The sequence below is a fragment of the Brienomyrus brachyistius genome, chromosome 25 (genome assembly GCF_023856365.1).
Source record: "Brienomyrus brachyistius isolate T26 chromosome 25, BBRACH_0.4, whole genome shotgun sequence".
NCBI classification, from domain to species: Eukaryota; Metazoa; Chordata; class Actinopteri; order Osteoglossiformes; family Mormyridae; genus Brienomyrus; species Brienomyrus brachyistius.
In genome coordinates, this window is record NC_064557.1 from 8,672,793 (window position 1) to 8,816,971 (window position 144,179).

The window sequence follows — 144,179 nt, forward strand, 5'->3', positions numbered from 1 at the left end:
AGGTTTGGCACAGAGTCCTTCTTCGCGTTGCGGGATATAAACGTGAGGTTCGTAACACATAACGGGCTGTGATTTCACATTTGCATTTCCGACATGCCTAATGGCCGAAAGACGGGAGCTGAGCCATGGTGAATCCATGCCGAATTTGGCAGCTCAGGCTAGTCTGAATCTAAACAACATCATCCATCAGACTGCAGGGATGTAACTTAATTAGTTTAATTCAGTAATTGGAAAAGGGATCCTGGCTGAGAGCCTCATAAGTCCCCCGTCGGTTTTCTCTGCTCCTGTACTTGATGTTAGTTCTCCTATGTGATAACTCCCATCAGATACGTTTTAGCAAATTCTAGCCAAAAGTCTATAAAGATAATGCACTCATATGTGATGCAGAGCTTTTATGCTTCGCCTTGAGCCCAGTACTTACATCGGGGGCATGTTTCTGTCCCTTAATTGTTATCCCTAAAGTCATTAAAAAGAAGATAAATATATTGATTAATCTCCAAGGTATTAAGTGTCTGTTAGCTTGTGTTAGTAGTCATTAATCAGACTGCAGTCAAGACACTTTGTCTTATATCTGCGAAACTAGGGGGAACAGAGAAGAATGTTATGGTGTGGCCTCTGCGATTAAAAGAAACTGATAAACTAATAAACTGTGTTTCCCCACTGCCTGACCTTGAAAAAATATTTTTAACATTTCATTTTGGAATGACTAATCTTGAGGCTTCAATGGGAGCGCAATAAATGCTTCATTTAGCTGAGTAAAGATCTTCCTACTGATGCCAGTTTCTGCCTGTTATTTTTCTGACGCTTAAATCAATGGCGTCCTCATAATTTCAAGACAGACCTTCTTTGCTCTTCAGTGATTGGGGGGATATTTGAAAAAAAAGAGTAAAACTCTCCCTCCCTTTAAATACGAAAGACGAATCTATAGCTAAAAGCTACCTGCGTGTGGGGAGATGAGAGCAGCAGACCTATAAAAATGTCTAAAATGCCTCCCTTAAAAAAGACAGGGAAGCTTAATGGGTCACCAGCTTCACTCCCTGGAACTTGACTATCCATCGAACCCACGGGAATGTAAGCATGCTCAGCATTGTCTAAATAATGTCTTTAGTCAAAATATTGGAGTGTTTTAAAATGAGAATGTGGATCTTCGACCAAGGACTCGGAAGACGGCACAGTGTCATTGCGGATAGAAGTCATTTCACCAGCCGTCAACGCAGCTCATGAGAAGAAACTGCAAACACCAGTCAAACATCTGCGCGAAACTCTCCGGGCTCCTGTTTGACTTGTAAACAGTACAACCCTTCAAGAAAAGCCTTGACGGATCTGGAGGTCTGTTTGCACAGCAGATACCAAGGTCTCCAGGCTCATTTTAGGCATAGGATGCAAAAATGTGAGCCAGAATAGGGGCATGCAAAAAAGGCATCCCATGCTGGACCCCTTCCTTATATTTCAGGGTTCCCCCAAATTACAGTTGCACCCCAATTGCCCCTGTAGCTTCTCTGAGTATAGAGGGTTTATCATGGCTGTCTAAATAAAAAATGTTGGGTCACCGGAGGGCAGTGGTGGAAAGTTCAGGTCCAGAAAGTACAAATCCAGACCAAGGTTTGGTTTCAACCAACCAGTTGAGCATGAAGAGTCAGTCACAGAGAACCTAGCTGGTTGGTTGAACCCTCTATGCTCTGAACTTTCCGCCTCTGCTGGGTGGTTGGTCTAGGGCATAATTCCTGGGCCAGATAGTCTAGTCAGTGTTTGTTATAGTCATGTGTGTGTTCAGGTATATGTCAGAGTAGATATTGGTCAAAGTTCCTCCCTTTGGATTTCAAATCTATTAATGTCAGAGACAGGGCGATGTACTACGCTGTATAAAAAAATAAACTCTGAAGCGAAATTAGCCTCCAGCCGCCAGCACAACACCCAACATCTACCCATGTTGCCATCTTGAGGAATCAAAAAAGAGTCATGATGGAGACAGTAAGCTGGCCGGGACGCGCGTCTTCGGCTTTGTACGCAGACTCTAACGCGCCACGTTTCCTGTCCCGTTAATGCTGACGGGAGTGGTCTGTTTTGTTTCAGGTCAGCGTTGATGGAAACCCAAGCACCCAGGTGAGAATAAGAGCACCAAGCCATTAAACGTTCCCCCCTAACAGGGTCAGCCTGCTTTCCGAAGGGAAAAATGCTATAAATATATAAAATGTACCTGGGGAGGAATGGGTAAGGAGCAAAAATGACAGCGTCCAAAGAAGGAAGACAGGAGCCCTTAACATAGTGCTATTTTAATATAAAAATAAGTGCCTTCTAGTTGATGTGTTTCAGTGTTTTTTTTTTTAACCCAAGGCGTGTAGTGAAAGCTTGTCAGTATCTCACATAGGTTAAAAAAACATGTTTAGTTTTAAATGCTTCTCAAAAATTATATATCACCTGTGGAGTGGAATTACACATGAGGCTTAGACGTAACATATTATATTATTACATTTAGTGTGTGAAAGGACGCTGCTGTGGTACTGAAACCTGAGAACCACGTTTGTTCTGTCTGTCACACACCTCAGCTAGATTTGATTGTTTGCCACAACATCAGGGTAGGTTTAAATATTTGTATGGCGTTTCAAAAACGGCGACCTGAAAATGTGTGATTTGACCCACCAGATCAATTATATTGCCGTTAAGCAGGCATGGACATGGTCTGAGTGCGGTCTTATGATGACAGAGTTCTCAAATTTTTTGACTTAAGATGCCCACTAGGTTCACATCATTAAAGAACATCTCTTTGTTTTTTTGCTTCACGTTGTCTGTCCTCCATCTCATTGCTAGTGCGTTCCGGGGGCCATGCTGCTACCGAGATTTCAGCCTTTCAGGGAACGGGTTCCTCAGCGGTCCACCAGGGGCTCCGGAACCAAGCCGCAGCCCAAAACGTTCAGTCGCCGTGGGGGCCTGGTGACACGCGGTCGTCTATTTGTGTTCCATGTCACTGCGTTTCTCGCAGAAGTTTTGCTGCTACTGTCCCCCTTCTGCTGTCATTGGAGGCGGCGTGAAGCTAAATTGGGCGGCGTGTTGTTAAACCTGCCTCGATGCTTTGTTGCCGAGTAACGTGGTGAGTCAGTGTCTTCTACAGGCAGACTTCAGGCATCCAGTGGACTTCATCAGCTTGTAGCAACAGGAAGTTGTCCTGCCGTGATTATAAACAGTGAGCTGCTCTGATGACAGCTCGCTGCGGTGATGTCGGCTGATCTGGGGCAGCAGTAGACGTCACTCACCGCGACATTGCGTGCGGCTTCGTGTGAATCGTTTGTTGACGTGTCTTGTGCACTTTGTGGTACCAGTTGTTTGTTCTGCAAGGCTGCCACATGGAGGATAGATATCCAAGTAATCTGAACATATCAAATATTTATTTTAGGATCAATTTTGATATACTGTCTCAGGCTACAGCCAAGGTTTTCTCTAAACCCCTCAGGATCTCTGAGAACTAAACAAACATCCATCGCACCACCCATCCATCTTGCATAACCGGTGATCCCATACAGGGTGGCAGTCAGCCTGAAGCTCATCCCAGAATGCTTAGGGGTTAGTATACCGTCATAATATCATAATATACATCATTCACCATGCAGTAGGAATAGAAATAAAATATCTTAAATGCTGCAGAAACCTGTACATTTTGCATAATTTCACACTTAGTGTCCCTGGAGTCTGTTCTAGGAAGCAAGAGATTCCTTAAGCAGGAGATTCCCTGCGTAGGATGGGAGTCTGTCAGACACATAGAGATACACAGGCTGAGCAGGATGGGAGTCTGTCAGACACATAGAGATACACAGGCTGAGCAGGATGGGAGTCTGTCAGGCACATAGAGATACACAGGCTGAGCAGGATGGGAGTCTGTCAGACACATAGAGATACACAGGCTGAGCAGGATGGGAGTCTGTCAGGCACACAGAGATACACAGGCTGAGCAGGATGGGAGTCTGTCAGGCACACAGAGATACACAGGCAAGCATGCAGTTTTGAGTCTGCAATTTCCCTTAAGTTTTGGGCTGCAGGGGAAAACTAGATTCCCCAGCATTCATACTTAGTGACAAATTATTGCATTTATTGGAATGATGTCAATTTTAGCGACATCCTAAAAATCAGAGGCTGCCATACAGACAAATTGCTGTCGGCCACAGTCTCTCTCCATCGCCGCACTGTTGTGTGACATTTTAACATTTCTTTTATATGCCACAGTGTGCAGCGTTGCCCTTTGCTTCAGCCAAACGTTGACATTTGAGCCCTCCTCCTCCCCACGCTGGAAGAGATTAGCCACGCCCCCATTTTGATTTCCCCCGCCCACTTTTCCACCTCCTATACTTACCTCCGTGCTCCAAAGTTGCATCCCTGTCTCCATCGAGCTGACCTCAAAATAAACAGCTTTCCCAGCTTTCCCAAGGCCCTTTCCGAGTTTATCCGGGATTTTAATAACAGCCTTGTCCCTCAAAGGAGCTTATACGTGGAAATCTTTGACGTGCTGCTGGTGCAAAAAAGAAAAATGCGCCCATCTAATCGCCCTTTCAGAGGTGGCTGAAAGGCAGGAGAAAGCAGCTCCTGGAAAACAAAGATCTGCCGGATTAGGGCTGCAACAATTAGCGAGCATTAATAAGCAGTTTCGCTGTCTGCAGAGTGCTCAGAACACCACGAGTCAGCACAAATCACAAGCAGCCATAGTATTATGTAATGGTGGATTGTGTTATAGTGCCGCCTGCATTATGTACTCTGCTGCATGTGCTCTTCCATTTTCTGTCTTCGTTTGCTGGAGGTAGGGCACAGCACATTAAGGGTTAAGAATTATTACAATAGTCATTGGTTAGGTACCGATTTAGGCACCAGACGTGGGATTTCACCTCGGCAGTCCGGTCTCATCCAGCATAGATACAAGCTACTTTGAGAGTTAATAATGTGGTCGAGGGGGGCATTGCATTGTTGGAGGCTGGTGCGCTGTGGTTCAGTCGTAAAAGACAGATGTCTGTGTCTGGGGGCTGGGGCGGGGGGGGGGGGGGGGGGGGGTGTGTGTGTGGGGGGGGGGGGGGAGCATACTTGGCCACTGGTCTGACACAGGAATTTCTTGTTTATGCGTAAAGCACCCAGACTGGGGTGCCTGGCTTAAAGGGGAGGGAAAATCCCTTTAAGGAAACAGCTCTTGTTTGTCCTGGGTCAGCCTCCTGGCACTGTCCCCTCTCAGTCTGGTAGTTTTCTCCCTTGTGTTTATTTATACATTTATTGCAGATTGTTTCCTTTATTAGTCATTCTTAACAAGTAAAACAGACAGACAAGTAAATATTGAAAGCCCCCACCCATGTCGAAGCCCCCCCCCCTGCAAAAGCACACTGCTCAAGATGATCCATCGCCTCATGGGGCGGATAAAAGTGAAGGAGGGAGGCTGCATGCCTCTGACTCTCTACGTGGTGAGGAGCCAATCGCTGAGCAGGACAGTGCGCCGTTAGCCAATGTGGGACAGCCTGTGCTAATGTGGGCGGGGCCGAGAGGGATCACATCCCTCCATTGGCTCACAAGCCGGGAAATGAGTTTCCTCACGTTGACCAAGAGGCGAGCCAGCACCAGGGACCCTGGGCTCCGGCGACATTTAGCCGAAATGTGAGGTGGCTCCTGGACGCGAGGCGAAGAGCAGTGATAATTGCCCCCACAGGATCCTGACATTTCAGCGGGTAATGGCAGCCCTTTGGACCCGGTATCCCCGCAGTGTCCTGAATGATGAGTGCCAGGGTGCCCCCTGCTGACCAAGCTGTCAGTGCACTGAGCCCTGGGGGGGGACTACAGGACGCAGCTGTTTGGTCTCCATGGCTACAGGGAGTCAGCGGTGATGTCACTCGCAAAGAAAACTATTCCTAAAACTATTTGATGTTACACAGTGTGACAGGATAGATCGACTAACACATTTCGTTTGATTCAGTCTTTATTCATGTGTTATATGGATGATCCCAGGTGAGATTGAGCTTGAGGGCAAAGTTGATCTATAGACGTTTAATAATTAACGGGGCTGATTAACATCATCTCCAGAGAAATATCCAGATGGGAGAGTATCACTGCCTCCTCACTGCTCCACGGTTTACAGTTTTCATGCTTTCCCTGTGTTTCCAGAAGTTTCCTCGGTGACACATGTGAGCTGGTGCCGAGCAGCTCCGATGATAGAAGGAAACCCTGCATTCGACGGGCAGTTACAGAAAGTGTACAGAGCTCCGCGTCAAAGGACAGGACCGAGCTTACGGCGTTCAAACGGTTCTCTGAGGTTTGTGCATTAAGCGTGATCACTCTTTAGTAACAGAAATTGGCCTCCCAAGTGCCTAAGCGTGTGTCGACAGGAAAATACCCCCGGGAAGAGCAGTCACTACGAAGGAAAATGTTTTCAGAAGGAGTGCAGAAGAGATCACTCCACCAAAGTTGCTCCACCAAAGATGCTCGCGTTCTTATCTGCGAAGGTCACATGTCGCATACGTCAACAAATAAAATGGATTGCAGTAATTGTAGACGGATGGATCAGATATTGCAATTACTTAAGTGTAACGTCTTAGGGTTTGTGTTTTTCCATTATTCAGCCTTGCCTCCCCGAGCAAACTAACGTAGCATCCGAGCCCTCCATGGGACGACTCGCTCGGTCGCCAATTTTCATCTGTGCGATTTTATCGTTTCGAGAGATTAAAAGCCGCGTTGAGCAGATGGGACGGTGGCCAGCGTGTACATAAGCCATGACATCTGTTTCTGCTCTCACACGGGGCATTGAGGACGCGAAGGGGGGCTGTTTATCTCTCCGGGGGAAAGCCAGCTGGACCAAAACCACCCCCTTCGGGGGAATCTGAACTCTAGCAAAGGTTTGTCATGGCAAACTCCCCCCCTTGGATGACAGATCCCTCTTTTTTCCATCTCTTTTCTGTACTTCTCTAGAAGTGACTAATTGTAACATACCAACCGCTAATAAGCTACTTTCCGATATTTATTAAGCCTGAAATTAAAGCGTGAAATTAAAGCCCGAGTCCCAGCCTGTGTGACCGACAGGAGCTGTCCTGTCTCCGGGGAAAACGACAGCAGATGGTGCCCATTTCATTGCACGATGCAGCTGTAATTTAAGTGAAAAATTAAAGCCCTCCTTTGCTCGCTAATCGTGGTAAATTGCTAATGAAGTGAATTATATACCGCAGAAGCTAAGATGGTCAAATTGTCATTAGGGTGTAATTGTAGATTCCAACCATAAATAGTCACAGAATAAAGTATTTGCGAGGCTGAATTTAACTGGGCTTTTATGTGGACTGAAATTGTATGTGGAAGGAGAGGAATATACTTTTTTCATTTATTTCACTCATTTCTCCCCAGACTTTAAAGTTCGTAACACTTCAGCTTGAAGCTGTCATCTGTAGTGCATTAGATACCTTCATAATGTCTTATAATGGTCAGTATAAAAATTAATAAAACATTACAGCATCTTCTATTGACAGTCATAAGGCATTATAGCGCTGATTATAATGCTTAATAAGCTCCAATGAAGCTATCATCTATAATGCACTATTGATACCTTCATAATGCATTACAAAGCATCCTTAATTCTTATACTCACCAAGGTAATGCATTGTTGATGTCTTGTAATGCATTATGGGAGTGTTTGTAATGAATTACAGATGACAGCTTCAAGTAAAGTATTATGCAATTCATAATGTATAATATGCATGGCTATAATGTGTTTTGAATTTTTACAAGTAGTTATAACCATGTTTATTACGCATTATTAATACATTATAATGTGTTATGAATGTATTTATAAACATGGCATTCAAAGAAAGTGTTACCGAATAGTTAACTTGATAAAATTTGGTAAACTACCAGGGCTAACTTGAATAACTTGAATAACTAGGGCATATTCGGGATAACTTTGGTAAGCTACAAGGCCTCATGTGAATAATTATGATGTTTACCCTCAGAGCGACAGCAGCCAACATGGAATGTAACTACGGCAAGCTCAATGAGAATCCCTGAAGATCCCGGATAGGCATCACACTTTACATTTAGAATAAGCTACAGTTCAAATTCAGAAATGAAATAAGAACAGTTCACTTGGTCTTAAAAACATCAACTGCCAACCTGCACCATGAAAAATGCCCATATATCTGAATTTACTTCTGTCTTTATAACAAGCGGCAGATTGGACAGATTTGGTGTTTTACAATGACGGCCCTTAAACCATAATTCTCTCACCGAATCACTCCCTTCTGAGGGGAAAAAAAGATGCTTTGGCTCCTTTAGAGCTGGAGAATGAACCATTCATCCTTTGATTCGGACCAGGAAGTACTGCTGATTATAAATGAATTTTCAGAAGGAGAATCAGCATAATTCGATGCCTCCGTTTCCATGCTAGTACTTATGATAATCTCATTTCTCACAAGCAGCTTTCGGGCTGTTTTCACAGCTAAAGTTGAGCAACATCACTGTTTGGTCTGCATTGACAGTTTAACATTTTCATCTCGTTCAGTAATAAACACGTTACTTTGTTACACAGACAGGAGTCACGCCAAACACTGAACCACAGCTGGGCCCTGATTTCTATTACATTCCCGCAAATGATTTTCCAAAAAATATTACTCATTCACCAGTTTCATTTTCCCCCGCACTGCCGAATCATTCGGCTTCCTGAATCACTCCACTATTCACATCAGACAGTGCCTGAGCCAAGGTGTCGTTCCTGTCGTCAGGACCGTCTTTAATTTCACGGCGGTCGAATCGTCTGCTGCTAACTCACGCTGACGCATGATGACCGCAAGTGTCTGGTGACACGTTAACTGGCACCGTCAACCAGGATGCTCATCTATGGGCCGATCTGCACGAACAACCCAGTCTGACTCATGGCCAGGCAGCACGGGACAAGGATGAAATAACTTGACTGACGGATCTAGCTAATAAGAATGCCCGCCTTTCCCCTCTATTAAAAGGCTTTGCTGTGATTTGTTCCAAAATCGTTGTTTGTTCAGTTGTTTTGTATTGATCGAGTAAACAAACACAAAGGCGTCAATTAGAACACTCGTGAGTTCGTCCTGTGCGAGGCAGAATTCATCAGACTGTGTGCTAAACTGTAAACTTTCCCCAGACGGCTCACCCCACTCACCCCACCATGGCACGAGAAGGGGGACCCCCTCTGTCTCCCAGCACCGTGGGCTGAGAAGCAGCAGCTCCCCATTTATAATAAACCCTTATGCCGGTGCCCTCCCTGTGCCTCAGTACATGCATGTGGGTCTGTGCACCCATGTTGGGAACAATGAAGGAGACAATAGCAGTTATTCATGATAACAGGCAGGTGCAAACAAAAACCGCCGAGCCGACACTCGAATTTAACCTACGGCCAGAACGCTGCTCTACTTTCCGCGTGGATGTAGAAATTCCTGCCAGTTCCCACCCCCAAATCACTGAGCTGCTCTTTGCGTCTCTGCACAGTCAACACTGTCAAAAATGCTCACACCCACAGACTAATATCCGCAATATGCAGAAGTAAATAGTGCATAAATAACTAAAGGTGATCCCTCCCCCATTCTGCACATTCTGTTCCCCCTGTATTGTGTGAGTTTCCTCTGGCTCGTCTAGTTTCTTCCCATAGTTAACGACATGCAATCAACAGGTGGGCCGTAGTCTCAGAAATGCCGGCAGTGTTTGCGCGTGTCCCTTACTAAAACTGGCGTGTCATCTTGCTACACTAAATCACACCCTCTGGAGCCTGGCTTGCCTCCAGGCTCTCCCACAGCTCTGTACCAGAGAAGTGGTTGTAAGCAGGATGGACTTAGGCTGCTTAAAAAATAATTTCCTGCTGCTGGTGCCATCTAGTGGCAGCTACCTGCATTGCTCTTTGCATGCAGTCAGTCATCGTTGGTAAGGCATTAGCACTTTGTGAAACGCGGTGTTTTCTGCTCTCTCAGTACTCTGGAGAAGTGACTCTCAGTTGATCCACATTTTACCTCGGCCATTAAGTCATGACCCCAATGTTTAAAACTTTGAAGCAGAACCCCTTTGTATGCACCATTCGAAAACAAAAGAAAAAGTTTGACAAAATGTTTTTCTTAAAACACGCAGTCTGCGACCCAATGAAAATGCCCCCCCTCCTCCGCCAGTGTCTCCCAACACCTTTGGAACCTCTGCTCTCCAAAAACAGGAAGTACTAGATTGCTAGAAAAGCTAATTTTAGGGCAGGTCGTGTAGTAAAGGGACATAATAAAGTGATATTTCCTAAGGGCATAATGTCTCAGAATTAGTGCTGAGATAATAGACGACTGCACATGATCAAATGGCCACATCTGCTGGTCTTGGCCAGACATTGAACTGTTCCTCCTCGTCTTGCAGAGGATCATAGGGAGATGTGTAGCCAGGTCCAGGGAGCACGGGGGGGGGGGGGGGCGAGAACAGGCCCACGCAGTATGCAATTACCTCACACACCGGGGGGTCTGAAACACCGTGGCACTATTTTCAACATCAGTCGGGGGGAACGATAGCAGCGAGTGGCCGAATGATTTTGGCACAAACTGGTGTTTAGATCAACTGGTTAAGATCACCGTGACTGATTGCAATTAGCAGGCCTCGGCTGGGTTACCATGGTAATAAGACATTATGCCCAATATCCAATCTCCCTGCCAAATGGATGCTAAGGCATTTCCTCCAACATTCACAGCACTTTCTATTAAAGTACAGGAACTAGAGTCAGGCTTGGAATTTTTCAAAGCAACTGCTTTTCGTCTGGTGATTATCTGGATAAAGTCTGACTATATTCTGTTATTAAAAACTGCGTCTAAGAGCCAAAGTATAAATATTTATGAGCTTAGGTTAAATTTAGATTCTACCCAAGCCGTCAATTACAGGTCTGGATTTTCCGCCCAACCGTTGGAAATTCCTTCGCTGAGCACAGATTGAAATGATTATTTAAAAACTCATTTTGCCTAGTTCTGGCACCAGCACTTCACGGAGGACGGGAACCTTACTGCTGTACGGGATCACAGCCTCTGCCAGTTTGCTTCAAGATAAAAATGGACCAAACCGAAATGCGTAACACATGTGTGCTCCTTTGGAGACGGCGAGCCCTGGTATGTTCTCACAGTAACCCACTGGTTAGGTAACTAGTGTAGCTTTTAATTACACTGTAATAATGATGAGCTGCGACGTTTAATACCATCATCAGTTGATTTGTGATGGACGGACATCCCCTCCAGGGCGTACCCCAGCCTTGTTCCCTGTGTTGCCTGGCATAGACTCTGGAATTCCATGAGACCCCGATCAGGATAACAGGTTTTGGCGGGCGATGACTGGAATGGATTTCGCCTCCATCGTGCCTGAAGAAGGGGCCAAATTCCCCCAGTGCCGTTGAGCAGAGAAGTCGGGGACAAAAAAAATAAACATCATCCTAGTTGAAACCTGGCAGGGACTGAGCTGTGGGGTTTGTGGAGGACAAAAGTGACAGACTTCCACGTTTATATTAAGGGAGGGACGCGACGATGAAATGACACCTTGCAAAAACACATGATCACCCCCCCTGCTATGGGTCTTCTGTGCCCCAATGAACAATGAAAGCTAAGAATTTGTACACTGAGGCTTCTATAGAGTGATGGGTGAAAATCAGCACAGTCCATTTTGGTCTATTTTGAGAAGTTCTTCTGAAGTCGCTCCATGCAGACAGGTCACCTAACTATCACGTTGTACAAACACAAGGAGACGCTCCCCGTTTTCCTGTCCCTTACGGTTTCCTCCCAAATTTTCCTGCTGCCCATGAGCTATAATTAACCTACTCTGGTCCTTGTGCCATAATTTGCACGATGTAATTATGGTTAACCGCTGGTATGGGAGGTGTGGTTTGTTGTGGCCCCCGCTCTCCCATTCACTGCTGCAGGGGCAGCCTCCAGGATGAATTAAGTGGGGGGTTCAAAGTGCAGGTGGTCGACCTCTACACTAGGTGGCTCTTTACTGCCCCCTGCAGGAGGGTTAAAACCGGCTGTAGACAATGATGTGGCTTCCGATCGAACCAAGACGCAAAGCCAGGAACCTGTCATGATGCTGCAGCACAGCTCGCTTAAAAGCTGGAGCAACCTAAAGCTCATGCAGCGGTGCTGGTAGATCCTGCAGATCAAATAGCTTCCAGACAGACAGGGAACCGAAAGTCATACAGACAAGAGAATATCACAGCACACTCCAAAGAGTCCCAGATATGCTTTTAAAATACTTTTGCCAGTTTATATAAGAAAACAAAGTATGACATACTGTAGCAAGTTCCTCCCTGAAAAAAATATTGCATTCAACTAGCTGACACGTCCATGTTTTAGCAGAATGTATATAGATAGCATAGCATTGAATAGCACATTTAATGCTGTCCAATGGCCTGTTCTCTCACCCTAAACCACCAAATTAGGGTAACCTAACTGAAGCTTGGGTTAGGGTTAGAAAGGTTATGGTTTTCATACAGCAAGACACCTGTTTCTATGCTTGTTCAGGGCTCCTGTATGGCAGAAAACCACAGTTTACATTGATTTATGTTCACAATAAACTTCTCTACCACACTATTACAGAAAGATATATCCACTAATTCATTTTTTGTACCGTCTTGTCCTATTCAGGGTTGCGAGGGGTCTGGACCCTATGCTGGAAGCTACAGGCACAAGGCAGGAAATAACCTAGGTCGGGAAGCCAAATCATTGCAGGTCATCACACCATTCACCCACAGTACAGGCAATCTGGTAACTTAGATAAATATATCTAAAGCTAAATTGCACATAAAATACTTTTTTGTTACTGTTATTGGTTCACTTCTTTATGTCCAGAAAGGTCTAGAGGTGGATGTAGCAGCGATGTGTGAATCAACATCTTGCCACGTAAAAGAAAGGCTTGTATGAAATGGACAAAGGTCAATGCTGCCACCTAGTGGAAGAGTTGGTATTTTTACGTTAATTCCCGATGTTAAGATGTTGGGACTAACCAAGACATAAACAATCTTTGGTTACATTTTCTCAATAGCCTTGAGATAAGATACTGGTAATGAAACGCTTTATAATGAAGACATTTTATGCTGCGTTTTTGTACTGGTTCATTTTAAAATCTATTTTTTAATTCACTTAAAAAAAAGTTGCTAGTATTCCCTGGGTGCCGTCTGTCTGCAGTGATCAGCAATGTCTTCAACCTGACTTAAACACCCCAAATGCTTTCCCTTCCCTGCCAAGTGTCCTCAGACATGCTCCCTCACGTCCAGCAGCCCTGCCTTAATGGGCAGGCGTGTGGCCCCATGTCTTCAAAAATATCACACCAAGTCACATACAGAAGCTACTGCTGAGACCATCCGTACCGTGCGCTTGTTCTCTACACCAGGTTGTGGGTTCGCTCCTAGTGCCCTGTTTGCACTCCCTGAAACTGACAACAGTTATGAGCGTTAGGTGTGGTCATGGGGGGCAAATGACCAATCAGAAGCTGAGGGGAAACAGCTGTGGAACATCTGACTAAAATGAAATAAAAAAGATTCAGAAATGCTGTTCTATTATATTATAAATAAAAATACATAAATACATAAATAAATGGTTGCCATTTTTTAAAAGGTGGTCAGCGAGGCGATGCGAGTTTTAGAATGGTCTACGCATGGTCACGTGAGTCTATTTTTTTAGTTACATTACCAAGAATGTGTTTGCACTTCCCTTCTTTGCTTATAGCAGCCATTCAGACGTTCTTTTGTGCTTTAGGTTGCTTGAGATTTACACTGTCAGTGTCCAGGCAGATACAGTCCTCGCGATTGCAAGGTTAAAGCAGTGATGTCACTCTGGGAGACGCGTAGCTCTTAACAAACGGACAGATTCCTAAGTTATTCACAACTCGGTAAGTAGGAGAGAGTTTGGGTCCGAATGGCCAGGTTAGAGGCAGCAGCTAATACACAGAACATAGTCTGGTTTTCTAAGAACTGCAGCCATATTGCATTGGTGTTGTTTGTGATGGTTTGCAGACGAGAGGCAGGATATGCGGGTCAGATAAAAGTATGTGGGCTAGAGGGTGGGGGGGGGGGGGGTGCGGCAAAACCACAGCAACTTCCTTTATGATGCTGGTCTGCAGACAACTGCTGATGGCTCAAGCGAGCGACAGAAGTGAACTGAGTTTATCTGCGGTCTTAGGTCTTGCAGAGTTTTGAGGAAACAATTTTTCATAACGTCAAAACAATGATAATCTGTGTTGAAAAAATGATCTAAGCAAAAGGCCTTTATATAAATAGACATACTTTATAAATGCATGTGTGATAATTTGCTTTGCCTCGTCTTGTTCTTTATAAGACATGCATGGTAAAGCATGGTAAAGCAAGCAGGTAAAAATAAGCTTTGGGGAGGTGGGGGCACAGTGAAGGAGAGCTGGGGGTTAAGGGCCTTGTTCAAGGACCAGTGGATATTCTCAAATCAATTATAATTTAATGTCAAATCAAATTATAATTTAATGTCTGTGATATTTGAACTGCTTACGTGTCAGAATGAATGCATGCAGGAGTGTGTGTTTAAGGCGCAAGTGAGTCTTGGAGGGTGGAATTATCTGGATCAATAGGAATTCACTGAAACAATAGGCCTTTGTCGGGAATTGTGAATTTTTTAGGGAACTTCTGTCGCTTTCCCACTGCAGGAAGTCGGTCCAAATGTAGTTCCAGGAAGGTAGTTCTGGAACGTTTTTTAGTCTTTACTCTAGGGTAGGGTTAGGGTTAGGGGGAAGGGGGTGGAACAAGAGCATAAAAATTGGGCAGATCTCTAGATCTCGAAATACCAATATCTCATGTACACTAAATGCATGGGTTTGCTTTGGGAAATTTGATCTCCTCAGTTTGACATAAGAATTTTCTTCGTTTCGGTTTGGCTATCCTGTCATTTTTGAACTTGCTGTATGAGTCTTTAAGTCATTTTTCAATAGACTATATACAAAATATTGGTGCACAGGATATGGAAATCTTGATCGACGTCTATATGTAGATGTATAAGATCACCGGTACAAATGACTGCTTAATCTCTGAGTGCAAGCATGAGTAACCAGAGACACTTTCTGAAGGGGGTGGGGGATGTAACGTACTGAGCTTCCTAGTGTAGAGTAGCCCAGTGAAAAACCACAACAACTTCCTTTATATTACTGGTCTGCAGGCGACAGCTCGAGGCTCATGTGTGCGATAGAAGTGAACTGACTTTATTTGCAGTTTTAAGTCTTGCAGAAACAAAGATGGATCTGAAAGCCAGATTTAATAACAATTATAAACATGTTACAGGCCAGTACTTTGAGACTTCTTATGAATGGGGAATGAGTCCTTCAAAATCCCTCCACTACAGAAAATGACTGATCTGATGTAATCATCTCCATTATTTTAATAAATTTAATATTAATAAAGTTTAAGCGTCAGCCAAGACCGATGGTTATACCTTCGTTTTTTATTTAACAAATATTGGTCAATACAATATGTGCATTTCTACAACATATGCTGGCAAAAAAAACCCAAACAAAACTAACAGCACGGCTGGTTCGTCCTCCATTGTTTTGGTGTGGTGGTTTAGTTTTGTCACTTCTGAAGTTACATATGAAGTCTCACGTATGAAATATTGTGTCTTTGATGCCCACTTAGCATCAAGGTCGCAGTTCCTCTTGTGCGGCGGGAAAGCAACACGGAAGAGACAGCCCAGGAACTCAGAACCTGAAGCCAAGTTCCGGAACTCGTGCTTATTGATGTCCCAGGTAATTCACCTTGTGTATTTCCCAGCCAGAACACGCCAGCGGAGGTGAGGAGGCGGAGCAGAACTACAGATAGGTTGGACCATAGGGATGAACCCAGTTCTCTGGTTGGTGACACATGTGGGCCCCCACCTGGAGGGGGGTTGGAGAAGCACATTGCCCTTGATCTGTGCTTTACTACACAAACCCCATCACAGCATGGTGATGGGAATCACTGGGCGGGGCTGGGGGCGCGCTATTGAGCTGGACGGGAAGCAGGATTAAGCCAGGGACGGATTATGGGTTGTGTGGCCCCTGGGCAAAACGTTTGCGAGCCCCCCCCCCCCCACCATCACCAGCACCACCACAATTCAAGGGCCCTTGGCAGCCAAACGCCCTCCCTATAGGGTCAGGGGCCCTTGTAGGCAGAGGATCAAAGAATGTAGGCCCTCTAAAATAGACAAACGAAAATACATTGTTGATAAGCATTGCAAATTGTTTTGGGCTAGGGGCCCCACGGACCCCCTGCACCCCAAGGGCCCCTGGGCAGCGGCCCCGCTGGCCCAGTCCGTAATCCGTCCCGGTCCATGACCGACTTTGTGATCTACAGACCGTTTCCTCTGTGAAGGGCGGAGACTACGCTTCATTTGCGAAGATGGAGGTGTCAATACCGTCACACTAATGTGAGAGAGAAAATGGCAGGCAGACCTGTGAAAAGTGCAGGACCTTTTATCTGAACATTCATACCTTAAAATGAGCATAAACGTCATGGAATTGAAGTTTAGTTTTGCGTTTTATTCACCTATAAAAAAACGTATATTGTAAGTCAGTTGTAAAAGTCTATTGTAAGTATATTGTAAGTCAGTTGTAAAAGTCTATTGTAAGTATATTGTAAGTCAGTTGTAAAAGTCTATTGTAAGTATTTTGTAAGTCAGTTGCACTGACGTGTAACTCAAAGCTGACCCGTGCTGAGTGCGTGAAGCAGCTGCTCACCATAAGATATTGTGGCGAGTTAGTAGGATATGCAGGCCAGTTAAGGCCAATCTGACCCCCCAGGGAAGCTCTAATGCTCGTCTAACCCCCACCCACGGCAAACCTCAGCACCCAGTTTCACTTTGTGCTGGACACAGAGGTGCATTAACGTGGTCAGAGGCCCCCGGGGTATTTGAGGTCTCAGAGTCCTCCCCCCACTCCATTTCCTATGTTGATCTAGCGGGGGGGGTCAGGAGGGACGAAGGTGAGAAATCTGTTGTGGGGGGCGGCCGGGTTGTGTGGCAGAGGGGGTGGCAGTTTGCCAAGTCGACCCCCCTCGAAATATTAAACAAGGTTACGGAGACCCCTGGGTTTCAGCCTGGGTAAACCCGTGCATTAAAGAACATCTCCATTAGTAACAGCTGTCGTCCTTGGGGGTGGTGTGAGTGGTTTGCAATTACCCATCATGCCCCAGCCAGGCACCACCACTGAATATGTGAGTTTATATTCCACAATGATTTATCACATATTTTTGATTCAGATCATACTGTTAAGCTTATATAAAAACATGATACTTAACATTAAATGAATACACATATGACATAAGCGTTTTCTGTTTATAGTTTAAAATCTAATGAGCTTCTAGTTCTTTACATTCCAAACTAGAGCTGACTTAAGAACTAGTCTCTTGTGAAGCACATCTCACTGAAAGCAGAGGTATCTACATCTAGCAGTACATCTGCCATGTTTGTGCTCCTGCGTAAGCGCAGAAACGAGGGCATCAGCACATCGTCGCTCGCCTGCAGAAGGTCCCCGATCTTCAAGCTGTGCACAGAAGGGGTTCAGTGAGGGAGGTGTCAGCATCACAGCTGTGGGGTGTGGGCCTATAGTCTGTGATGGTCTGGAGGACCTGCCACATTGTTGTGTTTCTCACTTTCACAACATACATCCAACAGACACCAAAGTAAAGTTAGCAATGTCTTTACTAGGAACTGTACTGCATCGCGTGTCACTTCTCAGTGTAGGACTATATAGTTCTCTAACTCTGCGTATTCCTACGCTAGCCAGTCTGCATGTTAATTATTGTGGTACATACCAGAAAAGTAGTTCCTATATCTAATGTGAACATAACACACATGCACCGTATGTCTCTCGTGTTCCTGAAGTGACTGTTGTGATTTATTTGATCACGCTCACACTTCCCTCGCCTGATGTCTCAGGACCGGTTGGCTCTGGCCTTCCTGAGCGCTGCCTCGCCTCCTGCTCTGAACGAAACATCTCGGGTTTTCAGCAGTTTTCCAACTTCTGCTGTGAACCAAGGCTTTCGGCTGGAAAGTGTGGTGATCGTTTTTGTGGCTGTGATACCCTGAGGGCACTAGCTGATGTAGCCAGTCACACTAAGGAATATGCAGTGCAGCTTCTAGCCAGGCTGGGACCATCTTCTTACTGGCTGCCCCCCCCATATCCACTACATCATTATAATTTTATTTATTTATTTATTAGAAAAACAATAAAAATAAACCAACAAATAAGCACATGATGCAAGTGGATCAGAGGGAGAGAGAACCTAATTTTTCTACTTGATTTGTTTACTTGGCTGATACATTTCCTTGTTTTATTTAGGAAAACTGATAACGGGTGTTGACTGTATTATAGTTTATTTTAAAAGGTACATTATACAACATACAGAGCAATTAGCGTTTTATAAAACAAGGAACAGGCAGCAACGCTAAGTGGCAGTTGATGTGCGGGTAGCCAGCTTACTGAGAGTCACAGAGATTTTCTAAACTGGCAAGTGCAGGACGAGGAACTTTTTCATGCTTCGTATTCATCTTTTCTGTGCTGGTGTTGACTTGAAACTATCTCTCTCTCTCGCTCGCTCCATAAAGCCCCCCCCCACATGATATGCGTGTGGGAAGGGGCAGCTGTGGGTCTGTGGTCTGATCATCATCGCCGGTTGCTTCTCTGAAGATGTTCCACTGGAATGAGAGCATCAGCACGTCGTCGCTCACCTGCAGCAGGTTCACAGACTAAGGAGCAGCAGTTTATCTCATGCAAACAAACATGCGTTTCCATGCCTTTATACCAGTCATTCAAGACAGCATCTGAAAATACCAAAACTGACCGACTGACTTGGTGTTTGCATGACCTTCACCTTTCCAGTAAGATTACAGCCATTTCACATTCACCCAGATCATCTCTTCACAACTTGGGTGATATTCGATCAGTCGTTGAGTTTTGATTCTCATATTAGGTCCCTCTGTCACACTAGGTTGAGATCTATGGTCTCTTCTGAGAAGTTGGAGATGTTGGTTTATTTTTTTTTTATTTCACCACAGCTAGCTTGTTGTCAGTCTCATAATATTTCTCTTAGCAAGTCGGCTCACTCACTTCGTCAGACTATTCAAAGGCAGCAGCTGGATGAGCAGGATGTCTCATATTACCGCTATTGTAAATTCTCTTCGCTGGCTTCCGGTTCAGTTTAGGAGTAATCCCCAACCTCCTAAAAATTTACAATATCTATTATTGACTGATTGAAAATTCAGTCATCCGCCCTAAAGACTCCCACAGCACTGTGGGCTGAAGGCATCCTTTGTCTTTGTTCAAGCATAAACCCACCCAGATGTAGGATAAAGAGTGAGAGTCGACTCAGCAGACCCTTCATGGTTTCGGAGTTTCTCGCTGTTCCAGCTTAGGTGTGTGGATGCGTTGGCCTTGGATACAGGTAATTTCTGAATGGGAACTATGATGTAAATTTCTACAGTGTGAAGCTCAGAGCATATAGTTTCTGTGGAGACTGTGTGTCAGAGGTGCTGATTCAGTTCTGTGGTCATTTTGTAGGCCGAGACAAACGCCAGCAAACTGCGTTTAGCATCGACTTTAGGTTTCCCTCCGAGTTTAACATCACCTGATCATCTGCTCAGAAAAACACTTCAAACAAAGGCCATTTTCAGAACTGAACATCCTTAATAATCATCCAAATTGAAGCAGTATACCCATTTTACATTTCTGCCAGACTTTAATAAGTGCACAAAAATTTAAATAAGGTCACATGACCTCGGAGGTGTAGCTGAGGTCAGAGGTCACAGTGGGCTGTATTTGACCTTTGTGTAAACACCAAGCAGTCGTCGTCCATCACTTCTGGCCTGCCCCTGTGACACAGTATCAGAGATCAATAAGACATTTATGATGCATGATATCATGTGACTTTGTCATCGAATGTAAAGGGATAGTCAGTGGCAGCCAATCAGGCAGTGAAGTAACTGTTTCCTATATGCACAAGTAGGAAGGTCCTGTCCCTCCTCCACAGTCTAATAAACGGATTACTTACCTCAGTCATGAACCTCATTGTCATTCCCAGAATGTGACAATGTATCAATATCAAATGAAACTTACTTAACATCTTAACAATTGTTTTCTGAAGGAACAATTGATATAGTACGAAAAGAGCAGAGCTACTTACCTCTTCATCATTATATCTCGTGATTCTTTCTTTATCTGTGGTCCGTTTTAACCCTACAGAAAAATATCAAATATCAGGTCAAGGTCAAACAAGACAGACAATGAAACATCCAAAGGAGTCTCTACAGCAGGTCAGGAATAAACAGCGTAGAGCATCTCAGCAATACCCCAGGCTCTCAGACCTGAACATGCAGGTCGTCTCTGGTGACCCAGGGGACTCACCCTGTCTTTTCCCCAGCCAGTAGGCACAGAGAGAGAGAGGAGCACAGAGCAGAACAGCCACAGTCACACTGAGCACCGGCACCCAGCTCTGGGTCATCCCTGCTGCAGAACCGCTGGGGGTCCTTATGGTGCCATTGGAATCGCCTATATCAGGGACAGTGGGACATTTTCATGGTCATATTCGCTTTGCTGCTGCTTACAGAGACGGTTAACATAACTATTCAGGCTCCTTCCAGTACAGGTCATGGTGGTGAACTGGAGCCAATTGGAGAAAACACAGGGTAGGATGGCAGAATATCTCAGAACGTACTTTAATCTTTAAAAATATACATATTCATATAAATATATAATCTGACGTATTTGACAAAGCCTAACTCATCATAGCACCTATGATTAGTGGCATTTCATTTTTGAGAAATTTAAGAAATTTTGAGAAGTAAAAATTTTTCGTTTATTTTTTTTTTTGAAAATTATAGATTGATAGAACAACATAACTGACGTGTGTAAAAAACTATTAGTCATTCCTTAATTTAAATTCTATAAGATTAAGGGATTTTTTTTACTTTTCCGTCTTGTGGATAATAGACACTGATTAACAAAATAATTTGAAATAACTCAATTTTCATACTTTTTCTACCATCTTTCAAACTTGATCTTCTGCCTCCCTGTAGACCCACTTGTATTATTAGACTGAAAATATTTGAAATATTGAAGCAGCGAACCAATCTGGGCTTTAAAAGGGAGAGTAGTTTAAATTAATGCATATTTCAGCTGTGAAAAATAAGAATGAAGTTAATTTTGTACTTCTTGGAAAGCAATGTTTAAACTTTATGATTATTTGAATTGGAAGGACTGAGAAGTTAACAGGTAAAATTCTTTTATTTTCATCGGAAATGGTAAGATTGAGAATGTAACAAAACTCCTTAGGTTTCATTCAGTTTTTAATTTTTGTTTGTATGTAATTAATGTATTTAAATTTTTGTTACAAGAATAACATTTATGTGGACGCGTTCATACAAGCATCCATCTCCCAGCCATTTATTCTGAGCAGAGTCACAGGGTCGACTTGCTAAAATCAAATATAAATCCTGTTTTTTATATCAACTGAGAACATTAGTGTCGCAATAATTGGATTTTTCTTTTATATTTTATGTTACGACTTAGTCATGATACAGACAAATTGGATACTTATGGTAGATTCTCTTTCATATGTTTTCTTGTATGAAAAAATCAAATGATATTATGAAATAATTATAATTCATTGTTGCAATAATTTAACATCTTGCCTGTTGCATTAAACTAGAGTAGGAAGGTAAACTCATGCAAAGGATTATCTGACAGGAATAGAGCTGCACTCTTACCTGCAATCAAAAGCCTAATGGTTATATTTCCAAAGCGATTTGCATCTTCATCGAAGGTTTCTCCATCCTGTCCAGTGAAATGTTTGAGATATTTTGTGGAACAGAAGTAAAGTCCCTGTTCAGACTCTGTGATGTTTTTAATTGACAGACTAAATGAAGCTGACAAGTCATTCCACGCAAAACTGTATTGAGGAAGAGGATTGAGCAGTAATCCGTAGCCAGACATAATCAGTGGTGGCTGGTTCTCATGAGAGCATTTTCTGTACCAGATGGTATCAAGGTCATATTTGACATCACAGTGCAGGGTAATATTGTCCCCTAGTTGCACGACCCTCAGCACAGCCTCCTCAGACCTTCTCTCCTGAGAGGAGCAGCCCAAACCTGAGGGAGAATCACACTGTGAGAAGGAGCAGCAGCGATTCAGCATGATTGTCTAAGATCAGACCAACTACCACCATGGTAATTCACTGAGGCACACAACTCCTCTACTACACACATAAAAATATTACTTGTTGCGCTACGGTCTACTGCTGGTCTGGAAATAATGATCCAGTTCTCCTACAGTAATCAGACGCTCACCGAGCAGAACGATCAGAGAGATGCACATCGTGTCCATGACTGACTGTGTCGTCTAGTGGTCGGGACTATAGATGGTTTCCTTTGTGATGGGCGGCCACTAGTTTTAATGTACAAAGACAGAGGTGGCACCAACTGTCACAGCAGTGTGAGATAAAAAATGAAAGGCATGTCTCTGACAAGTATAGGAACGTAAATGAACTTAAGCCTAATGTCCTGCGCTGGTGGAACAGAGGACATGGGAGCGGACATCAGGCCAACTAAAAGGGAGTTTATTAAAGAAACAGAACAGGTAAAGAAATGGGATCATGGAGGATCAAATGGGGTACAGGCGCAGGTAACAAGGGCAACAGGACTTCAGTGATGGAACAGGGGATCACTAGACTGATAAGAACTTAAATAGAAGAGTAACAAGGGAACAGACAGGAGGCAGCTGGGGGAGCGGGAGGTGAGGTTTGTTAGAGTCATGCCAGGCAGGAGACATGGCAGGACGTGAGAAATTAATGTTTTTTTTCTGAATATCAGATATCTAAATCTGTTAGGGGTATGAATAACTCTGTGCTTAACTGTAGGTACTGAAAACTGATATTTAGGAAGTCAAGACAGACTTCAGTATCATCATTTATTCTGTAAATAACTTTCAAGTCATTGGTAAATATTTTCATGGTTGCTATTTTTATATTAATTTGGCTGTTTGCATTGTGTTTGACAACCCAAGTACGCTGTGTAGGTTGTGAAAAACGAAACTGTCCTCTGCTGAGTCTGTGAACCATAAGATGTGATTACTGGTGTGGGAAGTGGCTGAAGGAGGCCTGTGGGATTTGGAGTATCTGCCCAATGTTGAGCGCAGACCCGCAGGCAAGCGTTGAACTCTTCTTCCTGATAGATGCATCATTCATTACCATGTCCGGTGATGAGTGAGGCACGAGAGATGTGCGCGGTTCTGGCAGGCTTCTCTCATCTTAGCAGTTTGGCCAACATCACTATAAACTGCCATGTGCAACTGGAAATGCTCAAGCCATAGATACTGACGCTCCCATTGGACGTGATAATGCTGTAAACGCCTCAGTTTTATGGGAGAACTCAGAGTTACGTTAGAAGCAGAGGCCATTCCCTCTCATGCTGGCGCTAGCTGGCCGCACAGTTGGCACCTGCATATCTGGCATCAAACGCTTCCTTGATTTATTTATTTGGCCAACAGTTTTCCTTGTTTTCTTAAGGAAAAACATTTAAAACTGATTACAGCTTTTGACTGTATTTAAGTTAATTTTGATGGTCTCAAATTCATGTTGATTAACATACAGAATAGTCGGTGTTTCATAAAACAAGGAACAGGCCGCAACGCTAAGTGGCAGTTGATGTGCGGGTAGCCAGCTTACTGAGAGTCACAGAGATTTTCTAAACTGGCAAGTGCAGCACGAACTGCTTTTTCATGCTTCGTATTCATCTTTTCTGTGCTGGTGTTGACTGGAAACTATCTCTCTGTCTCGCTCGCTCCATAAAGCCCCCCCCCCCACCCCCCGCCATCCTGACTTCACCATGGACCCCGCACCCAGTGTGTAATGTGAATGTAGGAAGGGGCAGTTCTGGGTCTGTGGTCCGATCATCATCGCCGGTTGCTTCTCTGAAGATGTTCCACTGGAATGAGAGCATCAGCACGTCGTCGCTCCCCTGCAGCAGGTTCCTGGTGTCAGTGACGCAATGCTGGTTCTACAAAGACACAACTAAGGAGCAGCAGTTTATCTCATGCAAACAAACATGCGTTTCCATGCCTTTATACCATTCATTCAAGACATCTGAAAAAAACAAAACTGACCGACTGACTTGGTGTTTGCATGACCTTCACCTTTCCAGTAAGATTACAGCCATTTCACATTCACCCAAATCATCTCTTCACAACTTGAGTGTGATACTTGATCAGTCGTTGAGTTTTGAATGTTAAATTAGGTCCTTCATGCATGCTTTTTTCATTTAAGGGCTGTCTAATTTGAGATTGATGGTCTCTTCTGAAGAGTTACAGTAGAAATCTTAGTTCATGTTTTTATTTAATCTACGTAGCTCCCTTCTACGGGAGCTACGATGGTGCATAATTGCTCTTTCCCCAGACTCACACCTGGAGGAGGTGATGGCTATAATGGATGTCCTTAGGGTCATCTGGAAAGCAATGAGTGAACTAAGTGTCTGTCGGCTCTCTGTCACTTCTCACGAGGCAACCCACCCCCTGGCCATTGCTTGGGATCAAACAGCAGGGTGCTTCCCCGGGACTAGTGGCGGTCTCTCACTCTGCTCACTGCAGATGCCAACACTAGCCCAGGCTCGGCAGTAGCCGTTGGCACCCGCATCATCTACTTCCGGTTGTTTCCAACCCTGCAGCTGACTTCCCGGACCCCGCCAGCCCCAAGAGGGTGGACCCAGAAGACACCCTACTGGAGGACTTGGATTGCGACCCTCTGGGTCCAAAACTCAGGCCGTTCCTGTCCCATGTCGCAGGGTGGCCACTGGTGTCTGCGGGGGTCCAAGGTAGAGGGGGAAGCCGGGTTTCTGTCTCCCAGAGGGGGAGATGGGGACACGTCATCTATGTTGACTGTCTTTGTCCTTGTCCCTGTTCCCACTTCCATCTCTGCTCTCATCCTATAGGTCCCTTGTCATCCTCCTGCTCTGGCCCTGCTGTCCCTTCAGCGCCGCCTGGTCCCACCAACCCCACGGTGCCACCCCATGTCACTGGCCCTCTGAAGTCAGTGGTCCACATTCCAGGGTCCAGTGGACCCCCCTGCCCAACCTCATTCCCATTTGTTTTGTCCTGTTTTTGGTTCCATAGCCCTGTCCTGGTTTTGTTTTGTCCCGTTTTTGGTTCCATAGCCCTGTCCTGGTTTTGTTTTGTCCCATTTTTGGTTCCATAGCCCTGTCCTGGTTTTGTTTTGTCCCGTTTTTGGTTCCATAGCCCTGTCCTGGTTTTGTTTTGTCCCGTTTTTGGTTCCATAGCCCTGTCCTGGTTTTGTTTTGTCCCGTTTTTGGTTCCATAGCCCTGTCCTGGTTTTGTTTTGTCCCGTTTTTGGTTCCATAGCCCTGTCCTGGTTTTGTTTTGTCCCGTTTTTGATTCCATAGCCCTGTCCTGGTTTTGTTTTGTCCCGTTTTTGGTTCCATAGCCCTGTCCTGGTTTTGTTTTGTCCCGTTTTTGATTCCATAGCCCTGTCCTGGTTTTGTTTTGTCCCGTTTTTGGTTCCATAGCCCTGTCCTGGTTTTGTTTTGTCCCGTTTTTGGTTCCATAGCCCTGTCCTGGTTTTGTTTTGTCCCGTTTTTGATTCCATAGCCCTGTCCTGGTTTTGTTTTGTCCCGTTTTTGGTTCCATAGCCCTGTCCTGGTTTTGTTTTGTCCTGCTCTGTGCTCATTGGGACTCTCTCCTATGTCTCTGTCCCTGCCTCGCTTTTCCCTCTGTCTGTCCGCCCTGTTTTGTAGTGTGTTCTATCTGTGGTCCCTCGATTCCTTGGCCGTCCTTTTGTCTACTCTGTCGTGCTTGGAATCTGGTCCCGTGTTCTTGGTCTTGTCCTGTTAGGGTCTGTTTGCTTTGTGTGTCTACCCTGCTGTCTGGCTCTATTGTCCCGGCCCTGGTGTGGTACTGTAAGTTCATCCCATCTTGTCCTGTCCAGTTTCTCTGCCCTGCCTTGTCCTGTCCTGTCCGGTGTTCTGACCCCATCTGTCTTCACTGTTGTGTGACCCTTGGTCCACTCACCCTTTGTGCCCAGAGGGCATATTTTGAGGGTGGGGGTACTGTCATGTCCTGCGCTGCCAGACCCTCCTGTCTCTTCCGTAGCATGACTCTAAAAAGCCACGCCTGGTGCTTGTTAGTCTCACAAGGAGAGAAAATGCAAACAGAGTGTGAAATCTGTCATGCACCACCAGGGGGCGATCAGCACCATGCAGGCGAGCGGTAACTATGGTTTCCTCATGGTCAGCTGCAAGAGTGGTAGCAGGACATGGCTGTGGAAAAGGCCTGGCGGGGGGGGGAAGGCTCAGTGTGCTGCTTCTGCTCTCTGTGCCCCTAAAAGTAGACAGACTGGGAGACGACTGTCCAGAGGGCACACCCCCTCCTGACAACCACAGCCTGTTTATATCCCCCTGTATTCCCTAAGTAAATCTCCCCCCTCCCCGGGTATCTGCCTGCACCCTCGTCCCCTGAGTTAGTTGCAGAATTACTTACTCAGAAGATAACTTGATACTCCTATAATTTTATTATGACACAGAAACCATTGATTCATCTATATGAACAGCATATTTACATTTGAACTATAAAGTGTCATTCTGAGTAAATCATAATGACAAACCTTATTAACTGAAGATATGAAGTAACTTTTCATTCTGAATGTTTTATTAATTTGCAAAGCAAATCAGTAAAAATCAACAAGCTCTAGGAATAAATGCAAAGGCTGGCAACTTGGAATTTCAAAACTTATTTTATATTGCATAAATGAGATTCTTTCTAAAGATCACGCAGGGGGTCTCGGTACCAATTCTGTGTGCTCATCACACCCGACCCCTGTAGACTTCGGAGTAGGTACAGGAATCACTGTTCTGATCAGGCTTTTTCCTGGACGGCCTGGGTCCTTTACGGATCTTCAGTGTGGCATAGTTCAGCTGTCCCTCCTCCTCCTGTTGATAAAAACAATTTATAAATATTTTTGGATGTAGGAATAGTGACATTCTGTTATTGTCACAATGTATCACATGGTGGTGCAGTGGTTAGCACTGTTGCCTCACACCTCTGGGACCCGGGTTCGAGTCTCCGCCCGCGTCACATGTGTGTGGAGTTTGCATGTTCTCCCCATGTCGTTGTGGAGTTTCTTCCGGGTACTCCGGTTTCCCCCCACAGTCCAAAAACATGCTGAGGCTAATTGGAGTTGCTAAATTGCCCATGGATGTGCATGTGTTAGTGAATGGTGTGTGAGTGTGCCCTGTGATGGGCTGGCCCCCCATCCTGGGTTGTTCCCTGGCTCGTGCCCATTGCTTCCGGGATAGGCTCCGGACCCCCCCGCGACCCAGTAGGATAAGCGGTTTTGACGATGGATGGATGGATGTATCACATGAAGCACATTTATATTTTAGGACATAATTTCGAGAATTTAGAGAACAATTAATATAGTAAAAAAAAGGCTCAAGCTACAAAGCTGAACTACTTACCTCTTCATCATTAAATCTTGTAATTCTTTGTTTTGCTGTGGCCTGTTTTAAACCTACAAAAAAAACCAAATGTTAGGTCAAGATCAGCAAAGACGGACAATGTTACATCCAAAGGAGTCTCTACAGCAGGTCAGGAATAAACAGCGTAGAGCATCTCAGCAATACCCCAGGCTCTCAGACCTGAACATGCAGGTCATCTCTGGTGACCCAGGGGACTCACCCTGTCTTTTTCCCAGCCAGTAGGTACCGAGAGAGAGAGGAGCACAGAGCAGAACAGCCACCGTCACACTGAGCACCGGCACCCAGCTCTGGGTCATCCCTGCTGCAGAACCGCTGGGGGTCCTTATGGTGCCATTGGAATCGTCTATATCAGGGACAGTGGGACATTTTCATGGTCATATTCACTGTGCTGTTGCTTACAGAGACGGTTAACATAACTATTCAGGCTCCTTCCAGTACAGGTCATGGTGTTGAACTGGAACCTAATACAGGCAACATAGACTGGAGATTCCATAGTTAGGTTGTCAAAATTTTACGGGACGTAAAGATTGAAATATGGATTAAATGTATTCATATAAATATAAAATCTGAAAATCTGACCTATATGACAATGCCTAATACAGTATGTCAGACTCTGTGAGAAAAATACATTTTTAGAAATGTAGATATATAATAGAGAGGGAAAATGATAAAAAAAAAAGCTTTTTCTTGGGAGGGAATAATAGAAAGGGATTAACAAAATAATTTTTAAAGACCTTTCATGCTTCTTGTGACAGAATTATAAAGCTTTCATCTCTCGAACTTGCACCTTCTGCCAATGTTAATCTCATTTTTTTTTTCAAAACAGTTTCACTTACATATAAGCAAATATACTTGCGTAAATTATTCCAATATTAGTAATCTTTTTAAAAATTGCTCATGATCAAGGGAAAATCAAAAAACCTGGAATTATGCAAACTGATTAACAAAATCATTTTAAAAGACCTCGGTTTCATTCTTTTATGACAGAATTATAAAGCTTTCGTCTTTGAAACTTGCACCTTCTGCCTGCCTGACGACCCAGGAACGTTTTTGCCTTGATAATCTTTCAAATACTGAAACACTGAGCCAGTCTGGGGTCTTTACAGTTTAAAGGCAAAACAGCTTAAAACACTGGATATTTCAGCTAGGAAAGGTAACTCTAAGGAGAGATAAGTCAACGAAAAATTTCACACGTCTTGGAAAGCCACTTTAAATATAGTGATCCCTCAGAATTTTGCAAATAAATAGGCAAACGTATTATATTTTGAGAATTTAGCAAATAAATCCTGGAATCCTTTTATATCATATTATACATATTCATGTGCAATTAATAGTAAGAGTATTTAAGGTTCAGACATTTAAGGTTGTCCATTCATTCATAAATGTAATCATGTGCAAGAAAAATTGAATTGAATTGAATTGAATTGAATTGAATTGAACTCATCCCAAGCAGGATCACGGGGTGGACTTATTCAATTAAATGTAATGTCTGTTTTTGAATTGAGAGCATTGCTGTCATAAAAACTGGATTTTTTTTTAAAGATTACAATAGGATTTATGTAGGGCAATGATAACAACAAATTGGATATTTAAGGTAAATAATGTTTAGTGTGATTTCTTGTAATCAAAAATAATACAATAAGACAATAACTAGAAATCATTGTTCCAGAAATTTCAAATCTTGCCTGATACATTAAACTAGATTAGGAAGCTAAACACATGCAAAGGATTATCTGACAGGATTATACCTGCACCCTTACCTGCAGTCAGAAGTCTAGTGGTCATATTTCCAAAACGGTAGTGATCTTCTGTAGACATGCGTTCTCTGGATCCAGTGAAATCTTGATATTTTGTGGAACAGTAGTAAAGTCCCTGGTCAGACTCTGTGACGTTATGAATTGACAGACTATATGACTTTGATGAGGAGTCCCACACAAAAGTGTATTGAGAATGAGGATTGCGCATTAATTCCACACTAGACATGCTCAATGGAGGCTGGTTCTCATGAGAACATTGTCTGTACCAGAAGGTATCACGCTCATGTTTGACATCACAATGCAGGGTAATATTCTCCCCTAGTTGCACGACCCTCAGCACAGCCTCCTCAGACCTTCTCTCCTGAGAGGAGCAGCCCAAACCTGAGGAAGAAACACACTGTGAGAAGGAGCAGCAGTGATTCAGCATGACTGTCTAAGATCAGACCAACCACTACCATGGTAATTCAGTAAGACCCACAACTCCTTTATGATAAATATAAATAAATTACTTGTTGCGCTACGGTCTACTGCTGGTCTGGAACAATGATCTGATTAATCAGTAATCAGACACTCACCGAGCAGAACGATCAGAGAGATGCACGTCGTGTCCATGACTGACTGTGTCGTCTAGTGGTCGTGTCTACAGACCGTTTCCTTTGCGATGGGCGGTCACTACATGTGTAGTACAAGGATGGAGGTGGCACCAACTGTCACAGCAGTGTCCTAAAATAGTTGCATGTTTGGGAGAAGTAAACAAACTTTTTCCGAATATCAACATTCTGAATGTTTATACTTTCAATTAGTTTAAACTTTGTGCCTTAATTTTTTTTTTAAAGTACAAGTTCAGTTGTTTCGCACTTGATTTATGTTTAGAGAACTTGTAAATCAATCATGAAAGTTTTTATGGAGTAGCACTTATGTAAAAATCAGTGGTATTTATCTCAGTTACACCATTTGCAATTAAACATGGAATGTGTTTGACAAACCAAGCACACTTGTTAGGTTGTGTAACACAAGAATATCCAGAATTGAATCTGTGAGCCAGCTGTCATCCATAGAAAATGAGGGATACAGAGTAGTAGATGGAGCTGATCTTAATGCATGCAAACATATGTGTGTTCATTTTTACCATCGATTCTGCAAAAAAAAAAAAACACCTGAAAGAGACAGAATTGAGCGACTGGCGGTTCCAGCAGAGAGTCCTGCATCGCTTGGGGTCGTTGCCTAACTTTCAGGCTGTAGCCGTTTGGCCTTCAGAGGCATATGGCTCAGACACATGAAGAAAAAAACTATATTAATTATTGATTGATTTATAATTCGGCCCTAAATACTCCTAAAGACTGTGAGCTGAGGGTATCCTTTGTCTTTCTCCAAGCATAAACCCCCCCAGATGTGGGATAAAGACTGACAGACGACCCATCAGACCACACAGTTTTTGCATTTCTCACTGGTCCAGGTTTTGTATACCTTAAACAAAGTTTGGTGACTTCATACTGTATGCTGGTTTTGGCTACAAGTGTGTTTCTGAATGGGAACTGTGGTCATCACTGACACCCCGGAACTGAATTTACAGTACAGCTGCTTTCAGGGTTTCCATCCAATTTTCCATCACTTTGCAGAACAATGACGATCTGCACTGAAAAAGTCCAAATCAGCGTTATTTTTACCATAAGACAAAAGGAAAGTTTTATTGCTTAATAATCATCCAAATAAAGCTGTGCCCTGCATTTCCAAATCAACCAGAGTTCAATACATGAAAAATAAGTTAATCAATTAATAAAATAGGGGCGGCATGGTGGTGCAGTGGTTAGCACTGTTGCCTCACACCTCTGGGACCCGGGTTCGAGTCTCCGCCTGCGTCACATGTGTGTGGAGTTTGCATGTTCTCCCCATGTCGTTGTGGAGTTTCCTCCAGGTACTCCGGTTTCCCCCCACAGTCCAAAGACATGCTGAGGCTAATTGGAGTTGCTAAATTGCCCGTAGGTGTGCATGCGTGAGTGAATGGTGTGTGAGTGTGCCCTGTGATGGGCTGGCCCCTCATCCTGGGTTGTTCCCTGGCTCGTGCCCATTGCTTCCGGGATAGGCTCCGGACCCCCCGCGACCCAGTAGGATAAGCGGTTTGGAAAATGGATGGATGGATGGAATTAATAAAATAAGAATTGAATGCGAAACTTTGATCTCTTTTGTGTCAAAGTCATGTGGGGGTGTGTGGTTTAGGTGTGCAAGCAAGTCTTGAAGGGTGGGGTTTTCTGGATCACATGACTTGCTGAGGTCAGAGGTCACAGTGGGCTGTATTTGACATTTCTGCAAATGCCAAGCCGTTGTCCTCCATCACTCAGTGATGCTCCAGATGACTAAGACTGTGTATTTCCCAGAGTAGTGAAGGTAGAGCAGAACACAAGCTGCAGTCACGGTCATCAGCAGGATCAAGAGCTAAACATCTAGGCCGTCTTGCGGGAAGGCAGGAGAAGAACATTAACAGTGATCTGTGCTTTAGCACACAAACCCCATCACGACATGGTGATGGGAATCACTGGGGGGCCGCTGTTGAGCTAGAGAGGTAGGATTGAGCTGCACGTGGACGCTGGTATGAGACTCTATGGCGTGAAGTTGACGACGTCTCAGTGAAACTCCAGGTTCCTACAAATGGCTTCCCTCCCTTTTAAAGACGAATAGATTAAAAGCTCGGTATTCAAGAAAAGATTTTGTGTATGATTGTGGCTAATTACCAAGCACACAAACAAATGAAAGAAGCACCAAATTTACCGCAATGGACCCTGAATATTCTAATCAAATCTACAATAAGGTCTAAGCAAATGTGGAAAGACGTTGAGTATTTAGACATAACACACTTCTGGGAGCTCTGTACCTTCTAATTGCTTTATATGCACAGTTATATTTAATCACTAAAAGGCTTTTTTTCTGTGCTGAAGTGACATTTTCCAGAACTCTTCACAGTTTGCATTACCGACATGCAGGTGGGCGTGAGAGTCAGTCGCACCTTCACACTGCAATAAACCACAGAGACACTTTGTACGCATCTCAAAATAAACACGGGCTACCAAAGAGCCGCAGACATTCTCAGCTGACAAGCGCACTATGGCAAACATAACATCGTAACTTAAAAACACTAACTGCAGGGAGCTGTACAAGATGTAGCGTTTTGTATGAAGTATGTTTATGAAGTATGTGTTCCAATGCAGAATAACACCATTTCACTCCTTTTCATTCACTATAATGCACTGCAGTAAACGTTTTAGGAATGAAGGGATAATGTATAAAAGTATATATACATTTATGCATATATTACATTCATTTCCAAAACAAAAGAAACATGAACGTAGCAGTGCTAGTTTCACTCTATTCTCTATTCTCACCCACATCATGTCTAATGCTCTCCCGGGTGATACATCAGTGAAGGTCAGTGTTGGTCGCCTGTCCGTGGGCCCTTGAGCGAGGCCCTTAACCCCCAGCTCCGGCTGCCCTTCACTGCCAAGCTTGTTCTCACCTAGATGTGATGTATATCATGTAGATCAAGATGGGGCAGGTGAAAGGGGAATTTGCCCATTGGGATCAATAATGTGTCATTATTATTACAGTAGAGAAAATGCAAATAGATTGTCAAATCTGTCATGCACCACCAGGGGGCGATCAGCACCATGCAGGCGAAAGGTAACTATGGTTTCATCACGATTGGCTGCAAGAGTGCTAGCAGGACATGGCTGTGGAAAAGGCCTGGGGGGGGGAAGGCTCAGCGTGCTGCTTATGCTCTCTGTGCCCCCAAACGTAGACATACTGGGAGACGACTGTCCAGAGGGACACCCCCTCCTGACAACCACAGCCTGTTTATATCCCCTTGTATTCCCTGAATAAATCTCCCCCCTCCCCGAGTATCTGCCTGCACCCTCGTCCCCTGAGTTAGTTGCAGAATTACTTACTCAGAGGATAACTTGACACTCCTATAATTTTATTATGACACAGAAAACATTGAATCATCTATATGAACAGCATATTTACATTTGAACTATAAAGTGTCATTCTGAGTAAATCATAATGACAAACCTTATTAACCGAAGATATGAAGTAACTTTTCATTCTGAACATTTTATTAATTTACAAAGCAAATTAGTAACGTCAAAAAGCTCTAGGAATAAATGCAAAGGCTGGAAATGTGGAATTTCAAAACTCATTTTATATTGCATAAATGATATTATTTCTAAAGATCACGCAGGGGGTCTCGGTACCAAGTCTGTGTGCTCATCACACCCGACCCCTGTAGACTTCGGAGTAGGTACAGGAATCACTCTTCTGATCAGGCTTTGTCCTGGACGGCCTGGGTCCTTTACGGATCTTCAGTGTGGCATAGTTCAGCTGCCCCTCCTCCTCCTGTGGATAAAAACAATTTATAAATATTTTTTATATTTTTGATTTAGGAATAACATCATTCTCTTATTTGTCACAATAGGTCACATATTTACCATTTTATCACATAAACGCTGAATTGGTATATTAGGAAAAGAATTTGTCTATAAAGTTGAATTACTTACCTCTTCATCGTTAAATCTTGTAATCCTTTGTTTAGCTGTGGCCTGTTTTAACCCTTCAGAAATGACAAATATCAGGCCAAGGTCAAACAAGACAGACAATGAAACATCCAAAGGAGTCTCTACGGCAGGTCAGGAATAAACAGCGTAGAGCATCTCAGCAATACCCCAGGCTCTCAGACCTGAACATGCAGGTCGTCTCTGGTGACCCAGGGGACTCACCCTGTCTTTTCCCCAGCCAGTAGGTACCGAGAGAGAGAGGAACACAGAGCAGAACAGCCGCAGTCACACTGAGCACCAGCACCCAGCTCTGGGTCATCCCTGCTGCAGAACCGCTGGGGGTCCTTATGGTGCCATTGGAATCGTCTATATCAGGGACAGCGGGACATTTTCATGGTCATATTCGCTTTGCTGCTGCTTACAGAGACGGTTAACATAACTATTCAGGCTCCTTCCAGTACAGGTCATGGTGGTGAACTGGAGCCTAATACAGGCAACATAGACTGGAGATTCCATAGTTAGGATGTCAGAATGTCATAAGACATACTGGATATAATGTAAATACTTTAATCTTAAAAATATGCATTTATATAAATATAAAATCTGCCTTATTTGACCATGTCTAATTCATCATACTGCCCTAAGAAATGAGAAATTTTATTTCACTTGAAATTGTGGTATTTTATTTTTTTTAATGAACAGAATAGAGTAATTTTTTTTAGAAAATGATAGACTGATAAATGGAACAATATCACTGTCAAATGTAAGAAACCGTCCATCCATCCATCCATCCATCCATCCATTTTCTATAACTGTTTATCGTACCGGATGCTACAGGCACAAGGCAGGGAACAACCCAGGATGGGAGGCCAACCCATCACACTTACACACCACTCACACACACACACCATTCACTCACACACACCATTCACACACACACACTCATACACTATTCACACAAACACACTCGCACATGTAGGGTATACCTATTCTCATGGGGCCCGCTCATTTACTTCTATGGGATAAACGCTAACTATGACAACCTTAACCCCCACCCTGCCCTAACCATAACCATACAGTAACCAAGCAAAATGCAAGAGTTTTTGCATATTTTAGTTTTTTCATAGCAGTCACTGATTTTTATAAAATAGAGTTTTCCCTTATGGGGACCAGGAAACCGGAGTAGCTGGGGAGAACCAGACTACTATTTGGGGAGAACATGCAAGCCCCACACGCACGGAGCCCTGGTCACAGAAGTGTGAGGCGATAGTGCTCACCAACGTGCCACTATTCCTCCCCATGTTAGAAATTGCTATTAGACAAATATCTATGTCATTCCTTTTTTAATGCTATAAGATTAAGTTTTTTTGATTATTCTTACAAGATTTTGTGAATAATAGACACTGATAACCCTACGATGGGCTGGCCCCCCATCCTGGGTTGTTCCCTGCCTCGTGCCCATTGCTTCCGGGATAGGCTCCGGACCCCCCGCGACCCAGTAGGATAAGCGGTTTGGAAAATGGATGGATGGATAGACACTGATAACCCTACGATGGGCTGGCCCCCCATCCTTGGTTGTTCCCTGCCTCATGCCCATAGCTTCCGGGATAGGCTCCGGACCCCCCGCAACCCAGTAGGATAAGCGGCTTGGACGATGGATGGATGGATGGATGGATGGATAGACACTGATAAATAAAATAATTTGAAACTGAACTCAGTTTTCATATTTTTACTACCATCTTTCAAACTTGATCTTCTGCCTCCCTGTAGATCCACTTGTATTATTAGACTGAAAATATTTGAAATATTGAAGCAGCGAATCAATCTGGGCTTTAAAAGGGAGAGTAGTTTAAATTAATGCATATATCAGCTGTGAAAAATAAGAATGAAGTTAATTTTTTGCATGTTGGAAAGCAATGTTTAAACTTAATGATTATTTGAATTGTTGAGAAATTAACAGGTATAATTCTTTTATTTTCATCTGAAATAGCAAGATTGAGAATGTAACAAAACTCCTCAGGTTTTATTCAGTTTTTAATTTCTATTCATATTTACATTTACATTTACATTTACATTTACATTTACAGGATTTGGCAGACGCCCTTAGCCAGAGCAACTTACATAAGTGCTTTGAACTATTCATATATAATTAATACCCCGCGACCCAGTAGGATAAGCGGTTTGGAACATGGATGGATGGATGTAATTAATAATTAGTGTATTTAAATTTTTGTTACAAGAATAACATTTATGTGGACGCGTTCATACAAGCATCCATCTCCCAGCCATTTATTCTGAGCAGAGTCACGGGGTCGATTTGCTAAAATCAAATATAAATCCTGTTTTTTATATCAACTGAGAACATTAGTTGATATAAAATTGTGTCGCAATAATTGGATTTTTCTTTTATATTTTATATTAGGACTTTGACAAATTGGATATTTATGGTAGATTCTCTTTCATATGTTTTCTTATATGAAATAATCAAGTAATATTATGAAATAATTATAATTCATTGTTGCAATAATTTAACATCTGTTGCATTAAACTAGAGTAGGAAGGTAAACTCATGCAAAGGATTATCTGACAGGAATATAACTGCCCTCTTACCTGCAATCAGAAGCCTAATGGTTATATTTCCAAAGCGATTTGCATCTTCACCGGAGGTTTTTCCATCCTGTCCAGCGTAATGTTTGAGATATTTTGTGGAACAGAAGTAAAGTCCCTGTTCAGACTCTGTGATGTTTTTAATTGACAAACTAAATGAAGCTGACAAGTTATTCCACACAAAACTGTATTGAGGAAGAGGATTGAGCATAAATCCATAGCCAGACATGTTTAACAGAGGCTGGTTCTCATGAGAGCATTTTCTGTACCAGATGGTATCAAGCTCATATTTGACATCACAGTGCAGGGTAATATTGTCCCCTAGTTGCACGACCCTCAGCACAGCCTCCTCAGACTTTCTCTCCTGAGAGGAGCAGCCCAAACCTGAGGGAGAATCACACTGTGAGAAGGAGCAGCAGCGATTCATAATGACAGTCTAAAGTCAGACCAACTACCACCATGGTAATTCATTGAGGCACACAACTCCTCTACTACACACATAAAAATATTACTTGTTGCATTTCGGTCTACTGCTGGTCTGGAAATAATGATCCACTTTCTGCAGTAATCATACACTCACCGAGCAGAACGATCAGAGAGATGCACGTCGTGTCCATGACTGAGTGTGTCGTCTAGTGGTCGGATCTATAGACGGTTTCCTTTGTGATGGGCGGCCACTAGTTTTAATGTACAAAGGTGGAGGTGGCACCAACTGTCACAGCAGTGTGACTTTTAAAATATTTGCATGTCTGTGACAAATGTAGAAACTTTTACCTGAATTTGAAAATTCTGAACGTTTATGCTTTTAAATTCGTTTGAACTTTGTGCCTTAATTTTTTTTTTAAGTAAAAGTTCACTTGTTTCACATTTCATTTATGTTTAGAGAACTTGTAAGTCAACCGTGAATGTTTTTATGGAGTAGCTCTTATGTAAAGATCAATGGTATGTTTCTTAATTAGATTAGATATAAAATTAAACGCGTGTCTGTGACAAGTGTAGGAACTTTTGTCTGAACATTAGAAGTCTCAACTCTTATTCCATTAAATGAGCTTTTTAAATCTATGTACTAAAGACCAACATTTTGTAAGTCAAAGCAGATTTCAGTGCCATGATTTATTCTGAATTCTGATTGGTTAGTCCTACCTCCTCTAGTTGCTCGGCCCCACCACCTCTAAAATCAGATTATTTATGTCTCTGAATCAATCATTTTTCCTTCTGCCCTGTAAACATTTTTGTGTTAGCAAAACTCCTATGAGCTGCTAGGACTGATTGCGCTGATATGTAATTCTGTTGTTTACATTAACAATGACACTCCTTTCCCCGCAGAGCAGTTTGAGTGGCACACAGACTACAGTGGGCCCAGTCCGCTGGGGACTCTGATCTCTATGCAGCTCACAACAAGCCACTGAAAACACTCCATGATGGTTGGGGAAGGTGCTACAGGGTGGTGTTCATTGAGGCAGGACATTCTTCAGCACCAGTATGACAGGGGAAGGTATTGATGCACCGTCCAATAGCCACTAGGCTATGGAGGTGTTGAAGGTGTCTGTCAGAACCTCAGCCAGCTGGTCTACACAGTTTCTGAGTGTCAGACCTGGAACGCTGTCAGATCTGAGGGATTTCTATGGGATGACTCTAGAGAATAACTTCTTCGACATTTGTTGGGGACAGGCAGAGTACTTGGTCATTCAAGGAAATGCACCATGTTCAGATCAGAATGTGTTCAGTGCGTCAGTGAGGGAGGCATCAGTGTCACAAGTGTTTGGTGTGGGTCTGTAGTCTGTGATGGTCTGGAGGACCTGCCACATGCACCGTATGTCTCTCATGTTGCTGAAGTGACTGTTGTGATTTATTTGATCACGCTCACACTTCGCTCGTCTGATGTCTCAGGACCGGTCGGCTCTTGCCTTCCTGAGCGCTGCCTTGCCTCCTGCTCTGAATACAGCATCTCAGGTTTTCAGTATTTTGTTAACTTCTGCTGTAAACCAAGGCTTCTGGTTGTAAAGTGTGGTGATTGTTTTCGTGACTGTGACACCCTCAGTGCACATGTTGATGTAGCCAGTCACTGTGGCTGCAGACTCTTTGAGGTCTGTGGTCTGGTCCTCATTGGCAGCCGCTTGTCTGGAAATGATCTAGTCTGTGTGGGGGGAGCGACAGCATCAGGATATAATCGCTCACCTGCAGCAGGTCCCGGGCCTCACTGACAGAGCACTCCCTCTAAGAAGACACAACTAATGAACGACACCTTTTCATGTGTGTGACAAAATTTATGTAACAACATCACATCTTGATGAAATGTAGCAAATGTTTCGGCGCAGGCGGGAAAATAGATGACAAAAGGGGGTTTATTAAAGAGACAACATATGGTAACATGAGCACAGCAATTCACACAACGACCAACTGGAGGAATGAGCAAAGACAGGCGCTTAAATACACTGATAACGAGGACTAATAAAAGCTAGGTGTGAATCATCAAAAACAGCCAATCAAGAAGGGCGAAGGGCAACGAGACGCAGGTGAAATAACTAAGGAACTTATAAGACCTGAAACGAAGGAAACAGGGAAAAAATGCTTTAGGAGCAAATCAAGAAACAAGTGAAACAGAAGATAACCAAGGCAGGGACAGAGAGCCATAAACAGGACAAATTAAACAGGGACAAGCAAACTAACATGCAAGGGTTAGACAGGGAGTGAAAAGGTGGGATGGCCAGCGACACCTGCTGGCCAAATGGTGTAGAGACACAGAGGGTAGGGGCGGATGGGCACTCACCCTGACAACAAATTTTCATTCCATAATGCTGTGTTATTACATAATGCATTGTAAGACACTGTCTAACAACATGTTATGTAATATCACAGCATTACTTTATGTAATAACAAAATGTAACAAATTTGTAGCCAACATAATAAGACAATGTGTAAAGAATCATACGTGTGCATGCATTTTAAGCAGTCATTTGCAAATAACACCACACGGTGGCAGTATTGACTAACTGGTAAGTCCATCAGAGGGTTCTCCACTGCTGGGATGTTTGCATGACCCTCAGGCTGCAGCTGAAATGTGCAATTGTCATGTCCTGCCCACCATGTCTACCTAATCCTCCAATAAATGCAATGGCTAGGAATTTTAAAACTCATTTTATGTTGCATAAATGGTTTGCGGTCGTCACACTCGACCCCTGTAGACTTCGGAGTAGGTACAGGAATCACTGTTCTGATCAGGCTTTTTCCTGGACGGCCGGGGTCCTTTACGGATCTTCACTGTGGCATAGTTCAGCTGTCCCTCCTCCTCCTGTTGATAAAAACAGTTTATAAATATTTTCTGATGTAGTAATAGTGTCATTCTATTATTGTCACAATGTATTACATGGAGCACATTTCTATTTTAGCACATAATTTATGAGAGAACAATTAATATAGTAAAAAAGGGTCAGACCACAAAAGTGAACTACTTACCTCTTCATCATTAAATCTTGTAATCCTTTGTTTAGCTGTGTCCTGTTTTAATCCTACAGAAAAATATCAAATATCAGGCCACGGTGAACCAAGACAGACAATGAAAACATCCAAAGGAGTCTCTACAGCAGGTCAGGAATAAACAGCGTAGAGCATCTCAGCAATACCCCAGGCTCTCAGACCTGAACATGCAGGTCATCTCTGGTGACCCAGGGGACTCACCCTGTCTTTTCCCCAGCCGGTAGGTACCGAGAGAGAGAGGAGCACAGAGCAGAACAGCCGCAGTCACACTGAGCACCGGCACCCAGCTCTGGGTCATCCCTGCTGCAGAACCGCTGGGGGTCCTTATGGTGCCATTGGAATCATCTATATCAGGGACAGTGGGACATTTTCATGGTCATATTCGCTTTGCTGTTGCTTACAGAGACGGTTAACATAACTATTCAGGCTCCTTCCAGTACAGGTCATGGCAGTCAACCGGAACTTTTTATAGCTATCACAGGTTCGGAACAACATAGTTACAGGAGACATTGTATATAATTAAAATACCTTAGTCTTATAAATATAAAATCTGATTTAGTTGGCAATGCCTAATATGTAATGCTGTCCTACAAAATGATAGATTTCTTTTGACTGACAATTAATTGTCTTTTATTTTTTTATAAACATACATTTTCTGACATACAAATGAAATTCAAATGAATTTATTCATATATCTTATTCATCAATCTTATTCATATCTTCCAGTCACTGATCCTGAGCATGGTCACAGGGTGGATTAAATGTGAATTAAATGTGAATTAAATGTGAATTCTGAATTTAATACAAAGAGAACATTGATGTCATAATAAATGGAAAGTATATGAATTTTTACAAAATATTTACACATGACAATAAGTAGAATAATGACAAATTGGATAATCATGATAAATGCTGTTTGATATAGATGTTCATAATTACAAATTGCATGTAATAATAAGATAATAACAAGAAATAATTGTTCCAATAATTTCCTATCTTGGCTGTTGGCATTAAACTAGAGTAGGAAGGTAAACACATGCAAAGGATTATCTGACAGGATTATCCCTGCACTCTTACCTGCAATCAAAAGTTTAGTGGTCATATTTCCGAAATGGTAGGTATCATCGGTATTGATGTGTCCTTTGGATCCAGTGAAGTCTGTGAGATATTTTGTGGAACAGTAGTAAAGTCCCTGGTCAGATTCTGTGACGTTATGAATTGACAGGCTATATGAGGCTGATGAGGAGTTCCACGCGAAAACATATCGAGGAAGAGGATTGTGCGAAAATTGAAAACCTGACATTTTCAGTGGAGGTTGATTCTCATGAGAACATTGTCTGTACCAGAGGGTATCACGCTTATGTTTGACATCACAATGCAGGGTAATATTGTCCCCTAGTTGCACGACCCTCAGCACAGCCTCCTCAGACCTTCTCTCCTGAGAGGAGCAGCCCAAACCTGAGGAAGAAACACACTGTGAGAAGGAGCACCACCAATTCAACATGACAGTCAGTTGTCAGTTCAACATAATACCAACCAAACACCATAATGGTAATTCAGTAACTCCATCATGACAAATATAAAAAATTACTTGTTGCTCTAGGATCTACTGTTGGTCTGGAAAAGAAGATCTATCTTTCTATGATAACCAGACACTCACTGAGCAGAACGATCAGAGAGATGCACGTCGTGTCCATGACTGACTGTGTCGTCTAGTGGTCGGGTCTATAGACGGTTTCTTCTGCATTGGGCGGAAGCTAATTTTAATGTAACAAGATGGAGGTGGCACCAACTGCCACAGCAGCTTGAGATATAAAATGAAAGCGTATCTGTGAGAAAAGTAGGAGCTTTAATCTTGAAAATCTGAAGTCTGAATTTTTGTACTTTCAAATGAGCCTGGACTTTCTGTCCTAAAATTTCTGTCCGTTTTGAAAGCCCAAGCAGATTTTAGTTTTGCATTTTATTTACGTTTAAAGAACTTATTAATAATTTACTAACAATCAGTTGTAAATATCTTTATAGATTAGCATGTTGTGAAAAGCAATGGTATCTACTTACCTTAATTACAATCTTTGCATTTTAATAGGGTAAAAGTACTCTGCAGAAGTATTAAGCAGTCAAAGAAAACGTTTAAAGCTATTTATCTGGGTATAAAGTGTACATTTGCTCAGAAAAAAGTAAACAGAAATTAACAGGAATTTCTTCTGTTCCCCAAAAAAGTTTCAGATATCTTCCAGAGTGGCTAGAAGACCACTTCAGTTCCCAAACCTCTCCTCAGGGGCACCTCAGCCATTCAAATGAATTTGCTAGTCAGTCACTAGGAGATACTAGGAAAACAGGTCATACGAAGATTGCAAGATAAAATGACAAAACTGGGCACTAGCAGGGGACAACAATGGGGACTGTGAGAGGTGCAAGGGAGACACAGAGAAGAGAACGGGATGGCTGGTGACCCCTGCTGGCCAAACGGGGAACCCCAGTTTCTGCGATCCTGCTGCTAGACAAAAGCTTCTCTGCACTCCAAAGGAATTTCCTTCAGCATCTATGGGAGGATGTACTGGGCTGTAGCGGATGGGCTTGGGGAAGGACACGTGGAAAGAAGGCAAAAAAGGGCAGACCAGAGGTAGCTGTAGCCGGTAGGTTACTGGGCTAATCAGCTTTAGGATGCGGAACAGACGGAGATTATTCATTTATTACTTCTTAATGTCTGTGATGTACTAGGTCAACTGGGAAAGCTGAATACTAACAAGCTAAAAGGAGCCATATCACCACTTATAGTAGCAGACTTGGACGTACGTTGGTCAATAAATCGATTCCCCGCCCATGCATGTATACTGGGACAGGGACAGGAGGACTGGTGTGACCGTAGCTTGACTTAGCTGCGCATGTAAACGTGCTGACTGAGAGCACTAAAGACAGAGTTTTAGAATCATTTACACTGGGATTATACAATTATTATGCCATACTGAAGAGGGAAGACTCTCTATATTTACTACATACCATGATAAACACTTAGACAAACAGTGAAAAGGCTCATTACATAAAACTTTCGGTTGGAAAGTGTGGTCATTGTTTGTGTGTCTGTGACACCCTCAGTGCACTTGTGTATGTAGCCAGTCACTGTGGCTGCAGACTCTTTGAGGTCTGTGGTCTGGTCCTCACTAGCAGATGTTCCTGTCTACGCACTGGAAAGACAGCATCAGTGCATCGTCACTCACCTGCAGCAGGTGCCCAGTCCCAGACATGCAGCGCAAGACTCTACAAAGTGAGAAATAAAGAACAGCAACTTTTTATGCATGACGTGAGCATGCATGCATTTGCATCATTTTGAAAAGGCAGCGCCTAAAAAACGCAGAATTTACTAGTCCATCAGGGGGTCCTCCATTGTGTGGGGTCTTCGTGGGAACATCAGACTGCAGCATTGTGGTGTACAAAGGCACAAGGCGCAAAGCGGCCATTTTGCAATCTTCTGAACATATACAGAAACTCATAGGTTTCTGTTATAAATCGGAAGCTGTGTTAATATTGCATGCAACACATGCATCCACACTCCCCACCAAAAAGAAAAAGCTCTGTGGGTTATGAATTGATTCCTAATTAAATCATCAGGCCTAAAGGCTCCCACAGAACTTCAGGCTTAATAGAGTAAATAAAATGCCTACTGAGTGCGGAATCAGTCATGCACCAGCAGGGGGCAATAAACACCACACAGGCCAAATATGACTGATTTTCTTACAGTTTTCTGCAAGAGTGCTAGCAGGACGTGGCATGGAGACGGTCAGGGGGGAGGAAAAAGGCTAAGTGTGCTACTTATGATCTCTGTGCCCCCTAAACTAAACTGCCTTGGAGACAGCTGCCCCGAGGACACGCCCCCTCCTGACCGACCCAGCCATGCCGGAGAAACTGTGTCTGCCTGTTTGGGGGGGGGGGGGGGCGATGCATCCTCCTGACCTGGGGGTCGCTGCCCTTCATCACCACACCTTGGTTTCTCTTTATTCCATGAATAAATCTCACCCCTCCCTATGTATTTGCCTTTTGAGGGCACAGCTAACCGTGGGGTAAAAAATTTAGCAGAAGCTAATGATAGCCACTCTAACAGCTAACTTTTATTGTAATTATACAAATTTAGCTTCAGTTTGGTTTTGGCCTGGGAAATTGACCAGGGGACAAAACAGGATTTCTTGCTTAGTCGGATAACTTGTCGTATTTAAGGTAGTCTGGGCTAAATGTAAGTGAATGGAAAAAAGTCCATTTAAACTAGGGTACCTGAAATCCAACAAGTATTGCGACTAAGCAAGAAGCTAAACTTTGTGATGCAGGTCCTAATTCTCTGCATAGTTTAATAGACTTTGTCTTGGTTCCCATATTTACCCCAGACCACCTTAAATGTGACAAATTATCGACCGCTCATCGACCACTTGGATTTACACATAATCAGGCAACAGCGTGTCAGATGGACTGCTGCAGATACGCTCACAACAGACCGGAACAAATATGTGTGATTGTAGCATTTACGAACATGTTTGCTTGACCTGCAAAAATTTTTTGGCTAATGCTGATCTACTAAAGAAAAAGTTAGCTTCACTAATTAGCAGGAACCCTACTCACCATTCTTTCCCTGTGCCAATTGAATGACCACATAATGAGCAAGATAAAAAAGATGGGAGAGACAATGACCACACAATGACCAAGTTCATACTAGTGAAGTGCAAGAATCTTGTGATTTTATTATAATACTGAAAAAAATAAAATGGATCTCTTCTCTGTATTTACATAATCCTGTATATGAACGGAGCATTTACGTCCGAAAGAACAAGTGTAATCTGTCACACTGAGAACACTGCAGAATGACTAATCTTGTTCATTGAAGTTATAGAATATCTTTACATTCTCAACACTTTATTAATCAACGCATCCTAGAATTTCAGGTCATTGTCAGAAGTGGAAAATTCAGGTCCAGAAAATATAAATCCAGACAAAGGTTTCGTTTCAACCAAAAAGTTGACTACGCTGTAACTCAACTGACTCTTAGCCTGAATTTTTACTCTCTGCACTGGAGATATTCACCTCTCCTCATTATTTATCATTGGTATATATTTTTTACCCTCAGAGGGTTGCTTAATCTATTCCTGAATTTTGTTATTATTTGAAAAATGCCTTCTTAAACAATTCTATTGCATGCATGATTTGCGTCCTAAAGATTACACAGGGGGACTCGGTACCAATACTGTCAGCTTATCACATTAGATCTCTGCGGACTTCAGAGTAAGTACAGAAATCACTCCTCTGATCAGGCTTTGGCCTGAACAGCCGGGATGCTCTACGAATCTTCAGTGTAACATAGTTCAGCTGTCCCTCTTGCTCCTGTTTATGAAAACAATGCATAAATATTTTTGGATTTAAGGATACTGTCATTCCTTCATTGCCACAGTGCATAATTTGAAATGTACATTTTGACAAATAATTACTCAAAGAACCAGTGAATCAGTAGGAACAGCATCAGTCTCTAAAGCTGAACTTACCTCTTCATCATTAATCCCACCACTAATTCTTGTAACTCTTTGTTTAGCTGTGGCCTCTTTTAATCCTACAAAGAAAAAAAAATGTTAGCTCAAGATCAGCAAAGACAGACAATGTTACATCCAAAGGAGTCTCTACAGCAGGTCAGGAATAAACAGCATAGAGCATCTCAGCAATACCCCAGGCTCTCAGACCTGAACATGCAGGTCGTCTCTGGTGACCCAGGGGACTCACCCTGTCTTTTCCCCAGCCAGTAGGTACCGAGAGAGAGAGGAACACAGAGCAGAACAGCCGCAGTCACACTGAGCACCAGCACCCAGCTCTGGGTCATCCCTGCTGCAGAACCGCTGGGGGTCCTTATGGTGCCATTGGAATCGTCTATATCAGGGACAGTGGGACATTTTCATGGTCATATTCACTGTGCTGTTGCTTACAGAGAAGGTTAACATAGCTATTCAGGCTCCTTCCAGTACAGGTCATGGTGGTGGACTGGAGCCAATTACAGGCACAAGCTGAGGATACCATAGTTAGGATGTCAGAACATCACAGCACATATTGGTTGAAATGTAAATTAGGGCTATATGTATTCATATAAAATAAAATTGGACCTATATGATAATGCCTAATACTGTATGTAAATTAAATTTAAATTCTGTTTTTGATATCAACTGAGAACAATGATGTTGGATTTTTTCAGCATTATGATGTCATTTACATATGATACTCATAATGATAATTTGGAGATTTAAGGAAAATATCAATTCATATGGTTTCTTATAGTTAAGTTTCACATAAGATGATAGGATAAGAACTAGAATTAATTCTTCCAATTTTGTAGGTTGCCGGTTGCACTTAATTAGGACAGGAAAGACAAGCAAATGATTATCTGACAGGATTATACCTGCACTCTTACCTGCAGTCAGGAGCCTAATGGTTAGACCTCCAAATTTGTCAGTTGCTTCATCAGTAGCTGTTCCATTGGGTTGAGGTGAAAATCTGAGATATTTTGTGGAACAGTAGTAAAGTCCCAGATCAGACTTCGTAATGTTTTTAATCAACAGACTATATGAATTTGATGAGGAGTCCCACACGAAAGCGTATCGAGGATGAGGATTATCCTTTAATTCCAAACGAGCCATTTTCAGTAGTGGCTGGTTCTCATGAGAACATTGTCTGTACCAGATAGTTTCACGCTCATGTTTGACATCACAGTGCAGGGTAATACTGTCCCCCAGTCGGACGATCCTCAGCTCAGCCTCCTCAGACCTTCTCTCCTGAGTGGAGCAGCCCAAACCTGAGGAAGAAGGAGCACGACACAACTGTTTAAGATCAGACCAAAAATCACCATGATCATTCACTAAAGCACACATCTCCTCCATGACACACAAAGGAATTGCTCATTCCACAAGGTTCTACTGCTGGTCTGGAAATAATGATCCAGTTCTCTTTCTACAGTAATCAGACACTCACCGAGGAGAACGATCAGAGAGATGCACGTCGTGTCCATGACTTACTTGCTGTCTACAGGTGGAGTTTATAGACGATTTTCTTTCCAATGGGCGGACGCATTTAATGTACAAAGATGTAGGTGTCACTAAGTGTCAAGGCAGTGTGACAAGAGTCAGAACTTGAATATTTCCCGTCTGAACTTTTATACTTTTAACTGAGCTTTTACTTTTTATCCTGAAAACCAAAGTTTTGGAATTTCAAGCAGATTTCAGTTTTACCTTTACGTTTAAAGAACTTGTAAGTGAACTGTAAATATCTTCATAGAGTTTGTGTATTTTAATTAGATTATTTGCATTTTAACTTGGAATGTGTTTGACAAATTATACTTGCGAGGCCGTTTAACACAAAACTCACCACTTCTGAGTCTGTGGACCGGTTCTTATCTGTATAAATATAAGATATTGTGCAGTATAAGAGTACAATATTTTGCAATATTCTACTAAATTTAATCAAAAAGCATCCATCCATCCATTTTCCAAACTGCATACCCTACTGGGTTGTGGGGGGTCCGGAGCCTATCCCGAAAGCAATGGGCACGAGGCAGGGAACAACCCAGGATGGGGGGCCAGCCCATCGCAGGGCACACTCACACACCAGTCACTCACACACACACTCCTATGGGCAATTTAGTAACTCCAATTAGCCTCAGCATGTTTTTTGGACTGTGGGGGGAAACCGGAGTACCCAGAGGAAACCCCACGACGACATGGGGAAAACATGCAAACTCTGCACACATGTGACCCAGGCGGAGTCTCGAACCTGGGTCCCAGAGGTGTGAGGTGTGAGGCAACAGTGCTAACCACTGCACCACCATGCTGCCCCTCTCTTAAACATTACTCATAATAACATATTTCCATTGAGTGTTATTTATTGTTGTTACATGACATTATATATGTACATGCATACATTTATATTTGGCAATATGGCACGGCTGGTGCAGTAGTTCTCATATCTCACTCACGAAGGCTGGGGTCTCCACACTGTGTGGAACTTTCATGCTCTTCCTGTGTTGTGTGTGTGAATGGTGTGTATGGTTTGGCAGTCAATCCTGGCTCATTCCTTGCCTTAGGTGCTGGACCCTGCATAGGACATACATGGATATTTTTATATTATTCATTTCTACGTGAGCAGCAGTTGCTCTGAAATGCTATTCTGTTGTTTAGTGTAAAAATCTAATGAGCTTCTAGTTTTGCAGTCTGAGGTGCTGCAGATCCCCAACCAATCAGTGATAAGATAAGAAAACTTAAGATAAGACAGATCTTTATTGTCACTATTACAGAAATAGTGAAAAATAGTTTAGCAGCTCGATCTCTGTTTAGCAGAAATAAGAACAACACACAAAAAGAGAGATAGCCATCCTATTACAGAATGAGTGTCTGAATGCAGTGAGTGCAGTATGTTAGTCCATATAAAGGACAGTCATTCAGGGGGGTGGATACTGTCTCACAGAAACAGTCATTCAGGGGGTGGGGGATGGACGCATTTCACTGCCTGTGGGTACAAGCTTTTGTTCAGTCTCTTTGTTCTTACTCTGATTGACCTGTAGCGTCTGCCAGAGGGGGGGGGGGAGAAAATGGTGTCCAGGGTGTGAGGAGTCTGATGATTTTACTGGCTCTCTGGTGGAGTCTGCCAGAGTAAATGTCCTTGAGGGGGGGTAGTGTCGTCCCGATTACCCGCTCTGCCGCCCTTACCACCCGCTGCAGGTTCTTCCTGTCTTACTCAGTGCAGCTACTGAACCCCACTGTGCAGCAGTAGGTCAGGAGGCTCTCGATGGTACAGCAGTAAAAATTGGTTAGCAGCTTTTGGGGGAGGTGGGCCTGACGCATCTTCCTGAGGAAGTACAATCTTTGTTGTGCCTTCCCCACCTGGTGAGAGATGTTTGTGGACCAGGTGAGGTCGGCAGAGATGTGGACTCCTAGGAACTTGAAGCTCTCCACCCTCTCTACCTCTTCTCCGTCGATGTAGAGGGCAGAGTGCTCAGCCCGCTTGGCTCTCCTGAAGTCCACTATCATCTCCTTGGTTTTGGATGTATTCAGTTCCAGGTTATTACTGTCACATCATTGCCTCAGCTGCTGGACCTCCTCCTTGTAGGCTGATTCGTCGTTGTTGTCAATCAGTCCTACAATGGTGGTGTCGTCAGCTAATTTGATGATGGTGTTGCTGGTGTGAATGGGAAAACAGTCCAAAGTGAAAAGGGAATAGAAGAGGGGACTGAGAACACACCCCTGCGGCGTGCCTGTGTTCAGGATGAGAGTGGAGGAGATGTGGTCTCCCATCCTGACGTTCTGGGGTCTGTTGCTGAGGAAGCCCATTATCCAGGTGCACAGTGAGCTGTTGAGGCCCAGGTTGCTCAGCTTTTGAACAAGCTTGTGGGTCGCACTGTATTAACGGCAGAGCTGAAGTCCGCAAACAGCATCCTCACATAGGTGTTGCTGTTGTCCAGATGTTTGAGGGCTGTGTGGAGAGCTGTTATTATGGCTTCCTCTCTCGACTTGTTTGCCCTGTACGCAAACTGATGAGTGTCTGTGTGTGCTGCAGTAGCGGCCTTAATGTGGGGCATGATGAGTCTTTCCAAGCACTTAGTGTTGATGGGAGTTAAAGCGACTAATCATTCAGACAGCTCACTGGGCTCTTCTTCTTGGGCAGTGGAACAATGGTGGCTAACTCAGCAGGTTCAGCTTCCCAATCAGCTCACGGGGGACGATGGTGTTTAAATGCTGAGCTAAAGTCAATGAACAGAATCGGCGTCTTTTTTCTCAAGATGCATCAATGAAGCAATGAAATTGCTTCTTCAGTAGAGCAGTTCGAGCTCAAAGCACTTCATGATGGTTGGAGTAAGTGCCTCAAGGTGCTGGTCATTGACATAAGACAGTGTGGCCTGTTTTGGTACAGATGTGATGGTGGTGGTTTTGAAGCACATCAGAACCTCAGCCAGCTGGTCCATGCCCGACCTGGAACCGGGGATTTCTGTAGGTTGAATCTGGAAAGTGTCGTTCTCACATTTGTTGGGGGCGGCCTGAGTACTTGGTCATTCAAGGGAGGGATGGACCTCCTCACTGGCACCTTGTTCAGTGCATCAGTGAGGGAGGCATCAGTGTCACAAGTGTTTGGTGTGGGTCTGTAGTCGCTGATGGTCTGGAGGACCTGCCACATGCACCGCATGTCTCTCGTGTTGCTGAAGTGACTGTTGTGATTTATTTGATCACGCTCACACTTCCCTTGCCTGATGTCTCAGGACCGGTTGGCTCTGGCCTTCCTGAGCGTTGCCTCGCCTCCTGCTCTGAAAGAAACATCTCGGGTTTTCAGCAGTTTTCCAACTTCTGCTGTGAACCAAGGCTTTCGGCTGGAAAGTGTGGTCATTGTTTTTGTGTCTGTGACACCCTCAATGCACTTGTTTATGTAGCTAGTCACAGTGGTAGCAGTCTCATTGAAGTCTGTGGTTTGGTCCTCGCTAGCAGCTGCCTCTGAAGATGTTCCAGTGCATGTGCTGGACCGAGAGCATCAGCACATTGTTGCTCACCTGCAGCAAGTCCCTGACATTAAAACTGTGCATTGAACGTCTTTAGTACATCAGTGAGGGAGACATCAGTATCACAGGTGTACAGTGTGGGCTTATTGATTTTTTGAGCATAGTCACAATTCACTCTTGGTCAGAGTGCAGCGTCCTGGGTTTTTAGCAGTTTGACAACTTCTGCTGCAAAGCATGACTTCTGGTTGGAAAGTGTGGTGATTGTTTGTGTGACTGTGACACCCTCAGAGCACTTGCTGATGTAGCCAATCACCGTGGGTGCAGAATCTTTGAGGTCTGTGGTCTGGTCACCATTGGCGGCTGCTTGTCTGAAAATGTTCCAGTCCATGTGGTGGAACGAGAGCACCAGGACACCGTTGCTCACCTGCAGCAGGTCCTTGGTCTCAGTGACACAGGGCTGTTTCTGCATAGGCCCAGCTAACAAGTAGTATCTTATCTCATGGAAACCAACGTGCGTGTACATGCATTTTTACCATTCATTCAAGACAGCACCTGAAAAAGACAGAACTGATGGACTGACTTGGTGTTTGCATGACCTTCAACCTGCAATCTTGCGGTCTTTAGAGACTCATACCTGAAACAGGGTTTTCTGCAATCAGCAAGCAACAGACAAACTCATAGGTTTCAGTTATGAACTAGAAGCTGCATTAGAAGTTTTTGAAACACATCCATCCACATGTCCCCCCCCCCCAAAAAAAAAAAAAATACACGTAGCTTCTTACACCAGATTAGGTGTCTGTGTGCACTGGCCTTAGTTACTTGTAGTGTCTGAATGAGAACCATGACATAAATTGCTTGAGTGTGAAGCTCAGAACATACAGCTTCTAGTGAGACTGAGTCTTAGGCGTAATGATACTGTCCTGTGGTCATATTGAAGATGACATAATCACCAGCCAACCAAAATTATCAGCGATTTTAAGTCTTGCTGAGTAATGAGGAAACAATTTTACACCAAGTCATAGAACACTGAAGATCTGCACTGAAAAAAAAATCAATAAAAGTTTTTTTTTTTTTTAATAAAAGATTTTATTGCTTAATAATCATGCAAAATGAGGTTATACAGCCATTTTTACAGTTCAACCAGAGTTAAGTACGTGTCAAAATGAACACATGGAGGAGTGGCTTGCAGAGGTGAGGCTAAGGTCAGAGGTCACAGTTGCCTGTATGCTGTGTGAATCCACAGCAGTCGTCCTCCATCAATCCTCTCCTGCCCCTATGACACAGAATCAGAGATGGTAAGACACTTACGATGTATGATGTCATGTGACTGTGTCATCTGATGTAAAGGGAAAATTGTTGACAGCCAATCAGGCTGTGAAATATCTGCTTCCCATGTGCACCAGCAGGAAGGCCCAGTCCCTCCTCCACTGACTTATGAAGCCCAGCATACTTCCAACATAATTATTATTAACACATGACTGGAACTCAGTGCTGAAGATCTAAAATCACATTTTTTATCAGGGTTTGTCCTGTGTTGTGTTTATGGTTTTATATGGGGTTGTGCATAAACACAGAGGCAGTGTGTTAATTCAGTTTGATTTGGGACATAAACACAGATACACAGCAACCCTAAGTGTGAGACCCCATGACCATTAGACTGTCAGGCAGCTACACCAGACATAGACAGAGGGGAAACAGCCTAAATGCTGATTAATACTTCTGCGTAGAACCTACATTGTAGGTAGCCGCATACCCTACGCTGTAGCCTGGCGCTGTAGACCTTCCCAGAAATGTAAGTACAGGTGTCAGGTGAAGGTGTAGGGTACGCGGTAACCTACAGCATAGATTCTACTCAGAGGTATAAAACTGTCTGAACCCCACTCTGTGAAAGGCTGCATGCAGTCAAAGGAATGACTGCAGTCACTCAGGGTTTCTCCCCCCAGGAGGGTGTGAAATGCACAGCAGGGGGTGTGGAAGTGATGCTCCAGCAGACTCACCATCTTTTGTATCCCTCCATGTATATGAAGACAGAGAGGGTCATGCAGAGCATAGCTGCAGTTACAGTGAACACTGGGATCCACGGGTACAGCTGCGTGTAAACACAGTGAGGCACAGTGGCGCCACCTGGAAGGAAAGCAGGAGAAGTACATTAAGCTAGATGCTTTACCACACAAACCCCAGCACAGCATGGTGACAGGAATCACAAGAGGGCGCTGTTGAGCTGTGGGAGAGGCAGGATTAAGCGACATGTGGACACTGGTATGTGATACTATGCCATGATTTTGGCAACGTCTCAGTGAAGCACCAGGGTCTTAGAAATGGCTTCCCAACCTTCTTCAGACTAACAGATAAAAACAAACTTGGTGTTCAGGACATGATTTTGATCACATTATGATTTGTGTGCTCAGAGCTCCCTCTGTTGGTGATAGAGTTACTGCAATATTTGCTGGACAATACTGGTCCAAATAACGACAAAATATTCAAATAAGTGAATCAAATGATCTACATCCATTCATCCATCCATCGTCCAAATTGCTTATCCTACTGGGTTGCGGGGGGTCCAGAGCCTATCCCGGAAGCAATGGGCACAAGGCAGGGAACAACCCAGGATGGGGGGCCAGCCCATCGCAGGGCACACTCACACACCATTCACTCACACATACACTCCTACGGGCAATTTAGCAACTCCAATTAGCCTCAGCATGTCTTTGGACTGTGGGGGGAAACCGGAGTACCCAGAGGAAACCCCACGACGACATGGGGAGAACATGCAAACTCCACCCACATGTGACCCAGGCGGAGACTCGAACCCGGGTCCCAGAGGTGTGAGGCAACAGTGCTAACCACTGCACCACCAAAATACCGTTTGGTGTGACATTTTTTGGTGTTTTCTCTAGCAAAACATTCATTCTCAACTAATAAGGCACAAGTACTCAGAAATACTGTAGCCCCAGTACTACAAACTTAATGCACAGTGAAAATAAGTTTTGTCATCTGTCGTATTTTTAGTCAAAATTGAAGAATACTTAGTGGTTAGCAGTCAAAACCAGAGAAGTCCAAGTATTTATTACTGTAGTCATCCCAAGATAGATGGATGAGCCTGTGCTCAGACCCCAAGCTGCACTAACAACTGTGTCTAGGTCTCAAAGGAGAGGATAGGATATATGAAAATAAGCATTCTGATGTACTTGTGCAAATGGCAAATGAAACATTGTTTCATTTTAGCGGCGCGTATAACTTAATGAGAATCTCATCAAGACCATGACCTCAACAGCCATCTCTGTGTATGTGGAATGAAATGCCCTGTATCACCATGCCTAATCAAGTTTGAATCCCCTAATTACACCATCTCTAACAATCTAAGTTATATGTACAATGCAATAACTTTCGCGATTCTGTCCTCTATTTTGTTAAGGCTGCATATCTGAGAGTCTGGCCTGTATGTTTGTACTTACAGGAGTCTGGTGTCTTGGCTGTCGCTGGCCTCCTCAGTCCCTTTCCAGGCCCTGTCCACAGCTGGGCTCAGAGTCACGTGGGCCTCACCAGTTCAGTGTCGGACTTTGTCCGACAAGGAACTGGCCTCTTGCGATTAAATCGCCTCATTGGCCGTCGCCTTTGCTCCTCAGCGGGTCTCCTCAAATCAGTTTCCGACCGGGTTTTCCTGGTATCCTGTATACATCTCACCCGCTGTAGGTCTCCTTTGGCCAACGAGGGATTGGTTCCCCTGCCCAGTCTACTTTTTACAATCCTCCTTCTCAGCTGATCTCCATCATCTTCTTGTTTAGATACTTGGCTTGGCATTTCCAGCTGGCTGCTTATCTGCTCTACATTTTCTGTGATGGAGTTCTCAGCTGAACTCTCACTGGGCAGGTCGAGGCTCACTTCAGCCATGCTCACTCTATCGTTCTCCTCCTGCCTTCTGTTCCTCTGTCTCCTCCAGCAACTAAGGAAAGCATACTTCCTTTTCGGGCCCTCATCCTGTCGTCGTCTGGGGTTCTGTGCCTTAGTGCAATGTAAACCCATACTGACTTTCCTTCTCAGAACTAATGTAACTAGTGGCTGCTTTGAAAGTCGCGAAGATTCAAATGTGAAGCTGATAAGGTTTATATAAAAAATCTTCCTTCTCTGACATCACTGACCAGTCAAAGATTCCGGAACCATATGAGGCATCTGTTATTTCATTGGTTATAGCAGCACTGGGTTGCTTATTGGTTTTACAAAAAAATATACATTTATTTAAAAAAAAAAAAAAACTGTCTTTATGTGTGTGTGTGTGTGCGCCTGCAAGAGAGAGAGAAAGAGAGAGAAACGGCATAACCTGGGAAGGCCAAACTTCTCTCAGGAAAGTCTAAGTCCAACAAAATTACTGACTTAAAATATTCATAAACTGAGGAAGGAAAACCTCCCAAGTGGCGTCCAGTTGGGAAAGTTGCCGGTAGCGGTCGCTAATGTACAACACTCCTTTACTGTAAATCTATATACAGTAGATGCGCGAAAAACAGGCCATCGGCGAGGGAGAGAAGTGTCGGTGAAACGGAAAATGAGAAAGGGTGCAACGGTTATTAGCTAGTTAACGATATTCAAGTATTTTTTTTTTTTAACTTTTTTTTGTTATTATTTTTTAACGTTATTTGGTCGTTTCATTCTGACACTATGCATACTTTGAAAATAAAACGTTGCTGTATTAAAGTTAAAATCACACCATAATGAACTTCCGGTATTATTTTTGCGTAGTTTTTCTTTTATTTACTTTCAAATAAACACATGAAACTGATGTAAGCAGAAATGGGATGGAGGGTTACACACAGTGTATTACGCAAAGTTAAAACCGGAACCCTAAAGATTGTTTAAGAGAAGATGAATATATTTCAGCTTTTTTAATGAAAAAAAACGGCATTTTACATAAACTTACATTTATGAAAATAGAATTTTAAATTTAATCATAAAGTTCCTTTTTACTATTGGGTTCTTTAGGAATCCCAAAGTAAACATTCGTTACGGTTAATAAAAACTCTGACATTTGTTTATAGGCGTGTAAGAGAGCGCGCATGACTTGTACTGCGCGTGCGCAATTAACTCCGGCGGGAAGGAGACATTTTATAACGGCGACGTCACGTTTGAAACCTGAACTAGTGGCTGCCGTCTTAACGGTGAGTCAATTAAGCCAAAGTAAACGTTCGTTTTACAAGCGAACACAAGATAGAGAAACTGGCCATGTGTCCATCCTCATTTGATGACGACAGTACTTTATTATTAGGACATTAGCGCGAATTAAAGTGCCGGCTCGATCTACAGTTAACTAACATTAGCTTTCAACATGCTCGCGGCATTCGCCGTTCATGGTTAATATTTATCGTGAAACTTGTTAGCGGTAACTGTCAAGATGTTCGCGACACTTGTATGCAGGCAATGTACTTTATCTGTGAAAACGTTTTCCAGATTTTGCCATCATATCGAAATGCATACGATCCTGGGTAGTTCTAGGTTCGGTTGTGGTTTATCGACTTGTCCTTACGTCAAACATGCGTGCGAAGCACACACCCAAATAAATATTACGTTTGATGTAGAGCTGCTCAGATGGATGGGGTGATGTGTGAGGCTGAGCGATGTGAGCACACATCTCAATTTGCGGAGCTCGTGTGACCATTTCAAATGGCATATAAGAGATGGGAGGAAAAGGTTACATGCACCTTTTCCAACTGAAAAAAAAAATCCTGTGAAATCGTCTTTTATATCCCACATTAGCAGGAAACACAGACTCTCTGGAGAACCCTCCACAAGTTAATTTAATGATGTATCAAGCTGTAGGGAAGACAGTAACATCCATGGTGACGATCATATGCATTTTGATATTGAAGATGATAATGGCAATGATGCAGAAGACACATTTTTGAGGATGCTGGGTAAATTGCTGCTACCGGCCAGCACTAGCTGTTGTTTCAACGGAACTGTCTCTCTACCTCTTTCATGATAGAGTTGGTCAACTTTGGTAAAATTACTGAAATGTAACACAACACAAACGGTGTCTTTGTTTTTGTTAGGCTTGTTTTGCTTTTCACAAAGTAAACGTTTACATGTTAAAAGTGGTTGTTCCCCCACTTTGGTCAAGTAATTGAGTAATTCCTAAGGTGCAATGAGAATACATTTGTAATTTGTACTTTTCAAGAGAAAATGGTCAACAACAAAAAAAAGCGGTATTTAAAGACAAAGGTTTGTGAGTAATGGTGTTTACAACAGCTCTAACAATCTGAATTCTGTGTTTCATGTACAATGCAATAACTTTAGTGATTCTGTGTTCTTTTTTGTTAAGGCTGCATATCTGACAGTCTGGCCCGTATGTTTGTACTTACAGGAGTCTGGTGTCTTGGCTGTCGCTGGCCTCCTCAGTCCCTCTCCAGGCCCTGTCCACAGCTGGGCTCAGAGTCACATTGTGGGCCTCACCAGTTCAGTGTCAGACTTCGTATGACAAGGAACTGGCCTCTTACGATTAAAATGCCTCATCGGCCGTCGCCTTTGCTCCTCAGCGGGTCTCCTCCAATCAGATTCTGACCGGGTTTTCCTGGTATCCTGTATGCATCTCACCCGCTGTAGGTCTCCTTTGGCCAACGAGGGAGTGGTTCCCCTGCCCAGTCTACTTTTTACGATCCTCCTTCTCAGCTGATCTCCATCATCTTCTTGTTTAGGTACCGAGCTTGGCATTTCCAGCTGGCTGCTTTTCTGCTCCACGTTGTCTGTGATGGAGTTCTCAGCTGAACTCTCACTGGGCAGGTCAAGGCTCACTTCAGCCATGCTCACTCTATCGTTCTCTTTTGTTCCTCGGTCTTCTCCAGCAACTAAGGAAAGCAGACTTCTTTTTTGGGCCCTCATCCTGTCGTGGTCTGGGGCTCTGCGCCTTAGTACAACTTAAGCCCATACTGACTTTCCTTCTCAGAACTGTGTGAGACAGCACAACCTAGGAAGGCCAATCATCTCTCAGGAACGTCTATGTCCAACTTTTTCCCAGAATTACTGGTTTAAAATATTTATTAAAACTGAGGAAGCAAAACCTCCCAAATGACGTCTAATTGGGAAAGTTGCGGGTAGCAGTCGCTACTCTACAACACTCCTTTACTGTATGAACCCACCCAGATGTGGGATAAAGACTGACAGATGAGCCATCAGGCCATATAGGGTTTTCATTGCTCACCGGTCCAGGTTTTGTGCCCTTTTTAGCAGGATAGACCTCTGTGTTGACCTTGGATTCTAGCAGTTTCTGAATGGGACCTGGGACAGGGGTGGCCAGGGCCCCCCGACAACATGCATGGCTGTGTGACCCCTGAAATGCGTTTGATACTTGGGTCTGAAGTAAAACCATTATTATTATTATTATTATTATTATTATTGTGGCACTGGCAGGTTATCAGAGCTAATTAGCATATCCCAGCATGCTCTGCCGGTATTGAAAGTAGCGTCTGTGTTATTGTCCGACCTACCTGCCTTTCAGTGTTATGTGTGGTCATTTGGTTGTTCTGTATCTGTGTTAGTCTTTTAAGAGCTTAATAAAATTGGGTGTTTTCCCTTATAACAAGCCTCCTGGTCTCTTGCCGCCTCTGTGATTCTTCGGACTGCCAGATATTGCATTATTATTATTATTTACATTTATATATGTGGGCTAAAATTTGTGTGCTGGAAGCAGGTAAAAGTCGAATGTCAGCATATTTTCCTGATGGACTCTTAATGTGATGGTGCCGGGATTTTGAGTCGTTTCTCTTAGTGAAAAGTGAATTTAATGACAGCAAACGAATAATCAAACTTGTGAAAGCAGGACTACAGAGTACAGACTGTCTGGGGATGGAATCTGTCTATATCTGTCCCCACAAACTTGTAAACCACCCCCACCCTGTCCCCATCCCATCGCTGCATGCACCAAAACTGCACCCACTGCTTCCCCAGGTTCACTGACACACCAACACTGCACAGTGTCAAATTGAAGATGTCCAAATCCATGGCACATAGAAAATTTCAAATTTTTCAAATACGATGTCGCTTAATGGGTTTGTGAAATGCAGCAACTAATTTTTGGTTAGTTAAGACATTAGTTTGATTTACTGAATGCCGTTTTTTCCTGTTAGTTCAAATTTGAATAAATGTATCCTAAATTCTAGGGGGCTAGACCTAAAAGGTATTACTCACTTGACACTGCCACCTGGTGGTGTTGGGATGAGAACAAATAATTTAACAGAACAAAAGTGTTTATAATTAATATAGCAGATATAAGAATATGCAAAAATGAACAATTTCATTACAGCTTCCTCCGTGTTGCCGTACGTTTTATTACCATCGCCACGGGAATTCCGTAAAAATCATCAGCACTCCAGCTGTTATTTTGGGAATATTTTTTTTTTCCCCATTGCTGCAGAGTATTGTGGATATATGTAGAATTAGTGCTTTCCCCATTCCTGTGCATCTTGAAAAATGTTTTTTTATTTTGTGCACACAAGAAATTATACTGTATGCACTAGAAAATCACAGCACACACAATTGTACTTCAATCTTAGAATGTCTTGTTACATCGCAATAAAGCATCGTATTCGATTTTCATTTACGTGTTTTAACAGGTGCAAGCCAGGCAGTCCTTAATCACAGATTCATGATGTACAGCACACAGACAGCGATGCACACCGATCATTTTTACAATTCAGGCTCTTTCATTATTGGTGTTTAATCTTGTTGATAGTCACGAAAGTGGGCTATTTCACCTCTAATGAGATATGAGTGTCCATTAATAGCACAAAGGGTGTAATAACTGTTCCAGTAACTAAACCAACATGAGACAGACATCTAGTAAAAGTGTGCTTTGAACAGCAAGTCTTGGGCAGGCAAAGAAAATGATGTTTAAATAATCTTTGTGTTGGTGTTATTATGCCTGTCAAAGTGCAGTAGCTTCCATTTCAAAGCCTCTGCTAAAATCACCCCAGTATTACCAGCAACCATACAGTACATGTATTTCTTGACTTGTCCACTAACACACCTAGATAATCAAGGTCTCGTTGACTTTTTTATACTAATTAAGTTATTTAATTAAGTGATTTGGTGGTGAAATTTAATGAATACATGGAACGGCTGAGGTGCCCCGGAGGAGAGGTTTGGGAACTGAAGCGGTGTTCATCTAGCCACCCAACAAGATATCAGTAATGTTTTGGAGAACACAAGAATTTTCTTTTCATTTTATTATTCATTAATTATCCCAAACAAAGCTGTATACCCATTCTATATTTCAACTAGACTTTAAAATTAAAGTGATTCCTGGGGGCTGGGGTTATCTAGATCACATGACTTGTTGAGGTGTGGCTGAGGTCAGAGGTCACAGTGGGCTGTATTTGACCTCTGTGTAAATGCCAAGCAGTTGTCGTCCATCACTTCTGGCCTGCCCCTGTGACACAGTATTACAGAATAATAAGACATTTATGATGCCTTATGTCATGTGACTTTGTCGTCTGATACAAGGAGAGAACAACCAATCAGGCAGGACCTGTTTCCTAAATGCACCAATAAGAAGGCCCTGTCCCTCCTCCACAGTCTTATAAACGGATTACTTACCTCGGTCAAGAACTACCTCTGTTGTCATTCCCATAAGGTCACAATGTATCACAGGACATGTTCACCATGTCAACAAATAATTTCTGAAGGAACAATTGAAATAGTAGGAAAAGGAAAAGTGTATAAAGCAGAACTACTTACCTCTTCATCATTAAATCTTGTAATCCTTTGTTTTGCTGTGGATCGTTTTAAACCTACAAAAAAATAACATGTCAGGCCACGGTGAACCAAGACAGACAATGAAACATCCAAAGGAGTCTCTACAGCAGGTCAGGAATAAACAGCGTAGAGCATCTCAGCAATACCCCAGGCTCTCAGACCTGAACATGCAGGTCATCTCTGGTGACCCAGGGGACTCACCCTGTCTTTTCCCCAGCCAGTAGGTACCGAGAGAGAGAGGAGCACAGAGCAGAACAGCCGCAGTCACACTGAGCACCAGCACCCAACTCTGGGTCATCCCTGCTGCAGAACCGCTGGGGGTCCTTATGGTGCCATTGGAATCGTCTATATCAGGGACAGTGGGACATTTTCATGGTCATATTCACTTTGCTGTTGCTTACAGAGACGGTTAACATAACTATTCAGGCTCCTTCCAGTACAGGTCATGGTGGTGGACTGGAGTCAATTACAGGCACAAGCTGAGGACACCATAGTTAGGATGTCAGAACATCACAGCACATATTGGTGGAAATGTAAATTAGGGCTATATGTATTCATATAAAATAAAATTGGACCTATATGATAATGCCTAATACTGTATGTAAATTAAATTTAAATTCTGTTTTTGATATCAACTGAGAACAATGATGTTGGATTTTTTCAGCATTATGATGTCATTTACATATGAGACTCATAATGATAATTTGGAGATTTAAGGAAAATATCGTTTCATATGGTTTCTTATAGTTAAGTTTCACATAAAATCATAGGATAAGAACTAGAATTAATTGTTCCAATTTTGTAGGTTGCCGGTTGCACTTAATTAGGACAGGAAAGACAAGCAAATGATTATCTGACAGGATTATACCTGCACTCTTACCTGCAATCAGGAGCCTAATGGTTAGACCTCCAAAATGGTCAATTGCTTCATCAGTAGCTGTTCCATTGGGTTGAGGTGAAAGTCTGAGATATTCTGTGGAACAGTAGTAAAGTCCCAGATCAGACTCCGTAATGTTTTTAATAAACAGACTATATGAATTTGATGAGGAGTCCCACACGAAAGCGTATCGAGGATGAGGATTATCCATTAATTCCAAATGAGCCATTTTCAGTAGTGGCTGGTTCTCATGAGAACATTGTCTGTACCAGAAAGTTTCACGCTCATGTTTGACATCACAGTGCAGGGTAATACTGTCCCCCAGTCGGACGATCCTCAGCTCAGCCTCCTCAGACCTTCTCTCCTGAGTGGAGCAGCCCAAACCTGAGGAAGAAGGAGCACGACACAACTGTTTAAGATCAGACCAAAAATCACCATGATCATTCACTAAAGCACACATCTCCTCCATGACACACAAAGGAATTGCTCATTCCACAAGGTTCTACTGCTGGTCTGGAAATAATGATCCAGTTCTCTTTCTACAGTAATCAGACACTCACCGAGGAGAACGATCAGAGAGATGCACGTCGTGTCCATGACTTACTTGCTGTCTACAGGTGGAGTTTATAGACGATTTTCTTTCCAATGGGCGGACGCATTTAATGTACAAAGATGTAGGTGTCACTAAGTGTCAAGGCAGTGTGACAAGTGTCAGAACTTGAATATTTCCCGTCTGAACTTTTATACTTTTAACTGAGCTTTTACTTTTTATCCTGAAAACCAAAGTTTTGGAATTTCAAGCAGATTTCAGTTTTACCTTTACGTTTAAAGAACTTGTAAGTGAACTGTAAATATCTTCATAGAGTTTGTGTATTTTAATTAGATTATTTGCATTTTAACTTGGAATGTGTTTGACAAATTATACTTGCGAGGCCGTTTAACACAAAACTCACCACTTCTGAGTCTGTGGACCGGTTCTTATCTGTATAAATATAAGATATTGTGCAGTATACGAGTACAATATTTTGCAATATTCTACAAAATTTCATCAAAAAACATCCATCCATCCATTTTCCAAACTGCTTACCCTACTGGGTTGTGGGGGGTCCGGAGCCTATCCCGAAAGCAATGGGCACGAGGCAGGGAACAACCCAGGATGGGGGGGCAGCCCATCGCAGGGCACACTCACACACCAGTCACTCACACACGCACTCCTATGGGCAATTTAGTAACTCCAATTAGCCTCAGCATGTTTTTTGGACTGTGGGGGGAAACCGGAGTACCCAGAGGAAACCCCACGACGACATGGGGAAAACATGCAAACTCTGCACACATGTGACCCAGGCGGAGTCTCGAACCTGGGTCCCAGAGGTGTGAGGTGTGAGGCAACAGTGCTAATCACTGCACCACCATGCTGCCCCTCTCTTAAACATTACTCATAATAACATATTTCCATTGAGTGTTATTTATTGTTGTTACATGACATTATATATGTACATGCATACATTTATATTTGGCAATACGGCACGGCTGGTGCAGTAGTCCTCATATCTCACTCACGAAGGCTGGGGTCTCCACACTGTGTGGAACTTTCATGCTCTTCCTGTGTTGTGTGTGTGAATGGTGTGTATGGTTTGGCAGTCAATCCTGGCTCATTCCTTGCCTTAGGTGCTGGACCCTGCATAGGACATACATGGATATTTTTATATTATTCATTTCTACGTGAGCAGCAGTTGCTCTGAAATGCTATTCTGTTGTTTAGTGTAAAAATCTAATGAGCTTCTAGTTTTGCAGTCTGAGGTGCTGCAGATCCCCAACCAATCAGTGATAAGATAAGAAAAGTTAAGATAAGACAGATCTTTATTGTCACTATTACAGAAATAGTGAAAAATAGTTTAGCAGCTCGATCTCTGTTTAGCAGAAATAAGAACAACACACAAAAAGAGAGATAGCCATCCTATTACAGAATGAGTGTCTGAATGCAGTGAGTGCAGTATGTTAGTCCATATAAAGGACAGTCATTCAGGGGGGTGGATACTGTCTCACAGAAACAGTCATTCAGGGGGTGGGGGATGGACGCATTTCACTGCCTGTGGGTACAAGCTTTTGTTCAGTCTCTTTGTTCTTACTCTGATTGACCTGTAGCGTCTGCCAGAGGGGGGGGGGGAGAAAAGATGGTGTCCAGGATGTGAGGAGTCTGATGATTTTACTGGCTCTCTGGTGGAGTCTGCCAGAGTAAATGTCCTTGAGGGGGGGTAGTGCCGTTCCGATTACCCGCTCTGCCACCCTTACCACCCGCTGCAGGTTCTTCCTGTCTTACTCAGTGCAGCTACTGAACCCCACTGTGCAGCAGTAGGTCAGGAGGCTCTCGATGGTACAGCAGTAAAAATTGGTTAGCAGCTTTTGGGGGAGGTGGGCCTGACGCATCTTCCTGAGGAAGTACAATCTTTGTTGTGCCTTCCCCACCTGGTGAGAGATGTTTGTGGACCAGGTGAGGTCGGCAGAGATGTGGACTCCTAGGAACTTGAATCTCTCCACCCTCTCTACCTCTTCTCCGTCGATGTAGAGGGCAGAGTGCTCAGCCCGCTTGGCTCTCCTGAAGTCCACTATCATCTCCTTGGTTTTGGATGTATTCAGTTCCAGGTTATTACTGTCACATCATTGCCTCAGCTGCTGGACCTCCTCCTTGTAGGCTGATTCGTCGTTGTTGTCAATCAGTCCTACAATGGTGGTGTCGTCAGCTAATTTGATGATGGTGTTGCTGGTGTGAATGGGAAAACAGTCCAAAGTGAAAAGGGAATAGAAGAGGGGACTGAGAACACACCCCTGTGGCGTACCTGTGTTCAGGATGAGAGTGAAGGAGACGTGGTCTCCCATCCTGACGTTCTGGGGTCTGTTGCTGAGGAAGCCCATTATCCAGGTGCACAGTGAGCTGTTGAGGCCCAGGTTGCTCAGCTTTTGGGTCGAACTGTATTAACGGCAGAGCTGAAGTCCACAAACAGCATCCTCACATAGGTGTTGCTGTTGTCCAGATGTTTGAGGGCTGTGTGGAGAGCTGTTATTATGGCTTCCTCTCTCGACCTGTTTGCCCTGTACGCAAACTGATGAGTGTCGGTGTGTGCTGCAGTAGCGGCCTTAATGTGGGGCATGATGAGTCTTTCCAAGCACTTAGTGTTGATGGGAGTTAAAGCAACTAATCATTCAGACAGCTCACTGGGCTTTTCTTCTTGGGCAGTGGAACAATGGTGGCTGACTCAGCAGGTTCAGCTTCCCAATCAGCTCACGGGGGACGATGGTGTTTAAACGCTGAGCTAAAGTCAATGAACAGAATCGGCGTCTTTTTTCTCAAGATGCATCAATGAAGCAATGAAATTGCTTCTTCAGTAGAGCAGTTCGAGCTCAAAGCACTTCATGATGGTTGGAGTAAGTGCCTCAAGGTGCTGGTCATTGACATAAGACAGTGTGGCCTGTTTTGGCACAGATGTGATGGTGGTGGTTTTGAAGCACATCAGAACCTCAGCCAGCTGGTCCATGCCCGACCTGGAACCGGGGATTTCTGTAGGTTGAATCTGGAAAGTGTCGTTCTCACATTTGCTGGGGGCAGCCTGAGTACTTGGTCATTCAAGGGAGGGATGGACCTCCTCACTGGCACCTTGTTCAGTGCATCAGTGAGGGAGGCATCAGTGTCACAAGTGTTTGGTGTGGGTCTGTAGTCGCTGATGGTCTGGAGGACCTGCCACATGCACCGTATGTCTCTCGTGTTGCTGAAGTGACTGTTGTGATTTATTTGATCACGCTCACACTTCCCTTGCCTGATGTCTCAGGACCGGTTGGCTCTGGCCTTCCTGAGCGCTGCCTCGCCTCCTACTCTGAAAGAAACATCTCGGGTTTTCAGCAGTTTTCCAACTTCTGCTGTGAACCAAGGCTTTCGGCTGGAAAGTGTGGTCATTGTTTTTGTGTCTGTGACACCCTCAATGCACTTGTTTATGTAGCTAGTCACAGTGGTAGCAGTCTCATTGAAGTCTGTGGTTTGGTCCTCGCTAGCAGCTGCCTCTGAAGATGTTCCAGTGCATGTGCTGGACCGAGAGCATCAGCACATTGTTGCTCACCTGCAGCAAGTCCCTGACATTAAAACTGCGCATCGAACGTCTTTAGTACATCAGTGAGGGAGACATCAGTATCACAGGTGTACAGTGTGGGCTTATTGATTTTTTGAGCATAGTCACAATTCACTCTTGGTCAGAGTGCAGCGTCCTGGGTTTTTAGCAGTTTGACAACTTCTGCTGCAAAGCATGACTTCTGGTTGGAAAGTGTGGTGATTGTTTGTGTGACTGTGACACCCTCAGAGCACTTGCTGATGTAGCCAATCACCGTGGGTGCAGAATCTTTGAGGTCTGTGGTCTGGTCACCATTGGCGGCTGCTTGTCTGAAAATGTTCCAGTGCATGTGGTGGAACGAGAGCATCAGGACAGCGTTGCTCACCTGCAGCAGGTCCTTGGTCTCAGTGACACAGGGCTGTTTCTGCATAGGCCCAGCTAACAAGTAGTATCTTATCTCATGGAAACCAACGTGCGTGTATGTCATGCCCTGCTCGTCGGCTCCTCATGTGTGCCACGCCCCCCTGCTTGCCAACGTGTGTTTCCCTGATTGTTTCCACCTATGTCCGATTACTGTGATCAGTCCCGTGTATTTAAGTCTGAGTCTTGCCTGTGATCGTTGTCCGTCATTACGTGATCTGTGCACATGGTGTTGGTGGTCCCTCGCCTCCCGTGTCTCCTTGTCCCGAATAAACCCCGATTACCCCGATCCTGCTCGTCTGCCTGGTTTTCTGAACCACCGCCCGCACGATCGCCTGTCCACCCGAGCCTTCCCGTGACAGAATGACGGACCCACAAAAGACGAAGCGGAGGCAGAGGAGAGTCCCGCAGGAGACTATCCGACTCGGAGCCTGCTCGCTCTCCCGGATGTGGCCGTCTCCGGACGCGGAGAAGCCCATCCGGACTCCAGCCCGAGGACCGACCCCACGGGACCCGTACTCCGTGTGGAGGTACTGGCCCTCGAGTACGGACGAGGAAGAAGAGTCTTTCTATCCTTACCCGGAGCCGGAGTTCGTTTTCTCGCCGTCCGTTTTTACGGACGTCACGCAGCCTCCCGCCACCGCCAGGCGCCGGAGGAGGAGGAAGAGACCGGAGATCGCCGGTACGGAGGTGCTCCCTCCGTTACTGCCCGCGGACTCAGCGCAGGTGCAGCCGCCACTGCCTGCGGTTCCCATGCCTGCGCAGCTCCCTCTTCCCGCTGCAGCTCCCGGGCAGGCGCCCCCACTGCAGCCGCCTGCTGCAGCTCCCGGGCAGGCGCCCCCTCTGCAGCCGCCTGCTGCAGCTCCCGGGCAGGCGCCCCCTCTGCAGCCGCCTGCTGCAGCTCCCGGGCAGGCGCCCCCTCTGCAGCCGCCTGCTGCAGCTCCCGGGCAGGCGCCCCCACTGCAGCCACCAGCTGCAGCTCCCGGGCAGGTGCCCCCACTGCAGCCCGCTCCTGTTCCTGACCGCGCTCCTGTTCCTGACCGCGCTCCTGTTCCTGTCCCGGCGCTCCCTTCGCTTGCTGCAGCTCCCGGGCCGGCGCCCCCACTGCAGCCACCAGCTGCAGCTCTCGGGCAGGTGCCCCCACTGCAGCCAGCTCCTGTTCCTGACCGCGCTCCTGTTCCTGACCGCGCTCCAGTTCCTGCAGAGGCGCCCCCTCTGCAGCCGCCTGCTGCAGCTCCCGGGCAGGCGCCCCCACTGCAGCCAGCTCCTGTTCCTGACCGCGCTCCTGTTCCTGACCGCGCTCCTGTTCCTGACCGCGCTCCAGTTCCTGCAGAGGCGCCCCCTCTGCAGCCGCCTGCTGCAGCTCCCGGGCAGGCGCCCCCACTGCAGCCACCTGCTGCAGCTCCCGGGCAGGCGCCCCCACTGCAGCCAGCTCCTGTTCCTGACCGCGCTCCTGTTCCTGTCCCGGCGCCCCCACTGCAGCCGCCTGCTGCAGCTCCCGGGCCGGTGCCCCCACTGCAGCCAGCTCCAGTTCCTGGCCCCGCTCCTGTCCCTGGCCCCGCTCCTGTCCCTGGCCCCGCTCCTGTCCCTGGCCCCGCTCCTGTCCCTGGCCCTGATCCCTCGCCCCGGCAGCGTCGACCCCGACCTAGGGTCGGCCTGTCTGTGTCCCGCAGGGGAAGGGGACACAGACGCAGGGCTGGGGTCCCGCCCGCCCTGCCCCCTGGCTCGCCCTGCCTCGCCTGCGCTGGGGCTCGGTTGGCGCCTGCGGGTCCTGGCCCTCCGGGTCGGCTGTCGCCTGCGGGTCCCCCTCCGATGCCTCGTCGCCCTGCCTCGCTCCCCCCTCCGGTGCCTGGTCGGTCGCCTGGGGGTTCCCCGACGGCGGCTCCTCGGTCGCCTGCGGGGCCCCTACCTCCGGCCCTCCACCGGACGTCGCCGCCTGCTGCGGCTCCCCCCTCCTCCGGGCCTTCGCCCTGGCCCCTTCCAGCTCCCTCGTCCCCTTCCCTGGTGCTCCCTCCTGCTCCCTCCCTGGCCCCTCCGCGGGTCCCTCGCCCTGTCTCCTCGGCCCCTCCGAGGTCCCCTCCGGCTCCGGCCTCCCGGCCGCCTGCGGCCCCTCCGGCTGCCTCCCGTCGCCCGCTGGGGCTCCCACGGGCTCCCCTTGGTTCCCCCTCCTTCTCTCCCTTTCCTGCCCCTATCCCGCCTGTCTTTGTTCCGCCTCCTGCCTTTGTCCCGCCGTCCTCTGTTCCTGGTCCCTTTGTTCTGCCCCGCTCGGTTCCTGGTTTCCCGTCGTTCCCTCCCGTCACTCCCGCTCCTTTTGTTCCGCCTGTTCCCTCTGTTCCGCCCTTTCTAGTCTGTCTCTCTGCGTTCCCTGCCCTTTGTCAAGTCCTGTCTTACGTCTTGTCCCTTGCCGTGTTCTGCGTCTCCGTTTTGTTTCCTGTGCTTCGGTGATTGTTCCGTTTGGTTCCAGGTCCGGGTTCCCGTGTTCCGTCTGTCGCCTCCTCCCTGGCGCGCCCGGTGAAGCGCGCCTTTGGGGGGGGGTTCTGTCATGCCCTGCTCGTCGGCTCCTCATGTGTGCCACGCCCCCCTGCTTGCCAACGTGTGTTTCCCTGATTGTTTCCACCTATGTCCGATTACTGTGATCAGTCCCGTGTATTTAAGTCTGAGTCTTGCCTGTGATCGTTGTCCGTCATTACGTGATCTGTGCACATGGTGTTGGTGGTCCCTCGCCTCCCGTGTCTCCTTGTCCCGAATAAACCCCGATTACCCCGATCCTGCTCGTCTGCCTGGTTTTCTGAACCACCGCCCGCACGATCGCCTGTCCACCCGAGCCTTCCCGTGACACGTGTACATGCATTTTTACCATTCATTCAAGACAGCACCTGAAAAAGACAGAACTGATGGACTGACTTGGTGTTTGCATGACCTTCAAGCTGCAATCTTGCGGTCTTCAGAGACTCATACCTGAAACAGGGTTTTCTGCAATCAGCAAGCAACAGACAAACTCATAGGTTTCAGTTATGAACTAGAAGCTGCATTAGAAGTTTTTGAAACACATCCATCCACATGTCCCCCCCCCCCCCCCCCCCAAAAAAAAAATACACGTAGCTTCTTACACCAGATTAGGTGTCTGTGTGCACTGGCCTTAGTTACTTGTAGTGTCTGAATGAGAACCATGACATAAATTGCTTGAGTGTGAAGCTCAGAACATACAGCTTCTAGTGAGACTGAGTCTTAGGCGTAATGATACTGTCCTGTGGTCATATTGAAGATGACATAATCACCAGCCAACCAAAATTATCAGCGATTTTAAGTCTTGCTGAGTAATGAGGAAACAATTTTACACCAAGTCATAGAACACTGAAGATCTGCACTGAAAAATGAATCAATAAAAGTTTTTTTTTTTTAATAAAAGATTTTATTGCTTAATAATCATGCAAAATGAGGTTATACAGCCATTTTTACAGTTCAACCAGAGTTAAGTACGTGTCAAAATGAACACATGGAGGAGTTGCTTGAAGAGGTGAGGCTAAGGTCAGAGGTCACAGTTGCCTGTATGCTGTGTGAATCCACAGCAGTCGTCCTCCATCAATCCTCTCCTGCCCCTATGACACAGAATCAGAGATGGTAAGACACTTACGATGTATGATGTCATGTGACTGTGTCATCTGATGTAAAGGGAAAATTGTTGACAGCCAATCAGGCTGTGAAATATCTGCTTCCCATGTGCACCAGCAGGAAGGCCCAGTCCCTCCTCCACTGACTTATGAAGCCCAGCATACTTCCAACATAATTATTATTAACACATGACTGGAACTCAGTGCTGAAGATCTAAAATCACATTTTTTATCAGGGTTTGTCCTGTGTTGTGTTTATGGTTTTATATGGGGTTGTGCATAAACACAGAGGCAGTGTGTTAATTCAGTTTGATTTGGGACATAAACACAGATACACAGCAACCCTAAGTGTGAGACCCCATGACCATTAGACTGTCAGGCAGCTACACCAGACATAGACAGAGGGGAAACAGCCTAAATGCTGATTAATACTTCTGCGTAGAACCTACATTGTAGGTAGCCGCATACCCTACGCTGTAGCCTGGCGCTGTAGACCTTCCCAGAAATGTAAGTACAGGTGTCAGGTGAAGGTGTAGGGTACGCGGTAACCTACAGCATAGATTCTACTCAGAGGTATAAAACTGTCTGAACCCCACTCTGTGAAAGGCTGCATGCAGTCAAAGGAGTGACTGCAGTCACTCAGGGTCTCTCCCCCCAGGAGGGTGTGAAATGCACAGCAGGGGGTGTGGAAGTGATGCTCCAGCAGACTCACCATCTTTTGTATCCCTCCATGTATATGAAGACAGAGAGGGTCATGCAGAGCAGAGCTTCAGTTACAGTGAACACTGGGATCCACGGGTACAGCTGCGTGTAAACACAGTGAGGCACAGTGGCGCCACCTGGAAGGAAAGCAGGAGAAGTACATTAAGCTAGATGCTTTACCACACAAACCCCAGCACAGCATGGTGACAGGAATCACAAGGGGGTGCTGTTGAGCTGTGGGAGAGGCAGGATTAAGCGACATGTGGACACTGGTATGTGATACTATGCCATGATTTTGGCAACGTCTCAGTGAAGCACCAGGGTCTTAGAAATGGCTTCCCAACCTTCTTCAGACTAACAGATAAAAACAAACTTGGTGTTCAGGACATGATTTTGATCACATTATGATTTGTGTGCTCAGAGCTCCCTCTGTTGGTGATAGAGTTACTGCAATATTTGCTGGACAATACTGGTCCAAATAACGACAAAATATTCAAATAAGTGAATCAAATGATCTACATCCATTCATCCATCCATCGTCCAAATTGCTTATCCTACTGGGTTGCGGGGGGTCCAGAGCCTATCCCGGAAGCAATGGGCACAAGGCAGGGAACAACCCAGGATGGGGGGCCAGCCCATCGCAGGGCACACTCACACACCATTCACTCACACATACACTCCTACGGGCAATTTAGCAACTCCAATTAGCCTCAGCATGTCTTTGGACTGTGGGGGGAAACCGGAGTACCCAGAGGAAACCCCACGACGACATGGGGAGAACATGCAAACTCCACCCACATGTGACCCAGGCGGAGACTCGAACCCGGGTCCCAGAGGTGTGAGGCAACAGTGCTAACCACTGCACCACCAAAATACCGTTTGGTGTGACATTTTTTGGTGTTTTCTCTAGCAAAACATTCATTCTCAACTAATAAGGCACAAGTACTCAGAAATACTGTAGCCCCAGTACTACAAACTTAATGCACAGTGAAAATAAGTTTTGTCATCTGTCGTATTTTTAGTCAAAATTGAAGAATACTTAGTGGTTAGCAGTCAAAACCAGAGAAGTCCAAGTATTTATTACTGTAGTCATCCCAAGATAGATGGATGAGCCTGTGCTCAGACCCCAAGCTGCACTAACAACTGTGTCTAGGTCTCAAAGGAGAGGATAGGATATATGAAAATAAGCATTCTGATGTACTTGTGCAAATGGCAAATGAAACATTGTTTCATTTTAGCGGCGCGTATAACTTAATGAGAATCTCATCAAGACCATGACCTCAACAGCCATCTCTGTGTATGTGGAATGAAATGCCCTGTATCACCATGCCTAATCAAGTTTGAATCCCCTAATTACACCATCTCTAACAATCTAAGTTATATGTACAATGCAATAACTTTCGCGATTCTGTCCTCTATTTTGTTAAGGCTGCATATCTGAGAGTCTGGCCTGTATGTTTGTACTTACAGGAGTCTGGTGTCTTGGCTGTCGCTGGCCTCCTCAGTCCCTTTCCAGGCCCTGTCCACAGCTGGGCTCAGAGTCACGTGGGCCTCACCAGTTCAGTGTCGGACTTTGTCCGACAAGGAACTGGCCTCTTGCGATTAAATCGCCTCATTGGCCGTCGCCTTTGCTCCTCAGCGGGTCTCCTCAAATCAGTTTCCGACCGGGTTTTCCTGGTATCCTGTATACATCTCACCCGCTGTAGGTCTCCTTTGGCCAACGAGGGATTGGTTCCCCTGCCCAGTCTACTTTTTACAATCCTCCTTCTCAGCTGATCTCCATCATCTTCTTGTTTAGATACTTGGCTTGGCATTTCCAGCTGGCTGCTTATCTGCTCTACATTTTCTGTGATGGAGTTCTCAGCTGAACTCTCACTGGGCAGGTCGAGGCTCACTTCAGCCATGCTCACTCTATCGTTCTCCTCCTGCCTTCTGTTCCTCTGTCTCCTCCAGCAACTAAGGAAAGCATACTTCCTTTTCGGGCCCTCATCCTGTCGTGGTCTGGGGTTCTGCGCCTTAGTGCAATGTAAACCCATACTGACTTTCCTTCTCAGAACTAATGTAACTAGTGGCTGCTTTGAAAGTCGCGAAGATTCAAATGTGAAGCTGATAAGGTTTATATAAAAAATCTTCCTTCTCTGACATCACTGACCAGTCAAAGATTCCGGAACCATATAAGACATCTGTTATTTCATTGGTTATAGCAGCACTGGGTTGCTTATTGGTTTTACAAAAAAATATACATTTATTTAAAAAAAAAAAAAAACTGTCTTTATGTGTGTGTGTGTGCGCCTGCAAGAGAGAGAGAAAGAGAGAGAAACGGCATAACCTGGGAAGGCCAAACTTCTCTCAGGAAAGTCTAAGTCCAACAAAATTACTGACTTAAAATATTCATAAACTGAGGAAGGAAAACCTCCCAAGTGGCGTCCAGTTGGGAAAGTTGCCGGTAGCGGTCGCTAATGTACAACACTCCTTTACTGTAAATCTATATACAGTAGATCCGCGAAAAACAGGCCATCGGCGAGGGAGAGAAGTGTCGGTGAAACGGAAAATGAGAAAGGGTGCAACGGTTATTAGCTAGTTAACGATATTCAAGTATTTTTTTTTTTTTACTTTTTTTTATTATTATTTTTTAACGTTATTTGGTCGTTTCATTCTGACACTATGCATACTTTGAAAATAAAACGTTGCTGTATTAAAGTTAAAATCACACCATAATGAACTTCCGGTATTATTTTTGCGTAGTTTTTCTTTTATTTACTTTCAAATAAACACATGAAACTGATGTAAGCAGAAATGGGATGGAGGGTTACACACAGTGTATTACGCAAAGTTAAAACCGGAACCCTAAAGATTGTTTAAGAGAAGATGAATATATTTCAGCTTTTTTAATGAAAAAAAAACGGCATTTTACATAAACTTACATTTATGAAAATAGAATTTTAAATTTAATCATAAAGTTCCTTTTTACTATTGGGTTCTTTAGGAATCCCAAAGTAAACATTCGTTACGGTTAATAAAAACTCTGACATTTGTTTATAGGCGTGTAAGAGAGCGCGCATGACTTGTACTGCGCGTGCGCAATTAACTCCGGCGGGAAGGAGACATTTTATAACGGCGACGTCACGTTTGAAACCTGAACTAGTGGCTGCCGTCTTAACGGTGAGTCAATTAAGCCAAAGTAAACGTTCGTTTTACAAGCGAACACAAGATAGAGAAACTGGCCATGTGTCCATCCTCATTTGATGACGACAGTACTTTATTATTAGGACATTAGCGCGAATTAAAGTGCCGGCTCGATCTACAGTTAACTAACATTAGCTTTCAACATGCTCGCGGCATTCGCCGTTCATGGTTAATATTTATCGTGAAACTTGTTAGCGGTAACTGTCAAGATGTTCGCGACACTTGTATGCAGGCAATGTACTTTATCTGTGAAAACGTTTTCCAGATTTTGCCATCACATCGAAATGCATACGAACCTGGGTAGTTCTAGGTTCGGTTGTGGTTTATCGACTTGTCCTTACGTCAAACATGCGTGCGAAGCACACACCCAAATAAATATTACGTTTGATGTAGAGCTGCTCAGATGGATGGGGTGATGTGTGAGGCTGAGCGATGTGAGCACACATCTCAATTTGCGGAGCTCGTGTGACCATTTCAAATGGCATATAAGAGATGGGAGGAAAAGGTTACATGCACCTTTTCCAACTGAAAAAAAAAATCCTGCGAAATCGTCTTTTATATCCCACATTAGCAGGAAACACAGACTCTCTGGAGAACCCTCCACAAGTTAATTTAATGATGTATCAAGCTGTAGGGAAGACAGTAACATCCATGGCGACGATCATATGCATTTTGATATTGAAGATGATAATGGCAATGATGCAGAAGACACATTTTTGAGGATGCTGGGTAAATTGCTGCTACCGGCCAGCACTAGCTGTTGTTTCAACGGAACTGTCTCTCTACCTCTTTCATGATAGAGTTGGTCAACTTTGGTAAAATTACTGAAATGTAACACAACACAAACGGTGTCTTTCTTTTTTGTTTTTGTTAGGCTTGTTTTGCTTTTCACAAAGTAAACGTTTACATGTTAAAAGTGGTTGTTCCCCCACTTTGGTCAAGTAATTGAGTAATTCCTAAGGTGCAATGAGAATACATTTGTAATTTGTACTTTTCAAGAGAAAATGGTCAACAACAAAAAAAGGTTTGTGAGTAATGGTGTTTACAACAGCTCTAACAATCTGAATTCTGTGTTTCATGTACAATGCAATAACTTTAGTGATTCTGTGTTCTTTTTTGTTAAGGCTGCATATCTGACAGTCTGGCCCGTATGTTTGTACTTACAGGAGTCTGGTGTCTTGGCTGTCGCTGGCCTCCTCAGTCCCTCTCCAGGCCCTGTCCACAGCTGGGCTCAGAGTCACATTGTGGGCCTCACCAGTTCAGTGTCAGATTTCGTGCGACAAGGTACTGGCCTCTTGCGATTAAATCGCCTCATCGGCCGTCGCCTTTGCTCGTCAGCGGGTCTCCTCCAATCAGATTCCGACCGGGTTTTCCTGGTATCCGGCCTGCATCTCACCCGCTCCAGGTCTCCTTTGGCCAACGAGGGAGTGGTTCCCCTGCCCAGTCTACTTTTTACAATTCTCCTTCTCAGCGGATCTCCATCAACTATTTGTTTGGATACCGAGCTTGACATTTTCAACTGGCTGCTTATCTGCTCTACTTTTTCTGTGATAGAATTCTCAGCTGAACTCTCACTGGGCAGGTCAAGGCTCACTTCAGCCATGCTCACTCTATCGTTCTCTTTTGTTCCTCGGTCTTCTCCAGCAACTAAGGAAAGCAGACTTCTTTTTCGGGCCCTCATCCTGTCGTGGTCTGGGGCTCTGCGCCTTAGTACAACTTAAACCCATACTGACTTTCCTTCTCAGAACTGTGTGAGACAGCACAACCTGGGAAGGCCAATCTTCTCTCAGGAACGTCTATGTCCAACTTTTTCACAGAATTACTGGTTTAAAATATTTATTAAAACTGAGGAAGCAAAACCTCCCAAATGACGTCTAATTGGGAAAGTTGCGGGTAGCAGTCGCTACTCTACAACACTCCTTTACTGTATGAACCCACCCAGATGTGGGATAAAGACTGACAGATGAGCCATCAGGCCATATAGGGTTTTCATTGCTCACCGGTCCAGGTTTTGTGCCCTTTTTAGCAGGATAGACCTCTGTGTTGACCTTGGATTCTAGCAGTTTCTGAATGGGACCTGGGACAGGGGTGGCCAGGGCCCCCCGACAACATGCATGGCTGTGTGACCCCTGAAATGCGTTTGATACTTGGGTCTGAAGTAAAACCATTATTATTATTATTATTGTGGCACTGGCAGGTTATCAGAGCTAATTAGCATATCCCAGCATGCTCTGCCGGTATTGAAAGTAGCGTCTGTGTTATTGTCTGACCTACCTGCCTTTCAGTGTTATGTGTGGTCATTTGGTTGTTCTGTATCTGTTAGTCTTTTAAGAGCTTAATAAAATTGGGTGTTTTCCCTTATAACAAGCCTCCTGCTTTCTTGCCGCCTCTGTGATTCTTCGGACTGCCAGATATTGCATTATTATTATTATTTACATTGATATATGTGGGCTAAAATTTGTGTGCTGGAAGTAGGTAAAAGTCGAATGTCAGCATATTTTCCTGATGGACTCTTAATGTGATGGCGCCGGTATTTTGAGTCGTTTCTTAGTGAAAAGTGAATTTAATGACAGCAAACGAATAACCAAACTTGTGAAAGCAGGACTACAGAGTACAGACTGTCTGGGGATGAAATCTGTCTATATCTGTCCCCACAAACTTGTAAACCACCCTCACCCCGTCCCCATCCCATCGCTGCATGCACCAAAACTGCACCCACTGCTTCCCCAGGTTCACTGACACACCAACACTGCACAGTGTCAAATTGAAGATGTCCAAATCCGTGGGACATAGAAAATTTCAAATTTTTCAAATACGATGTCGCTTAATGGGTTTGTGAAATGTAGCAACTAATTTTTGGTTAGTTAAGACATTAGTTTGATTTACTGAATGCCGTTTTCCTCTGTTCAGATTTGAATATATGTGTCCTAAATACTAGGGGGCAAGACCTAAAAGGTATTACTTACTTGACACTGCCACCTGGTGGTGTTGGGATGAGAACAAATAATTTAACAGAACAAAAGTGTTTATAATTAATATAGCAGATATAAGAATATGCAAAAATGAACAATTTCATTACAGCTTCCTCCGTGTTGCCGTACGTTTTATTACCATCGCCACGGGAATTCCGTAAAAATCATCAGCACTCCTGCTGTTATTTTGGGAATATTTTTATTTTCCCCATTGCTGCAGAGTATTGTGGATATACGTAGAATTAGTGCTTTCCCCATTCCTGTGCATCTTGAAAAATGTTTTTTTACTTTGTGCACACAAGAAATTATACTGTATGCACTAGAAAATCACAGCACACTTAACAGCATGTGGACATGGAGTGTGGTGAACACAGCACACACAATTGTACTTCAATCTTAGAATGTCTTGTTACATCGCAATAAAGCATCGTATTCGATTTTCATTTACGTGTTTTAACAGGTGCAAGCCAGGCAGTCCTTAATCACAGATTCATGATGTACAGCACACAGACAGCGATGCACACCGATCATTTGTACAATTTAGGCTATTTCATTATTGGTGTTTAATCTTGTTGATAGTCACGAAAGTGGGCTATTTCACCTCTAATGAGATATGAGTGTCCTTTAATAGCACAAAGGGTGTAATAACTGTTCCAGTAACTAAACCAACATGAGACAGACATCTAGTAAAAGTGTGCTTTGAACAGCAAGTCCTGGGCAGGCAAAGAAAATGATGTTTAAATAATCTTTGTGTTGGTGTTATTATGCCTGTCAAAGTGCAGTAGCTTCCATTTCAAAGCCTCTGCTAAAATCACCCCAGTTTTACCAGCAACCATACAGTACATGTATTTCTTGACTTGTCCACTAACACACCTAGATAATCAAGGTCTCATTGACTTTTTTATACTAATTAAGTTATTTAATTAAGTGATTTGGTGGTGAAATTTAATGAATACATGGAACGGCTGAGGTGCCCCGGAGGAGAGGTTTGGGAACTGAAGCGGTGTTCATCTAGCCACCCAACAAGATATCAGTAATGTTTTGGAGAACACAAGAATTTTCTTTTCATTTTATTATTCATTAATTATACCAAACAAAGCTGTATACCCATTCTATATTTCAACTAGACTTTAAAATTAAAGTGATTCCTGGGGGCTGGGGTTATCTAGATCACATGACTTGTAGAGGTGTGGCAGAGGTCACAGTGGGCTGTATTTGACCTCTGTGTAAATGCCAAGCAGTTGTCGTCCATCACTTCTGGCCTGCCCCTGTGACAGAGTATTACAGAATAATAAGACATTTATGATGCCTTATGTCAAGTGACTTTGTCGTCTGATACAAGGAGAGAACAACCAATCAGGCAGGACCTATTTCCTAAATGCACCAATAAGAAGGCCCTGTCCCTCCTCTACAGTCTTATAAACGGATTACTTACCTCAGTCAAGAACTACCTCTGTTGTCATTCCCATAAGGTCACAATGTATCACAGGACATGTTCACCATGTCAACAAATAATTTCTGAAGGAACAATTGAAATAGTAGTAAAAGGAAAAGTATATAAAGCAGAACTACATACCTCTTCATCATTAAATCTTGTAATCCTTTGTTTTGCTGTGGATCGTTTTAAACCTACAAAAAAATAACATGTCAGGCCACGGTGAACCAAGACAGATAATGAAACATCCAAAGGAGTCTCTACAGCAGGTCAGGAATAAACAGTGTAGAGCATCTCAGCAATACCCCAGGCTCTCAGACCTGAACATGCAGGTCATCTCTGGTGACCCAGGGGACTCACCCTGTCTTTTCCCCAGCCAGTAGGTACCGAGAGAGAGAGGAGCACAGAGCAGAACAGCCGCCGTCACACTGAGCACCGGCACCCAGCTCTGGGTCATCCCTGCTGCAGAACCGCTGGGGGTCCTTATGGTGCCATTGAAATCATCTATATCAGGGACAGTGGGACATTTTCATGGTCATATTCGCTTTGCTGTTGCATACAGAGAAGGTTAATATAACTATTTAGGCTCCTTCCAGTACAGGTCATGGCGGTGAACTGGAACCTAATACAGGCAACATAGACTGGAGATTCCATAGTTAGGATGTCAGAACATCACAGCACATATTGGTTGAAATGTAAATTAGGGCTATATGTATTTATATAAAAATATAATTGGACCTTTATGATGCTGCCTAATCTGTCAATTAAATTTTAATTTTGTTTTTCATACCAACTGAGAACAATGATGTCATAATATTTGGATTTTTTCAGCATTATGATGGCATTTACACATGAGACTCATAATGCTAAATTGGAAACTTGAGGAAAATATCAATTCATATGGTTTCTTATAAGTTTCACATAAGATGATAGGATAAGAACTAGAATTAATTCTTCCAATTTTGTAGGTTGCCGGTTGCACTTAATTAGGACAGGAAAGACAAGCAAATGATTATCTGACAGGATTATACCTGCACTCTTACCTGCAGTCAGGAGCCTAATGGTTAGACCTCCAAAATTGTCAGTTACTTCATCAGTAGCTGTTCCATTGGGTTGAAGTGAAATTCTGAGATATTTTGTGGAACAGTAGTAAAATCCCAGATCAGACTCTGTAATGTTTTTAATAAACAGACTATATGAATTTGATGAGGAGTCCCACACGAAAGCGTATCGAGGATGAGGATTATCCATTAATTCCAAACGAGCCATTTTCAGTAGTGGCTGGTTCTCATGAGAACATTGTCTGTACCAGAAAGTTTCACGCTCATGTTTGACATCACAGTGCAGGGTAATACTGTCCCCCAGTCGGACGATCCTCAGCTCAGCCTCCTCAGACCTTCTCTCCTGAGTGGAGCAGCCCAAACCTGAGGAAGAAGGAGCACGACACAACTGTTTAAGATCAGACCAAAAATCACCATGATCATTCACTAAAGCACACATCTCCTCCATGGCACACAAAGGAATTGCTCATTCCACAAGGTTCTACTGCTGGTCTGGAAATAATGATCCAGTTCTCTTTCTACAGTAATCAGACACTCACCAAGGAGAACGATCAGAGAGATGCACGTCGTGTCCATGACTTACTTGCTGTCTACAGGTGGAGTTTATAGACGATTTTCTTTCCAATGGGCGGACGCATTTAATGTACAAAGATGTAGGTGTCACTAAGTGTCAAGGCAGTGTGACAAGTGTCAGAACTTGAATATTTCCCGTCTGAACTTTTATACTTTTAATTGAGCTTTTACTTTTTATCCTGAAAACCAAAGTTTTGGAATTTCAAGCAGATTTCAGTTTTACCTTTACGTTTAAAGAACTTGTAAGTGAACTGTAAATATCTTCATAGAGTTTGTGTATTTTAATTAGATTATTTGCATTTTAACTTGGAATGTGTTTGACAAATTATACTTGCGAGGCCGTTTAACACAAAACTCACCACTTCTGAGTCTGTGGACCGGTTCTTATCTGTATAAATATAAGATATTGTGCAGTATACGAGTACAATATTTTGCAATATTCTACAAAATTTCATCAAAAAACATCCATCCATCCATTTTCCAAACTGCTTACCCTACTGGGTTGTGGGGGGTCCGGAGCCTATCCCGAAAGCAATGGGCACGAGGCAGGGAACAACCCAGGATGGGGGGGCAGCCCATCGCAGGGCACACTCACACACCAGTCACTCACACACGCACTCCTATGGGTAATTTAGCAACTCCAATTAGCCTCAGCATGTTTTTGGACTGTGGGGGGAAACTGGAGTACCCAGAGGAAACCCCACGACGACATGGGGAAAACATGCAAACTCTGCACACATGTGACCCAGGCGGAGTCTCGAACCTGGGTCCCAGAGGTGTGAGGTGTGAGGCAACAGTGCTAACCACTGCACCACCATGCTGCCCCTCTCTTAAACATTACTCATAATAACATATTTCCATTGAGTGTTATTTATTGTTGTTACATGACATTATATATGTACATGCATACATTTATATTTGGCAATACGGCACGGCTGGTGCAGTAGTCCTCATATCTCACTCACGAAGGCTGGGGTCTCCACACTGTGTGGAACTTTCATGCTCTTCCTGTGTTGTGTGTGTGAATGGTGTGTATGGTTTGGCAGTCAATCCTGGCTCATTCCTTGCCTTAGGTGCTGGACCCTGCATAGGACATACATGGATATTTTTATATTATTCATTTCTACGTGAGCAGCAGTTGCTCTGAAATGCTATTCTGTTGTTTAGTGTAAAAATCTAATGAGCTTCTAGTTTTGCAGTCTGAGGTGCTGCAGATCCCCAACCAATCAGTGATAAGATAAGAAAACTTAAGATAAGACAGATCTTTATTGTCACTATTACAGAAATAGTGAAAAATAGTTTAGCAGCTCGATCTCTGTTTAGCAGAAATAAGAACAACACACAAAAAGAGAGATAGCCATCCTATTACAGAATGAGTGTCTGAATGAAGTGAGTGCAGTATGTTAGTCCATATAAAGGACAGTCATTCAGGGGGGTGGATACTGTCTCACAGAAACAGTCATTCAGGGGGTGGGGGATGGACGCATTTCACTGCCTGTGGGTACAAGCTTTTGTTCAGTCTCTTTGTTTTTACTCTGATTGACCTGTAGCGTCTGCCAGAGGGGAGGGGGGAGAAAAGATGGTGTCCAGGGTGTGAGGAGTCTGATGATTTTACTGGCTCTCTGGTGGAGTCTGCCAGAGTAAATGTCCTTGAGGGGGGGGGTAGTGTCGTTCCGATTACCCGCTCTGCCGCCCTTACCACCCGAAGCAGGGTCTTCCTGTCTTACTCAGTGCAGCTACTGAACCCCACTGTGCAGCAGTAGGTCAGGAGGCTCTCGATGGTACAGCAGTAAAAATTGGTCAGCAGCTTTTGGGGGAGGTGGGCCTGACGCATCTTCCTGAGGAAGTACAATCTTTGTTGTGCCTTCCCCACCTGGTGAGAGATGTTTGTGGACCAGGTGAGGTCGGCAGAGATGTGGACTCCTAGGAACTTGAAGCTTTCCACCCTCTCTACCTCTTCTCCGTCGATGTAGAGGGCAGAGTGCTCAGCCCGCTTGGCTCTCCTGATGTCCACTATCATCTCCTTGGTTTTGGATGTATTCAGTTCCAGGTTATGACTGTCACATCATTGCCTCAGCTGCTGGACCTCCTCCTTGTAGGCTGATTCGTCGTTGTTGTCAATCAGTCCTACAATGGTGGTGTCGTCAGCTAATTTGATGATGGTGTTGCTGGTGTGAATGGGAAAACAGTCCAAAGTGAAAAGGGAATAGAAGAGGGGACTGAGAACACACCCCTGCGGCGTGCCTGTGTTCAGGATGAGAGTGGAGGAGATGTGGTCTCCCATCCTGACGTTCTGGGGTCTGTTGCTGAGGAAGCCCATTATCCAGGTGCACAGTGAGCTGTTGAGGCCCAGGTTGCTCAGCTTTTGAACAAGCTTGTGGGTCGAACTGTATTAACGGCAGAGCTGAAGTCCGCAAACAGCATCCTCACATAGGTGTTGCTGTTGTCCAGATGTTTGAGGGCTGTGTGGAGAGCTGTTATTATGGCTTCCTCTCTCGACTTGTTTGCCCTGTACGCAAACTGATGAGTGTCTGTGTGTGCTGCAGTAGCGGCCTTAATGTGGGGCATGATGAGTCTTTCCAAGCACTTAGTGTTGATGGGAGTTAAAGCGACTAATCATTCAGACAGCTCACTGGGCTCTTCTTCTTGGGCAGTGGAACAATGGTGGCTAACTCAGCAGGTTCAGCTTCCCAATCAGCTCACGGGGGACGATGGTGTTTAAATGCTGAGCTAAAGTCAATGAACAGAATCGGCGTCTTTTTTCTCAAGATGCATCAATGAAGCAATGAAATTGCTTCTTCAGTAGAGCAGTTCGAGCTCAAAGCACTTCATGATGGTTGGAGTAAGTGCCTCAAGGTGCTGGTCATTGACATAAGACAGTGTGGCCTGTTTTGGTACAGATGTGATGGTGGTGGTTTTGAAGCACATCAGAACCTCAGCCAGCTGGTCCATGCCCGACCTGGAACCGGGGATTTCTGTAGGTTGAATCTGGAAAGTGTCGTTCTCACATTTGTTGGGGGCGGCCTGAGTACTTGGTCATTCAAGGGAGGGATGGACCTCCTCACTGGCACCTTGTTCAGTGCATCAGTGAGGGAGGCATCAGTGTCACAAGTGTTTGGTGTGGGTCTGTAGTCGCTGATGGTCTGGAGGACCTGCCACATGCACCGCATGTCTCTCGTGTTGCTGAAGTGACTGTTGTGATTTATTTGATCACGCTCACACTTCCCTTGCCTGATGTCTCAGGACCGGTTGGCTCTGGCCTTCCTGAGCGTTGCCTCGCCTCCTGCTCTGAAAGAAACATCTCGGGTTTTCAGCAGTTTTCCAACTTCTGCTGTGAACCAAGGCTTTCGGCTGGAAAGTGTGGTCATTGTTTTTGTGTCTGTGACACCCTCAATGCACTTGTTTATGTAGCTAGTCACAGTGGTAGCAGTCTCATTGAAGTCTGTGGTTTGGTCCTCGCTAGCAGCTGCCTCTGAAGATGTTCCAGTGCATGTGCTGGACCGAGAGCATCAGCACATTGTTGCTCACCTGCAGCAAGTCCCTGACATTAAAACTGTGCATTGAACGTCTTTAGTACATCAGTGAGGGAGACATCAGTATCACAGGTGTACAGTGTGGGCTTATTGATTTTTTGAGCATAGTCACAATTCACTCTTGGTCAGAGTGCAGCGTCCTGGGTTTTTAGCAGTTTGACAACTTCTGCTGCAAAGCATGACTTCTGGTTGGAAAGTGTGGTGATTGTTTGTGTGACTGTGACACCCTCAGAGCACTTGCTGATGTAGCCAATCACCGTGGGTGCAGAATCTTTGAGGTCTGTGGTCTGGTCACCATTGGCGGCTGCTTGTCTGAAAATGTTCCAGTCCATGTGGTGGAACGAGAGCACCAGGACACCGTTGCTCACCTGCAGCAGGTCCTTGGTCTCAGTGACACAGGGCTGTTTCTGCATAGGCCCAGCTAACAAGTAGTATCTTATCTCATGGAAACCAACGTGCGTGTACATGCATTTTTACCATTCATTCAAGACAGCACCTGAAAAAGACAGAACTGATGGACTGACTTGGTGTTTGCATGACCTTCAACCTGCAATCTTGCGGTCTTTAGAGACTCATACCTGAAACAGGGTTTTCTGCAATCAGCAAGCAACAGACAAACTCATAGGTTTCAGTTATGAACTAGAAGCTGCATTAGAAGTTTTTGAAACACATCCATCCACATGTCCCCCCCCCCCAAAAAAAAAAAAAATACACGTAGCTTCTTACACCAGATTAGGTGTCTGTGTGCACTGGCCTTAGTTACTTGTAGTGTCTGAATGAGAACCATGACATAAATTGCTTGAGTGTGAAGCTCAGAACATACAGCTTCTAGTGAGACTGAGTCTTAGGCGTAATGATACTGTCCTGTGGTCATATTGAAGATGACATAATCACCAGCCAACCAAAATTATCAGCGATTTTAAGTCTTGCTGAGTAATGAGGAAACAATTTTACACCAAGTCATAGAACACTGAAGATCTGCACTGAAAAAAAAATCAATAAAAGTTTTTTTTTTTTTTAATAAAAGATTTTATTGCTTAATAATCATGCAAAATGAGGTTATACAGCCATTTTTACAGTTCAACCAGAGTTAAGTACGTGTCAAAATGAACACATGGAGGAGTGGCTTGCAGAGGTGAGGCTAAGGTCAGAGGTCACAGTTGCCTGTATGCTGTGTGAATCCACAGCAGTCGTCCTCCATCAATCCTCTCCTGCCCCTATGACACAGAATCAGAGATGGTAAGACACTTACGATGTATGATGTCATGTGACTGTGTCATCTGATGTAAAGGGAAAATTGTTGACAGCCAATCAGGCTGTGAAATATCTGCTTCCCATGTGCACCAGCAGGAAGGCCCAGTCCCTCCTCCACTGACTTATGAAGCCCAGCATACTTCCAACATAATTATTATTAACACATGACTGGAACTCAGTGCTGAAGATCTAAAATCACATTTTTTATCAGGGTTTGTCCTGTGTTGTGTTTATGGTTTTATATGGGGTTGTGCATAAACACAGAGGCAGTGTGTTAATTCAGTTTGATTTGGGACATAAACACAGATACACAGCAACCCTAAGTGTGAGACCCCATGACCATTAGACTGTCAGGCAGCTACACCAGACATAGACAGAGGGGAAACAGCCTAAATGCTGATTAATACTTCTGCGTAGAACCTACATTGTAGGTAGCCGCATACCCTACGCTGTAGCCTGGCGCTGTAGACCTTCCCAGAAATGTAAGTACAGGTGTCAGGTGAAGGTGTAGGGTACGCGGTAACCTACAGCATAGATTCTACTCAGAGGTATAAAACTGTCTGAACCCCACTCTGTGAAAGGCTGCATGCAGTCAAAGGAATGACTGCAGTCACTCAGGGTTTCTCCCCCCAGGAGGGTGTGAAATGCACAGCAGGGGGTGTGGAAGTGATGCTCCAGCAGACTCACCATCTTTTGTATCCCTCCATGTATATGAAGACAGAGAGGGTCATGCAGAGCATAGCTGCAGTTACAGTGAACACTGGGATCCACGGGTACAGCTGCGTGTAAACACAGTGAGGCACAGTGGCGCCACCTGGAAGGAAAGCAGGAGAAGTACATTAAGCTAGATGCTTTACCACACAAACCCCAGCACAGCATGGTGACAGGAATCACAAGAGGGCGCTGTTGAGCTGTGGGAGAGGCAGGATTAAGCGACATGTGGACACTGGTATGTGATACTATGCCATGATTTTGGCAACGTCTCAGTGAAGCACCAGGGTCTTAGAAATGGCTTCCCAACCTTCTTCAGACTAACAGATAAAAACAAACTTGGTGTTCAGGACATGATTTTGATCACATTATGATTTGTGTGCTCAGAGCTCCCTCTGTTGGTGATAGAGTTACTGCAATATTTGCTGGACAATACTGGTCCAAATAACGACAAAATATTCAAATAAGTGAATCAAATGATCTACATCCATTCATCCATCCATCGTCCAAATTGCTTATCCTACTGGGTTGCGGGGGGTCCAGAGCCTATCCCGGAAGCAATGGGCACAAGGCAGGGAACAACCCAGGATGGGGGGCCAGCCCATCGCAGGGCACACTCACACACCATTCACTCACACATACACTCCTACGGGCAATTTAGCAACTCCAATTAGCCTCAGCATGTCTTTGGACTGTGGGGGGAAACCGGAGTACCCAGAGGAAACCCCACGACGACATGGGGAGAACATGCAAACTCCACCCACATGTGACCCAGGCGGAGACTCGAACCCGGGTCCCAGAGGTGTGAGGCAACAGTGCTAACCACTGCACCACCAAAATACCGTTTGGTGTGACATTTTTTGGTGTTTTCTCTAGCAAAACATTCATTCTCAACTAATAAGGCACAAGTACTCAGAAATACTGTAGCCCCAGTACTACAAACGTAATGCACAGTGAAAATAAGTTTTGTCATCTGTCGTATTTTTAGTCAAAATTGAAGAATACTTAGTGGTTAGCAGTCAAAACCAGAGAAGTCCAAGTATTTATTACTGTAGTCATCCCAAGATAGATGGATGAGCCTGTGCTCAGACCCCAAGCTGCACTAACAACTGTGTCTAGGTCTCAAAGGAGAGGATAGGATATATGAAAATAAGCATTCTGATGTACTTGTGCAAATGGCAAATGAAACATTGTTTCATTTTAGCGGCGCGTATAACTTAATGAGAATCTCATCAAGACCATGACCTCAACAGCCATCTCTGTGTATGTGGAATGAAATGCCCTGTATCACCATGCCTAATCAAGTTTGAATCCCCTAATTACACCATCTCTAACAATCTAAGTTATATGTACAATGCAATAACTTTCGCGATTCTGTCCTCTATTTTGTTAAGGCTGCATATCTGAGAGTCTGGCCTGTATGTTTGTACTTACAGGAGTCTGGTGTCTTGGCTGTCGCTGGCCTCCTCAGTCCCTTTCCAGGCCCTGTCCACAGCTGGGCTCAGAGTCACGTGGGCCTCACCAGTTCAGTGTCGGACTTTGTCCGACAAGGAACTGGCCTCTTGCGATTAAATCGCCTCATTGGCCGTCGCCTTTGCTCCTCAGCGGGTCTCCTCAAATCAGTTTCCGACCGGGTTTTCCTGGTATCCTGTATACATCTCACCCGCTGTAGGTCTCCTTTGGCCAACGAGGGATTGGTTCCCCTGCCCAGTCTACTTTTTACAATCCTCCTTCTCAGCTGATCTCCATCATCTTCTTGTTTAGATACTTGGCTTGGCATTTCCAGCTGGCTGCTTATCTGCTCTACATTTTCTGTGATGGAGTTCTCAGCTGAACTCTCACTGGGCAGGTCGAGGCTCACTTCAGCCATGCTCACTCTATCGTTCTCCTCCTGCCTTCTGTTCCTCTGTCTCCTCCAGCAACTAAGGAAAGCATACTTCCTTTTCGGGCCCTCATCCTGTCGTCGTCTGGGGTTCTGTGCCTTAGTGCAATGTAAACCCATACTGACTTTCCTTCTCAGAACTAATGTAACTAGTGGCTGCTTTGAAAGTCGCGAAGATTCAAATGTGAAGCTGATAAGGTTTATATAAAAAATCTTCCTTCTCTGACATCACTGACCAGTCAAAGATTCCGGAACCATATGAGGCATCTGTTATTTCATTGGTTATAGCAGCACTGGGTTGCTTATTGGTTTTACAAAAAAATATACATTTATTTAAAAAAAAAAAAAAACTGTCTTTATGTGTGTGTGTGTGCGCCTGCAAGAGAGAGAGAAAGAGAGAGAAACGGCATAACCTGGGAAGGCCAAACTTCTCTCAGGAAAGTCTAAGTCCAACAAAATTACTGACTTAAAATATTCATAAACTGAGGAAGGAAAACCTCCCAAGTGGCGTCCAGTTGGGAAAGTTGCCGGTAGCGGTCGCTAATGTACAACACTCCTTTACTGTAAATCTATATACAGTAGATGCGCGAAAAACAGGCCATCGGCGAGGGAGAGAAGTGTCGGTGAAACGGAAAATGAGAAAGGGTGCAACGGTTATTAGCTAGTTAACGATATTCAAGTATTTTTTTTTTTTTAACTTTTTTTTGTTATTATTTTTTAACGTTATTTGGTCGTTTCATTCTGACACTATGCATACTTTGAAAATAAAACGTTGCTGTATTAAAGTTAAAATCACACCATAATGAACTTCCGGTATTATTTTTGCGTAGTTTTTCTTTTATTTACTTTCAAATAAACACATGAAACTGATGTAAGCAGAAATGGGATGGAGGGTTACACACAGTGTATTACGCAAAGTTAAAACCGGAACCCTAAAGATTGTTTAAGAGAAGATGAATATATTTCAGCTTTTTTAATGAAAAAAAACGGCATTTTACATAAACTTACATTTATGAAAATAGAATTTTAAATTTAATCATAAAGTTCCTTTTTACTATTGGGTTCTTTAGGAATCCCAAAGTAAACATTCGTTACGGTTAATAAAAACTCTGACATTTGTTTATAGGCGTGTAAGAGAGCGCGCATGACTTGTACTGCGCGTGCGCAATTAACTCCGGCGGGAAGGAGACATTTTATAACGGCGACGTCACGTTTGAAACCTGAACTAGTGGCTGCCGTCTTAACGGTGAGTCAATTAAGCCAAAGTAAACGTTCGTTTTACAAGCGAACACAAGATAGAGAAACTGGCCATGTGTCCATCCTCATTTGATGACGACAGTACTTTATTATTAGGACATTAGCGCGAATTAAAGTGCCGGCTCGATCTACAGTTAACTAACATTAGCTTTCAACATGCTCGCGGCATTCGCCGTTCATGGTTAATATTTATCGTGAAACTTGTTAGCGGTAACTGTCAAGATGTTCGCGACACTTGTATGCAGGCAATGTACTTTATCTGTGAAAACGTTTTCCAGATTTTGCCATCATATCGAAATGCATACGATCCTGGGTAGTTCTAGGTTCGGTTGTGGTTTATCGACTTGTCCTTACGTCAAACATGCGTGCGAAGCACACACCCAAATAAATATTACGTTTGATGTAGAGCTGCTCAGATGGATGGGGTGATGTGTGAGGCTGAGCGATGTGAGCACACATCTCAATTTGCGGAGCTCGTGTGACCATTTCAAATGGCATATAAGAGATGGGAGGAAAAGGTTACATGCACCTTTTCCAACTGAAAAAAAAAATCCTGTGAAATCGTCTTTTATATCCCACATTAGCAGGAAACACAGACTCTCTGGAGAACCCTCCACAAGTTAATTTAATGATGTATCAAGCTGTAGGGAAGACAGTAACATCCATGGTGACGATCATATGCATTTTGATATTGAAGATGATAATGGCAATGATGCAGAAGACACATTTTTGAGGATGCTGGGTAAATTGCTGCTACCGGCCAGCACTAGCTGTTGTTTCAACGGAACTGTCTCTCTACCTCTTTCATGATAGAGTTGGTCAACTTTGGTAAAATTACTGAAATGTAACACAACACAAACGGTGTCTTTGTTTTTGTTAGGCTTGTTTTGCTTTTCACAAAGTAAACGTTTACATGTTAAAAGTGGTTGTTCCCCCACTTTGGTCAAGTAATTGAGTAATTCCTAAGGTGCAATGAGAATACATTTGTAATTTGTACTTTTCAAGAGAAAATGGTCAACAACAAAAAAAAGCGGTATTTAAAGACAAAGGTTTGTGAGTAATGGTGTTTACAACAGCTCTAACAATCTGAATTCTGTGTTTCATGTACAATGCAATAACTTTAGTGATTCTGTGTTCTTTTTTGTTAAGGCTGCATATCTGACAGTCTGGCCCGTATGTTTGTACTTACAGGAGTCTGGTGTCTTGGCTGTCGCTGGCCTCCTCAGTCCCTCTCCAGGCCCTGTCCACAGCTGGGCTCAGAGTCACATTGTGGGCCTCACCAGTTCAGTGTCAGACTTCGTATGACAAGGAACTGGCCTCTTACGATTAAAATGCCTCATCGGCCGTCGCCTTTGCTCCTCAGCGGGTCTCCTCCAATCAGATTCTGACCGGGTTTTCCTGGTATCCTGTATGCATCTCACCCGCTGTAGGTCTCCTTTGGCCAACGAGGGAGTGGTTCCCCTGCCCAGTCTACTTTTTACGATCCTCCTTCTCAGCTGATCTCCATCATCTTCTTGTTTAGGTACCGAGCTTGGCATTTCCAGCTGGCTGCTTTTCTGCTCCACGTTGTCTGTGATGGAGTTCTCAGCTGAACTCTCACTGGGCAGGTCAAGGCTCACTTCAGCCATGCTCACTCTATCGTTCTCTTTTGTTCCTCGGTCTTCTCCAGCAACTAAGGAAAGCAGACTTCTTTTTTGGGCCCTCATCCTGTCGTGGTCTGGGGCTCTGCGCCTTAGTACAACTTAAGCCCATACTGACTTTCCTTCTCAGAACTGTGTGAGACAGCACAACCTAGGAAGGCCAATCATCTCTCAGGAACGTCTATGTCCAACTTTTTCACAGAATTACTGGTTTAAAATATTTATTAAAACTGAGGAAGCAAAACCTCCCAAATGACGTCTAATTGGGAAAGTTGCGGGTAGCAGTCGCTACTCTACAACACTCCTTTACTGTATGAACCCACCCAGATGTGGGATAAAGACTGACAGATGAGCCATCAGGCCATATAGGGTTTTCATTGCTCACCGGTCCAGGTTTTGTGCCCTTTTTAGCAGGATAGACCTCTGTGTTGACCTTGGATTCTAGCAGTTTCTGAATGGGACCTGGGACAGGGGTGGCCAGGGCCCCCCGACAACATGCATGGCTGTGTGACCCCTGAAATGCGTTTGATACTTGGGTCTGAAGTAAAACCATTATTATTATTATTATTATTATTATTATTGTGGCACTGGCAGGTTATCAGAGCTAATTAGCATATCCCAGCATGCTCTGCCGGTATTGAAAGTAGCGTCTGTGTTATTGTCCGACCTACCTGCCTTTCAGTGTTATGTGTGGTCATTTGGTTGTTCTGTATCTGTGTTAGTCTTTTAAGAGCTTAATAAAATTGGGTGTTTTCCCTTATAACAAGCCTCCTGGTCTCTTGCCGCCTCTGTGATTCTTCGGACTGCCAGATATTGCATTATTATTATTATTTACATTTATATATGTGGGCTAAAATTTGTGTGCTGGAAGCAGGTAAAAGTCGAATGTCAGCATATTTTCCTGATGGACTCTTAATGTGATGGTGCCGGGATTTTGAGTCGTTTCTCTTAGTGAAAAGTGAATTTAATGACAGCAAACGAATAATCAAACTTGTGAAAGCAGGACTACAGAGTACAGACTGTCTGGGGATGGAATCTGTCTATATCTGTCCCCACAAACTTGTAAACCACCCCCACCCTGTCCCCATCCCATCGCTGCATGCACCAAAACTGCACCCACTGCTTCCCCAGGTTCACTGACACACCAACACTGCACAGTGTCAAATTGAAGATGTCCAAATCCATGGCACATAGAAAATTTCAAATTTTTCAAATACGATGTCGCTTAATGGGTTTGTGAAATGCAGCAACTAATTTTTGGTTAGTTAAGACATTAGTTTGATTTACTGAATGCCGTTTTTTCCTGTTAGTTCAAATTTGAATAAATGTATCCTAAATTCTAGGGGGCTAGACCTAAAAGGTATTACTCACTTGACACTGCCACCTGGTGGTGTTGGGATGAGAACAAATAATTTAACAGAACAAAAGTGTTTATAATTAATATAGCAGATATAAGAATATGCAAAAATGAACAATTTCATTACAGCTTCCTCCGTGTTGCCGTACGTTTTATTACCATCGCCACGGGAATTCCGTAAAAATCATCAGCACTCCAGCTGTTATTTTGGGAATATTTTTTTTTTCCCCATTGCTGCAGAGTATTGTGGATATATGTAGAATTAGTGCTTTCCCCATTCCTGTGCATCTTGAAAAATGTTTTTTTATTTTGTGCACACAAGAAATTATACTGTATGCACTAGAAAATCACAGCACACACAATTGTACTTCAATCTTAGAATGTCTTGTTACATCGCAATAAAGCATCGTATTCGATTTTCATTTACGTGTTTTAACAGGTGCAAGCCAGGCAGTCCTTAATCACAGATTCATGATGTACAGCACACAGACAGCGATGCACACCGATCATTTTTACAATTCAGGCTCTTTCATTATTGGTGTTTAATCTTGTTGATAGTCACGAAAGTGGGCTATTTCACCTCTAATGAGATATGAGTGTCCATTAATAGCACAAAGGGTGTAATAACTGTTCCAGTAACTAAACCAACATGAGACAGACATCTAGTAAAAGTGTGCTTTGAACAGCAAGTCTTGGGCAGGCAAAGAAAATGATGTTTAAATAATCTTTGTGTTGGTGTTATTATGCCTGTCAAAGTGCAGTAGCTTCCATTTCAAAGCCTCTGCTAAAATCACCCCAGTATTACCAGCAACCATACAGTACATGTATTTCTTGACTTGTCCACTAACACACCTAGATAATCAAGGTCTCGTTGACTTTTTTATACTAATTAAGTTATTTAATTAAGTGATTTGGTGGTGAAATTTAATGAATACATGGAACGGCTGAGGTGCCCCGGAGGAGAGGTTTGGGAACTGAAGCGGTGTTCATCTAGCCACCCAACAAGATATCAGTAATGTTTTGGAGAACACAAGAATTTTCTTTTCATTTTATTATTCATTAATTATCCCAAACAAAGCTGTATACCCATTCTATATTTCAACTAGACTTTAAAATTAAAGTGATTCCTGGGGGCTGGGGTTATCTAGATCACATGACTTGTTGAGGTGTGGCTGAGGTCAGAGGTCACAGTGGGCTGTATTTGACCTCTGTGTAAATGCCAAGCAGTTGTCGTCCATCACTTCTGGCCTGCCCCTGTGACACAGTATTACAGAATAATAAGACATTTATGATGCCTTATGTCATGTGACTTTGTCGTCTGATACAAGGAGAGAACAACCAATCAGGCAGGACCTGTTTCCTAAATGCACCAATAAGAAGGCCCTGTCCCTCCTCCACAGTCTTATAAACGGATTACTTACCTCGGTCAAGAACTACCTCTGTTGTCATTCCCATAAGGTCACAATGTATCACAGGACATGTTCACCATGTCAACAAATAATTTCTGAAGGAACAATTGAAATAGTAGGAAAAGGAAAAGTGTATAAAGCAGAACTACTTACCTCTTCATCATTAAATCTTGTAATCCTTTGTTTTGCTGTGGATCGTTTTAAACCTACAAAAAAATAACATGTCAGGCCACGGTGAACCAAGACAGACAATGAAACATCCAAAGGAGTCTCTACAGCAGGTCAGGAATAAACAGCGTAGAGCATCTCAGCAATACCCCAGGCTCTCAGACCTGAACATGCAGGTCATCTCTGGTGACCCAGGGGACTCACCCTGTCTTTTCCCCAGCCAGTAGGTACCGAGAGAGAGAGGAGCACAGAGCAGAACAGCCGCAGTCACACTGAGCACCAGCACCCAACTCTGGGTCATCCCTGCTGCAGAACCGCTGGGGGTCCTTATGGTGCCATTGGAATCGTCTATATCAGGGACAGTGGGACATTTTCATGGTCATATTCACTTTGCTGTTGCTTACAGAGACGGTTAACATAACTATTCAGGCTCCTTCCAGTACAGGTCATGGCGGTGGACTGGAGTCAATTACAGGCACAAGCTGAGGACACCATAGTTAGGATGTCAGAACATCACAGCACATATTGGTGGAAATGTAAATTAGGGCTATATGTATTCATATAAAATAAAATTGGACCTATATGATAATGCCTAATACTGTATGTAAATTAAATTTAAATTCTGTTTTTGATATCAACTGAGAACAATGATGTTGGATTTTTTCAGCATTATGATGTCATTTACATATGAGACTCATAATGATAATTTGGAGATTTAAGGAAAATATCGTTTCATATGGTTTCTTATAGTTAAGTTTCACATAAAATCATAGGATAAGAACTAGAATTAATTGTTCCAATTTTGTAGGTTGCCGGTTGCACTTAATTAGGACAGGAAAGACAAGCAAATGATTATCTGACAGGATTATACCTGCACTCTTACCTGCAATCAGGAGCCTAATGGTTAGACCTCCAAAATGGTCAATTGCTTCATCAGTAGCTGTTCCATTGGGTTGAGGTGAAAGTCTGAGATATTCTGTGGAACAGTAGTAAAGTCCCAGATCAGACTCCGTAATGTTTTTAATAAACAGACTATATGAATTTGATGAGGAGTCCCACACGAAAGCGTATCGAGGATGAGGATTATCCATTAATTCCAAATGAGCCATTTTCAGTAGTGGCTGGTTCTCATGAGAACATTGTCTGTACCAGAAAGTTTCACGCTCATGTTTGACATCACAGTGCAGGGTAATACTGTCCCCCAGTCGGACGATCCTCAGCTCAGCCTCCTCAGACCTTCTCTCCTGAGTGGAGCAGCCCAAACCTGAGGAAGAAGGAGCACGACACAACTGTTTAAGATCAGACCAAAAATCACCATGATCATTCACTAAAGCACACATCTCCTCCATGACACACAAAGGAATTGCTCATTCCACAAGGTTCTACTGCTGGTCTGGAAATAATGATCCAGTTCTCTTTCTACAGTAATCAGACACTCACCGAGGAGAACGATCAGAGAGATGCACGTCGTGTCCATGACTTACTTGCTGTCTACAGGTGGAGTTTATAGACGATTTTCTTTCCAATGGGCGGACGCATTTAATGTACAAAGATGTAGGTGTCACTAAGTGTCAAGGCAGTGTGACAAGTGTCAGAACTTGAATATTTCCCGTCTGAACTTTTATACTTTTAACTGAGCTTTTACTTTTTATCCTGAAAACCAAAGTTTTGGAATTTCAAGCAGATTTCAGTTTTACCTTTACGTTTAAAGAACTTGTAAGTGAACTGTAAATATCTTCATAGAGTTTGTGTATTTTAATTAGATTATTTGCATTTTAACTTGGAATGTGTTTGACAAATTATACTTGCGAGGCCGTTTAACACAAAACTCACCACTTCTGAGTCTGTGGACCGGTTCTTATCTGTATAAATATAAGATATTGTGCAGTATACGAGTACAATATTTTGCAATATTCTACAAAATTTCATCAAAAAACATCCATCCATCCATTTTCCAAACTGCTTACCCTACTGGGTTGTGGGGGGTCCGGAGCCTATCCCGAAAGCAATGGGCACGAGGCAGGGAACAACCCAGGATGGGGGGGCAGCCCATCGCAGGGCACACTCACACACCAGTCACTCACACACGCACTCCTATGGGCAATTTAGTAACTCCAATTAGCCTCAGCATGTTTTTTGGACTGTGGGGGGAAACCGGAGTACCCAGAGGAAACCCCACGACGACATGGGGAAAACATGCAAACTCTGCACACATGTGACCCAGGCGGAGTCTCGAACCTGGGTCCCAGAGGTGTGAGGTGTGAGGCAACAGTGCTAATCACTGCACCACCATGCTGCCCCTCTCTTAAACATTACTCATAATAACATATTTCCATTGAGTGTTATTTATTGTTGTTACATGACATTATATATGTACATGCATACATTTATATTTGGCAATACGGCACGGCTGGTGCAGTAGTTCTCATATCTCACTCACGAAGGCTGGGGTCTCCACACTGTGTGGAACTTTCATGCTCTTCCTGTGTTGTGTGTGTGAATGGTGTGTATGGTTTGGCAGTCAATCCTGGCTCATTCCTTGCCTTAGGTGCTGGACCCTGCATAGGACATACATGGATATTTTTATATTATTCATTTCTACGTGAGCAGCAGTTGCTCTGAAATGCTATTCTGTTGTTTAGTGTAAAAATCTAATGAGCTTCTAGTTTTGCAGTCTGAGGTGCTGCAGATCCCCAACCAATCAGTGATAAGATAAGAAAACTTAAGATAAGACAGATCTTTATTGTCACTATTACAGAAATAGTGAAAAATAGTTTAGCAGCTCGATCTCTGTTTAGCAGAAATAAGAACAACACACAAAAAGAGAGATAGCCATCCTATTACAGAATGAGTGTCTGAATGCAGTGAGTGCAGTATGTTAGTCCATATAAAGGACAGTCATTCAGGGGGGTGGATACTGTCTCACAGAAACAGTCATTCAGGGGGTGGGGGATGGACGCATTTCACTGCCTGTGGGTACAAGCTTTTGTTCAGTCTCTGTTTTTACTCTGATTGACCTGTAGCGTCTGCCAGAGGGGAGGGGGGAGAAAAGATGGTGTCCAGGATGTGAGGAGTCTGATGATTTTACTGGCTCTCTGGTGGAGTCTGCCAGAGTAAATGTCCTTGAGGGGGGGTAGTGCCGTTCCGATTACCCGCTCTGCCGCCCTTACCACCCGCTGCAGGTTCTTCCTGTCTTACTCAGTGCAGCTACTGAACCCCACTGTGCAGCAGTAGGTCAGGAGGCTCTCGATGGTACAGCAGTAAAAATTGGTTAGCAGCTTTTGGGGGAGGTGGGCCTGACGCATCTTCCTGAGGAAGTACAATCTTTGTTGTGCCTTCCCCACCTGGTGAGAGATGTTTGTGGACCAGGTGAGGTCGGCAGAGATGTGGACTCCTAGGAACTTGAAGCTCTCCACCCTCTCTACCTCTTCTCCGTCGATGTAGAGGGCAGAGTGCTCAGCCCGCTTGGCTCTCCTGAAGTCCACTATCATCTCCTTGGTTTTGGATGTATTCAGTTCCAGGTTATTACTGTCACATCATTGCCTCAGCTGCTGGACCTCCTCCTTGTAGGCTGATTCGTCGTTGTTGTCAATCAGTCCTACAATGGTGGTGTCGTCAGCTAATTTGATGATGGTGTTGCTGGTGTGAATGGGAAAACAGTCCAAAGTGAAAAGGGAATAGAAGAGGGGACTGAGAACACACCCCTGCGGCGTGCCTGTGTTCAGGATGAGAGTGGAGGAGATGTGGTCTCCCATCCTGACGTTCTGGGGTCTGTTGCTGAGGAAGCCCATTATCCAGGTGCACAGTGAGCTGTTGAGGCCCAGGTTGCTCAGCTTTTGAACAAGCTTGTGGGTCGAACTGTATTAACGGCAGAGCTGAAGTCCGCAAACAGCATCCTCACATAGGTGTTGCTGTTGTCCAGATGTTTGAGGGCTGTGTGGAGAGCTGTTATTATGGCTTCCTCTCTCGACTTGTTTGCCCTGTACGCAAACTGATGAGTGTCTGTGTGTGCTGCAGTAGCGGCCTTAATGTGGGGCATGATGAGTCTTTCCAAGCACTTAGTGTTGATGGGAGTTAAAGCGACTAATCATTCAGACAGCTCACTGGGCTCTTCTTCTTGGGCAGTGGAACAATGGTGGCTAACTCAGCAGGTTCAGCTTCCCAATCAGCTCACGGGGGACGATGGTGTTTAAATGCTGAGCTAAAGTCAATGAACAGAATCGGCGTCTTTTTTCTCAAGATGCATCAATGAAGCAATGAAATTGCTTCTTCAGTAGAGCAGTTCGAGCTCAAAGCACTTCATGATGGTTGGAGTAAGTGCCTCAAGGTGCTGGTCATTGACATAAGACAGTGTGGCCTGTTTTGGTACAGATGTGATGGTGGTGGTTTTGAAGCACATCAGAACCTCAGCCAGCTGGTCCATGCCCGACCTGGAACCGGGGATTTCTGTAGGTTGAATCTGGAAAGTGTCGTTCTCACATTTGTTGGGGGCGGCCTGAGTACTTGGTCATTCAAGGGAGGGATGGACCTCCTCACTGGCACCTTGTTCAGTGCATCAGTGAGGGAGGCATCAGTGTCACAAGTGTTTGGTGTGGGTCTGTAGTCGCTGATGGTCTGGAGGACCTGCCACATGCACCGCATGTCTCTCGTGTTGCTGAAGTGACTGTTGTGATTTATTTGATCACGCTCACACTTCCCTTGCCTGATGTCTCAGGACCGGTTGGCTCTGGCCTTCCTGAGCGTTGCCTCGCCTCCTGCTCTGAAAGAAACATCTCGGGTTTTCAGCAGTTTTCCAACTTCTGCTGTGAACCAAGGCTTTCGGCTGGAAAGTGTGGTCATTGTTTTTGTGTCTGTGACACCCTCAATGCACTTGTTTATGTAGCTAGTCACAGTGGTAGCAGTCTCATTGAAGTCTGTGGTTTGGTCCTCGCTAGCAGCTGCCTCTGAAGATGTTCCAGTGCATGTGCTGGACCGAGAGCATCAGCACATTGTTGCTCACCTGCAGCAAGTCCCTGACATTAAAACTGTGCATTGAACGTCTTTAGTACATCAGTGAGGGAGACATCAGTATCACAGGTGTACAGTGTGGGCTTATTGATTTTTTGAGCATAGTCACAATTCACTCTTGGTCAGAGTGCAGCGTCCTGGGTTTTTAGCAGTTTGACAACTTCTGCTGCAAAGCATGACTTCTGGTTGGAAAGTGTGGTGATTGTTTGTGTGACTGTGACACCCTCAGAGCACTTGCTGATGTAGCCAATCACCGTGGGTGCAGAATCTTTGAGGTCTGTGGTCTGGTCACCATTGGCGGCTGCTTGTCTGAAAATGTTCCAGTCCATGTGGTGGAACGAGAGCACCAGGACACCGTTGCTCACCTGCAGCAGGTCCTTGGTCTCAGTGACACAGGGCTGTTTCTGCATAGGCCCAGCTAACAAGTAGTATCTTATCTCATGGAAACCAACGTGCGTGTACATGCATTTTTACCATTCATTCAAGACAGCACCTGAAAAAGACAGAACTGATGGACTGACTTGGTGTTTGCATGACCTTCAACCTGCAATCTTGCGGTCTTTAGAGACTCATACCTGAAACAGGGTTTTCTGCAATCAGCAAGCAACAGACAAACTCATAGGTTTCAGTTATGAACTAGAAGCTGCATTAGAAGTTTTTGAAACACATCCATCCACATGTCCCCCCCCCCCAAAAAAAAAAAAAATACACGTAGCTTCTTACACCAGATTAGGTGTCTGTGTGCACTGGCCTTAGTTACTTGTAGTGTCTGAATGAGAACCATGACATAAATTGCTTGAGTGTGAAGCTCAGAACATACAGCTTCTAGTGAGACTGAGTCTTAGGCGTAATGATACTGTCCTGTGGTCATATTGAAGATGACATAATCACCAGCCAACCAAAATTATCAGCGATTTTAAGTCTTGCTGAGTAATGAGGAAACAATTTTACACCAAGTCATAGAACACTGAAGATCTGCACTGAAAAAAAAATCAATAAAAGTTTTTTTTTTTTTTAATAAAAGATTTTATTGCTTAATAATCATGCAAAATGAGGTTATACAGCCATTTTTACAGTTCAACCAGAGTTAAGTACGTGTCAAAATGAACACATGGAGGAGTGGCTTGCAGAGGTGAGGCTAAGGTCAGAGGTCACAGTTGCCTGTATGCTGTGTGAATCCACAGCAGTCGTCCTCCATCAATCCTCTCCTGCCCCTATGACACAGAATCAGAGATGGTAAGACACTTACGATGTATGATGTCATGTGACTGTGTCATCTGATGTAAAGGGAAAATTGTTGACAGCCAATCAGGCTGTGAAATATCTGCTTCCCATGTGCACCAGCAGGAAGGCCCAGTCCCTCCTCCACTGACTTATGAAGCCCAGCATACTTCCAACATAATTATTATTAACACATGACTGGAACTCAGTGCTGAAGATCTAAAATCACATTTTTTATCAGGGTTTGTCCTGTGTTGTGTTTATGGTTTTATATGGGGTTGTGCATAAACACAGAGGCAGTGTGTTAATTCAGTTTGATTTGGGACATAAACACAGATACACAGCAACCCTAAGTGTGAGACCCCATGACCATTAGACTGTCAGGCAGCTACACCAGACATAGACAGAGGGGAAACAGCCTAAATGCTGATTAATACTTCTGCGTAGAACCTACATTGTAGGTAGCCGCATACCCTACGCTGTAGCCTGGCGCTGTAGACCTTCCCAGAAATGTAAGTACAGGTGTCAGGTGAAGGTGTAGGGTACGCGGTAACCTACAGCATAGATTCTACTCAGAGGTATAAAACTGTCTGAACCCCACTCTGTGAAAGGCTGCATGCAGTCAAAGGAATGACTGCAGTCACTCAGGGTTTCTCCCCCCAGGAGGGTGTGAAATGCACAGCAGGGGGTGTGGAAGTGATGCTCCAGCAGACTCACCATCTTTTGTATCCCTCCATGTATATGAAGACAGAGAGGGTCATGCAGAGCATAGCTGCAGTTACAGTGAACACTGGGATCCACGGGTACAGCTGCGTGTAAACACAGTGAGGCACAGTGGCGCCACCTGGAAGGAAAGCAGGAGAAGTACATTAAGCTAGATGCTTTACCACACAAACCCCAGCACAGCATGGTGACAGGAATCACAAGAGGGCGCTGTTGAGCTGTGGGAGAGGCAGGATTAAGCGACATGTGGACACTGGTATGTGATACTATGCCATGATTTTGGCAACGTCTCAGTGAAGCACCAGGGTCTTAGAAATGGCTTCCCAACCTTCTTCAGACTAACAGATAAAAACAAACTTGGTGTTCAGGACATGATTTTGATCACATTATGATTTGTGTGCTCAGAGCTCCCTCTGTTGGTGATAGAGTTACTGCAATATTTGCTGGACAATACTGGTCCAAATAACGACAAAATATTCAAATAAGTGAATCAAATGATCTACATCCATTCATCCATCCATCGTCCAAATTGCTTATCCTACTGGGTTGCGGGGGGTCCAGAGCCTATCCCGGAAGCAATGGGCACAAGGCAGGGAACAACCCAGGATGGGGGGCCAGCCCATCGCAGGGCACACTCACACACCATTCACTCACACATACACTCCTACGGGCAATTTAGCAACTCCAATTAGCCTCAGCATGTCTTTGGACTGTGGGGGGAAACCGGAGTACCCAGAGGAAACCCCACGACGACATGGGGAGAACATGCAAACTCCACCCACATGTGACCCAGACGGAGACTCGAACCCGGGTCCCAGAGGTGTGAGGCAACAGTGCTAACCACTGCACCACCAAAATACCGTTTGGTGTGACATTTTTTGGTGTTTTCTCTAGCAAAACATTCATTCTCAACTAATAAGGCACAAGTACTCAGAAATACTGTAGCCCCAGTACTACAAACGTAATGCACAGTGAAAATAAGTTTTGTCATCTGTCGTATTTTTAGTCAAAATTGAAGAATACTTAGTGGTTAGCAGTCAAAACCAGAGAAGTCCAAGTATTTATTACTGTAGTCATCCCAAGATAGATGGATGAGCCTGTGCTCAGACCCCAAGCTGCACTAACAACTGTGTCTAGGTCTCAAAGGAGAGGATAGGATATATGAAAATAAGCATTCTGATGTACTTGTGCAAATGGCAAATGAAACATTGTTTCATTTTAGCGGCGCGTATAACTTAATGAGAATCTCATCAAGACCATGACCTCAACAGCCATCTCTGTGTATGTGGAATGAAATGCCCTGTATCACCATGCCTAATCAAGTTTGAATCCCCTAATTACACCATCTCTAACAATCTAAGTTATATGTACAATGCAATAACTTTCGCGATTCTGTCCTCTATTTTGTTAAGGCTGCATATCTGAGAGTCTGGCCTGTATGTTTGTACTTACAGGAGTCTGGTGTCTTGGCTGTCGCTGGCCTCCTCAGTCCCTTTCCAGGCCCTGTCCACAGCTGGGCTCAGAGTCACGTGGGCCTCACCAGTTCAGTGTCGGACTTTGTCCGACAAGGAACTGGCCTCTTGCGATTAAATCGCCTCATTGGCCGTCGCCTTTGCTCCTCAGCGGGTCTCCTCAAATCAGTTTCCGACCGGGTTTTCCTGGTATCCTGTATACATCTCACCCGCTGTAGGTCTCCTTTGGCCAACGAGGGATTGGTTCCCCTGCCCAGTCTACTTTTTACAATCCTCCTTCTCAGCTGATCTCCATCATCTTCTTGTTTAGATACTTGGCTTGGCATTTCCAGCTGGCTGCTTATCTGCTCTACATTTTCTGTGATGGAGTTCTCAGCTGAACTCTCACTGGGCAGGTCGAGGCTCACTTCAGCCATGCTCACTCTATCGTTCTCCTCCTGCCTTCTGTTCCTCTGTCTCCTCCAGCAACTAAGGAAAGCATACTTCCTTTTCGGGCCCTCATCCTGTCGTCGTCTGGGGTTCTGTGCCTTAGTGCAATGTAAACCCATACTGACTTTCCTTCTCAGAACTAATGTAACTAGTGGCTGCTTTGAAAGTCGCGAAGATTCAAATGTGAAGCTGATAAGGTTTATATAAAAAATCTTCCTTCTCTGACATCACTGACCAGTCAAAGATTCCGGAACCATATGAGGCATCTGTTATTTCATTGGTTATAGCAGCACTGGGTTGCTTATTGGTTTTACAAAAAAATATACATTTATTTAAAAAAAAAAAAAAACTGTCTTTATGTGTGTGTGTGTGCGCCTGCAAGAGAGAGAGAAAGAGAGAGAAACGGCATAACCTGGGAAGGCCAAACTTCTCTCAGGAAAGTCTAAGTCCAACAAAATTACTGACTTAAAATATTCATAAACTGAGGAAGGAAAACCTCCCAAGTGGCGTCCAGTTGGGAAAGTTGCCGGTAGCGGTCGCTAATGTACAACACTCCTTTACTGTAAATCTATATACAGTAGATGCGCGAAAAACAGGCCATCGGCGAGGGAGAGAAGTGTCGGTGAAACGGAAAATGAGAAAGGGTGCAACGGTTATTAGCTAGTTAACGATATTCAAGTATTTTTTTTTTTTAACTTTTTTTTGTTATTATTTTTTAACGTTATTTGGTCGTTTCATTCTGACACTATGCATACTTTGAAAATAAAACGTTGCTGTATTAAAGTTAAAATCACACCATAATGAACTTCCGGTATTATTTTTGCGTAGTTTTTCTTTTATTTACTTTCAAATAAACACATGAAACTGATGTAAGCAGAAATGGGATGGAGGGTTACACACAGTGTATTACGCAAAGTTAAAACCGGAACCCTAAAGATTGTTTAAGAGAAGATGAATATATTTCAGCTTTTTTAATGAAAAAAAACGGCATTTTACATAAACTTACATTTATGAAAATAGAATTTTAAATTTAATCATAAAGTTCCTTTTTACTATTGGGTTCTTTAGGAATCCCAAAGTAAACATTCGTTACGGTTAATAAAAACTCTGACATTTGTTTATAGGCGTGTAAGAGAGCGCGCATGACTTGTACTGCGCGTGCGCAATTAACTCCGGCGGGAAGGAGACATTTTATAACGGCGACGTCACGTTTGAAACCTGAACTAGTGGCTGCCGTCTTAACGGTGAGTCAATTAAGCCAAAGTAAACGTTCGTTTTACAAGCGAACACAAGATAGAGAAACTGGCCATGTGTCCATCCTCATTTGATGACGACAGTACTTTATTATTAGGACATTAGCGCGAATTAAAGTGCCGGCTCGATCTACAGTTAACTAACATTAGCTTTCAACATGCTCGCGGCATTCGCCGTTCATGGTTAATATTTATCGTGAAACTTGTTAGCGGTAACTGTCAAGATGTTCGCGACACTTGTATGCAGGCAATGTACTTTATCTGTGAAAACGTTTTCCAGATTTTGCCATCATATCGAAATGCATACGATCCTGGGTAGTTCTAGGTTCGGTTGTGGTTTATCGACTTGTCCTTACGTCAAACATGCGTGCGAAGCACACACCCAAATAAATATTACGTTTGATGTAGAGCTGCTCAGATGGATGGGGTGATGTGTGAGGCTGAGCGATGTGAGCACACATCTCAATTTGCGGAGCTCGTGTGACCATTTCAAATGGCATATAAGAGATGGGAGGAAAAGGTTACATGCACCTTTTCCAACTGAAAAAAAAAATCCTGTGAAATCGTCTTTTATATCCCACATTAGCAGGAAACACAGACTCTCTGGAGAACCCTCCACAAGTTAATTTAATGATGTATCAAGCTGTAGGGAAGACAGTAACATCCATGGTGACGATCATATGCATTTTGATATTGAAGATGATAATGGCAATGATGCAGAAGACACATTTTTGAGGATGCTGGGTAAATTGCTGCTACCGGCCAGCACTAGCTGTTGTTTCAACGGAACTGTCTCTCTACCTCTTTCATGATAGAGTTGGTCAACTTTGGTAAAATTACTGAAATGTAACACAACACAAACGGTGTCTTTGTTTTTGTTAGGCTTGTTTTGCTTTTCACAAAGTAAACGTTTACATGTTAAAAGTGGTTGTTCCCCCACTTTGGTCAAGTAATTGAGTAATTCCTAAGGTGCAATGAGAATACATTTGTAATTTGTACTTTTCAAGAGAAAATGGTCAACAACAAAAAAAAGCGGTATTTAAAGACAAAGGTTTGTGAGTAATGGTGTTTACAACAGCTCTAACAATCTGAATTCTGTGTTTCATGTACAATGCAATAACTTTAGTGATTCTGTGTTCTTTTTTGTTAAGGCTGCATATCTGACAGTCTGGCCCGTATGTTTGTACTTACAGGAGTCTGGTGTCTTGGCTGTCGCTGGCCTCCTCAGTCCCTCTCCAGGCCCTGTCCACAGCTGGGCTCAGAGTCACATTGTGGGCCTCACCAGTTCAGTGTCAGACTTCGTATGACAAGGAACTGGCCTCTTACGATTAAAATGCCTCATCGGCCGTCGCCTTTGCTCCTCAGCGGGTCTCCTCCAATCAGATTCTGACCGGGTTTTCCTGGTATCCTGTATGCATCTCACCCGCTGTAGGTCTCCTTTGGCCAACGAGGGAGTGGTTCCCCTGCCCAGTCTACTTTTTACGATCCTCCTTCTCAGCTGATCTCCATCATCTTCTTGTTTAGGTACCGAGCTTGGCATTTCCAGCTGGCTGCTTTTCTGCTCCACGTTGTCTGTGATGGAGTTCTCAGCTGAACTCTCACTGGGCAGGTCAAGGCTCACTTCAGCCATGCTCACTCTATCGTTCTCTTTTGTTCCTCGGTCTTCTCCAGCAACTAAGGAAAGCAGACTTCTTTTTTGGGCCCTCATCCTGTCGTGGTCTGGGGCTCTGCGCCTTAGTACAACTTAAGCCCATACTGACTTTCCTTCTCAGAACTGTGTGAGACAGCACAACCTAGGAAGGCCAATCATCTCTCAGGAACGTCTATGTCCAACTTTTTCACAGAATTACTGGTTTAAAATATTTATTAAAACTGAGGAAGCAAAACCTCCCAAATGACGTCTAATTGGGAAAGTTGCGGGTAGCAGTCGCTACTCTACAACACTCCTTTACTGTATGAACCCACCCAGATGTGGGATAAAGACTGACAGATGAGCCATCAGGCCATATAGGGTTTTCATTGCTCACCGGTCCAGGTTTTGTGCCCTTTTTAGCAGGATAGACCTCTGTGTTGACCTTGGATTCTAGCAGTTTCTGAATGGGACCTGGGACAGGGGTGGCCAGGGCCCCCCGACAACATGCATGGCTGTGTGACCCCTGAAATGCGTTTGATACTTGGGTCTGAAGTAAAACCATTATTATTATTATTATTATTATTATTATTGTGGCACTGGCAGGTTATCAGAGCTAATTAGCATATCCCAGCATGCTCTGCCGGTATTGAAAGTAGCGTCTGTGTTATTGTCCGACCTACCTGCCTTTCAGTGTTATGTGTGGTCATTTGGTTGTTCTGTATCTGTGTTAGTCTTTTAAGAGCTTAATAAAATTGGGTGTTTTCCCTTATAACAAGCCTCCTGGTCTCTTGCCGCCTCTGTGATTCTTCGGACTGCCAGATATTGCATTATTATTATTATTTACATTTATATATGTGGGCTAAAATTTGTGTGCTGGAAGCAGGTAAAAGTCGAATGTCAGCATATTTTCCTGATGGACTCTTAATGTGATGGTGCCGGGATTTTGAGTCGTTTCTCTTAGTGAAAAGTGAATTTAATGACAGCAAACGAATAATCAAACTTGTGAAAGCAGGACTACAGAGTACAGACTGTCTGGGGATGGAATCTGTCTATATCTGTCCCCACAAACTTGTAAACCACCCCCACCCTGTCCCCATCCCATCGCTGCATGCACCAAAACTGCACCCACTGCTTCCCCAGGTTCACTGACACACCAACACTGCACAGTGTCAAATTGAAGATGTCCAAATCCATGGCACATAGAAAATTTCAAATTTTTCAAATACGATGTCGCTTAATGGGTTTGTGAAATGCAGCAACTAATTTTTGGTTAGTTAAGACATTAGTTTGATTTACTGAATGCCGTTTTTTCCTGTTAGTTCAAATTTGAATAAATGTATCCTAAATTCTAGGGGGCTAGACCTAAAAGGTATTACTCACTTGACCCTGCCACCTGGTGGTGTTGGGATGAGAACAAATAATTTAACAGAACAAAAGTGTTTATAATTAATATAGCAGATATAAGAATATGCAAAAATGAACAATTTCATTACAGCTTCCTCCGTGTTGCCGTACGTTTTATTACCATCGCCACGGGAATTCCGTAAAAATCATCAGCACTCCAGCTGTTATTTTGGGAATATTTTTTTTTTCCCCATTGCTGCAGAGTATTGTGGATATATGTAGAATTAGTGCTTTCCCCATTCCTGTGCATCTTGAAAAATGTTTTTTTATTTTGTGCACACAAGAAATTATACTGTATGCACTAGAAAATCACAGCACACACAATTGTACTTCAATCTTAGAATGTCTTGTTACATCGCAATAAAGCATCGTATTCGATTTTCATTTACGTGTTTTAACAGGTGCAAGCCAGGCAGTCCTTAATCACAGATTCATGATGTACAGCACACAGACAGCGATGCACACCGATCATTTTTACAATTCAGGCTCTTTCATTATTGGTGTTTAATCTTGTTGATAGTCACGAAAGTGGGCTATTTCACCTCTAATGAGATATGAGTGTCCATTAATAGCACAAAGGGTGTAATAACTGTTCCAGTAACTAAACCAACATGAGACAGACATCTAGTAAAAGTGTGCTTTGAACAGCAAGTCTTGGGCAGGCAAAGAAAATGATGTTTAAATAATCTTTGTGTTGGTGTTATTATGCCTGTCAAAGTGCAGTAGCTTCCATTTCAAAGCCTCTGCTAAAATCACCCCAGTATTACCAGCAACCATACAGTACATGTATTTCTTGACTTGTCCACTAACACACCTAGATAATCAAGGTCTCGTTGACTTTTTTATACTAATTAAGTTATTTAATTAAGTGATTTGGTGGTGAAATTTAATGAATACATGGAACGGCTGAGGTGCCCCGGAGGAGAGGTTTGGGAACTGAAGCGGTGTTCATCTAGCCACCCAACAAGATATCAGTAATGTTTTGGAGAACACAAGAATTTTCTTTTCATTTTATTATTCATTAATTATCCCAAACAAAGCTGTATACCCATTCTATATTTCAACTAGACTTTAAAATTAAAGTGATTCCTGGGGGCTGGGGTTATCTAGATCACATGACTTGTTGAGGTGTGGCTGAGGTCAGAGGTCACAGTGGGCTGTATTTGACCTCTGTGTAAATGCCAAGCAGTTGTCGTCCATCACTTCTGGCCTGCCCCTGTGACACAGTATTACAGAATAATAAGACATTTATGATGCCTTATGTCATGTGACTTTGTCGTCTGATACAAGGAGAGAACAACCAATCAGGCAGGACCTGTTTCCTAAATGCACCAATAAGAAGGCCCTGTCCCTCCTCCACAGTCTTATAAACGGATTACTTACCTCGGTCAAGAACTACCTCTGTTGTCATTCCCATAAGGTCACAATGTATCACAGGACATGTTCACCATGTCAACAAATAATTTCTGAAGGAACAATTGAAATAGTAGGAAAAGGAAAAGTGTATAAAGCAGAACTACTTACCTCTTCATCATTAAATCTTGTAATCCTTTGTTTTGCTGTGGATCGTTTTAAACCTACAAAAAAATAACATGTCAGGCCACGGTGAACCAAGACAGACAATGAAACATCCAAAGGAGTCTCTACAGCAGGTCAGGAATAAACAGCGTAGAGCATCTCAGCAATACCCCAGGCTCTCAGACCTGAACATGCAGGTCATCTCTGGTGACCCAGGGGACTCACCCTGTCTTTTCCCCAGCCAGTAGGTACCGAGAGAGAGAGGAGCACAGAGCAGAACAGCCGCAGTCACACTGAGCACCAGCACCCAACTCTGGGTCATCCCTGCTGCAGAACCGCTGGGGGTCCTTATGGTGCCATTGGAATCGTCTATATCAGGGACAGTGGGACATTTTCATGGTCATATTCACTTTGCTGTTGCTTACAGAGACGGTTAACATAACTATTCAGGCTCCTTCCAGTACAGGTCATGGTGGTGGACTGGAGTCAATTACAGGCACAAGCTGAGGACACCATAGTTAGGATGTCAGAACATCACAGCACATATTGGTGGAAATGTAAATTAGGGCTATATGTATTCATATAAAATAAAATTGGACCTATATGATAATGCCTAATACTGTATGTAAATTAAATTTAAATTCTGTTTTTGATATCAACTGAGAACAATGATGTTGGATTTTTTCAGCATTATGATGTCATTTACATATGAGACTCATAATGATAATTTGGAGATTTAAGGAAAATATCGTTTCATATGGTTTCTTATAGTTAAGTTTCACATAAAATCATAGGATAAGAACTAGAATTAATTGTTCCAATTTTGTAGGTTGCCGGTTGCACTTAATTAGGACAGGAAAGACAAGCAAATGATTATCTGACAGGATTATACCTGCACTCTTACCTGCAATCAGGAGCCTAATGGTTAGACCTCCAAAATGGTCAATTGCTTCATCAGTAGCTGTTCCATTGGGTTGAGGTGAAAGTCTGAGATATTCTGTGGAACAGTAGTAAAGTCCCAGATCAGACTCCGTAATGTTTTTAATAAACAGACTATATGAATTTGATGAGGAGTCCCACACGAAAGCGTATCGAGGATGAGGATTATCCATTAATTCCAAATGAGCCATTTTCAGTAGTGGCTGGTTCTCATGAGAACATTGTCTGTACCAGAAAGTTTCACGCTCATGTTTGACATCACAGTGCAGGGTAATACTGTCCCCCAGTCGGACGATCCTCAGCTCAGCCTCCTCAGACCTTCTCTCCTGAGTGGAGCAGCCCAAACCTGAGGAAGAAGGAGCACGACACAACTGTTTAAGATCAGACCAAAAATCACCATGATCATTCACTAAAGCACACATCTCCTCCATGACACACAAAGGAATTGCTCATTCCACAAGGTTCTACTGCTGGTCTGGAAATAATGATCCAGTTCTCTTTCTACAGTAATCAGACACTCACCGAGGAGAACGATCAGAGAGATGCACGTCGTGTCCATGACTTACTTGCTGTCTACAGGTGGAGTTTATAGACGATTTTCTTTCCAATGGGCGGACGCATTTAATGTACAAAGATGTAGGTGTCACTAAGTGTCAAGGCAGTGTGACAAGTGTCAGAACTTGAATATTTCCCGTCTGAACTTTTATACTTTTAACTGAGCTTTTACTTTTTATCCTGAAAACCAAAGTTTTGGAATTTCAAGCAGATTTCAGTTTTACCTTTACGTTTAAAGAACTTGTAAGTGAACTGTAAATATCTTCATAGAGTTTGTGTATTTTAATTAGATTATTTGCATTTTAACTTGGAATGTGTTTGACAAATTATACTTGCGAGGCCGTTTAACACAAAACTCACCACTTCTGAGTCTGTGGACCGGTTCTTATCTGTATAAATATAAGATATTGTGCAGTATACGAGTACAATATTTTGCAATATTCTACAAAATTTCATCAAAAAACATCCATCCATCCATTTTCCAAACTGCTTACCCTACTGGGTTGTGGGGGGTCCGGAGCCTATCCCGAAAGCAATGGGCACGAGGCAGGGAACAACCCAGGATGGGGGGGCAGCCCATCGCAGGGCACACTCACACACCAGTCACTCACACACGCACTCCTATGGGCAATTTAGTAACTCCAATTAGCCTCAGCATGTTTTTTGGACTGTGGGGGGAAACCGGAGTACCCAGAGGAAACCCCACGACGACATGGGGAAAACATGCAAACTCTGCACACATGTGACCCAGGCGGAGTCTCGAACCTGGGTCCCAGAGGTGTGAGGTGTGAGGCAACAGTGCTAATCACTGCACCACCATGCTGCCCCTCTCTTAAACATTACTCATAATAACATATTTCCATTGAGTGTTATTTATTGTTGTTACATGACATTATATATGTACATGCATACATTTATATTTGGCAATACGGCACGGCTGGTGCAGTAGTTCTCATATCTCACTCACGAAGGCTGGGGTCTCCACACTGTGTGGAACTTTCATGCTCTTCCTGTGTTGTGTGTGTGAATGGTGTGTATGGTTTGGCAGTCAATCCTGGCTCATTCCTTGCCTTAGGTGCTGGACCCTGCATAGGACATACATGGATATTTTTATATTATTCATTTCTACGTGAGCAGCAGTTGCTCTGAAATGCTATTCTGTTGTTTAGTGTAAAAATCTAATGAGCTTCTAGTTTTGCAGTCTGAGGTGCTGCAGATCCCCAACCAATCAGTGATAAGATAAGAAAACTTAAGATAAGACAGATCTTTATTGTCACTATTACAGAAATAGTGAAAAATAGTTTAGCAGCTCGATCTCTGTTTAGCAGAAATAAGAACAACACACAAAAAGAGAGATAGCCATCCTATTACAGAATGAGTGTCTGAATGCAGTGAGTGCAGTATGTTAGTCCATATAAAGGACAGTCATTCAGGGGGGTGGATACTGTCTCACAGAAACAGTCATTCAGGGGGTGGGGGATGGACGCATTTCACTGCCTGTGGGTACAAGCTTTTGTTCAGTCTCTGTTTTTACTCTGATTGACCTGTAGCGTCTGCCAGAGGGGAGGGGGGAGAAAAGATGGTGTCCAGGATGTGAGGAGTCTTTGATGATTTTACTGGCTCTCTGGTGGAGTCTGCCAGTGTAAATGTCCTTGAGGGGGGGTAGTGTCGTTCCGATTACCCGCTCTGCCGCCCTTACCACCCGAAGCAGGGTCTTCCTGTCTTACTCAGTGCAGCTACTGAACCCCACTGTGCAGCAGTAGGTCAGGAGGCTCTCGATGGTACAGCAGTAAAAATTGGTTAGCAGCTTTTGGGGGAGGTGGGCCTGACGCATCTTCCTGAGGAAGTACAATCTTTGTTGTGCCTTCCCCACCTGGTGAGAGATGTTTGTGGACCAGGTGAGGTCGGCAGAGATGTGGACTCCTAGGAACTTGAAGCTTTCCACCCTCTCTACCTCTTCTCCGTCGATGTAGAGGGCAGAGTGCTCAGCCCGCTTGGCTCTCCTGAAGTCCACTATCATCTCCTTGGTTTTGGATGTATTCAGTTCCAGGTTATTACTGTCACATCATTGCCTCAGCTGCTGGACCTCCTCCTTGTAGGCTGATTCGTCGTTGTTGTCAATCAGTCCTACAATGGTGGTGTCGTCAGCTAATTTGATGATGGTGTTGCTGGTGTGAATGGGAAAACAGTCCAAAGTGAAAAGGGAATAGAAGAGGGGACTGAGGACACACCCCTGCAGCGTGCCTGTGTTCAGGATGAGAGTAGAGGAGATGTTGTCTCCCATCCTGACGTTCTGGGGTCTGTTGCTGAGGAAGCCCATTATCCAGGTGCACAGTGAGCTGTTGAGGGCCAGGTTGCTCAGCTTTTGAACAAGCTTGTGGGTCGAACTGTATTAACGGCAGAGCTGAAGTCCGCAAACAGCATCCTCACATAGGTGTTGCTGTTGTCCAGATGTTTGAGGGCTGTGTGGAGAGCTGTTATTATGGCTTCCTCTCTCGACCTGTTTGCCCTGTACGCAAACTGATGAGTGTCTGTGTGTGCTGCAGTAGCGGCCTTAATGTGGGGCATGATGAGTCTTTCCAAGCACTTAGTGTTGATGGGAGTTAAAGCGACTAATCATTCAGACAGCTCACTGGGCTCTTCTTCTTGGGCAGTGGAACAATGGTGGCTGACTCAGCAGGTTCAGCTTCCCAATCAGCTCACGGGGGACGATGGTGTTTAAATGCTGAGCTAAAGTCAATGAACAGAATCGGTGTCTTTTTTCTCGAGATGCATCAGTGCCGATGGATGAAATTGCTTCCTCTGTAGAGCAGTTCAAACTCAAAGCACTTCATGATGGTTGGAGTAAGTGCCTCAAGGTGCTGGTCATTGAGATAAGACAGTGTGGCCTGTTTTGGCACCGATGTGATGGTGGTGGTTTTGAAGCACGTCAGAACCTCAGCCTGCTGGTCCATGCCTGACCTGGAACCGGGGATTTCTGTAGGTTGAATCTGGAAAGTGTCGTTCTCACATTTGTTGGGGGCAGCCTGAGTACTTGGTCATTCAAGGGAGGGATGGACCTCCTCACTGGCACCTTGTTCAGTGCATCAGTGAGGGAGGCATCAGTGTCACAAGTGTTTGGTGATGGTCTGGAGGACCTGTCACATGCTCTTTGTGTCTTTCATGTTGCTGAAGTGACTGTTGTGATTTATTTGATCACGCTCACACTTCCCTTGCCTGATGTCTCAGGACCGGTTGGCTCTGGCCTTCCTGAGCGCTGCCTCGCCTCCTGCTCTGAAAGAAACATCTCGGGTTTTCAGCAGTTTTCCAACTTCTGCTGTGAGCCAAGGCTTTCGGCTGGAAAGTGTGGTCATTGTTTTTGTGTCTGTGACACCCTCAATGCACTTGTTTATGTAGCTAGTCACAGTGGTAGCAGTCTCATTGAAGTCTGTGGTTTGGTCCTCGCTAGCAGCTGCCTCTGAAGATGTTCCAGTGCATGTGCTGGACCGAGAGCATCAGCACATTGTTGCTCACCTGCAGCAAGTCCCTGACATTAAAACTGCGCATCGAACGTCTTTGGTACATCAGTGAGGGAGGCATCAGTATCACAGGTGTACAGTGTGGGCTTATTGATTTTTTGAGCATAGTCACAATTCACTCTTGGTCAGAGTGCAGCGTCCTGGGTTTTTAGCAGTTTGACAACTTCTGCTGCAAAGCATGACTTCTGGTTGGAAAGTGTGGTGATTGTTTGTGTGACTGTGACACCCTCAGAGCACTTGTTGATGTAGCCAATCACCGTGGGTGCAGAATCTTTGAGGTCTGTGGTCTGGTCACCATTGGCGGCTGCTTGTCTGAAAATGTTCCAGTGCATGTGGTGGAACGAGAGCATCAGGACAGCGTTGCTCACCTGCAGCAGGTCCTTGGTCTCAGTGACACAGGGCTGTTTCTGCATAGGCCCAGCTAACAAGTAGTATCTTATCTCATGGAAACCAACGTGCGTGTACATGCATTTTTACCATTCATTCAAGACAGCACCTGAAAAAGACAGAACTGATGGACTGACTTGGTGTTTGCATGACCTTCAAGCTGCAATCTTGCGGTCTTCAGAGACTCATACCTGAAACAGGGTTTTCTGCAATCAGCAAGCAACAGACAAACTCATAGGTTTCAGTTATGAAGTAGAAGCTGCATTAGAAGTTTTTGAAACACATCCATCCACATGTCCCCCCCCCCCCAAAAAAAAAAATACACGTAGCTTCTTACACCAGATTAGGTGTCTGTGTGTACTGGCCTTAGTTACTTGTAGTGTCTGAATGAGAACCATGACATAAATTGCTTGAGTGTGAAGCTCAGAACATACAGCTTCTAGTGAGACTGAGTCTTAGGCGTAATGATACTGTCCTGTGGTCATATTGAAGATGACATAATCACCAGCCAACCAAAATTATCAGCGATTTTAAGTCTTGCTGAGTAATGAGGGAACAATTTTACACCAAGTCATAGAACACTGAAGATCTGCACTGAAAAAAAAATCAATAAAAGTTTTTTTTTTTTAATAAAAGATTTTATTGCTTAATAATCATGCAAAATGAGGTTATACAGCCATTTTTACAGTTCAACCACAGTTAAGTACGTGTCAAAATGAACACATGGAGGAGTGGCTTGCAGAGGTGAGGCTAAGGTCAGAGGTCACAGTTGCCTGTATGCTGTGTGAATCCACAGCAGTCGTCCTCCATCAATCCTCTCCTGCCCCTATGACACAGAATCAGAGATGGTAAGACACTTACGATGTATGATGTCATGTGACTGTGTCATCTGATGTAAAGGGAAAATTGTTGACAGCCAATCAGGCTGTGAAGTATCTGCTTCCCATGTGCACCAGCAGGAAGGCCCAGTCCCTCCTCCACTGACTTATGAAGCCCAGCATACTTCCAACATAATTATTATTAACACATGACTGGAACTCAGTGCTCATACCTGAAACAGGTATGAGCACTGAGTAAACCACCCCCACCCCTAAAATCTAAAATCACATTTTTTTATCAGGGTTTGTCCTGTGTTGTGTTTATGGTTTTATATGGGGTTGTGCATAAACACAGAGGCAGTGTGTTAATTCAGTTTGATTTGGGACATAAACACAGATACACAGCAACCCTAAGTGTGAGACCCCATGACCATTAGACTGTCAGGCAGCTACACCAGACACAGACAGAGGGGAAACAGCCTAAATGCTGATTAATACTTCTGCGTAGAACCTACATTGTAGGTAGCCGCATACCCTACGCTGTAGCCTGGCGCTGTAGACCTTCCCGGAAATGTAAGTACAGGTGTCAGGTGAAGGTGTAGGGTACGCGGTAACCTACAGCGTAGATTCTACTCAGAGGTATAAAACTGTCTGAACCCCACTCTGTGAAAGGCTGCATGCAGTCAAAGGAGTGACTGCAGTCACTCAGGGTCTCTCCCCCCAGGAGGGTGTGAAATGCACAGCAGGGGGTGTGGAAGTGATGCTCCAGCAGACTCACCATCTTTTGTATCCCTCCATGTATATGAAGACAGAGAGGGTCATGCAGAGCATAGCTGCAGTTACAGTGAACACTGGGATCCACGGGTACAGCTGCGTGTAAACACAGTGAGGCACAGTGGCGCCACCTGGAAGGAAAGCAGGAGAAGTACATTAAGCTAGATGCTTTACCACACAAACCCCATCACAGCATGGTGACAGGAATCACGAGGGGGCGCTGTTGAGCTGTGGGAGAGGCAGGATTAAGCGACATGTGGACACTGGTATGTGATACTAAGCCATGATTTTGGCAACGTCTCAGTGAAGCACCAGGGTCTTAGAAATGGCTTCCCAACCTTCTTCAGACTAACAGATAAAAACAAACTTGGTGTTCAGGACATGATTTTGATCACATTATGATTTGTGTGCTCAGAGCTCCCTCTGTTGGTGATAGAGTTACTGCAATATTTGCTGGACAATACTGGTCCAAATAACGACAAAATATTCAAATAAGTGAATCAAATTATCTACATCCATTCATCCATCCATCGTCCAAATTGCTTATCCTACTGGGTTGCGGGGGGTCCAGAGCCTATCCCGGAAGCAATGGGCACAAGGCAGGGAACAACCCAGGATGGGGGGCCAGCCCATCGCAGGGCACACTCACACACCATTCACTCACACATACACTCCTACGGGCAATTTAGCAACTCCAATTAGCCTCAGCATGTCTTTGGATTGTGGGGGGAAACCGGAGTACCCAGAGGAAACCCCACGATGACATGGGGAGAACATGCAAACTCCACCCACATGTGACCCAGGCGGAGACTCGAACCCGGGTCCCAGAGGTGTGAGGCAACAGTGCTAACCACTGCACCACCAAAATACCGTTTGGTGTGACATTTTTTGGTGTTTTCTCTAGCAAAACATTCATTCTCAACTAATAAGGCACAAGTACTCAGAAATACTGTAGCCCCAGTACTACAAACTTAATGCACAGTGAAAATAAGTTTTGTCATCTGTCGTATTTTTAGTCAAAATTGAAGAATACTTAGTGGTTAGCAGTCAAAACCAGAGAAGTCCAAGTATTTATTATTGTAGTCATCCCAAGATAGATGGATGAGCCTGTGCTCAGACCCCAAGCTGCACTAACAACTGTGTCTAGGTCTCAAAGGAGAGGATAGGATATATGAAAATAAGCATTCTGATGTACTTGTGCAAATGGCAAATGAAACATTGTTTCATTTTAGCGGCGCGTATAACTTAATGAGAATCTCATCAAGACCATGACCTCAACAGCCATCTCTGTGTATGTGGAATGAAATGCCCTGTATCACCATGCCTAATCAAGTTTGAATCCCCTAATTACACCATCTCTAACAATCTAAGTTATATGTACAATGCAATAACTTTCGCGATTCTGTCCTCTATTTTGTTAAGGCTGCATATCTGACAGTCTGGCCTGTATGTTTGTACTTACAGGAGTCTGGTGTCTTGGCTGTCGCTGGCCTCCTCAGTCCCTTTCCAGGCCCTTGTCCACAGCTGGGCTGAGTCACGTGGGCCTCACCAGTTCAGTGTCGGACTTTGTCCGACAAGGAACTGGCCTCTTGCGATTAAATCGCCTCATTGGCCGTCGCCTTTGCTCCTCAGCGGGTCTCCTCAAATCAGTTTCCGACCGGGTTTTCCTGGTATCCTGTATACATCTCACCCGCTGTAGGTCTCCTTTGGCCAACGAGGGATTGGTTCCCCTGCCCAGTCTACTTTTTACAATCCTCCTTCTCAGCTGATCTCCATCATCTTCTTGTTTAGATACTGAGCTTGGCGTTTCCAGCTGGCTGCTTATCTGCTCTACATTTTCTGTGATGGAGTTCTCAGCTGAACTCTCACTGGGCAGGTCGAGGCTCACTTCAGCCATGCTCACTCTATCGTTCTCCTCCTGCCTTCTGTTCCTCTGTCTCCTCCAGCAACTAAAGAAAGCACACTTCCTTTTCGGGCCCTCATCCTGTTGTCGTCTGGGGTTCTGCGCCTTAGTGCAACGTAAACCCATACTGACTTTCCTTCTCAGAACTAATGTAACTAGTGGCTGCTTTGAAAGTCGCGAAGATTCAAATGTGAAGCTGATAAGGTTTATATAAAAAATCTTCCTTCTCTGACATCACTGACCAGTCAAAGATTCCGGAACCATATAAGGCATCTGTTATTTCATTGGTTATAGCAGCACTGGGTTGCTTATTGGTTTTACAAAAAAATATACATTTATTAAAAAAAAAAAAAACTGTCTTTATGTGTGTGTGTGTGCGCCTGCAAGAGAGAGAGAAAGAGAGAGAAACGGCATAACCTGGGAAGGCCAAACTTCTCTCAGGAAAGTCTAAGCCCAACAAAATTACTGACTTAAAATATTCATAAACTGAGGAAGGAAAACCTCCCAAGTGGCGTCCAGTTGGGAAAGTTGCCGGTAGCGGTCGCTAATGTACAACACTCCTTTACTGTAAATCTATATACAGTAGATCCGCGAAAAACAGGCCATCGGCGAGGGAGAGAAGTGTCGGTGAAACGGAAAATGAGAAAGGGTGCAACGGTTATTAGCTAGTTAACGATATTCAAGTATTTTTTTTTTTTTTACTTTTTTTTATTATTATTTTTTAACGTTTTTTGGTCGTTTCATTCTGACACTATGCATACTTTGAAAATAAAACGTTGCTGTATTAAAGTTAAAATCACACCATAATGAACTTCCGGTATTATTTTTGCGTAGTTTTTCTTTTATTTACTTTCAAATAAACACATGAAACTGATGTAAGCAGAAATGGGATGGAGGGTTACACACAGTGTATTACGCAAAGTTAAAACCGGAACCCTAAAGATTGTTTAAGAGAAGATGAATATATTTCAGCTTTTTTAATGAAAAAAAAACGGCATTTTATATAAACTTACATTTATGAAAATAGAATTTTAAATTTAATCATAAAGTTCCTTTTAACTATTGGGTTCTTTAGGAATCCCAAAGTAAACATTCGTTACGGTTAATAAAAACTCTGACATTTGTTTATAGGCGTGTAAGAGAGCGCGCATGACTTGTACTGCGCGTGCGCAATTAACTCCGGCGGGAAGGAGACATTTTAAAACGGCGACGTCACGTTTGAAACCTGAACTAGTGGCTGCCGTCTTAACGGTGAGTCAATTAAGCCAAAGTAAACGTTCGTTTTACAAGCGAACACAAGATAGAGAAACTGGCCATGTGTCCATCCTCATTTGATTACGACAGTATTTTATTATTAGGACATTAGCGCGAATTAAAGTGCCGGCTCGATCTACAGTTAACTAACATTAGCTTTCAACATGCTCGCGGCATTCGCCGTTCATGGTTAATATTTATCGTGAAACTTGTTAGCGGTAACTGTCAAGATGTTCGCGACACTTGTTTGCAAGCAATGTACTTTATCTGTGAAAACGTTTTCCAGATTTTGCCATCATATCGAAATGCATACGAACCTGGGTAGTTCTAGGTTCGGTTGTGGTTTATCGACTTGTCCTTACGTCAAACATGCGTGCGAAGCACACACCCAAATAAATATTACGTTTGATGTAGAGCTGCTCAGATGGATGGGGTGATGTGTGAGGCTGAGCGATGTGAGCACACATCTCAATTTGCGGAGCTCGTGTGACCATTTCAAATGGCCTGTAAGAGATGGGAGGAAAAGGTTACATGCACCTTTTCCAACTGAAAAAAAAATCCTGTGAAATCGTCTTTTATATCCCACATTAGCAGGAAACACAGACTCTCTGGAGAACCCTCCACAAGTTAATTTAATGATGTATCAAGCTGTAGGGAAGACAGTAACATCCATGGTGACGATCATATGCATTTTGATATTGAAGATGATAATGGCAATGATGCAGAAGACACATTTTTGAGGATGCTGGGTAAATTGCTGCTACCGGCCAGCACTAGCTGTTGTTTCAACGGAACTGTCTCTCTACCTCTTTCATGATAGAGTTGGTCAACTTTGGTAAAATTACTGAAATGTAACACAACACAAACGGTGTCTTTCTTTTTTGTTTTTGTTAGGCTTGTTTTGCTTTTCACAAAGTAAACGTTTACATGTTAAAAGTGGTTGTTCCCCCACTTTGGTCAAGTAATTGAGTAATTCCTAAGGTGCAATGAGAATACATTTGTAATTTGTACTTTTCAAGAGAAAATGGTCAACAACAAAAAAAAGCGGTATTTAAAGACAAAGGTTTGTGAGTAATGGTGTTTACAACAGCTCTAACAATCTGAATTCTGTGTTTCATGTACAATGCAATAACTTTAGTGATTCTGTGTTCTTTTTTGTTAAGGCTGCATATCTGACAGTCTGGCCTGTATGTTTGTACTTACAGGAGTCTGGTGTCTTGGCTGTCGCTGGCCTCCTCAGTCCCTCTCCAGGCCCTGTCCACAGCTGGGCTCAGAGTCACATTGTGGGCCTCACCAGTTCAGTGTCAGACTTCGTATGACAAGGAACTGGCCTCTTACGATTAAATTGCCTCATCGGCCGTCGCCTTTGCTCCTCAGCGGGTCTCCTCCAATCAGATTCCGACCGGGTTTTCCTGGTATCCTGTATGCATCTCACCCGCTGTAGGTCTCCTTTGGCCAACGAGGGAGTGGTTCCCCTGCCCAGTCTACTTTTTACGATCCTCCTTCTCAGCTGATCTCCATCATCTTCTTGTTTAGGTACCGAGCTTGGCATTTCCAGCTGGCTGCTTTTCTGCTCCACGTTGTCTGTGATGGAGTTCTCAGCTGAACTCTCACTGGGCAGGTCAAGGCTCACTTCAGCCATGCTCACTCTACCGTTCTCTTTTGTTCCTCGGTCTTCTCCAGCAACTAAGGAAAGCAGACTTCTTTTTCGGGCCCTCATCCTGTCGTGGTCTGGGGCTCTGCGCCTTAGTACAACTTAAGCCCATACTGACTTTCCTTCTCAGAACTGTGTGAGACAGCACAACCTGGGAAGGCCAATCTTCTCTCAGGAACGTCTATGTCCAACTTTTTCACAGAATTACTGGTTTAAAATATTTATTAAAACTGAGGAAGCAAAACCTCCCAAATGGCGTCTAATTGGGAAAGTTGCGGGTAGCAGTCGCTACTCTACAACACTCCTTTACTGTATGAACCCACCCAGATGTGGGATAAAGACTGACAGATGAGCCATCAGGCCATATAGGGTTTTCATTGCTCACCGGTCCAGGTTTTGTGCCCTTTTTAGCAGGATAGACCTCTGTGTTGACCTTGGATTCTAGCAGTTTCTGAATGGGACCTGGGACAGGGGTGGCCAGGGCCCCCCTACAACATGCATGGCTGTGTGACCCCTGAAATGCGTTTGATACTTGGGTCTGAAGTAAAACCATTATTATTATTATTATTATTATTATTATTATTATTATTGTGGCACTGGCAGGTTATCAGAACTAATTAGCATATCCCAGCATGCTCTGCCGGTATTGAAAGTAGCGTCTGTGTTATTGTCCGACCTACCTGCCTTTCAGTGTTACGTGTGGTCATTTGGTTGTTCTGTATCTGTTAGTCTTTTAAGAGCTTAATAAAATTGGGTGTTTTCCCTTATAACAAGCCTCCTGCTTTCTTGCCGCCTCTGTGATTCTTCGGACTGCCAGATATTGCATTATTATTATTATTTACATTTATATATGTGGGCTAAAATTTGTGTGCTGGAAGCAGGTAAAAGTCGAATGTCAGCATATTTTCCTGATGGACTCTTAATGTGATGGTGCCGGGATTTTGAGTCGTTTCTCTTAGTGAAAAGTGAATTTAATGACAGCAAACGAATAACCAAACTTGTGAAAGCAGGACTACAGAGTACAGACTGTCTGGGGATGAAATCTGTCTATATCTGTCCCCACAAACTTGTAAACCACCCCCACCCTGTCCCCATCCCATCGCTGCATGCACCAAAACTGCACCCACTGCTTCCCCAGGTTCACTGACAGGTTCTTATCTCATGGAAACCAACGTGCGTGTACATGCATTTTTACCATTCATTCAAGACAGCACCTGAAAAAGACAGAACTGATGGACTGACTTGGTGTTTGCATGACCTTCAAGCTGCAATCTTGCGGTCTTCAGAGACTCATACCTGAAACAGGGTTTTCTGCAATCAGCAAGCAACAGACAAACTCATAGGTTTCAGTTATGAACTAGAAGCTGCATTAGAAGTTTTTGAAACACATCCATCTACATGTCCCCCCCCCCCCCCCAAAAAAAAAAATACACGTAGCTTCTTACACCAGATTAGGTGTCTGTGTGTACTGGCCTTAGTTACTTGTAGTGTCTGAATGAGAACCATGACATAAATTGCTTGAGTGTGAAGCTCAGAACATACAGCTTCTAGTGAGACTGAGTCTTAGGCGTAATGATACTGTCCTGTGGTCATATTGAAGATGACATGATCACCAGCCAACCAAAATTATCAGCGATTTTAAGTCTTGCTGAGTAATGAGGAAACAATTTTACACCAAGTCATAGAACACTGAAGATCTGCACTGAAAAAAAAATCAATAAAAGTTTTTTTTTTTTTTAATAAAAGATTTTATTGCTTAATAATCATGTAAAATGAGGTTATACAGCCATTTTTACAGTTCAACCAGAGTTAAGTACGTGTCAAAATGAACACATGGAGGAGTGGCTTGCAGAGGTGAGGCTAAGGTCAGAGGTCACAGTTGCCTGTATGCTGTGTGAATCCACAGCAGTCGTCCTCCATCAATCCTCTCCTGCCCCTATGACACAGAATCAGAGATGGTAAGACACTTACGATGTATGATGTCATGTGACTGTGTCATCTGATGTAAAGGGAAAATTGTTGACAGCCAATCAGGCTGTGAAATATCTGCTTCCCATGTGCACCAGCAGGAAGGCCCAGTCCCTCCTCCACTGACTTATGAAGCCCAGCATACTTCCAACATAATTATTATTAACACATGACTGGAACTCAGTGCTGAAGATCTAAAATCACATTTTTTATCAGGGTTTGTCCTGTGTTGTGTTTATGGTTTTATATGGGGTTGTGCATAAACACAGAGGCAGTGTGTTAATTCAGTTTGATTTGGGACATAAACACAGATACACAGCAACCCTAAGTGTGAGACCCCATGACCATTAGACTGTCAGGCAGCTACACCAGACATAGACAGAGGGGAAACAGCCTAAATGCTGATTAATACTTCTGCGTAGAACCTACATTGTAGGTAGCCGCATACCCTACGCTGTAGCCTGGCGCTGTAGACCTTCCCAGAAATGTAAGTACAGGTGTCAGGTGAAGGTGTAGGGTACGCGGTAACCTACAGCATAGATTCTACTCAGAGGTATAAAACTGTCTGAACCCCACTCTGTGAAAGGCTGCATGCAGTCAAAGGAATGACTGCAGTCACTCAGGGTTTCTCCCCCCAGGAGGGTGTGAAATGCACAGCAGGGGGTGTGGAAGTGATGCTCCAGCAGACTCACCATCTTTTGTATCCCTCCATGTATATGAAGACAGAGAGGGTCATGCAGAGCATAGCTGCAGTTACAGTGAACACTGGGATCCACGGGTACAGCTGCGTGTAAACACAGTGAGGCACAGTGGCGCCACCTGGAAGGAAAGCAGGAGAAGTACATTAAGCTAGATGCTTTACCACACAAACCCCAGCACAGCATGGTGACAGGAATCACAAGGGGGCGCTGTTGAGCTGTGGGAGAGGCAGGATTAAGCGACATGTGGACACTGGTATGTGATACTATGCCATGATTTTGGCAACGTCTCAGTGAAGCACCAGGGTCTTAGAAATGGCTTCCCAACCTTCTTCAGACTAACAGATAAAAACAAACTTGGTGTTCAGGACATGATTTTGATCACATTATGATTTGTGTGCTCAGAGCTCCCTCTGTTGGTGATAGAGTTACTGCAATATTTGCTGGACAATACTGGTCCAAATAACGACAAAATATTCAAATAAGTGAATCAAATGATCTACATCCATTCATCCATCCATCGTCCAAATTGCTTATCCTACTGGGTTGCGGGGGGTCCAGAGCCTATCCCGGAAGCAATGGGCACAAGGCAGGGAACAACCCAGGATGGGGGGCCAGCCCATCGCAGGGCACACTCACACACCATTCACTCACACATACACTCCTACGGGCAATTTAGCAACTCCAATTAGCCTCAGCATGTCTTTGGACTGTGGGGGGAAACCGGAGTACCCAGAGGAAACCCCACGACGACATGGGGAGAACATGCAAACTCCACCCACATGTGACCCAGGCGGAGACTCGAACCCGGGTCCCAGAGGTGTGAGGCAACAGTGCTAACCACTGCACCACCAAAATACCGTTTGGTGTGACATTTTTTGGTGTTTTCTCTAGCAAAACATTCATTCTCAACTAATAAGGCACAAGTACTCAGAAATACTGTAGCCCCAGTACTACAAACGTAATGCACAGTGAAAATAAGTTTTGTCATCTGTCGTATTTTTAGTCAAAATTGAAGAATACTTAGTGGTTAGCAGTCAAAACCAGAGAAGTCCAAGTATTTATTACTGTAGTCATCCCAAGATAGATGGATGAGCCTGTGCTCAGACCCCAAGCTGCACTAACAACTGTGTCTAGGTCTCAAAGGAGAGGATAGGATATATGAAAATAAGCATTCTGATGTACTTGTGCAAATGGCAAATGAAACATTGTTTCATTTTAGCGGCGCGTATAACTTAATGAGAATCTCATCAAGACCATGACCTCAACAGCCATCTCTGTGTATGTGGAATGAAATGCCCTGTATCACCATGCCTAATCAAGTTTGAATCCCCTAATTACACCATCTCTAACAATCTAAGTTATATGTACAATGCAATAACTTTCGCGATTCTGTCCTCTATTTTGTTAAGGCTGCATATCTGAGAGTCTGGCCTGTATGTTTGTACTTACAGGAGTCTGGTGTCTTGGCTGTCGCTGGCCTCCTCAGTCCCTTTCCAGGCCCTGTCCACAGCTGGGCTCAGAGTCACGTGGGCCTCACCAGTTCAGTGTCGGACTTTGTCCGACAAGGAACTGGCCTCTTGCGATTAAATCGCCTCATTGGCCGTCGCCTTTGCTCCTCAGCGGGTCTCCTCAAATCAGTTTCCGACCGGGTTTTCCTGGTATCCTGTATACATCTCACCCGCTGTAGGTCTCCTTTGGCCAACGAGGGATTGGTTCCCCTGCCCAGTCTACTTTTTACAATCCTCCTTCTCAGCTGATCTCCATCATCTTCTTGTTTAGATACTTGGCTTGGCATTTCCAGCTGGCTGCTTATCTGCTCTACATTTTCTGTGATGGAGTTCTCAGCTGAACTCTCACTGGGCAGGTCGAGGCTCACTTCAGCCATGCTCACTCTATCGTTCTCCTCCTGCCTTCTGTTCCTCTGTCTCCTCCAGCAACTAAGGAAAGCATACTTCCTTTTCGGGCCCTCATCCTGTTGTCGTCTGGGGTTCTGCGCCTTAGTGCAATGTAAACCCATACTGACTTTCCTTCTCAGAACTAATGTAACTAGTGGCTGCTTTGAAAGTCGCGAAGATTCAAATGTGAAGCTGATAAGGTTTATATAAAAAATCTTCCTTCTCTGACATCACTGACCAGTCAAAGATTCCGGAACCATAAGGCATCTGTTATTTCATTGGTTATAGCAGCACTGGGTTGCTTATTGGTTTTACAAAAAAATATACATTTATTTAAAAAAAAACAAAACTGTCTTTATGTGTGTGTGTGTGCGCCTGCAAGAGAGAGAGAAAGAGAGAGAAACGGCATAACCTGGGAAGGCCAAACTTCTCTCAGGAAAGTCTAAGTCCAACAAAATTACTGACTTAAAATATTCATAAACTGAGGAAGGAAAACCTCCCAAGTGGCGTCCAGTTGGGAAAGTTGCCGGTAGCGGTCGCTAATGTACAACACTCCTTTACTGTAAATCTATATACAGTAGATCCGCGAAAAACAGGCCATCGGCAAGGGAGAGAAGTGTCGGTGAAACGGAAAATGAGAAAGGGTGCAACGGTTATTAGCTAGTTAACGATATTCAAGTATTTTTTTTTTTTAACTTTTTTTTGTTATTATTTTTTAACGTTAATTGGTCGTTTCATTCTGACACTATGCATACTTTGAAAATAAAACGTTGCTGTATTAAAGTTAAAATCACACCATAATGAACTTCCGGTATTATTTTTGCGTAGTTTTTCTTTTATTTACTTTCAAATAAACACATGAAACTGATGTAAGCAGAAATGGGATGGAGGGTTACACACAGTGTATTACGCAAAGTTAAAACCGGAACCCTAAAGATTGTTTAAGAGAAGATGAATATATTTCAGCTTTTTTAATGAAAAAAAACGGCATTTTACATAAACTTACATTTATGAAAATAGAATTTTAAATTTAATCATAAAGTTCCTTTTTACTATTGGGTTCTTTAGGAATCCCAAAGTAAACATTCGTTACGGTTAATAAAAACTCTGACATTTGTTTATAGGCGTGTAAGAGAGCGCGCATGACTTGTACTGCGCGTGCGCAATTAACTCCGGCGGGAAGGAGACATTTTATAACGGCGACGTCACGTTTGAAACCTGAACTAGTGGCTGCCGTCTTAACGGTGAGTCAATTAAGCCAAAGTAAACGTTCGTTTTACAAGCGAACACAAGATAGAGAAACTGGCCATGTGTCCATCCTCATTTGATGACGACAGTACTTTATTATTAGGACATTAGCGCGAATTAAAGTGCCGGCTCGATCTACAGTTAACTAACATTAGCTTTCAACATGCTCGCGGCATTCGCCGTTCGTGGTTAATATTTATCGTGAAACTTGTTAGCGGTAACTGTCAAGATGTTCGCGACACTTGTATGCAGGCAATGTACTTTATCTGTGAAAACGTTTTCCAGATTTTGCCATCATATCGAAATGCATACGATCCTGGGTAGTTCTAGGTTCGGTTGTGGTTTATCGACTTGTCCTTACGTCAAACATGCGTGCGAAGCACACACCCAAATAAATATTACGTTTGATGTAGAGCTGCTCAGATGGATGGGGTGATGTGTGAGACTGAGCGATGTGAGCACACATCTCAATTTGCGGAGCTCGTGTGACCATTTCAAATGGCATATAAGAGATGGGAGGAAAAGGTTACATGCACCTTTTCCAACTGAAAAAAAAAATCCTGTGAAATCGTCTTTTATATCCCACATTAGCAGGAAACACAGACTCTCTGGAGAACCCTCCACAAGTTAATTTAATGATGTATCAAGCTGTAGGGAAGACAGTAACATCCATGGTGACGATCATATGCATTTTGATATTGAAGATGATAATGGCAATGATGCAGAAGACACATTTTTGAGGATGCTGGGTAAATTGCTGCTACCGGCCAGCACTAGCTGTTGTTTCAACGGAACTGTCTCTCTACCTCTTTCATGATAGAGTTGGTCAACTTTGGTAAAATTACTGAAATGTAACACAACACAAACGGTGTCTTTCTTTTTTGTTTTTGTTAGGCTTGTTTTGCTTTTCACAAAGTAAACGTTTACATGTTAAAAGTGGTTGTTCCCCCACTTTGGTCAAGTAATTGAGTAATTCCTAAGGTGCAATGAGAATACATTTGTAATTTGTACTTTTCAAGAGAAAATGGTCAACAACAAAAAAAGGTTTGTGAGTAATGCTGTTTACAACAGCTCTAACAATCTGAATTCTGTGTTTCATGTACAATGCAATAACTTTAGTGATTCTGTGTTCTTTTTTGTTAAGGCTGCATATCTGACAGTCTGGCCCGTATGTTTGTACTTACAGGAGTCTGGTGTCTTGGCTGTCGCTGGCCTCCTCAGTCCCTCTCCAGGCCCTGTCCACAGCTGGGCTCAGAGTCACATTGTGGGCCTCACCAGTTCAGTGTCAGATTTCGTGCGACAAGGTACTGGCCTCTTGCGATTAAATCGCCTCATCGGCCGTCGCCTTTGCTCGTCAGCGGGTCTCCTCCAATCAGATTCCGACCGGGTTTTCCTGGTATCCGGCCTGCATCTCACCCGCTCCAGGTCTCCTTTGGCCAACGAGGGAGTGGTTCCCCTGCCCAGTCTACTTTTTACAATTCTCCTTCTCAGCGGATCTCCATCAACTATTTGTTTGGATACCGAGCTTGACATTTTCAACTGGCTGCTTATCTGCTCTACATTTTCTGTGATAGAATTCTCAGCTGAACTCTCACTGGGCAGGTCAAGGCTCACTTCAGCCATGCTCACTCTGTCGTTCTCTTTTGTTCCTCGGTCTTCTCCAGCAACTAAGGAAAGCAGACTTCTTTTTCGGGCCCTCATCCTGTCGTGGTCTGGGGCTCTGCGCCTTAGTACAACTTAAACCCATACTGACTTTCCTTCTCAGAACTGTGTGAGACAGCACAACCTGGGAAGGCCAATCTTCTCTCAGGAACGTCTATGTCCAACTTTTTCACAGAATTACTGGTTTAAAATATTTATTAAAACTGAGGAAGCAAAACCTCCCAAATGACGTCTAATTGGGAAAGTTGCGGGTAGCAGTCGCTACTCTACAACACTCCTTTACTGTATGAACCCACCCAGATGTGGGATAAAGACTGACAGATGAGCCATCAGGCCATATAGGGTTTTCATTGCTCACCGGTCCAGGTTTTGTGCCCTTTTTAGCAGGATAGACCTCTGTGTTGACCTGACCTTGGAATCTAGCAGTTTCTGAATGGGACCTGGGACAGGGGTGGCCAGGGCCCCCCGACAACATGCATGGCTGTGTGACCCCTGAAATGCGTTTGATACTTGGGTCTGAAGTAAAACCATTATTATTATTATTATTATTATTATTATTATTATTGTGGCACTGGCAGGTTATCAGAGCTAATTAGCATATCCCAGCCTGCTCTGCCGGTATTGAAAGTAGCGTCTGTGTTATTGTCCAACCTACCTGCATTTCAGTGTTATGTGTGGTCATTTGGTTGTTCTGTATCTGTTAGTCTTTTAAGAGCTTAATAAAATTGGGTGTTTTCCCTTATAACAAGCCTCCTGCTTTCTTGCCGCCTCTGTGATTCTTCGGACTGCCAGATATTGCATTATTATTATTATTTACATTGATATATGTGGGCTAAAATTTGTGTGCTGGAAGCAGGTAAAAGTCGAATGTCAGCATATTTTCCTGATGGACTCTTAATGTGATGGCGCCGGGATTTTGAGTCGTTTCTCTTAGTGAAAAGTGAATTTAATGACAGCAAACGAATAATCAAACTTGTGAAAGCAGGACTACAGAGTACAGACTGTCTGGGGATGAAATCTGTCTATATCTGTCCCCACAAACTTGTAAACCACCCCCACCCTGTCCCCATCCCATCGCTGCATGCACCAAAACTGCACCCACTGCTTCCCCAGGTTCACTGACAGGTTCTTATCTCATGGAAACCAACGTGCGTGTACATGCATTTTTACCATTCATTCAAGACAGCACCTGAAAAAGACAGAACTGATGGACTGACTTGGTGTGTGCATGACCTTCAAGCTGCAATCTTGCGGTCTTCAGAGACTCATACCTGAAACAGGGTTTTCTGCAATCAGCAAGCAACAGACAAACTCATAGGTTTCAGTTATGAACTAGAAGCTGCATTAGAAGTTTTTGAAACACATCCATCCACATGTCCCCCCCCCCCCAAAAAAAAAATACACGTAGCTTCTTACACCAGATTAGGTGTCTGTGTGTACTGGCCTTAGTTACTTGTAGTGTCTGAATGAGAACCATGACATAAATTGCTTGAGTGTGAAGCTCAGAACATACAGCTTCTAGTGAGACTGAGTCTTAGGCGTAATGATACTGTCCTGTGGTCATATTGAAGATGACATAATCACCAGCCAACCAAAATTATCAGCGATTTTAAGTCTTGCTGAGTAATGAGGAAACAATTTTACACCAAGTCATAGAACACTGAAGATCTGCACTGAAAAATGAATCAATAAAAGTTTTTTTTTTTTAATAAAAGATTTTATTGCTTAATAATCATGCAAAATGAGGTTGTACAGCCATTTTTACAGTTCAACCACAGTTAAGTACGTGTCAAAATGAACACATGGAGGAGTGGCTTGCAGAGGTGAGGCTAAGGTCAGAGGTCACAGTTGCCTGTATGCTGTGTGAATCCACAGCAGTCGTCCTCCATCAATCCTCTCCTGCCCCTATGACACAGAATCAGAGATGGTAAGACACTTACGATGTATGATGTCATGTGACTGTGTCATCTGATGTAAAGGGAAAATTGTTGACAGCCAATCAGGCTGTGAAATATCTGCTTCCCATGTGCACCAGCAGGAAGGCCCAGTCCCTCCTCCACTGACTTATGAAGCCCAGCATACTTCCAACATAATTATTATTAACACATGACTGGAACTCAGTGCTGAAGATCTAAAATCACATTTTTTATCAGGGTTTGTCCTGTGTTGTGTTTATGGTTTTATATGGGGTTGTGCATAAACACAGAGGCAGTGTGTTAATTCAGTTTGATTTGGGACATAAACACAGATACACAGCAACCCTAAGTGTGAGACCCCATGACCATTAGACTGTCAGGCAGCTACACCAGACATAGACAGAGGGGAAACAGCCTAAATGCTGATTAATACTTCTGCGTAGAACCTACATTGTAGGTAGCCGCATACCCTACGCTGTAGCCTGGCGCTGTAGACCTTCCCAGAAATGTAAGTACAGGTGTCAGGTGAAGGTGTAGGGTACGCGGTAACCTACAGCATAGATTCTACTCAGAGGTATAAAACTGTCTGAACCCCACTCTGTGAAAGGCTGCATGCAGTCAAAGGAATGACTGCAGTCACTCAGGGTTTCTCCCCCCAGGAGGGTGTGAAATGCACAGCAGGGGGTGTGGAAGTGATGCTCCAGCAGACTCACCATCTTTTGTATCCCTCCATGTATATGAAGACAGAGAGGGTCATGCAGAGCATAGCTGCAGTTACAGTGAACACTGGGATCCACGGGTACAGCTGCGTGTAAACACAGTGAGGCACAGTGGCGCCACCTGGAAGGAAAGCAGGAGAAGTACATTAAGCTAGATGCTTTACCACACAAACCCCAGCACAGCATGGTGACAGGAATCACAAGGGGGCGCTGTTGAGCTGTGGGAGAGGCAGGATTAAGCGACATGTGGACACTGGTATGTGATACTATGCCATGATTTTGGCAACGTCTCAGTGAAGCACCAGGGTCTTAGAAATGGCTTCCCAACCTTCTTCAGACTAACAGATAAAAACAAACTTGGTGTTCAGGACATGATTTTGATCACATTATGATTTGTGTGCTCAGAGCTCCCTCTGTTGGTGATAGAGTTACTGCAATATTTGCTGGACAATACTGGTCCAAATAACGACAAAATATTCAAATAAGTGAATCAAATGATCTACATCCATTCATCCATCCATCGTCCAAATTGCTTATCCTACTGGGTTGCGGGGGGTCCAGAGCCTATCCCGGAAGCAATGGGCACAAGGCAGGGAACAACCCAGGATGGGGGGCCAGCCCATCGCAGGGCACACTCACACACCATTCACTCACACATACACTCCTACGGGCAATTTAGCAACTCCAATTAGCCTCAGCATGTCTTTGGACTGTGGGGGGAAACCGGAGTACCCAGAGGAAACCCCACGACGACATGGGGAGAACATGCAAACTCCACCCACATGTGACCCAGGCGGAGACTCGAACCCGGGTCCCAGAGGTGTGAGGCAACAGTGCTAACCACTGCACCACCAAAATACCGTTTGGTGTGACATTTTTTGGTGTTTTCTCTAGCAAAACATTCATTCTCAACTAATAAGGCACAAGTACTCAGAAATACTGTAGCCCCAGTACTACAAACGTAATGCACAGTGAAAATAAGTTTTGTCATCTGTCGTATTTTTAGTCAAAATTGAAGAATACTTAGTGGTTAGCAGTCAAAACCAGAGAAGTCCAAGTATTTATTACTGTAGTCATCCCAAGATAGATGGATGAGCCTGTGCTCAGACCCCAAGCTGCACTAACAACTGTGTCTAGGTCTCAAAGGAGAGGATAGGATATATGAAAATAAGCATTCTGATGTACTTGTGCAAATGGCAAATGAAACATTGTTTCATTTTAGCGGCGCGTATAACTTAATGAGAATCTCATCAAGACCATGACCTCAACAGCCATCTCTGTGTATGTGGAATGAAATGCCCTGTATCACCATGCCTAATCAAGTTTGAATCCCCTAATTACACCATCTCTAACAATCTAAGTTATATGTACAATGCAATAACTTTCGCGATTCTGTCCTCTATTTTGTTAAGGCTGCATATCTGAGAGTCTGGCCTGTATGTTTGTACTTACAGGAGTCTGGTGTCTTGGCTGTCGCTGGCCTCCTCAGTCCCTTTCCAGGCCCTGTCCACAGCTGGGCTCAGAGTCACGTGGGCCTCACCAGTTCAGTGTCGGACTTTGTCCGACAAGGAACTGGCCTCTTGCGATTAAATCGCCTCATTGGCCGTCGCCTTTGCTCCTCAGCGGGTCTCCTCAAATCAGTTTCCGACCGGGTTTTCCTGGTATCCTGTATACATCTCACCCGCTGTAGGTCTCCTTTGGCCAACGAGGGATTGGTTCCCCTGCCCAGTCTACTTTTTACAATCCTCCTTCTCAGCTGATCTCCATCATCTTCTTGTTTAGATACTTGGCTTGGCATTTCCAGCTGGCTGCTTATCTGCTCTACATTTTCTGTGATGGAGTTCTCAGCTGAACTCTCACTGGGCAGGTCGAGGCTCACTTCAGCCATGCTCACTCTATCGTTCTCCTCCTGCCTTCTGTTCCTCTGTCTCCTCCAGCAACTAAGGAAAGCATACTTCCTTTTCGGGCCCTCATCCTGTTGTCGTCTGGGGTTCTGCGCCTTAGTGCAATGTAAACCCATACTGACTTTCCTTCTCAGAACTAATGTAACTAGTGGCTGCTTTGAAAGTCGCGAAGATTCAAATGTGAAGCTGATAAGGTTTATATAAAAAATCTTCCTTCTCTGACATCACTGACCAGTCAAAGATTCCGGAACCATAAGGCATCTGTTATTTCATTGGTTATAGCAGCACTGGGTTGCTTATTGGTTTTACAAAAAAATATACATTTATTTAAAAAAAAACAAAACTGTCTTTATGTGTGTGTGTGTGCGCCTGCAAGAGAGAGAGAAAGAGAGAGAAACGGCATAACCTGGGAAGGCCAAACTTCTCTCAGGAAAGTCTAAGTCCAACAAAATTACTGACTTAAAATATTCATAAACTGAGGAAGGAAAACCTCCCAAGTGGCGTCCAGTTGGGAAAGTTGCCGGTAGCGGTCGCTAATGTACAACACTCCTTTACTGTAAATCTATATACAGTAGATCCGCGAAAAACAGGCCATCGGCGAGGGAGAGAAGTGTCGGTGAAACGGAAAATGAGAAAGGGTGCAACGGTTATTAGCTAGTTAACGATATTCAAGTATTTTTTTTTTTTTAACTTTTTTTTGTTATTATTTTTTAACGTTATTTGGTCGTTTCATTCTGACACTATGCATACTTTGAAAATAAAACGTTGCTGTATTAAAGTTAAAATCACACCATAATGAACTTCCGGTATTATTTTTGCGTAGTTTTTCTTTTATTTACTTTCAAATAAACACATGAAACTGATGTAAGCAGAAATGGGATGGAGGGTTACACACAGTGTATTACGCAAAGTTAAAACCGGAACCCTAAAGATTGTTTAAGAGAAGATGAATATATTTCAGCTTTTTTAATGAAAAAAAACGGCATTTTACATAAACTTACATTTATGAAAATAGAATTTTAAATTTAATCATAAAGTTCCTTTTTACTATTGGGTTCTTTAGGAATCCCAAAGTAAACATTCGTTACGGTTAATAAAAACTCTGACATTTGTTTATAGGCGTGTAAGAGAGCGCGCATGACTTGTACTGCGCGTGCGCAATTAACTCCGGCGGGAAGGAGACATTTTATAACGGCGACGTCACGTTTGAAACCTGAACTAGTGGCTGCCGTCTTAACGGTGAGTCAATTAAGCCAAAGTAAACGTTCGTTTTACAAGCGAACACAAGATAGAGAAACTGGCCATGTGTCCATCCTCATTTGATGACGACAGTACTTTATTATTAGGACATTAGCGCGAATTAAAGTGCCGGCTCGATCTACAGTTAACTAACATTAGCTTTCAACATGCTCGCGGCATTCGCCGTTCGTGGTTAATATTTATCGTGAAACTTGTTAGCGGTAACTGTCAAGATGTTCGCGACACTTGTATGCAGGCAATGTACTTTATCTGTGAAAACGTTTTCCAGATTTTGCCATCATATCGAAATGCATACGATCCTGGGTAGTTCTAGGTTCGGTTGTGGTTTATCGACTTGTCCTTACGTCAAACATGCGTGCGAAGCACACACCCAAATAAATATTACGTTTGATGTAGAGCTGCTCAGATGGATGGGGTGATGTGTGAGACTGAGCGATGTGAGCACACATCTCAATTTGCGGAGCTCGTGTGACCATTTCAAATGGCATATAAGAGATGGGAGGAAAAGGTTACATGCACCTTTTCCAACTGAAAAAAAAAATCCTGTGAAATCGTCTTTTATATCCCACATTAGCAGGAAACACAGACTCTCTGGAGAACCCTCCACAAGTTAATTTAATGATGTATCAAGCTGTAGGGAAGACAGTAACATCCATGGTGACGATCATATGCATTTTGATATTGAAGATGATAATGGCAATGATGCAGAAGACACATTTTTGAGGATGCTGGGTAAATTGCTGCTACCGGCCAGCACTAGCTGTTGTTTCAACGGAACTGTCTCTCTACCTCTTTCATGATAGAGTTGGTCAACTTTGGTAAAATTACTGAAATGTAACACAACACAAACGGTGTCTTTCTTTTTTGTTTTTGTTAGGCTTGTTTTGCTTTTCACAAAGTAAACGTTTACATGTTAAAAGTGGTTGTTCCCCCACTTTGGTCAAGTAATTGAGTAATTCCTAAGGTGCAATGAGAATACATTTGTAATTTGTACTTTTCAAGAGAAAATGGTCAACAACAAAAAAAGGTTTGTGAGTAATGCTGTTTACAACAGCTCTAACAATCTGAATTCTGTGTTTCATGTACAATGCAATAACTTTAGTGATTCTGTGTTCTTTTTTGTTAAGGCTGCATATCTGACAGTCTGGCCCGTATGTTTGTACTTACAGGAGTCTGGTGTCTTGGCTGTCGCTGGCCTCCTCAGTCCCTCTCCAGGCCCTGTCCACAGCTGGGCTCAGAGTCACATTGTGGGCCTCACCAGTTCAGTGTCAGATTTCGTGCGACAAGGTACTGGCCTCTTGCGATTAAATCGCCTCATCGGCCGTCGCCTTTGCTCGTCAGCGGGTCTCCTCCAATCAGATTCCGACCGGGTTTTCCTGGTATCCGGCCTGCATCTCACCCGCTCCAGGTCTCCTTTGGCCAACGAGGGAGTGGTTCCCCTGCCCAGTCTACTTTTTACAATTCTCCTTCTCAGCGGATCTCCATCAACTATTTGTTTGGATACCGAGCTTGACATTTTCAACTGGCTGCTTATCTGCTCTACATTTTCTGTGATAGAATTCTCAGCTGAACTCTCACTGGGCAGGTCAAGGCTCACTTCAGCCATGCTCACTCTGTCGTTCTCTTTTGTTCCTCGGTCTTCTCCAGCAACTAAGGAAAGCAGACTTCTTTTTCGGGCCCTCATCCTGTCGTGGTCTGGGGCTCTGCGCCTTAGTACAACTTAAACCCATACTGACTTTCCTTCTCAGAACTGTGTGAGACAGCACAACCTGGGAAGGCCAATCTTCTCTCAGGAACGTCTATGTCCAACTTTTTCACAGAATTACTGGTTTAAAATATTTATTAAAACTGAGGAAGCAAAACCTCCCAAATGACGTCTAATTGGGAAAGTTGCGGGTAGCAGTCGCTACTCTACAACACTCCTTTACTGTATGAACCCACCCAGATGTGGGATAAAGACTGACAGATGAGCCATCAGGCCATATAGGGTTTTCATTGCTCACCGGTCCAGGTTTTGTGCCCTTTTTAGCAGGATAGACCTCTGTGTTGACCTGACCTTGGAATCTAGCAGTTTCTGAATGGGACCTGGGACAGGGGTGGCCAGGGCCCCCCGACAACATGCATGGCTGTGTGACCCCTGAAATGCGTTTGATACTTGGGTCTGAAGTAAAACCATTATTATTATTATTATTATTATTATTATTATTATTGTGGCACTGGCAGGTTATCAGAGCTAATTAGCATATCCCAGCCTGCTCTGCCGGTATTGAAAGTAGCGTCTGTGTTATTGTCCAACCTACCTGCATTTCAGTGTTATGTGTGGTCATTTGGTTGTTCTGTATCTGTTAGTCTTTTAAGAGCTTAATAAAATTGGGTGTTTTCCCTTATAACAAGCCTCCTGCTTTCTTGCCGCCTCTGTGATTCTTCGGACTGCCAGATATTGCATTATTATTATTATTTACATTGATATATGTGGGCTAAAATTTGTGTGCTGGAAGCAGGTAAAAGTCGAATGTCAGCATATTTTCCTGATGGACTCTTAATGTGATGGCGCCGGGATTTTGAGTCGTTTCTCTTAGTGAAAAGTGAATTTAATGACAGCAAACGAATAATCAAACTTGTGAAAGCAGGACTACAGAGTACAGACTGTCTGGGGAGGAAATCTGTCTATATCTGTCCCCACAAACTTGTAAACCACCCCCACCCTGTCCCCATCCCATCGCTGCATGCACCAAAACTGCACCCACTGCTTCCCCAGGTTCACTGACAGGTTCTTATCTCATGGAAACCAACGTGCGTGTACATGCATTTTTACCATTCATTCAAGACAGCACCTGAAAAAGACAGAACTGATGGACTGACTTGGTGTTTGCATGACCTTCAAGCTGCAATCTTGCGGTCTTCAGAGACTCATACCTGAAACAGGGTTTTCTGCAATCAGCAAGCAACAGACAAACTCATAGGTTTCAGTTATGAACTAGAAGCTGCATTAGAAGTTTTTGAAACACATCCATCCACATGTCCCCCCCCCCCCAAAAAAAAAAATACACGTAGCTTCTTACACCAGATTAGGTGTCTGTGTGTACTGGCCTTAGTTACTTGTAGTGTCTGAATGAGAACCATGACATAAATTGCTTGAGTGTGAAGCTCAGAACATACAGCTTCTAGTGAGACTGAGTCTTAGGCGTAATGATACTGTCCTGTGGTCATATTGAAGATGACATAATCACCAGCCAACCAAAATTATCAGCGATTTTAAGTCTTGCTGAGTAATGAGGAAACAATTTTACACCAAGTCATAGAACACTGAAGATCTGCACTGAAAAAAAAATCAATAAAAGTTTTTTTTTTTTTTTTAATAAAAGATTTTATTGCTTAATAATCATGCAAAATGAGGTTATACAGCCATTTTTACAGTTCAACCAGAGTTAAGTACGTGTCAAAATGAACACATGGAGGAGTGGCTTGCAGAGGTGAGGCTAAGGTCAGAGGTCACAGTTGCCTGTATGCTGTGTGAATCCACAGCAGTCGTCCTCCATCAATCCTCTCCTGCCCCTATGACACAGAATCAGAGATGGTAAGACACTTACGATGTATGATGTCATGTGACTGTGTCATCTGATGTAAAGGGAAAATTGTTGACAGCCAATCAGGCTGTGAAATATCTGCTTCCCATGTGCACCAGCAGGAAGGCCCAGTCCCTCCTCCACTGACTTATGAAGCCCAGCATACTTCCAACATAATTATTATTAACACATGACTGGAACTCAGTGCTGAAGATCTAAAATCACATTTTTTATCAGGGTTTGTCCTGTGTTGTGTTTATGGTTTTATATGGGGTTGTGCATAAACACAGAGGCAGTGTGTTAATTCAGTTTGATTTGGGACATAAACACAGATACACAGCAACCCTAAGTGTGAGACCCCATGACCATTAGACTGTCAGGCAGCTACACCAGACATAGACAGAGGGGAAACAGCCTAAATGCTGATTAATACTTCTGCGTAGAACCTACATTGTAGGTAGCCGCATACCCTACGCTGTAGCCTGGCGCTGTAGACCTTCCCAGAAATGTAAGTACAGGTGTCAGGTGAAGGTGTAGGGTACGCGGTAACCTACAGCATAGATTCTACTCAGAGGTATAAAACTGTCTGAACCCCACTCTGTGAAAGGCTGCATGCAGTCAAAGGAATGACTGCAGTCACTCAGGGTTTCTCCCCCCAGGAGGGTGTGAAATGCACAGCAGGGGGTGTGGAAGTGATGCTCCAGCAGACTCACCATCTTTTGTATCCCTCCATGTATATGAAGACAGAGAGGGTCATGCAGAGCATAGCTGCAGTTACAGTGAACACTGGGATCCACGGGTACAGCTGCGTGTAAACACAGTGAGGCACAGTGGCGCCACCTGGAAGGAAAGCAGGAGAAGTACATTAAGCTAGATGCTTTACCACACAAACCCCAGCACAGCATGGTGACAGGAATCACAAGGGGGCGCTGTTGAGCTGTGGGAGAGGCAGGATTAAGCGACATGTGGACACTGGTATGTGATACTATGCCATGATTTTGGCAACGTCTCAGTGAAGCACCAGGGTCTTAGAAATGGCTTCCCAACCTTCTTCAGACTAACAGATAAAAACAAACTTGGTGTTCAGGACATGATTTTGATCACATTATGATTTGTGTGCTCAGAGCTCCCTCTGTTGGTGATAGAGTTACTGCAATATTTGCTGGACAATACTGGTCCAAATAACGACAAAATATTCAAATAAGTGAATCAAATGATCTACATCCATTCATCCATCCATCGTCCAAATTGCTTATCCTACTGGGTTGCGGGGGGTCCAGAGCCTATCCCGGAAGCAATGGGCACAAGGCAGGGAACAACCCAGGATGGGGGGCCAGCCCATCGCAGGGCACACTCACACACCATTCACTCACACATACACTCCTACGGGCAATTTAGCAACTCCAATTAGCCTCAGCATGTCTTTGGACTGTGGGGGGAAACCGGAGTACCCAGAGGAAACCCCACGACGACATGGGGAGAACATGCAAACTCCACCCACATGTGACCCAGGCGGAGACTCGAACCCGGGTCCCAGAGGTGTGAGGCAACAGTGCTAACCACTGCACCACCAAAATACCGTTTGGTGTGACATTTTTTGGTGTTTTCTCTAGCAAAACATTCATTCTCAACTAATAAGGCACAAGTACTCAGAAATACTGTAGCCCCAGTACTACAAACGTAATGCACAGTGAAAATAAGTTTTGTCATCTGTCGTATTTTTAGTCAAAATTGAAGAATACTTAGTGGTTAGCAGTCAAAACCAGAGAAGTCCAAGTATTTATTACTGTAGTCATCCCAAGATAGATGGATGAGCCTGTGCTCAGACCCCAAGCTGCACTAACAACTGTGTCTAGGTCTCAAAGGAGAGGATAGGATATATGAAAATAAGCATTCTGATGTACTTGTGCAAATGGCAAATGAAACATTGTTTCATTTTAGCGGCGCGTATAACTTAATGAGAATCTCATCAAGACCATGACCTCAACAGCCATCTCTGTGTATGTGGAATGAAATGCCCTGTATCACCATGCCTAATCAAGTTTGAATCCCCTAATTACACCATCTCTAACAATCTAAGTTATATGTACAATGCAATAACTTTCGCGATTCTGTCCTCTATTTTGTTAAGGCTGCATATCTGAGAGTCTGGCCTGTATGTTTGTACTTACAGGAGTCTGGTGTCTTGGCTGTCGCTGGCCTCCTCAGTCCCTTTCCAGGCCCTGTCCACAGCTGGGCTCAGAGTCACGTGGGCCTCACCAGTTCAGTGTCGGACTTTGTCCGACAAGGAACTGGCCTCTTGCGATTAAATCGCCTCATTGGCCGTCGCCTTTGCTCCTCAGCGGGTCTCCTCAAATCAGTTTCCGACCGGGTTTTCCTGGTATCCTGTATACATCTCACCCGCTGTAGGTCTCCTTTGGCCAACGAGGGATTGGTTCCCCTGCCCAGTCTACTTTTTACAATCCTCCTTCTCAGCTGATCTCCATCATCTTCTTGTTTAGATACTTGGCTTGGCATTTCCAGCTGGCTGCTTATCTGCTCTACATTTTCTGTGATGGAGTTCTCAGCTGAACTCTCACTGGGCAGGTCGAGGCTCACTTCAGCCATGCTCACTCTATCGTTCTCCTCCTGCCTTCTGTTCCTCTGTCTCCTCCAGCAACTAAGGAAAGCATACTTCCTTTTCGGGCCCTCATCCTGTTGTCGTCTGGGGTTCTGCGCCTTAGTGCAATGTAAACCCATACTGACTTTCCTTCTCAGAACTAATGTAACTAGTGGCTGCTTTGAAAGTCGCGAAGATTCAAATGTGAAGCTGATAAGGTTTATATAAAAAATCTTCCTTCTCTGACATCACTGACCAGTCAAAGATTCCGGAACCATAAGGCATCTGTTATTTCATTGGTTATAGCAGCACTGGGTTGCTTATTGGTTTTACAAAAAAATATACATTTATTTAAAAAAAAACAAAACTGTCTTTATGTGTGTGTGTGTGCGCCTGCAAGAGAGAGAGAAAGAGAGAGAAACGGCATAACCTGGGAAGGCCAAACTTCTCTCAGGAAAGTCTAAGTCCAACAAAATTACTGACTTAAAATATTCATAAACTGAGGAAGGAAAACCTCCCAAGTGGCGTCCAGTTGGGAAAGTTGCCGGTAGCGGTCGCTAATGTACAACACTCCTTTACTGTAAATCTATATACAGTAGATCCGCGAAAAACAGGCCATCGGCGAGGGAGAGAAGTGTCGGTGAAACGGAAAATGAGAAAGGGTGCAACGGTTATTAGCTAGTTAACGATATTCAAGTATTTTTTTTTTTTTAACTTTTTTTTGTTATTATTTTTTAACGTTATTTGGTCGTTTCATTCTGACACTATGCATACTTTGAAAATAAAACGTTGCTGTATTAAAGTTAAAATCACACCATAATGAACTTCCGGTATTATTTTTGCGTAGTTTTTCTTTTATTTACTTTCAAATAAACACATGAAACTGATGTAAGCAGAAATGGGATGGAGGGTTACACACAGTGTATTACGCAAAGTTAAAACCGGAACCCTAAAGATTGTTTAAGAGAAGATGAATATATTTCAGCTTTTTTAATGAAAAAAAACGGCATTTTACATAAACTTACATTTATGAAAATAGAATTTTAAATTTAATCATAAAGTTCCTTTTTACTATTGGGTTCTTTAGGAATCCCAAAGTAAACATTCGTTACGGTTAATAAAAACTCTGACATTTGTTTATAGGCGTGTAAGAGAGCGCGCATGACTTGTACTGCGCGTGCGCAATTAACTCCGGCGGGAAGGAGACATTTTATAACGGCGACGTCACGTTTGAAACCTGAACTAGTGGCTGCCGTCTTAACGGTGAGTCAATTAAGCCAAAGTAAACGTTCGTTTTACAAGCGAACACAAGATAGAGAAACTGGCCATGTGTCCATCCTCATTTGATGACGACAGTACTTTATTATTAGGACATTAGCGCGAATTAAAGTGCCGGCTCGATCTACAGTTAACTAACATTAGCTTTCAACATGCTCGCGGCATTCGCCGTTCGTGGTTAATATTTATCGTGAAACTTGTTAGCGGTAACTGTCAAGATGTTCGCGACACTTGTATGCAGGCAATGTACTTTATCTGTGAAAACGTTTTCCAGATTTTGCCATCATATCGAAATGCATACGATCCTGGGTAGTTCTAGGTTCGGTTGTGGTTTATCGACTTGTCCTTACGTCAAACATGCGTGCGAAGCACACACCCAAATAAATATTACGTTTGATGTAGAGCTGCTCAGATGGATGGGGTGATGTGTGAGACTGAGCGATGTGAGCACACATCTCAATTTGCGGAGCTCGTGTGACCATTTCAAATGGCATATAAGAGATGGGAGGAAAAGGTTACATGCACCTTTTCCAACTGAAAAAAAAAATCCTGTGAAATCGTCTTTTATATCCCACATTAGCAGGAAACACAGACTCTCTGGAGAACCCTCCACAAGTTAATTTAATGATGTATCAAGCTGTAGGGAAGACAGTAACATCCATGGTGACGATCATATGCATTTTGATATTGAAGATGATAATGGCAATGATGCAGAAGACACATTTTTGAGGATGCTGGGTAAATTGCTGCTACCGGCCAGCACTAGCTGTTGTTTCAACGGAACTGTCTCTCTACCTCTTTCATGATAGAGTTGGTCAACTTTGGTAAAATTACTGAAATGTAACACAACACAAACGGTGTCTTTCTTTTTTGTTTTTGTTAGGCTTGTTTTGCTTTTCACAAAGTAAACGTTTACATGTTAAAAGTGGTTGTTCCCCCACTTTGGTCAAGTAATTGAGTAATTCCTAAGGTGCAATGAGAATACATTTGTAATTTGTACTTTTCAAGAGAAAATGGTCAACAACAAAAAAAGGTTTGTGAGTAATGCTGTTTACAACAGCTCTAACAATCTGAATTCTGTGTTTCATGTACAATGCAATAACTTTAGTGATTCTGTGTTCTTTTTTGTTAAGGCTGCATATCTGACAGTCTGGCCCGTATGTTTGTACTTACAGGAGTCTGGTGTCTTGGCTGTCGCTGGCCTCCTCAGTCCCTCTCCAGGCCCTGTCCACAGCTGGGCTCAGAGTCACATTGTGGGCCTCACCAGTTCAGTGTCAGATTTCGTGCGACAAGGTACTGGCCTCTTGCGATTAAATCGCCTCATCGGCCGTCGCCTTTGCTCGTCAGCGGGTCTCCTCCAATCAGATTCCGACCGGGTTTTCCTGGTATCCGGCCTGCATCTCACCCGCTCCAGGTCTCCTTTGGCCAACGAGGGAGTGGTTCCCCTGCCCAGTCTACTTTTTACAATTCTCCTTCTCAGCGGATCTCCATCAACTATTTGTTTGGATACCGAGCTTGACATTTTCAACTGGCTGCTTATCTGCTCTACATTTTCTGTGATAGAATTCTCAGCTGAACTCTCACTGGGCAGGTCAAGGCTCACTTCAGCCATGCTCACTCTGTCGTTCTCTTTTGTTCCTCGGTCTTCTCCAGCAACTAAGGAAAGCAGACTTCTTTTTCGGGCCCTCATCCTGTCGTGGTCTGGGGCTCTGCGCCTTAGTACAACTTAAACCCATACTGACTTTCCTTCTCAGAACTGTGTGAGACAGCACAACCTGGGAAGGCCAATCTTCTCTCAGGAACGTCTATGTCCAACTTTTTCACAGAATTACTGGTTTAAAATATTTATTAAAACTGAGGAAGCAAAACCTCCCAAATGACGTCTAATTGGGAAAGTTGCGGGTAGCAGTCGCTACTCTACAACACTCCTTTACTGTATGAACCCACCCAGATGTGGGATAAAGACTGACAGATGAGCCATCAGGCCATATAGGGTTTTCATTGCTCACCGGTCCAGGTTTTGTGCCCTTTTTAGCAGGATAGACCTCTGTGTTGACCTGACCTTGGAATCTAGCAGTTTCTGAATGGGACCTGGGACAGGGGTGGCCAGGGCCCCCCGACAACATGCATGGCTGTGTGACCCCTGAAATGCGTTTGATACTTGGGTCTGAAGTAAAACCATTATTATTATTATTATTATTATTATTATTATTATTATTATTGTGGCACTGGCAGGTTATCAGAGCTAATTAGCATATCCCAGCCTGCTCTGCCGGTATTGAAAGTAGCGTCTGTGTTATTGTCCAACCTACCTGCATTTCAGTGTTATGTGTGGTCATTTGGTTGTTCTGTATCTGTTAGTCTTTTAAGAGCTTAATAAAATTGGGTGTTTTCCCTTATAACAAGCCTCCTGCTTTCTTGCCGCCTCTGTGATTCTTCGGACTGCCAGATATTGCATTATTATTATTATTTACATTGATATATGTGGGCTAAAATTTGTGTGCTGGAAGCAGGTAAAAGTCGAATGTCAGCATATTTTCCTGATGGACTCTTAATGTGATGGCGCCGGGATTTTGAGTCGTTTCTCTTAGTGAAAAGTGAATTTAATGACAGCAAACGAATAATCAAACTTGTGAAAGCAGGACTACAGAGTACAGACTGTCTGGGGATGAAATCTGTCTATATCTGTCCCCACAAACTTGTAAACCACCCCCACCCTGTCCCCATCCCATCGCTGCATGCACCAAAACTGCACCCACTGCTTCCCCAGGTTCACTGACAGGTTCTTATCTCATGGAAACCAACGTGCGTGTACATGCATTTTTACCATTCATTCAAGACAGCACCTGAAAAAGACAGAACTGATGGACTGACTTGGTGTTTGCATGACCTTCAAGCTGCAATCTTGCGGTCTTCAGAGACTCATACCTGAAACAGGGTTTTCTGCAATCAGCAAGCAACAGACAAACTCATAGGTTTCAGTTATGAACTAGAAGCTGCATTAGAAGTTTTTGAAACACATCCATCCACATGTCCCCCCCCCCCCCAAAAAAAAAATACACGTAGCTTCTTACACCAGATTAGGTGTCTGTGTGTACTGGCCTTAGTTACTTGTAGTGTCTGAATGAGAACCATGACATAAATTGCTTGAGTGTGAAGCTCAGAACATACAGCTTCTAGTGAGACTGAGTCTTAGGCGTAATGATACTGTCCTGTGGTCATATTGAAGATGACATAATCACCAGCCAACCAAAATTATCAGCGATTTTAAGTCTTGCTGAGTAATGAGGAAACAATTTTACACCAAGTCATAGAACACTGAAGATCTGCACTGAAAAAAAAATCAATAAAAGTTTTTTTTTTTTTTAATAAAAGATTTTATTGCTTAATAATCATGCAAAATGAGGTTATACAGCCATTTTTACAGTTCAACCAGAGTTAAGTACGTGTCAAAATGAACACATGGAGGAGTGGCTTGCAGAGGTGAGGCTAAGGTCAGAGGTCACAGTTGCCTGTATGCTGTGTGAATCCACAGCAGTCGTCCTCCATCAATCCTCTCCTGCCCCTATGACACAGAATCAGAGATGGTAAGACACTTACGATGTATGATGTCATGTGACTGTGTCATCTGATGTAAAGGGAAAATTGTTGACAGCCAATCAGGCTGTGAAATATCTGCTTCCCATGTGCACCAGCAGGAAGGCCCAGTCCCTCCTCCACTGACTTATGAAGCCCAGCATACTTCCAACATAATTATTATTAACACATGACTGGAACTCAGTGCTGAAGATCTAAAATCACATTTTTTATCAGGGTTTGTCCTGTGTTGTGTTTATGGTTTTATATGGGGTTGTGCATAAACACAGAGGCAGTGTGTTAATTCAGTTTGATTTGGGACATAAACACAGATACACAGCAACCCTAAGTGTGAGACCCCATGACCATTAGACTGTCAGGCAGCTACACCAGACATAGACAGAGGGGAAACAGCCTAAATGCTGATTAATACTTCTGCGTAGAACCTACATTGTAGGTAGCCGCATACCCTACGCTGTAGCCTGGCGCTGTAGACCTTCCCAGAAATGTAAGTACAGGTGTCAGGTGAAGGTGTAGGGTACGCGGTAACCTACAGCATAGATTCTACTCAGAGGTATAAAACTGTCTGAACCCCACTCTGTGAAAGGCTGCATGCAGTCAAAGGAATGACTGCAGTCACTCAGGGTTTCTCCCCCCAGGAGGGTGTGAAATGCACAGCAGGGGGTGTGGAAGTGATGCTCCAGCAGACTCACCATCTTTTGTATCCCTCCATGTATATGAAGACAGAGAGGGTCATGCAGAGCATAGCTGCAGTTACAGTGAACACTGGGATCCACGGGTACAGCTGCGTGTAAACACAGTGAGGCACAGTGGCGCCACCTGGAAGGAAAGCAGGAGAAGTACATTAAGCTAGATGCTTTACCACACAAACCCCAGCACAGCATGGTGACAGGAATCACAAGGGGGCGCTGTTGAGCTGTGGGAGAGGCAGGATTAAGCGACATGTGGACACTGGTATGTGATACTATGCCATGATTTTGGCAACGTCTCAGTGAAGCACCAGGGTCTTAGAAATGGCTTCCCAACCTTCTTCAGACTAACAGATAAAAACAAACTTGGTGTTCAGGACATGATTTTGATCACATTATGATTTGTGTGCTCAGAGCTCCCTCTGTTGGTGATAGAGTTACTGCAATATTTGCTGGACAAT

The 144,179-nt window shown here is 44.0% G+C and overlaps 2 protein-coding genes across 8 annotated transcripts; both read right to left on the reverse strand.

Annotated features, from left to right (window-relative positions):
* Positions 1–19,670: 19,670 nt before the first annotated feature.
* Positions 19,671–93,809, reverse strand: LOC125720411 (uncharacterized). 2 transcript variants are annotated; one of them, XM_048995819.1, is made up of 5 exons: positions 93,695–93,809; positions 78,453–78,833; positions 77,770–77,913; positions 20,135–20,187; positions 19,671–19,823 (listed from the first exon to the last, which is right to left on the reverse strand). In XM_048995819.1, the coding sequence occupies exons 1-5, from the start codon at positions 93,729–93,731 to the stop codon at positions 19,755–19,757; spliced, it is 684 nt and encodes a 227-aa protein (XP_048851776.1). In that variant the 5' UTR covers positions 93,732–93,809; the 3' UTR covers positions 19,671–19,754. The 2 variants fall into 2 exon arrangements, with proteins under 2 accessions (XP_048851776.1, XP_048851775.1); XM_048995818.1 differs by lacking the exons at positions 19,671–19,823; positions 20,135–20,187 and adding exons at positions 76,911–77,242; positions 77,551–77,603.
* Positions 26,641–61,654, reverse strand: LOC125720409 (uncharacterized). Of its 6 annotated transcripts, none has more exons than XM_048995814.1 (5): positions 46,864–46,971; positions 46,307–46,687; positions 27,688–27,831; positions 27,468–27,520; positions 26,641–26,939 (listed from the first exon to the last, which is right to left on the reverse strand). In XM_048995814.1, exons 1-5 carry the CDS (start codon positions 46,898–46,900, stop codon positions 26,814–26,816), a joined length of 741 nt encoding a protein of 246 aa, XP_048851771.1. In that variant the 5' UTR covers positions 46,901–46,971; the 3' UTR covers positions 26,641–26,813. The 6 variants fall into 6 exon arrangements, 5 of the variants coding, with proteins under 5 accessions (XP_048851771.1, XP_048851772.1, XP_048851773.1 ...); XM_048995815.1 differs by lacking the exons at positions 46,307–46,687; positions 46,864–46,971 and adding exons at positions 36,400–36,780; positions 36,977–37,028; XM_048995816.1 differs by lacking the exons at positions 46,307–46,687; positions 46,864–46,971 and adding exons at positions 29,249–29,626; positions 29,821–29,872.
* Positions 93,810–144,179: the final 50,370 nt, after the last annotated feature.

What these genes read in the sequence shown, in the direction of transcription:
- LOC125720409 (XM_048995813.1), bottom strand. Translation starts at nt 61,583, where the DNA reads ATGGACACGACGTGCATCTCTCTGATCGTTCTCCTCG. An exon ending in CTCTCTGATCGTTCTCCTCG is followed by an intron (nt 46,688 to 61,546) that starts GTGAGTGTCTGA and finishes CTTCTTCCTCAG; the next exon opens with GTTTGGGCTGCTCCACTCAG. An exon ending in CATTAGGCTCCTGACTGCAG is followed by an intron (nt 45,772 to 46,306) that starts GTAAGAGTGCAG and finishes TCCCTGATATAG; the next exon opens with ACGATTCCAATGGCACCATA.
- LOC125720411 (XM_048995819.1), bottom strand. Translation starts at nt 93,731, where the DNA reads ATGGACACGACGTGCATCTCTCTGATCGTTCTCCTCG. An exon ending in CTGGCTGGGGAAAAGACAGG is followed by an intron (nt 20,188 to 77,769) that starts GTGAGTCCCCTG and finishes ATTTTTCTGTAG; the next exon opens with GGTTAAAACGGACCACAGAT. An exon ending in CGAGATATAATGATGAAGAG is followed by an intron (nt 19,824 to 20,134) that starts GTAAGTAGCTCT and finishes ACTGTGTCACAG; the next exon opens with GGGCAGGCCAGAAGTGATGG.